The sequence below is a fragment of the Phyllobates terribilis genome, unplaced genomic scaffold, assembly GCF_046119375.1.
Source record: "Phyllobates terribilis strain yellow unplaced genomic scaffold, ASM4611937v1 Scaffold_10__3_contigs__length_209671492, whole genome shotgun sequence".
Taxonomy (NCBI): domain Eukaryota; kingdom Metazoa; phylum Chordata; class Amphibia; order Anura; family Dendrobatidae; genus Phyllobates; species Phyllobates terribilis.
The window spans coordinates 140,693,682-140,837,860 of record NW_027362770.1 but is presented as its reverse complement, the minus strand read 5'-3'; the positions used below and the strand labels follow the sequence as shown (position 1 = coordinate 140,837,860).

The 144,179-nt window shown below is 45.5% G+C and overlaps 1 long non-coding RNA gene across 2 annotated transcripts; it reads left to right on the top strand.

Moving 5' to 3' along the window:
- The first annotated feature begins 48,496 nt into the window (after positions 1-48,496).
- On the top strand, positions 48,497-103,951 carry LOC141164505 (uncharacterized). Of its 2 annotated transcripts, none has more exons than XR_012250922.1 (4): positions 48,497-48,640; positions 52,172-52,252; positions 54,217-54,347; positions 103,933-103,951. It is a non-coding gene; the product is annotated as an uncharacterized lncRNA (long non-coding RNA). The 2 variants fall into 2 exon arrangements; XR_012250921.1 differs by lacking the exon at positions 103,933-103,951 and adding an exon at positions 55,595-55,969 and having other exon boundaries at positions 48,498-48,640.
- Positions 103,952-144,179: the final 40,228 nt, after the last annotated feature.

The window sequence follows — 144,179 nt, the reverse complement described above, 5'->3', positions numbered from 1 at the left end:
GGGCATTGCAAGTTGCTCCGTCCTAATTTTTGGCAGCTTTTGCTTGCAAGGCATAAGCAAATACTATGGGACACCCACTCCCCAATAATGGGACTTATGTTTGTAATATGCTGTACTGCATGGCTCTTGTAAGGGGCATTGCAAGTTGCTCCGTCCTAATTTTTGGCAGCTTTTGCTTGCAAGGCATAAGCAAATACTATGGGACACCCACTCCCCAATAATGGGACTTATGTTTGTAATATGCTGTACTGCATGTGACACGCCCCCTGGGCCGTGTGTACACGTGTGTGGGATACCCGGTGCCGGGTCTCTGGGGTCTGTAGTCTCCGTGGCGGTGACCCGGTCCCGTGGCTCAGGCTGGTCAAACCAGTGGCAGTCTTTCTTAGGTTTTGAGGTTTATTGTCCGACTGCGCCACCCGTGGATTGCGGTCAGGGAGTACCACCGCTGCAAGGCAGACCGGTGAGGCTGGTGTTGTGTGCGCTGCATAGAATGGGATAACTCCCCTCGGGAGGAGTATAGCCTCAGGGCAGTGAGTGTGGATGATGGGGGTGATGGTGCACGAGCGCAGCAGGAACGACTCAGAGTCTTTGCAGTGCAGTTCAGGGTCTTTACTGATGATTATAAGGTAGACCCTCCCGGGAGTACTGGCTAGCATAAGAGGCCTGGTCAGTCTGTGAGCAAGCAGGAGTTCCCCTGGCCAGGTGGAGTTGTAGGCCTCCCCGTCTGTCTGCACTCTTCCTGGCTACCTTGCTGTAAGCGGGTAGAAGTAGCCCACGTCCCTGAGTGTACCGTGTAGTGCTCACCCGTATGGCTGGTGACTTGGGGCCTTCTGTTAGCCTCCGCTCCACGATGGCGGTGCTGGTCCCTTGCTTGTGACTGAGCCTCCGGGCTTCTATGGCCAGAGGACCTGAAATCCCCTGCTGGCTGGTTTCTGCTGCTGGATATATAAGTCCTCACAGCTTCGAACTCCTGTGTCCGGTTCCTATTGTCTTCTGCCAGGGCGAGCTCTGCTCAGCTTCCAGCCCCTGGTCTTTAGCTCCTAGCTCCTACAGAGCTCCTTGCTGTTACTTTCCCTTGCTCTCACTCTGACTCTGACTGTTCTCTGACTCACTCAACCCCGCCCCAGATACAGTTTATAAGGGCAGAATTCTCCCCTCCCAGGACTGGGGCAGGAGGATGTTGCATGTTTAAGGGATCCTGACCAGGAAACCTCCCACTTGCTCTCCGATGTAATATCTCTATTACTGTGGTGACCAGACCCCTGGGGTGCCACACATGGCTCTTGTAAGGGGCATTGCAGTTCCTCATAATTTTTGGAAAGCCTTCCATTCACTGCTTAGGCCAACAGTGCACGGGAGACCCAGTTGCTATAAATCGAAAAAAAGGTTTAGTTAACGCCCTCTGACCTCCATGTCATTTCCAAGGGGCATTGGAGTGGCTCAAAATTTTTGGTAGGCATTGCACTCACTGTATGCCCTATAACTGTGTAGCCGAACCGCTCCTTTTGTTACAGAAACATATCCTACAAGACATATCTGGTTGACTGGCCTGATATTGACGCGAATGGTCCCTGTTCCTCCTGCTCTTTCTCCTTTGCCACCACCTCATCCATCATTTATCACCTGAAGCTTTGTTTTAACGGGAGTCATACTGGGATAGTAGCAGGAAAACATCCAGCAATCCTCGGAGGAGGTAGGATATGTGCCAAAACGCGGACCACCTCAGGCCTAGCCGCTACTACATACATGCGCTTGCATTCCAAGAAAACAAAGTAGATGCTAACTTCTATCATCATCATCATGCTCCTCACCTAGGCACTCTCAACTCCCCTGATGGAGAAGCCAGGGCCCACCGGAGGAGTCTGGTTCTTTGGTGGGCTCGTCCAATGCTGCCCTAAAGCAGGCCAGGCTAAGAAATGTGTGGGGGAAGGTGACAGGAGAAATCAGGGCGGCTGGGGACCGAGTATGGACACCTGGCCGCCACCTGGCGGCTGGGGACCGAGCGTGGACACCCGGCCGCTGGGCGGCTGGGGACAGAGTATGGATACCTCGCTGCCGAAGCGGCCATGAGGTAGTGGCCAGCTTCGGCCTCCTCCAAACTAAAAGGCCCCATTTCAAGTGAAAGCTAGCAGTATGGTATTGCAGCCTGCGGGTGGGTGGGTGGTTGGCTGCATATTTTTGCTTGCATTGCAAGGAATGGGGGAGGTACAATTGAACACTGCCCTGGGACAAGGACTTGCACGGGGATAGTTGCAAGTCTGCATCTTCTGATGCGGCAAGGATCACTTCTGATGGGCACACTTTTAGACAGTGACCTGGGGGTCAGAGATGCTTCCAGGGGTCTTCCCCATGCTGATCCCTTGTCTTTTCAGCACTGTATGCATGTGTCACACAGCACATGGCCAGATAAGGTTGTAAAATGTTAAAATGACATTTCCCGGTGAACGCATTTGTCACGGTTGAAAGCAATACAAAAGTGCAAAAAGGCATGAAAAATGCTACTTGTGAACATAGCCCAAGGTGTGGAGGAGTATTTTTGTTTTTGGTTATTTATTTTACCTTATACACAAGCTTTTACCCTGGAAAGGAAATTCCTTAACATATTTCACAGGAAAACCGTTTCAGTTTCGTTTTTGAACGTTTTATTGTGAGCCCGCAAAAGTGGCTTAATACCTCTGACCACGTTGTTGACAGCAGTGACCTGGGGGTCAGAAATGCTCCAGGGGCGATCCCCATGCTGCCCCCATGTCTTTTGAGCACTGTCACTATCGTTTTGGGCACTTTTTAGGCTTTCTATAGACTGCCGGGGGTGCTGCCGCAAAAATGCTCGGGTCTCTCATAGACTAACATTGGGCTCGTTGCTCGGGTCGAGCACCCGAGTATCACGGTAAGCTCGGCCCGAGCTTCGAGCACCCGAGCATTTTAGTGATCGCTCAACACTATCAGTCGTCATCTTGGTGAGGACACGGAAGTCTTGCCCGTTACCAGTCTGGCACCCATGGCTGACTTTATGTTACGCTGCCTTAACCGTGACCCTCGCATTGTCAAAATGTTGGGTGACAGTCATTACTGGTTGATGACACTTTTAGACCCCCTCTACAAGGAGAACTTTCACTCTCTTATTCCTGAGTTGGAGAGGTCTACAAAAATGGGGCAGTACCAGAAGGCCCTTGCTGCAGAACTATTAAAAAAATTCCCATCTGAACACGGTAGCAGCGGAGGTCACAGTTCGCTGCCCAACTAAGGCATACAGGCGAGAGAGACGCAACTCCAATCCAGCAGAGGCAGGGGAACACTGTCAATGTTCTAGGACAGTTTTCTGAGACCTGCCCAGCTTACAGGCCCTGAGGCGCAGGGTACTCTCACAAGCAGTGGAAAGTTTCAAAAGATGGTGAGGGAGTACCAGAGTCCTCCGTGATTCCTCTGTGCCTTTTAATTATTGGGTATCCAAGCTGGACACTTGGAATGAACTCACTCTGTACGCCTTGGAGGTCCTGGCCTGCCCTGCCGCTAGCGTGTTATCGGAGCGTGTTTTTAGTGCCGCTGGGGGAATTATAACTGATAAGCGCACTCGCCTGTCAACTGACAATGCTGACAAGCTGACCCTTATCAAAATGAACAAGGGCTGGATTGGGCCAGACTTCTCATCACCACCAAATGACAGCAGAGTAACATAAAGTCAAATCCACTGTGTTATTTCGGGAGGTGTATTCCCATGCATCGCTTCACACCCACACATGGGTATACGCTTCCTCATTTCGGCTGTTTTTTGCTCTTCTCCTTATCCTCAGCCTCCATGACCACTATACCACCAGGGTGACCGTGGTCCATGTTGCCAGCATTGCAAGTTCCTCTGTCCTAATTTTTGGCAGCTTTTGCTTGGAAGGCATAGGCAAAGACTATGGGAGACCCACTCCCCAATAATGGGAATAATGCTTTTAATATGCTGTACTGCATGGCTCTTGTAAGGGACATTGCAAGTTCCCCCTTCCTAATTTTTGGCAGCTTTTGCTTGGAAGGCATATGCAAAGACTATGGGAGACCCACTCCCCAATAATGGGAATAATGTTTTTAATATGCTGTACTGCATGGCTCTTGTAAGGGGCATTAAAATCGTCTTGTTAAGCTACTGTGACCTCCACGTCTCTTCCAAGGGTCGTTAATATTGTCTTTTTATTCCACTGCGACCTCCACCACTCTTCCAAGGGGCATTAAAAGCGTCTTGTTAAGCTACTGTGACCTCCACGTCTCTTCCACAGGGAGTTGATATTGTCTTTTTATTCCACTGTAACCTCCACTACTCTTCCAAGGGGCAATAAAACTGTCTTGTTAAACCACTCTGAACTCCACGTCTCTTCCAAGGGGCATTAAAACCATCTTGTTAAGCTACTGTGACCTCCACATCTCTTAAAAGGGGCATTAAAACTGTCTTGTTAAACCACTCTGAACTCCACGTCTCTTCTAAGGGGCATTAAAACCGTCTTGTTAAACCACTCTGAACTCCACAGCTCTTCCAAGGGGCTTTGACATGTTGTTTTTAATTACCTCTAACCTCCACGACTCTTGCAACGGGCATTGCATTTCCTCCTAATTTTTGTCAGCTTTTGCTTTTCAATGCATAGGCGAACACTAAGGGAGACCCACTCCCCAATAATGGGTAGAAGGTTTTTAATACGCTGTAATCCACGTCTGGTTCAAGGGGCATTGCAGTGCCTAATAATTTTTGGAAAGCCTTCCATTCCCTGCTTAGGCCAACAGTGTACAGGAGACCCAGTTGCTATAAATGGAAAAAACGGTTTAGTTAAGGCCCTCTGACCTCCATGTCACTTCCAAGGGACATTGGAGTGCCTCGAAATTTTTGGTAGGCATTGCATTCTACTGTGTAGCTGAACCGCTCCTTTTGGTACAGAAACATATCCTACAAGACATGTGTGGTTGGCTGGCCTGATATTGATGTGAATGGTCCCTGTTCCTCCTGCTCTTTCTCCTTTGCCACCACCTCATCCATCATTCATCACCTGAAGCTTTGTTTTAACGGGAGTCATAGAACTGGGATAGTAGCAGGAAAACATCCAGCAATCCTCGAAGGAGGTAGAATATGCGCCAAAACGCTGACCACCTCAGGCCTAGCTGCTACTACATACATGCGCTTGCATTCCAAGGAACAGAAAGCTAAGGAGGTGGATGGCCTCATGATCATGAATAATTTACTCGTTGTGTAGGAGGCCGACCACTGCTGCTGTCTACCTTCTGAACTTTGTGTTGAAGCCTGATTGACCCAGGACCCGCAATCCTCTATGTCTGGAGGACGTGTTGCATCCCAGTGTCCAACTGTGTCCCGGCTTCCACAATATTAACACAGTGTGAAGGCGTCAGTGAGATGGACCATTCCTGGCCACATTCACTTGTCCACGTGTTTGTGGTTAGGCTGTCCTTCCCACTAAATGATCTGGGGAGGGCACAAGTAATGTTTTGGTATGCGCGCTTGTGTATAAGGCGCACTGGGACAAATAGGGGCGGCTGGGGACCGTTTATGGACACCCGGCCACCCCCACGCGGCTGGGGACTGTGTGTGGGCACCCGGCCGCGGGGCGGCTGGGGACTGAGTATGGACACCCGGCCGCCCCCTGGCGGCTGGGGACCAAGCGTGGACACCCGGCCGCCGGGCGGCTGGGGACTGAGTATCAATACCAGGCTACCGACGCAGCCATGACGTGGTGGCCAGATTCCACCTCCACATGCCTAAAAGGCCCAATTTCAAGTACAAGCAAGCTAGCAGTATGGTATTGCAGCCTGCGGGTGGGTGGCAGGCTGCATACTTGCGCTTGTATTGCAAGTTATGGGGGAGGTACAATTGAACACTGCCCTGGGACAAGGACTTGCACGGGGATAGTTGCAAGTCTGCATCTTCTGATGCGGCAAGGATCACTTCTGATGGGCACACTTTTAGGCAGTGACCTGGGTGTCAGAGATGCTTCCAGGGGTCTTCCCCATGCTGTTCCCATGTCTTTTTAGCACTGTATGTATGTGTCACACAGCACATGGCCAGATAAGGTTGTAAAATGTTAAAATGACATTTCCCGGTGAATGCATTTGTCACGGTTGAAAGCAATAAAAACGTGCAAAAACGCATAAAAAATGCTACTTGTGAACATAGCCCAAGGTGTGGAGGAGTATTTTTGTTTTTGGTTATTTATTTTACCTTATACACAAGTCTTTACCCTGGAAAGGATGTTCCTTAACCCCTTTCCAACCTGGTCAGTAATAGTATGCACCAGGTCGGGAAGGCCGGTTCAGCGGGGGCTCCGGCGGTGAGCCCGCACTGAAGCGAGCACATGTCAGCTGATTATTGGAATCGCAATCCACCCGCGGCTGTTAACATGTTAAATCTCTGACAGTGGCATTTAACTCGCGCTTCCGGGAGTCCTAAGCCCCGCCCATCAGTGACCCCGTCACGTGATCGCGGGTCACCAATGGGTGGGCATGACAACTCAGGGTCTGCAGCAGACGCCTGTGGTTGTCATGTCTCAATTGCTATGAGCGCCACCTAGTGCTCAGCGCTCATAGCAAGTGAGCATTTCTCCTGCATACAAGCGATCTGCTCATCGCTTGTATGCAGTAGAAGTGTGACACCCCAGGGGTCTGGTTGCCACAGTGATAGAGATATTATGTCTGAGAGCAGGTGGGAGGTCCTTTGGTCAGGGATCCTGTGCATGCCACACCTCCTGCCCAGTCTTGGGAGGGGAAGAACTTCCCCTGTATAAACCCGGGGCTGAGGCAGGGTGAGTCAGACAAGGAGAGTGGAGAAGAGAAGCAGCATAGGAAACAGCAGAGTTACAAGGAGTCAGGGGCTGGCAGCTACAGAGCTCGCCCTGACTAAGAAGATTCTTTACCGGACCCGGAGTCCGAGGCTGTGGGGACTAACTCCTACCCAGCAGCAGAATCCGTCGGGCAGGGGATAGCAGGTCCTCTGGCCCAGAAGCCCGAAGGCACGGTCACACGCGTGGGACCAGCACCGCCATCGTGGAGCGGAAGCCATTAGAAGGCCCCGAGTCACCGGCCATACGGGTGAGCACCACACGGTACACTCAGGGACGTGGGCCACTTACATCAGCTTCTAGCAAGGTAGCCAGAAGAGTACAGTCAGTTTGGGAGGCCTACAACTACGCCTGGCCAGGGGAGATCCCATCTGCTCAAAGACTGACCAGGCCCCGTTTGCTAGCAAGTACTCCGGGAGGGTCTGTCGTTGTTACCAGTAAAGACCCTGAACTACACCGTACCGTCTCTGAGTGGTTCCTGCTACCCCCATCATCCACGTCGGCTGCCCTGAGGCCATACCCCTCCCGTTGGGGGTTATACTATCACGCTGCACAATCCTACCACCGGCCTCAGCGGTCTGCCCTGCAGCAGCAGCTTCCTGGCTGCACTCAACGGGTGGCGTAGTCATCAACTATTTACTACTAATAGACTGCCGTCTAGTTTGACTCCCTGGGCACGGACCGGGTCACCGCCACGAGATTACAACCCTCCACGGATCCGGCTCCGGGTAAGCTCCCGCGTGCGCACCGCAGCGCGACACAGGCCCAGGGGCGCGTCAACTTTGGCGTAGTCGGCAGGATTTCGTGCCCGCAACCACCGGGTACTGCGTGCCTGAAAAGCAAAGACTGTTCAAACTTACCAGTGGTGAAGGTTTCCCGCCATCCGGCGCCATCTTCTACCTTCTTCCCGCCATCCGCGAAGTTTTCCCGCCATCCGGCGCCATCTTCGACCTTCTTCCCGCCATCCGTGGAGTTTTCCCGCCATTGGACGCCATCTTGAGGACGCCGCGCGGGAAGAAGAGGGGCGTGGACTCCGAAAGCGCGCGAGAACTGAAGCCCCGCCTCACGTCCGGACGTTGCGTAAGGTCCTGGAAGGAGCCCAGCAGACGCCGACGTCACAGGAGCGCGACGGAAGGTCCTCAACCCTGACGATCCACTGCGGAGCCGCGGCCTACGGAAGAGGATCATCGCAAGGTAGGCCACGGTCCACTAGGGGGGAGGAAGATGTCGGATACGGAGGAGAGCTTCACTGCCTCAACCCCCGCCAGCGCTACCGCTGCTGCAGTTATGCCCTTCACCATGCCCTATATCCCGGGAGCAGCTTGGCTACCCCAGTACTCAGGGGAGTCACATACCCTGCATGACTTTAGAGAAAAGCTGGATAGCCTCTTCCAGGTGTACCCCCTCACAGAAGAGCAAAAAGTGAGCATCCTGGTGGCCCAACTAACCGGGGCAGCCAAAAGGGAAGTAAAATCCTGGCCACCTGGGAGGAAGACTGTCGCAGGGATACTAACCCGGCTGAAGGACACCTTTGATACCCGCACCTCAGCCGAGATTAAGCTTAGATTCTACGGGTGCAAGCAGCGAGCGCATGAGAGTATAAGGGACTATGCACTAAACCTACAAGAGGCCCTGAGGGCCATAAAGCAGACCGACCCTGATGGGGTGGGAAACGAGGACAGGCTGTTGACTGAACAATTTATAGAGGGTTTATATTGCAATGCCCACCGAACCCAGTTGCGGGCAATGGCCTTACAGGATCCCCATCTGGACTTTGCACAGTTCAAGGACAGAGCCATCCGGGTGCTCCGAGAACCGGCACCAGGTGGGGTTGTGACCCACAGACGCCCCACTACCACTTACTACCAGGAGGCGGCGCCCTTGTCAGCAGGGCCTGTGGGAGCTGATGCGCAGGCTTTGGACAATGACCCGGCTCCAGACCTACACCATCAGGTCCAAGAGCTAGCTAAGAGCGTTGCTGCGCTAACCCGAACTGTGCAGTCTTTACAGGTTTCCACCCCAGGGAAGATCCAGCTGGCATCCGGACCGGAGGACATCCCGTGGCGTCGACCAAGGAGGACCCCACCGGCCAGAGGAAGACCCAGTGACCGATACAGTGAGGACGGACGACCCATCTGCCGCCGCTGCAATCAACCCGGACATATGGCAAGGTACTGTTCTTTAAACGGGCACAACCTGGGGTAGAGGGCCAACCCCCAGGAAAAAGATCACCAGGCCCATCGAACTGGCGCGACAGATATGTGGGAGGACGTCCAGTCTTGCCTGTGGTACTGGATGGCATTCCCATGAGTGCCCTACTGGACACCGGGTCACAGGTCACCACCATCCCGTACGTGCTCTTCAAGCAGTACTGGAATGACTCGGATATTACCCGCTACCCCGACGACGACTTGAGTATCATCGCCAGCAATGGTCAGCCCGTGCCACAGATCGGATTTAAAGAGGTGACCATCAAAATTGGTAGAGTCGAACTGGCCGCACAGGGACTGATCATTGTAGATATCGATAAACATGAGAGTCACCCAAAAATAACTCTAGGAACTAATGTAATTGAAAATTGTCTTGCAGAGGTGATTTTCCTTTTACAGCAGGTTGCCAAGAATGCCAGCTCCGGCGAGCAGCGGGTGCTCCAGAAAGAGATCCGGGCACTGATGCAACGGCAACAAGTGGAACTCTCCGGCGTTCTTTTTAGGAGTCCTTGGTGGATTTACCGGGAATCCTTGTACATAGTTGGAGCGTAACCCAGGATGGACTAAAGACTGTTAAGGACTCGGGGCAGGACAGGCCCCTACCTGGTTACGTCTCCCTGTTTTGGTGAAATGGACACCTTGCTTTTCAAAACTGCACCCGGTTGCGGACACGCCGTAACCATCTTATGTGTTTTTCTTATTGTATTGTTATTGTTATACCTTGTTATGTTTTTCTAAAAAAAAAAAAAAAAAAAATATGTTTAGTCCCGGAGTACTAAATTTCACTAGGGGGGAATGTGACACCCCAGGGGTCTGGTTGCCACAGTGATAGAGATATTATGTCTGAGAGCAGGTGGGAGGTCCTTTGGTCAGGGATCCTGTGCATGCCACACCTCCTGCCCAGTCTTGGGAGGGGAAGAACTTCCCCTGTATAAACCCGGGGCTGAGGCAGGGTGAGTCAGACAAGGAGAGTGGAGAAGAGAAGCAGCATAGGAAACAGCAGAGTTACAAGGAGTCAGGGGCTGGCAGCTACAGAGCTCGCCCTGACTAAGAAGATTCTTTACCGGACCCGGAGTCCGAGGCTGTGGGGACTAACTCCTACCCAGCAGCAGAATCCGTCGGGCAGGGGATAGCAGGTCCTCTGGCCCAGAAGCCCGAAGGCACGGTCACACGCGTGGGACCAGCACCGCCATCGTGGAGCGGAAGCCATTAGAAGGCCCCGAGTCACCGGCCATACGGGTGAGCACCACACGGTACACTCAGGGACGTGGGCCACTTACATCAGCTTCTAGCAAGGTAGCCAGAAGAGTACAGTCAGTTTGGGAGGCCTACAACTACGCCTGGCCAGGGGAGATCCCATCTGCTCAAAGACTGACCAGGCCCCGTTTGCTAGCAAGTACTCCGGGAGGGTCTGTCGTTGTTACCAGTAAAGACCCTGAACTACACCGTACTGTCTCTGAGTGGTTCCTGCTACCCCCATCATCCACGTCGGCTGCCCTGAGGCCATACCCCTCCCGTTGGGGGTTATACTATCACGCTGCACAATCCTACCACCGGCCTCAGCGGTCTGCCCTGCAGCAGCAGCTTCCTGGCTGCACTCAACGGGTGGCGTAGTCATCAACTATTTACTACTAATAGACTGCCGTCTAGTTTGACTCCCTGGGCACGGACCGGGTCACCGCCACGAGATTACAACCCTCCACGGATCCGGCTCCGGGTAAGCTCCCGCGTGCGCACCGCAGCGCGACACAGGCCCAGGGGCGCGTCAGAAGCAATCAGACAACTGCTGCTTCTAGTCTCCTCTGGAGAATATAGAAGCAAGCAGAAAGTGTAAAAAAAAAGTTTTTAAAAAAATAAAAAAAATAAAAAATATATAAAAGTTTAAGTCACCCCCCTTTCGCCCCATTCAAAATAAAATATATATATATAAAAAAAAAAAACACATACACATATTTGGTATCGCCGCGTTCAGAATCGCCCGATCTATCAATATAAAAGAAGAATTAATACAATCAGTAAACGGCGTAACGAGAAAAAAATTTTAAACGCCAGAATTAAGTTTTTTTGGTCGCTACAAGTTTGCAATAAAATGCAATAACGGGCGATCAAAACATCGGATCTACCCCAAAATGGTATCAATAAAAACGTCAGCCCGGCACGCAAAAAATAAGCCCTCACCTGGCCCCAGATCCCGAAAAATGGAGAAGCTAAGGGTCTCGGAAAATGGCGTCATTTTTTTGGGTTTTTTTAGCAAGCTTTGGATTTTTTTTCACCACTTAAATAAAAAAGAACCTATACATGTTTGGTGTCTATGAACTTGTAACGACCTGGAAAATAATGATGGCAGGTCAGTTTTAGCAATCTGTGAACGTGGTAAAAAAAGGACCCAAAAAACAACTGTGGAATTGCATTTTTTTTGCAGTTTCACTGCACTTGGATTTTTTTTCCCATTTTCCAGCACACAATATGGTAAAACCAGTGATGGTGTTTAAAAGTACAACTCGTCCCGCAAAAAATAAGCCCTCACATGGCCATATTGAACGAAAATTAAAAAAGTTCTGGCTCTGGGAAGAAGGGGAGCAAAAAAGGAAAACACAAAAACAGAAAGACCCATGGTCGTTAAGGGGTTAACATATTTCACAGGAAAGCACTTTCACTTTCGTTTTTGAACGTTTTATTGTGAGCCTGTAAAATTGGCTTAATACCTCTGACCACGTTGTTGACAGCAGTGACCTGGGGGTCAGAAATGCTTCCTGGGGCGATCCCCATGCTGTCCCTATGTCATTTGAGCACTGTCACTATCGTTTTGGGCACTTTTTAGGCTTTCTACAGACTGCCGGGGGAGCCGCCGCAAAAATGTTCGGGTCTCCCATAGACTAACATTGGGCTCATTGCTCGGGTCGGGCACCCGAGTATCACAGTGAGCTCGGCCCGAGCTTCGAGCACCCGAGCATTTTAGTGCTCGCTCAACACTAATTAGTACCTTTAAACAAATAGATTTACTCTTTGAAGCTTTAGTCCCAAAATATTTGAACAAAGAGACAGAGGGAATCTGTATGATGATACTTAAAACAATTTAGGTAAATCCCTTGTAGAAATCCCTGATTCTGTTGCTCTTTTTTGTTTTGTGCTGCACCGCTCCATTGCAGAGATATTCGTATTTTTTTTTCCTGGAGCGCAGTATGTGAAATCTTTGTATGCAGGGCAACTGGGCATTTCTTCAGAGTCTTCTCTGTGTGCGTGCGATTTCAACCCTTCTTCACAGATGTTGCCACTCGCAGCTCAGCAGTTGATCTAGCAGGTTATCAGTCTCAGACGCTGCTGAGCTGTTATTGGCAGAGGGTGGGTAGGAGGCGTAAAAGCACATGCCCATATAGAGGACTCTGAAGAAATGCCAAGTTGGACTGTAAAACAGAGTTTTCACATATTGCGCTCCAGAAGAAACAAATGTCAATATCTCTGCAATGTAGTGATCCAGCACAAAATGGAAAACTGGGCAGAATCATGGGAACTCTAGGATTTTTACAAGGTGTTTAACTCAATATTTTTTTAACAAGTGACATGTCCTCTTTAACTACTGCTCCCAATGTACAGTACATCAGCATTACTTATACCATCCTTGAGTGAGGAATCTATTTTTTCACCACAGGCCATTGTATCCTAAATTTAGAGGTGCATAACAACACCTTTCAAAAGTTTATATTTGTTAATAGTGCGGCACCCTAAACTGGGAACTAAACGTGATGATAATAATAATGCCTTGTTTAATTGTAATTTGCCTCATTATGGTATTGTTGTATTGTTTTTTTCTGTGGTTTTATTTATCTTTGGGGGTCTTTTTTATTTCGATTTTACATATAAAAATGTATTTGGCAGATAGGTATTTTAAATGAGGAAAAGGAGATAGCCCATTGCCTGAAGGAGTCTTAACTCCTAGTTGAACAAAAGTATAGAGCATACTGAAATCCAAAATGCTTGTTCCTTGCTTGCCCCCCATAGACTGTTGGGTAATGAGGCTTTCCTGCAAAAACTCATTCTTTTCTTTTGCAACCCTGCATTTTTTGGATAGATCATACAAATAATTTGGGTTCTCCACCCACCTCCAATCCACCCATGGTTGTATAGAAGGGCCATCTTGTTATAATACTACTACAACCAACCAGTGATTGGTTGCAGGGGTTACATAATTAGATGGCACGGGATCAGTGGTGGGAAAATAAAGTGGGGGTGGTCCAACGCTTGGTCCTTCCTTCCACTCTTGAGGACCTGGCCAGTCCATACACAGTATTATAAGTAACGCACGTGGATGATGGACCCACTGCGCCACGGACCATGGAGAATCTGGAGGGGCGTAACTAGGCGACTACCTGAGTGTTCACTAGAGCCCCAGATTGTGCAGTTAGACTTCGGTGACACGTGGATGCCAAGTGGTACTCCAGGACAGATCCCGGTACCGCGCCAGCTGACCCCAGGGGTCAGGACAGTAGATATAAACTCAGAGTTCAAGGCAGGACCGGATACACATGGTATTGACGTAGAAGCTTGTTCAGACGGGACAGACACTGGAACCGGAATTGGCAGCATGGGTTTCAGCACAGGTACCGCCTAAGTGGTTTCAGAATTCTGATACTATGGGTATAGTTTCAAGCACAGGTACCACCAGAGCAGTTTCGGGTTCAGGTACCGTCATAGCAGTTTCAGGTTCAGGTACCGCCGGAGAGTTTCAGGTTCAGGTACTGCTGGTGCAGTTTCAAGTTCAGATACCACTGGAGCAGTTTAAGGTTCAGGTCCCGCCGTAGCGGTTTCCAGGATTGTCTTAATCAAGATGGATACTGGAAAGCAAAAAGTTTAACTTGATTGGTACAGGGACCTGATAACAAGCTAGCAGATTGCAGACTGACTAACTACAATTATTGCACAGGAACTTCCCTACAGGTGGAGGTGCCTTAAGTACTAAGTGCCTCCCAGCTATTGGCTGGGGACACTTAGGATTGTGCTAGCTGTCTCTTTAAGAGACCGTGAGTGCACCCGGGACTGGGATGTGGGCGCAGGAGAGATGACAGGGTGACCTGGGCGGTGAGTAAGTCAGCGTCCCTGCTGGGAAGGAGAAGCAGAGGCATGCAGGGACGCCGGCGTTACATTATATAGTTGGTCATTTGTCAAAATATTTGTACAAACAATGAATAACTAAACAAAAACTTCACCATGTCAATGACAGCGGATCATCAGAAGTTTCAATCTAGGATCTGGTGTCAGAACTTTTAGCTGCTTATAAGGGTGGTCATCCTTTTAACATCTTCAAATGGATGATTAAAATTTGGTCTTAGCGTTATAGTCATATTGGGTAGTCGTGTGCTGGTGGTACGCATTTTGTTTTTTCACCATACAAGCTGCTTCACGCCTATTAAATAATATCTTAGGAAAAAGATTTATACAGGTAGATGTTCAAAGAGTTAATTTTCTTTATTCAGAAATTCTTTGGTATTTACTTAAGATGAAAGGTAAACTGATATGAGATTCCAATTCAATGACAATAACAAAGCTAGTATAAAAGTTTAATAGTTAACCGGAGATAAACGATGTAATATAATCTACTTGGATTAAAAGGATGGTGGTTTCTACCTTTCCCTATTTACTCACCCAAAGCATTCCTTGTTAAAGTCCATTTCCTGTGAAGTCCTTATTTAGGAAAGCTGTAACCCATGATTTCCAGAAGACTCTGAGAGCACAAGACAGACGTCATCCATTCACAGGTAACATTAACTTTCCCATTACTGTTTTTTTATGCGTTTTCTTTTCTTGTGTTTTGGGTTTTGCATTAGGATAGAGCTTGTACATTTATTAATGAAGTAGATGTCAAGAATTTATTCTACAACACCTTTCTCAGTTAAAGAATTAGGGTCTCTTTTTAAAAGTTGTAAGACTTTTCAAGCATTTTTTACCTTTTTAACTTGTTTTCTTGTATATTTTTTTGCACTGTTTGACAGCTTTTGTGAACATGGGGCATAAATATTTACTTAAATAAACATGCAAAATACCCTGTCGTTTGTATTAATCTATTTTTTAGATTTTATTTTTTATGTATTTATTTTTGACATAATTTTTTTTTTACATACATCATTTATATATCTTATAATGCTGAGACCTAGAATGTCAGAGGTGCTGAATACAATCTCTTTATACAAATGTTTAACCTGACTTTTTCGCTCATCGTGGGAGACTATTTAATCATACCAAACAAGCTTGGTGACAAATCTCTCTCAATATCAATCAAAAATTAAGAAGAGAATAATAATAGGCAATTAAAACTTTTATTAATACAAATGATAAAATAAGCTACGCTCATACTAACACGGACAAATTAGTACATAAATATCACAAATAGTAAAATGGAGAATGGAACTTTAAACGTCAATATATAAGTACCCAATGTTACCAGTGCAAGATAAGAAAGGTTCAGTCTCATGCAGTAGCTTTGATTAAGACTAGTGATGAGCGAGCACTAAAGTTCTCGGGTGCTCGATGCTCGGGTCGAGCACATTGGAATAATCGGATGCTCGACCCGAGTAACGAGCCCAATGTAAGTCTATGGGAAACTCGAGCATTTTTCCGGCGGCCCCCCCAGCGGTCTGCAGAGGCCCTAAAAATTGCCCAAATCGATGGGAACAGTTCTCAAATGACATGGCAACAGCATGGGGAAGACCCCTGGAAGCATCTCTGACTCCCAGGTCACAGCTGTCAACAATGTTGTCAGAGTATTAAGCCACTTTTATGGGCTCACAATAAAACATACAAAAACAAAACTAAAATGGATTTTCCTGGGAAAAATGCTAAGGAGCATCCTTTCCAGGGTAATGACTTGTATATAATGCAAAATAAATAACCAAAAACAAAAATGTTCCTCCACACCTTGGGCTATGTTCACATGTAGCGTTTTTGATGCGGTTTTGTGCTTTTGCATTGCATTCACTGGGAAATGTAATTTTAACATTTTACTACCTTATCTGGCCATGTGGTATGTGAGACATGATCAGACACCTCCTGTTTCATTTATGAAGGAGGGACTCTGAAAGTCACAAAGACTATTTTTATAGGGTCATCAGGCTGCCCTTACTATTCTTAAAGGGCCAGCAGTCAGCTATGCTTTGTTGTTCCCATTATTAAAGAATGGGTCTCCTATAGTGGTAATGCCCATGCAGTGACTGCAAGGCCTGCCAAAATTTGGGAAAAACCCAAATAACAATTTAAAGACCCCTGGATGTGGGCCTCAGTTACGACATGTTCCCATTAGAAAGGAGCAGGTCTGCTATCCAGTTATAGGGTATGCAGTGAGCCCAACGGCTGCCAAAATTTAGGAAAAACCCCAATAACAATTTAAAAACACATAGAGGTGATCCTCAGTTACGATATGTTCCCATTACAAAGTAGTGGGTCTGCTATACAGTTATAGAGTATGCAGTGAGTACAGCAGCTGTCAAAATTTAGGAAAAATCCCAATAACAATTTAAAGACACATAGAGCTGGGCCACAGTAATAAAATGTTCCCATTAGAAAGGAGTGGGTCTCCCATACTGTTCTTGCGTATGCGGTCACTGCAACAACTTGCAAAAATTTGGAGGCAATCCAATGCCCCTTGCAAGAAATGTAGAGGTCGGACGGCCTCCTAAAAACAATGTTCCCATTATTAGGAACTGGGTCTCCCATACTGTTTGCCTATGCAGTGAATGCAACAGCTGCCAAAAATTTGGAGGAACTCCAATGCCCATTGCAAGAGACGTAGAGGTCGGAGGGTCTCCTGAAAAAAATATTCCCATTATTAGGAAGTGGGTCTCCCATACTGTTTGCTTATGCAGTGAAGCAAAGGCTGCAAAAATTTGGAGGCACTCCAATGCCCCTTGCAAGAGACATAGAGGTCGGAGGGCCTCCTGAAAACAATGTTCCCATTATTAGGGAGTGGGTCTCCATACTGTTTTCCTATGCTGTGAATGCAACAGCTGCCAAAAATTTGGAGGAACTCCAATGCCCCTTACAAGAGACGTAGAGGTCGGAGGGCCTCCTGAAACATTTTTTCCAATTATTAGGAAGTGGGTCTCCCATACTGTTTGCCTATGCAGTGAAGCAATGGCTGCCAAAAATTTGGAGGAACTCCAATTCCCCTTGCAAGAGACGTAGAAATGATGATATGGTAGATATGGTGGTGGAGGAGGAAAAGAGCAAATAGACAAAATCAGGAAGCGTATACCCATGTTTTGGTGTGAAGAAAGAGGTACATGGGAATAGAGTTAGACCACCCAAAAAAAAGACACTGTATTTGAGTTCATGTTACGCTGCTATCATTCGGTGGTGTTGAGAAGTCAGGCCCAATCCAGCCCTTGTTCATTTTTATAAGAGTCAGCCTGTCAGCATTTTCAGTTGCCTATCAGTTTTAATTCCACCAGCAGCACTAAAAACCCGCTCTGACAAAAAGCTAGTGGCAGGGCAGGCCAGGACCTCCAAGGCATAGAGAGCAAGCTCATGCCATGTGTCCAGCTTGGATACCCAATAATTATAAGGCACAGAGGAATCATGGAGGACGTTGGTATGGTCGGCAAGGTACTCCCTCAGCATCTTTCGAAACTTTTTCCTCCTTGTGAGAGTACCCCACGCCTCAGGTCCTGTGTGATGGGAGGGTCTGAGAAAACTGTCCCAGAACTTTGACAGTGTTCCCCTGCCTCTGCTGGATTGGATGTGTGTCTCTCTCGCCTGTACTCCTTGGTTGTCCAATGAACTGTGACCTCTGCCACCAGCGTTTTCAGATGGGATTTTTTTTTAACAATTCTGCAACAAGGGCATTCTGGTACTGCCCCACTTTATTAGGCCTTTCCGGCGCGGGAATAAGAGACAGAAAGTTCTCCTTGTAGAATGGGTCTAGAAGTGTCACCAACCAGTAATGACTGTCACCCAAAATTTGGACAATGCGAGGGTCATGGGAAAGGCAGCGTAACATAAACTCAGCCATTTGTGCCAGACTGCTAACAGGCAAGAATTCTGTGTCCTCACCAAGAGGACGTCTGACTATGCTCTCCTCCTCATCCTCCTCCCTGTCCTCAGGCTATCCACGCTAAACAGACGGTATGACAGTTGTGCAGGTAGTACCGTCTATAGCGCAGGAAACTAGCTCCTGTTCTTCCTCCTCCTCTTCCTCATTGTCACCCAATCCACATTGGGACAGGATGAGGCTGGGCTGTGTCCTCCATCTCATCGTGCTCCGCCTGCAATGCATGCTCTTTAATTGTGAGCAGAAAGCATTCAGAAGACAGAGAAGCGGGATGGTGATGCTAATTATGGCGTCATCACAGCTCACCATGTTGGTGGAGTCCTCAAAGTTTTGAACGATGGTACAGATGTCTGACATCCATGTCCACTCCTGAGGTCTTATGTGTGGAGTCTGACCTGAATACTGACGGCTGTGTTGATGCTGGTACTCAACAACTGCCCTCTTCTGCTCACAAATCCTTCCCAACATCTGCAATGTAGAGTTCCAATGCGTGGGGACATCGCACACCAGTTGGTGAGCAGGAAGCTGCAAACGCTGCTGCAGCATGGCAAGGGAGGCGGAAGCTGCAGCTGAGTTTCTAAAATGGGCACACATGCGGCGTACTTTGACAAGCAGATCCGGCAGATCCGGGTAGATTTTAAGAAACCGCTGAACCACGAGGTTAAGCACATGGGCCAAGCATGGTACGTGTGTGAGCTTACCATGCCTCAGAGCTGCCTCCAGGTTCCGGCCATTGTCACACACGACCATGCCTAGTTTTAGGGTCAATGGTGTCAGCCACAGATCAACCTGCTCTTTCAGAGCTGTTCACAACTCTTCAGCATTGTGCAGTTTGTCACCTAAGCATATTAGCTTCAGCACAGCCTGCTGCTGCTTGGCCGACGCAGTGATGCAGTGCTTCCAGCTTGTGACTGATGTGGTCATTTCGGAGATGGAGGCTGAAGAGGAGGAGGAGGTGCAGGAGCTGTAGAATGTGGGGGCAAGCCTGATTGACCCAGGGCCCACAATCCTCGGTGTCGGGAGGACATGTTCTGTCCAAAGGTCCAACTGGGTCCCTGCTTCCACTATATTAACCCAGTGTGCTGTCAGCGAGATGTACCATCCTAGCCCACAAGCAATTGTCCACGTGTCCGTGGCTAGGTGGACTTTCCCAGTAACTGCGTTGTTTAGGGCTCGTGTAATGCGGGGATGGCACACCATGAAAAATAGTGGCTGCTGGGGCCCGTGTACCGAGAAACGGCCACCGCCATCAGGTTACGGAAATCTTCCGTCTCCACGAGCCTAAAAGGCAACATTTCGAGCGCAAGCATTCGCGAAATGTGTGAATTTAGTAGTGTGGCCTGTGAGGCGTTGACTGCGTATTTGCACTTGCGTTCCAAGGACTGGGGTAGGGACAACTGAATGCTGGGACGAGGACGTGGACGTGCTTGCTGATGGTGCTAGTTGAGAGTGTGCACCGACACGTGCAGGGAAGGAGGCATCTTCGCATGCGTCATGGATAGGGGATTGGCGTGCACGCACAACTGCAGAAGAAGCGGTGGTGTCACCCGCAGACACTGTTTCTGGATCCTGGGGTTCGGCCCACATAGTCGGGTGCTTTGCTGCCATGTGCCTGATCATGCTGGTGGTGGTCAGGCTGCTAGTTTTGCTCTCCCTGTTGTGCTAGCCTGGCAGGCAATTCAAATAGCCTTAATGGGGTTATCTGCAGAGTCTTTAAAAAACAACCAGACTCGGGAAGACCTAACATTTGTACTGGCAACTTCTGTCATGTTGGCGTTACGGGGAATGCTTTCCCGCCTTGCGTCTGCGGCCCCCATACTGCTTCTTCCTGCCTGTTGTGGTGCTATACCTCCCTCCCCCTGTGTGCTGCTGTCCTCGCTCTGCATGTCCCCATGCCAGATTGGGTCAGTTAGTATATCATCCACCACCTCGTCTTCCACTTTGGCACCCTGGTCCTCCTCCTGACTTTCTGGCAATTGTATCTCATCATCATCCATCTCTTGTAACAGTAATTGCACTTTCCCACCGTTACCTTGGTATGACGGTGACTGCTCAAATATTCCTCTTGACTCGCTTGAAACTGGCCGTGTGAGAGGCCCGAATCTACAAACGGAAAAGTGAACAGCTCTTCTGAGTGTCCAAGCGTGGGATCAGTTTTCTCCGGGCACTCGGCATGGTGGGAGGAAGGAGGATCAGGGTGAGGAATATGCGGTCCAGACTCACGGCTATTGAGACTTCACCATGTGGAAGACAGGGTTTTGGTGGCCAAGTGACTGGAAGCATTATCTGCTATCCAACCAACAATCTTTTGACACTGCTCTGTGTTCAATAGTGCTGTTCTGCGACCGCCTAGTAATTTGGACAGGAAGGTCAAGCGACAAGATGTGCGTGTTTGTTGTGGCACAATTCCAGCTTGCTCACGGCCACGGCTTCACCCTCGGCATGCACCATCACGTCCCTTTCCCCATCCCTTGCCACGCACCTTGCTCATTTTAAATGGAGGACAATATTTTCCACGTTCACTAGAAATGCCTGATTTTGGAACGCAGTTATATGTGATAAGTCTGACAGAGAACTACAGTTTTAAATAGCAGGCCTGTAGTTTTCTAATACTATTCTTCACAGAGACCTCGTGTGAATAGCTTGACCGACACACTGCAACAAAATGGAAATGGAAGCTAGAAATGGCTGATTTTGGAACGCAGTTACAGTATATGTGATACATCTGACGGAGAACCACGGATTTAAATAGCAGGCCTGTAGTTTACTAATACTATTCTTCACAGAGATCTCGTGTGAGTAGCTTGACCGACACACTGCAACAAAATGGAAATGGAGGCCAATATTTTCCATGTTCAGTTCAAATTTCTGGATTTTTATCGCTGTAATATGGAAAAGATCTGGTTGTATTCTGCAGTGCTAACAAGAAAATGGAGCAGAAAAATGGTGTACTCTGGATTTCTTTAAGCAAATAATCAAGATTAAGATTAAAAAAAAAAATAGCCCTGGCCCCTGATATCTGGGGCTATATCTACAAATATTTGTCACAGCAGGTTCAGTCAGAAGTTGAGCGTGCAACGGACCCTCTTGTGCTGTACCATGCACTGCGGTCTATCACATACCCTGCCTGCCTAACTCCAGTTATCACTTTCACCACTGAAAATATGCAGCTGGATTAGTCCTCAGAAGGACTGTTAGTTCAGATGGATATATATATATATATATATGTTGTGGAATGCCTATCTACTATATAATCGTCTTATCCCGTCTGTCTGTCTGTCTGCCAAGACCGCGACCAATCACCGATTTGTGCGGCACATTTAAATAGCGACCGCGACCAATTGGATGTTAGCGCCGCTCCCCGGTCCTCCCTTCACACCCTAGCCTCATGGATGTCAGCGGCGCTGCCTGTGCGGATATTTCCGCTGCGAGAACCCGGGACATGAGCGGGCGCTCGCAGGAGAAGCATCCCGACCCGCAGCGCCGCTCCCCGGTCCTCCCTTCACACCCTAGCCGCATGGATGTCAGCGCCGCTCCCGGGTCCTCCCTTCACACCCTAGCCGCTGATGTCCCCACAGTATCTGCATGGTGCTACAAAGGTCCGGACATTTGTGTTAAAAATCGCTGATTGGTCGCCGACGCTGGGCGCGACCAATCACCGATTTTGGTGCCACATTTAAATAGCGTCGGCGACCAATCAGCGATTTTTAACACAAATGTCCGGACCTTTGTAACACCATGCGGATACTGTGGGGACATCAGCGGCTAGGGTGTGAAGGGAGGAACGGGGAGCGGCGCTGCGGGTCGGGATACTTCTGCTGCGAGCGCCCGCTCATGTCCCGGGTTCTCGCAGCGGTCGCTGCCCGCGACCAATCACCGATTTGGGCGCCACATTTAAACACTGCTGTGCTGATTGGTCGCGGACGCCAGACGCGACCAATCAGCGAGCTTGGCGCCAAATTTAAACAACGCTCTGCTGCTTGGTCGCGGACTCCAGCCGCGACCAATCAGCGAGATTGGCGCCAAATTTAAACAACGCGCTGCTGATTGGTCGAGGCCGCCGGCCGCAACCAATCAGCGATTTTGGCGCCAAATTTAAACCCCGCTCTGCTAATTGGTCGCGGTTGCCGGCCGTGACCAATCAGCATTATTGGCGCCAAATTTAAACACCGCTCTGCTGATTGATCGCAGTCGTCGTCCGCGACCAATCAGCAGTATTGGTGCCAAATTTAAACCCCGCTCTGCTGATTGGTCGCGGTTGCCGGCCACGAACAATCAGCGATTTTGGCGCCAAGTTTAAACACCGCTCTGCTGATTGGTCGCGGCCGGCGATTGCGACCAATCAGCATTATTGGCGCCGAATTTAAACCCCGCTTTGCTGATTGGTCGCGACCGCCGGCCGCCACCAATCAGCGATTTTGGCGCCAAATTTAAACCCCGCTCTGCTGATTGGTCACGGTTGCTGGCCGCGACTAATCAGCATTGTTGGCGCCAATTTGCCGGCCGCGACTAATCAGCATTATTGCCGCCAAATTTAAACACCGCTCTGCTGAATGGTCGCGGCCGTGACCAATCACCATTATTGGCGCCAAATTTAAACACCGCTTTGCTGATTGGTCGCGACCGCCGGCCGCAACCAATCAGCATTATTGGCGCAAAATTTAAACCCCGCTCTGCTGATTGGTCACGTTCGCTGGCCGCGACCAATCAGCATTATTGGCGCAAAATTTAAACCCCACTCTGCTGATTAGTCGCGACCGCCGGCCGTGACCAATCAGCGATATACTCGCCAAATTTCAACACCGCTTTGCTGATTGGTCGCGGTTGCCGGCCGTGACCAATCAGCGATTTTGGCGCCAAATTTAAACACCGCTCTGCTGATTGCGCCCGGTCTGCCGCATACATATTCTAAAATACCCGATGCTTTCGAATCGGGCCACCATCTAGTTGCTAAATAAGGATGTCATGTAGACAGATGATAATCACTTAAAGAAATTCCAAAGCAATCAAAAAGAAATGTAACTATTTTTTTCACAATTCCCCTCTTTTTATCATGTTGTCAAACCTATTTAAATTCCTTCCCTTGCTAAGGCTCCTTTCAGATTGCGTTCTTGCCCACGTTCAGTGGTCCCATCAAGGCTTGCATCAGAACCCCCCACAAAACCGGATTTGGGCATATACGCCAACCATAATGATTCAACATGCGCTCTGTCATACATCATTTTAGGGCATATATGCCTACTGGATGCGGGCACTCAGACGCAGTCTACTACTTCTGGGTGTCCACCTCCATTAGGAGTATATGCACCAAAATGATGTCCGACAAGCACACGGTCTATCTGATCTAATACTGGAGATATCAGGAGTGCTTTGGTAAGAAGATGCTGCTCACACAGCTGTCTATCCTGCCTATTTGATCTAACATTGGATAAACCACGGGTGCTGAGGTAAGAAGAGGCTGCTCACACTGCTGTCCTGGTCTTCCTGATCTAATACTGGAAATAACAGGAGTGCTGAGGTAAGAAGAAGCCACTCACACTGCTGTCTACCATGTCTATCTGATCTAATACTGGAGATACCAGAGGTGGTGCTGAGGTAAGAAGAGGCTGCTCACACTGCTGTCCACCGTGTCTATCTGATCTAATACTGAAGCTACTTGTGGTGCTGAAATAAGAAGAGGCCACTCACACTGCTGTCCAACCTGTCTATCTGATCTAATACTGGAGATAACAGGAGTGGTGAAATAAGAAGAGGCTGCTCACACTGCTGTCTACACTGTCTTTGTGAATGCTGACCGGCAGCTGTGACCTTGAGAAAACCTATATCACTTGATTCCAAGCTCTCTAGAGGTCAAAGCAGCAGATCTTCCTACTGCACATGCTCCCAGGCATATGTTCTATTGTGACTCTAGGACATGTCTCTGTCATTGTAGCAGGACAGAGGCCATTTTAATTTTACAGTGATTATCTCCCTAGTCAAAATGAAGGTGATTTGCTCATAATAGTTATTTAGAAACATATATAATGATTTTTTTTATATATATTTACTTACTATTGTATTTATTTATTTTTTTCTATTCCAGGATTATTATTATTATTATTATTTATTATTATAGCGCCATTTATTCCATGGCGCTTTACATGTCATAGGGGATAGGATAACCCATTAAAGAGAACCTGTCACCAGAAAAAATTCTATTAACGTTCAGATATAGGGCTAGTCGATCTGCAGGTTAACAGCGTTACTATCTTGCCCGATGCCCGATTGTAGCCAAACGCTGCTGAGAGAAAATTAACTTTATTCCCCCTGCAGCACTTCGTTTTCAGTCACAGGGGCAGCACCGATGCAGGTTCAATTACCATTTTGATAATTCTCAGTGGTGGCAGTAACTGCGCTCAACCAGTCCCGGTATTCTCCAAGAGTACACTGAACCTGCGCAGCCCCCGACCCCATGACTGAAATCGGAATGCTTTGAGGGGAATAAAGTTCATTTTCTCCCAGAAGCATTCAGCTAAGTGCGGGCGCCGGGCAGGATAGTAACATTATTAACCTGCAAATTAACCCCAAATCGGCAGGTTAATAGCGTTTTTTCTGGTGACAGGTTCCCTTTTAAGAAACAAGCAAAAAGCAGAGCAGCACTCTATAAGGGTCAAAATATATGAAGACACTTGAAACATTAAATCTAAACTGTTTTGTCACTCATTGAAATGTACTTACAAAAATGAAGGTTCTTCGTGCATAAATTGACCAATTCATGTATGTCCATCAACTACGGCAAGGTGACCTCCTTCTGATGGGTCCTATCCTACTAAAACATTCAGATTAATCCCATATCTGCAGTTTAATAGTATTTTTTTCTGGTGATAAGTTCCCTTTAAAGGCAGTAATATTTCCTAAAATCTAGCTAATGGAAGGAAAATATTTTGCAGAATGTTTTCTTTGAATTCTGTACATGATGTGGCATGAACACAAAGCCTCAAGGCACACATTAATTATGAGAAAGTGTCATACCTATTTTATGTTTATTATGCCTACATTTGATATGTTTGAACCTGACCTCCACATACCAGGATACAATTTCCGCTGCAGGAACCAAAAATTTGTATCATCCACTGCTATAAATTAAATGGAATTTGTCTTTGGGTTTTATCACCTAAAATAGCCCCACCACACTCTAGTTCATATAAGAAACCTTTCTAAATCTATGCTTGTCTCTATTATTATAATTATGATTCTTTAACGACCTCCAGCTTGAATTCGAGCCTTGGTGACATGATGGATGAATGATCTCTAGGAAGATCGATCTTGAGCAAGCCTAGATAGGTCCACCAGGGTCTTCTCCACTGTTATCTTGATAGTATCAAGCCATCGGGTTCCTGGTCTTCCTCTTCGCCTTGTTCCTTCTATTCTTCTGACCATGATGTCCTTCCCAGTGATTACTCTCTTCGTTTGATGTGTCCAAAGTAGGCAAGTCGAAGTTTGATGATCCTTACTTCGAGCTACATGTCTGGCTTGATTTGTTCCAAAATTGATTTGTTTGTTCTTCTTGCCATCCATGGTATTGATAACATCCTTCTCCAGGACCACATTTCAAAAGCGTTGATTCTTCTTCTATTTTGTTTCTTCACCATCCAGGTTTCGCATCCGTATTTTACAACAGAAAAGACCAAACTATGTATTGCCGTCTTTATTACAACAGTGTAATTTAAAATGAGAGGCAAAATCCAATGGTCTTATTTGAAACCCACCTATTTTTTTCTTCAATGACACTGGTCACACTTCCTGCAGCATCCACAATCTTCCCCTAATCAGGACCGGTGTGTGTGCAATACGCACTCAAAAACTCAAGTAACCTAATTTAGCTATTTGTGCAGAAATGTTGCAGAAAATCTGCAACATCAAATCTTCATCAAATATTCATCTTGGAAACGTAGCCTGAGTGGCAGAAATCTCTAAGTAGATTTTCAGTATTTCCTGTAGAACTGGTTAAGATACCTGCACAAGAATAAGTCATGATTTCCTTAGAAATACTACGACAGAGTTTAAAGTCCTCCAGGGCTTTATTAGAGGCAAATTTTCCTTGTGTGGAAACAGGATGTTGAAAACTTGGATACTTTGAATAAATATACACCTACCTCTTATTGGGAAATGTCACTGAGGTTATGTTATGCCACAGCATAATTTTCTGTTAGGTATGGCGAAACCAGATCTACATGCACCAGATGTAAGAAGAAAATCTGTAGATCACTACTATTTCTATCAGAGTATTCACAAGTCTATTCTTTTGGACCCAATTACATGCTGCATGGCATGCTTTTCTTTAAAATATGAAATGGAAATTATCCACGTCGTTCAAAAAACAGCAGGTTCAAGGAGAAGTGGTGCTCCCATCTAGCCTACTTCTGTTTCGCATGCTCTCACGCTTTCTCATAGACCCATCATAGTTCCTTAAGAAAGTATGTATATCTAGCGAAACGGTGAGATCAGAGCATCACTGATCACCTGATTGAGTCAACAAAAACTAACAGGCCAACTTTTACCACTGGTAAGGAATATGTTACCAAAAAGTTGGCCAATTTAAGTCAACGGAGACTCTCGGATAAATAAAGATAATACGTAATAGGGAAATCCAACATGTGCAACCCTTCACTGATCCAATATCTACCAACAAAAGAGGGTTGAGAAATCTTCATATATTAGTCTGCCAATTCTGCCCAAATCATTGGGTTTGTACAACTTTAACGTTTATAGACACTATCAAACTGTTTTATCTTCTATCGGTAGGACATATCATGTTGGAGGTACTTATCTTTCCTGTAGACTACACGTCCATGATCCTATCTGCAACTCTACGTTGTCAAAATTTATTTTATTCATGTGTGAACTGTCATTTGGTATCATTTTCAGATTATTTTTACCCATTTTGAAGACTTTTTCAGCCCACTAACATAAAATGTACTCAGGCCTTGGTCATCAATTATAAATAACTTCTTGAACTTCTGAGACACGTCAAGAAAATGGTCAACAGGGCACTTGATGTTAAAAGGGGTTATCCTCTACCTGAACAACAACCTTTTTAAATGAAGTACTCACTCTTGTAAAATAAAAATAACAGATACCTTCTTCATTGACACCATTCCAGCAATGTCGATGCTGGATCTCCTGGGATTCGCAAGTTATGGCACTGCAGCTAATCAGTGGCCACTATTGGGTTGCTGCGCTCTTACTTCCTTTGGACAAACCTCGGTCAAGCAGAAAGGAGAGCGTGACAGCTCAATAGCGGATGCTGATTAGCTCCAGGTCTCAAGTGGCATAAACAATGTCAAGTGAGAACTAGCGCCGACGAAGCTGTAATTGTGCGGGAGGTAAATCGGAATGTATGTTATTTTTATTTTACAAAGGGACTTCTTAATTTCAAAAAAGTTTGTTCAGGAAGTGGTATTGCCCTTGTCAACATTAAATTGGGTTCATGGAGTAACTAAGGACACCAAGTTCAATGACACATCATTTTGCCAGTATGGGTTTACTTGGGTTCAATGAGGTTATTACCAAGATGAGACTCAAAAAATTTCCAAACTAATAAAAGGCTAATAAATTCATACACATGAGAAAAAACATCCGTTTGTACTCCAGCTATCTCCCTCACAAATGTTTGCTCCGAGTGTTGATGTCTTTTCAATGAGGAGAGAGGAGAATGTCACTGTAAGACACCTATGGCACCGGCTTATTTTGCCTGAAAACATAAGGATTAGGCGTTGAAATTCCAACTGCCTGATAATTCTCTCCCAGACAGGTAAAAGTCAGGTGTCCCCATAGACATCAGAAGGTCAGCAGGAAGAGATTAGCAAGATTGCGCTCAAAAGACACTCGGAGGTCTAGTAGGACTGCTTACAACCCCTTTCAAGCTCTTTAATTCAAACACAACTTTAGTCATGTAAAAGTGACCTAAACATAAATGGCTATGAGTAAACAGATGGTAACCATTCTTCAACATTGTGCTGTCGCACACACTATCTGTAGAATGTGTTAATTGTTTTATGGTTTACGCTTCCTATATCTGTTGTTGAGCTGTGACGTCTTCTCACTATCCAGATTCACCTTAAAATGGTTGCTGCATTTCCTGCTTCAGCGTTTATACAGGCTAAACTAATCCCTCCTGATTGGTTGTGCTATACCACGTGATGTTCTGTGCCTAGATCATGTGAGTCTTCTCTGGCTGACCCAATATTGTACTTTGTATAGAATGACTGAGGACTTTTTGGTGATTCTCAGTAATCAAATCACAAATTGTTTGAATTCATTGGGTTGAGGGAATACCTAATACTTCTATACAGATTTTATTTGAATTGATTCAATTCACTCATCTCTATTAGCCAATCCTCCTGAAATCGGTGGATTTATACATTAATATATATTGGGATCTTAAGTTTTTGGGGATTAGTGTGTTAATACAAATTGTTTAGTGAACATTACATAAGCAGATGGGGTCGGGGCAATGAAAAACAGAGAGTTGCATAGATGATGCTTTTTTTATTAAAATACAGCGAGTCCTATACCAAAATGAGAAGAGGTCTCAATGAATTAATCTACATATCCAACCTAGAATCATAGAATCATAGAATCATAGAATGGTAGAGTTGGAAGGGACCTCCTGGGTCATCTGGTCCAACCCCCTGCTCAAAGCAGGATTCACTAGATCATCTCAGACAGATGTCTGTCCAGCCTCTGTTTGAAGACGTCCATTGAAGGGGAACTCACCACCTCTCGTGGCAGCCTGTTCCACTCATTAATCACCCTAACTGTCAAAAAGTTTTTTCTAATATCTAATCTGTGTCTCCTCCCATTTAGTTTCATCCCATTGCTTCTAGTCTTTCCTTGTGCAAATGAGAATAAAGATGATCCTTCTACAATGTGACAGCCCTTGACATATTTGTAGACAGCTATTAAGTCTCCTCTCAGTCTTCTTTTTTGCAAGCTAAACATTCCCAAAACCTGCAACCGTTCCTCATAGGACATGGTTTGCAGACCAGTCACCATTCTGGTCGCTCTTCTCTGAACTTGCTCCAGTTTGTCGATGTCTTTTTTAAAATGTGGTGCCCAAAACTGTACACAGTATTCCAGATGAGGTCTGACCAAAGAGGAGTAAAGACCGATAATGACTTCACGTGATCTAGACTGTATGCTTCTGTTAATACATCCCAGAATTGTATTTGCCTTTTTTGCTGCTGCATCACACTGTTGACTCATGTACAGTCTATGATCTATTAGTATACCTAAGTCTTTTTCACATGTACTGTTGCTTAGCTCTATTCCTCCCATTCTGTATATGCTTTTTTCATTTTTATTGCCCAGATGTAGTACTTTGCATTTTTCCCTGTTAAAAACCATTCTGTTGGTTGCTGCCCACTGCTCCAGTTTATTTAGGTCTTTTTGAATCCTCTCTCTCTCTTCTCTAGTATTAGCTATCCCTCCTAGCTTTGTGTCATCAGCAAATTTAATCAGTTTACCCTCAATTCCTTCATCTAAATCATTGATAAAGATGTTGAACAATACAGGTCCCAGGACGGAGCCCTGTGGTACCCCACTTGAGACATTCATCCAGCTGGATGTGAAGCCATTTACAACCACCCTTTGAGTCCGATCACTAAGCCAGTTATGAATCCACCTAACAGTTGCCTGGTCCATTGCATACTTGGTCATTTTTTCAATAAGGATGATGTGAGATACTTTGTCAAATGCTTTGCTGAAGTCAAGATATACTATATCTACAGCATTTCCCTGATCCACCCAGTCAGTGATTCTGTCATAGAAGGAAATTAAGTTAGTCTGACATGACTTGTTAGTTACAAACCCATGCTGACTCTGGTTAATCACTTCATTCTTATCCATGTACTTACATACATGTTGTTTAATAATTTGTTCATATTATTATTCATTATTAATATTTTAATAATAACCTCTTTTTGTTTGATTGACAATTATTGGATCAATAATATAGCTGAAATTTTCTGCACAAAAGAGAAGCCACATAGTAGAGCTAGATGGCATGGAGGGGAGCACCTCAGCGTTAGGACTGTTTACTCACTCTTGGGGTTCCATGCATACGATAGATGATGAAGAAGTGTGAATACATTGTTATGAGATAGATACAAGAACATTTGTGAACATAAGTTAATGTGTATTTATTTAAAGTATTACTCCCGTGTTTCTTTTTTATTTTACCACTGAAGTGGTATCACTAATGTCTGTTCCCTGATCCTAGTAATATACTTACCAGCTGCAGTCTTCTGCTCTTCCCGGCGCAGCTGTGGCGTCTTTAGTTTCTCCCAGCTCCACCGAAACGAGTGGGGCTGAGGCGGGACAGGAGTGCAGCGGGTCTAATTCATGACGAGCTGTGGTGTTCCATACACCAGAAATCTCACTCCACGGAGGCGCACACTGCACATAAGATGCTTCTGATTCAAGAAGAGGCGTCCACCACTTCATGAATAAGGAGCGTCTGGCTCCAGTATGTCCCTCAACAAGGCCGGTCTTGATGAATTTGGCATTTGATTTACATTGTTTGGGCACAACCTTATGGAAGCAATGCCTAACCCTTTATTAAAATGCAAAACCCATTCAAGTAGTGCCACAATATGAGTGGTTTTCTCCGACTTTGTGACTTACTGGCACTGTGCCATATGAGGGATGCCTCCACCTCACAGTCGTTTTGGCACTTGAAGCACTTGATCGCAAATTCCAAAAGACCAGATCAATATAGAAAATATCCTTAGATTAATTTTTGGCAAGTAAAGTTAAGCACAGAATGGTCACGAAATGGGATTAAAAGGTCTTTGGGTATATTTTTGTTTTACATTTTTGGCTGTTAGCCAACTTCTTTATTACAGCTATTAAAATACACAGAGAGACAGTTTGTGGTTGACGAGTTCTAATCTTCGATGTGCAAAATCTTCCTATACAATTACTGAAAATTATTCCTAGAAGTGTTGGAAAAGTGTCCAATATATTATCATGCTTATTCTATATTTTATTCTTGCTTTTTTATTTATGGCCTCTGCTTTACTTATCTGTCAGCTAAATGTGTCCATAATGTTCCATCATCTTAACTGCCTACACAGATACTTTTCGGCTTTATGAATCTGATATACCACAAAAAAAGGACGCAATAATTTTGTAGGCTGCACAATTCCAGGCATGCAGCAAAAAGTATACAGCACAGTGTACGGTTTTAACAATGGACCAATATGAGTGACATGTTCCTGTGTATGCCAATACAGTAGGATAAGTCACAGGCCTCTGTATATACTATACATTGGCACATTTTCCCAGTGTATGTGTCAAATGGAGTTCATTATTGTGACATTATGTGTGTGTATGTGACGCGCCCCCAGGGCCGTGGGGTACTCGGCAGCCGGGCCCCTGTGTATGCCGGTAGGGGAGTATCATGGTGGCTGGCCTGGTCCGTGACCCAAGGCGGTCACTGCAAAAGGTGGATACTTTTATATGGGGTTTTTGGGATTGTTCGTGACGCCACCTGTGAAATGCGGCAAAGGGGTGCCGCCGCTGTGGAGCAGTCCTCTGGAGCTGGTGTTACGGCAGCAGGGGTGGTGTGGCTCTCCACAGGTAGAGCAAGCTCCAGGGCAGTATGGTATGTGTAGGTTGCGCTGGGCGTTGTAGTGCGGTGAGGGAAAGGTGGTGCAGATAAAGAATGGACAGAGGCAGTGCGGTGCAGTCTTCCAAATCTTTACTCACAGTTCTTATTGCAGTTCCACTGGTGCACTGTACAGGTGTCAGCCTCCCACGTCGCGCTGCGTTCACCAGGCAGGGGTTCAGCACTTCCTCAGGTAGATCAGGAGTACCTGACAGAACCCAACTTTCTTGTGTTCCTAGCTAGACCAACTTCACGCTGGGTCTTTCTCCCTCCTGCCCTGCGCTCCCCACTCTCAATCCCGCTCAGGTGATCTGAAGTCTCTCCTGTGCGTCGGAGTTCCCGGACCTGCTTGACCCTCCTGGGAATTAGAATGTGGCTTCGGCAACTGACTATATAAGCCAGAAGCCTCCGTTTTTTCCAGCCGAGACTTGAAGTACACGACTGGGCCAGGGGCCGGACCCTTCTTGCGGCCTGATCCCTCTGTCTTCTGACAGATTCGGAGTGTACGGGTGCCGTCCTGCACTCGCCGTATCCCCTGGGATCCCTTCAATAGAACGGAGCCTTCCTCCTCTGCTCCCCTCCTGGGCCTCTATCACTAGGGACCCACTTGTGGAGCAGAGCTCCTAAAGAGACTCTGCTCCCTGACTGTTCTCACTCACTTCTTCACTGACTGCTCTCTCTGCCACCCTAAGATGGCTTCCTTATTTATATACCTACTACTTGGTGCTCCCTTAAACTACTTCCTCCACCCACACCCACTACTGGTTCCCCCTACCTTTGGGTTCCCCCCACTCCAGCCAGGGTCAGGGCTCAGCAGAAACATACATTGCGTCTTGCCCCTCCAGCCGGCCTGGAGCAGTGTAGTGTTGGATGCAGGTGTTGGGGTTCCGGGCAGTACTCCCTCCTTACCTGAGAGAATGAGACACCACACCACTGGGTGAGGTGCAGTACCTCTGTGGCGACTGAACCCTCAGGGGCTCCACACTCCCCCCTGGTAAAACAGAGCACGTCCGCGGGCTGGAACAGAACAAAACAAGGATATTATTGACATGCAAAATTTTTAAGAATGCATTCGCATAAAAGATTAGAAAACACAACATTTCTTCCCTTTATGGGAGGCACATCACTTTAACGTTGCGGGTTATATCTATCAAACATTATAAAACATTTTTCATATCATTCTTGCAACAGGGTGTCCTTTTTACTTTTAAACAGGTGCAACAAGTAGCAGCATGAGGGACCCGTCCGCAAACCCTCAACGTAGGCCCTGGGCGTGGCTGCAAGGCATAGGTGATCCTGGAGTTGGACCACGTCTTCCGCCACGCCAAGCGGGTTTTTCTTCTGAGGTCATGGTTGTGAATATAAAACCAATAGGGTGCACTTTAAGAAGTGCTGAACTATTTACAACATCAGTTTCTGGCTGTTCACAGTCCCCAGCCTGGAGTCTGTATACCCTGACGGGTAATCAGATAAACGCACACTGCAAGCCATATAAATACACACTGCAAATTAAACATTATTAAACTTCCACACTGTACCCTTACGGGTGATTATTTACAGTTTCAGTCCCACTTGCTAAACTAATAGTGGGGTCCCCGCCTGGGGTACGGTTGATTTTTACCTGACCCAGCCGGGTCATACGGTATGTCCTACGGGGGTGTGTCCTCGATGACGCGGTACACTTGCAGGGCGTACCACCTGCGTTCCCCTGTGGTGACGTGTGTAGGTGATCTTGTCACCGGGGTAGAGATTCTGGTCGGGATGGCCCTCTTCCAGCTCGGGCTCAACATCCCGCCGGTTAACGAAGATGTCCCTAGCAAAATTGGGATCTCTTATAAAGCCTCACCCAGCCTTCAGGTCAAATTTTAACACGACTCCCTCGTCGCGGGGGCTGGGGTGGGCTGACTCCGCCTGGCAGACTTGGGCCTTTGCGGCCTTGTCCCGGGCCTCCAGGCGTTCACAGCGTGCCCGCCGAGCGCGCCGCTCCTTTTCCAGCTGCCGGAGCTCCCGCCTGCAGAACTCCTTCCTCTGCAGGGCTTCGGCCTGGGTCTCCCGCGGGAACCCCATCAGGTCCCCCCCTGGTTGTCCCAGCTAAACTCCTCTCCGCCGGAATAGGCAACCAGGGGTGCTGGTATTGGGAGTAGCATGCTCGGCTGCTGGTCCTTGATCCAGGCGGACCAATCAAAGACAGGCGTGCCGTACACCCACTCGGGTGCCGGAGGTGGAGGCGCTGGGAAGGAACCAAGTAGAAGGCTCCCTGTTTCCGTGCCCGGGAGTGAAGGTTCCGGGAGGGCACTAAGTGGAGGCTCCTCAGGGTCAGCGCCCGAGGGTGGAGGTTCCGGGCTGAGCAGCTGCTCCAGGGAGGGCATGGCGGCATAAGGGGAGTGCTGGGGAAAGAGGCCCAGGAGTAGGTCGTCGCTTGCAGCGCCCGGGACAGGGGACTCTTTCCTACCTGCTCCTGTGCTGCGTCCGGCCTCCTGGTACTCAGCGGGCTCCGCCTGGGCTGGGGTGCCGCTGCTGGTTTCCGGTACTGCTTTCCGCCATGCTGCCATCTTTTCTAACAGCTCGAGCCTCCATCTGGTGACCGCTGCTTGCTGAGCCTGTTCCACTTGCCGGCTCAGCTCCAGGACTTCACTTTGGAGGAACTCCGCGTCCTCCTGGGACAATTTTCAAATTTCTCCCTCCTGGATGAGGGGATTTGCTTGACACTGCAGCAGGCCAGAGGCAGAGGCTTCGCCTTCACGTCCGTCCATGCTGGCTTCTGGGTGCGGTCTGTCTAGACTGGTTAAGACCACACCCTGTCTCCATTCCTTTTCTCCTCCTCCTCCCTTCTTTCGGGGGCGGTCCCATGGCAATCTGCTGTCGGTCACTCCCTGTGACGGCCTCCCTGCTTTGACGGACACATCTATGTGGACAGTTACTGTTGCAAGGGGCAGGGGGTGCTTTTGGCGCCATTCTGGGACCCGGCCCACGATGGGAGGTTCCGTATTGTTGTCCTTTAGCACGCACATAATGGCGCCCGTTCTTCTGGGGCGGGCGCCACATTCAGTAACATAACACAGTTCTTTAGGCACACTTCACCCGCCAGTACGGGCTGGTCACGTATCCTGTTCGTGACGCCAGATCATGACGCACCCCCAGGGCCGTGGGGTACTCGGCAGCCAGGCCCCTGTGTATGTCGGTAGGGGAGTATCACGGTGGCTGGCCCGGTCCGTGACCCAGGGTGGTCAGTGCAAAAGGGGGATACTTTTATATGGGGCTTTTGGGATTGTTCGTGAAGCCACCTGTGGAATGCGGCAAAGGGGTGCCGCCGCTGCGGAGCAGTCCTCTGGAACTGGTGTTACGGCAGTAGGGGTGGTGTGGCTCTCCACAGGTAGAGCAAGCTCCAGGGCAGTATGGTATGTGTAGGATGCGCTGGGCGTTGTAGTGCGGTGAGGGAAAGGTGGCACAGATAAAGAATGGACGGAGGCAGTGCGGTGCAGTCTTCCGAATCTTTACTCACAGTTCTTATTGCAGTTCCACTGGTGCACTGTACAGGTGCTAGCCTCCAACGTCGTGCTGCGTTCACCAGGCAGGAGTTCAGCACTTCCTCAGGTAGATTGGGATCACCTGACAGAACCCCACTTTCTTGTGTTCCTAACTAGACCAACTTCACGCTGGGTCTTTCTCCCTCCTGCCCTGCGCTGCCCACTCTCAATCCCGCTCGGGTGCTCTGAAGTCCCTCCTGTGCGTCGGAGTTCCCGGACCTGCTTGACCCTCTTGGGGATTAGAATGCGGCTTCGGCAACTGACTATATAAGCCAGAAGCCTCCGGTTTTTCCAGCCGAGACTTGAAGTACACGACTGGGCCAGGGGCCAGTCCCCTTCTTGCGGCCTGATCCCTCTGTCTTCTGACAGATTCGGGGTGTACGGGTGCCGTCCTGCACTCGCCATACCCCCTTGGATTCCCCTCCTGGGCCTCTATCACTAGGCCCTACTTGTGGAGCAGAGCTCCTAAAGAGACTCTGCTCCCTGACTGTTCTCACTCACTTCTTCACTGACTGTTCTCTCTGCCACCCTAAGATGGCTTCCCTATTTATATACCTACTACTTTAGTGCTCCCTTAAACTACTTCCTCCACCCACACCCACTACTGGTTCCCCCTACCTCTGGGTTCCCCCCACTCCAGCCAGGGTCAGGGCTCAGCAGAAACATACATTGCGTCTTGCCCCTCCAGCCGGCCTGGAGCAGTGTAGCGTTGGATGCAGGTGTTGGGGTTCCGGGCAGTACTCCCTCTTTACCTGAGAGAATGAGACACCACACCTCTGGGTGAGGTGCAGTACCTCTGTGGCGACTGAACCCTCAGGGGCGCCACATATGTATACACTGTATATACAATTGTCCTCCCTGTTTGTCAGCCTGCATCATTTTCTATATGGTCCTGATAATCAGGATAATCTCCTGTGCATCTGTTGCAATGCAGACCAATTAAAGAGGTTGTCTGATCAGCCGGGGTCCTACACTCGGCACCCCCTCCGAACAGTTGTCGGAGCTGCTACGTCTTCTGATAGTGGCCGAGGCTTGGTACTGCCTATCCGCCTCCTATTCAAATCAATAGGAGGCGGATGTATAGCACTGTGCAGCGGCCACTATCTGAAGACGGCCAGCTCCGCACTTGAGTATTTCTAGCCAGCTGCCACCGCCGCCTCCAGAACCGATAGCAAATTATCAGCGTGGTGTCTGACCCTGGCCAATGAAACATTAATGACCTATCATAAGGATAGGTCATCAATGAAAAAGTAGTGTACAACCTCTTTAAGTGGTGGAGTAGCTGAAGGAAGACTTAATCTTTGTTCTACCTGCTGCAGCCAGGTGTCTTGCATCCAGATACAGGATAGAAGATGAATATTTCTGAGTTTCTAAAAGACACAGATAACATTTTCTGTAAATAGAGAAAAAATAGGACCTAAAGATTGATTAATAAAGATACTCAAATTAATTTAAAGCAAATCAAATTAGAGACAAATTTCCTGAAAGCAGCAATCCCAGTGAAAAACCATCCATCATCATTTTACACATTGCAGAAGATTGCATAAGTCCCAAGCTGGGAGTGCTTCCCAAAAATGCTTTGCAGCTATCACATCACACGATGTAGTGCCGCCAGCAAGAATGGACTAACCTAGGCAGCATCGCTTGCTGTGCATGCACCTGGAAATTGGATGCATCACTTGCTATGCACCATAAAGCAACTCTCCATTATGCTCTCCTCTCACTATTCTCATCTGTTTCTTGATTTGACTCTCTTTCCAATTAATGAGGCTGTTTTTGCGTTAAAGACATTAAAAGTAGCCATTAAAAGGGGTACACTCCTGGGAGACCTTAGAGTGTTACATATATATTTTCAAAATAATTGCACTACCTGCAACTTGCATCAAATTTATTTTCCGCATGAAATCATCCGCATTTGATGAATCTATCATCTTTATGGTTAACACCTCCTTAGCTAAGCTCTTCCACTCAACTTTTTTTTCATCACTTTATTTGGTGTTTGTTTATGTGCTGTTTTGTGTCACAAGGTACTGTGAGCACCTACCCATGTCCCTCAATCTAGAGGCGCCCTAGGCTTTCCATTTCCCCCAAATTACCTTGGATGGTGGAGATGTCGGGCTCTTGTACCTTGCTATGCTCCTATCTTACCTTTATCTGTTCCCTTCCTCACTCAGCAAGTGAGGCTGAAGTGTATAGGCAAACACTAACCAGACAGACAGGATTAACAGACAGGGATAAAAGAAAACTACAAATACACTCACAAAACAACACAGTGAGAAATAGGCGAGGGATAGGAAGGAAGAAACCAAATGAGAGAGGATAAGGATAAACATGCAAACCAACTATACGCAGCAATTTCCTGAAAAACTCTCCAACCGCCAACTCCAAACAGTAAACTTTCTCGTTCATCTCCAAAACAGGTAGTGGTAACTATCACTGGCAAGGTCAGAAGCAAGGAGGAAGGTTTTTATGTAAGGTGCAGCAGCGAGGTAGTCGTAGGCGAGCTGTAGCCCATACTTGCTCTGGCACCCTACAGACAAAGTGTGTCCTCCCTCTGATGGGCCACGGTGTATGTGGTGTGTTCTACTTACTTCTAACCAGCTGGTCTCCTCTGTCTCCAGGGATTTCTATTCTGGAACCAGGGCAGCAATGAATTCAGAGGACACAAAATTCATAACGATAACTGGAACTTTATGTGATAACTGACAGTATTTACAATATTTACAGGCAGATATAATGGATCAGGCCCAACGGGTTGTCATCTTTCAGCCATGGTTCCCAATTTAGGTGAAGCATCTCTGTTGCTTTGTTCTCTAGCCATAGAGAATCTTCCTCACCAGTGACAGTATATCTGGATCTTAGTTCTCTCCACGTACTAGCTTTGGGTCCTAACTTCTTCTGCAGCCTGCAGACAGATTGTGCCCCTAGGTCCGCGACAACTCTCTCAAGGTTCCCAGGCTGGCTATGGGGACTCTTGTGGAGGGATTCTCCTGTTTGATGAGCCGCTGTCTGGGATACTAGGTCCACGTCTACTCTATCAGACAGAAATAGAGCCTGCCAGTTTTCTGAGGTACTGCCAACTACTGGCTGACTCACTTCCTGTGCTCATTAACACTGGGTTCTCCCTCCCTCTATTGAACTGGCTGTCACAGTTAACCCCTACCTGGACTAAGCTGCAGCCCAGAGGGTTCTAACTTTTGGGAACTTGCTTTTAACCCCCTTTCAGTGTCAGAGAGAAAACTACCTCCTTCACCACTACTACACTTATACCTGCTGGGAGTAATTAATTCAGAACAGCTGATACAACCCAAGACAGATAACTCCAGAAGTCCAACTAAGTAGTTTAACCCTTGCAGCACCAGAGCAAAGAAAACCGGAACTGCTAATAGGACGGGGAAGCCGTTCTAACTACATCAAGTGTATGTGTCATCAGACACTGCAATCGTCTGACCCCGCTCTGTTGCAGTATCCCCTTGACAGTTTGCTTGTCATTGATATCTGTAAGGTGTCTATCTGCTGTCCCATAACTCATTATTTAACTGGTTCATACAGTTGACTGGTACGTAGCGGTGGTGGGCAAGCGTGCTCGGCACTGCTCGATACTTGATCGCGCATCGTGGTGCTTAATCGATTATTGAGCAGTGCCGAGAATCGCGTGATGCTCGAGTGTTCGCGTCCCCGTGAGAAGTGCAGGGACTCCTCTGTCAGCCGGACTCTTTGTAAGTTGAACATCTCTTCATCATCATTTCTCTCTCTCCGAGCTAAGGTCCTCCAGAAAACTGCTCGAGCTTCCCATTCCCTTCTATAATGCTTGCTACTCGAGTCGAGCAGGTTCGAGAGTCCGACGTGTTCGATTTGAGTACCGAGCACTAGAGCATTTTAATGCTCGATCATCACTAGTAACTAGCAGCATAAGTTACTCAGAGGCGGACATATCATTGGTGCAGCCTGTGCAGTCAAACAGGGGCCCAAGAGATAAGGGGTCACTAATACCTCCAAAACAGGTTTAATTGTGTATTATGATGAGCTATTGGACTGTAAAGGTCCTATATACTGTTCTTGTATAGAAGCCTCTCCCGTCTGTGTCCGTCAGTGAGGATACTACTAGTGCTTGCTATACAGAATCTCTATCATAGCCTAACGCTCAACAGAGATTGCAAATTTATATGTATGTTTTTTTTCTGTTCCCAGTCACGCTGAAGTAAAGATCCTGATCCTGTGATTATAAAGGCATAGAAGAACAGAAAAAACTATATATCTAAAAGCTGAACTTCTTCCTTTTATTGTAACCACTGGTATATTATGTAGTAGGATGATATAGTTCAGTTGTTAAGTGGTTTACTTTATAGCCATGCAGACGTGTATTTTCTTTCACTAATTTTTTTTTCATTTTTTATTGCATTATTTTGTATCAGTGTATTGTTCGGTGAAGATGACATTGGTACTGTTTGGGTGTTATAATGGCATCATTTTTTTAATGAACTCATCCACATCACACAGGAGGTGATTCTATAGGGTTGGTATTGGTGGTTTTTGTGACCACTACTTACTTATTATAGACCAATATCCATAATGATAACTTGTTCTCCCATGTATGCTCAGTTGTATATAAATATATTTTTAATGTATTATTGACAAACCAATAAGCATAAAAAATAACAATATTATACAATTAGGATTCCCTTGTATAAGTTGAATTTCTCACCATGATATTTTTCACTGTCTACAGTATTTTTCATCTTGTTGGCTAAATATATATATACTAGATGGTGGCCCGATTCTAACGCATCGGGTATTCTAGAATAGGTATGCGGCCGACCGGGCGCAATCAGCAGAACGTTGTTTAAATTTGGCGCCAAAATCGCTGATTGGTCGCGGCCGGCAACCGCGACTAATCAGCAAAACGGTGTTTAAATTTGGCGGCAATAACGGTGATTGCTCACGGGTGGCGGCCGCGACCAATCAGCGAACTGTGCTAGTGAGGACCGGAGAGCTTGTTTAAATTTGGCGATAAAATCGACCAATCAGCAGAGCGTTGTTTAAATTTGCCGGCAATCTCGCTGATTGGTCTTGGCCGGCCGGCGGCCGGGACCAATGAGCAGAGCGGTGTTTAAATTTGGCGCCAAAATCGCTGATTGGTAGCGGTCGCCGGCGGCCGCGACCCATCAGCACAGCGGTGTTTACATTTGGCGCCAATCTCGCTGATTGGTCACGGTCGGCCGGCGGCCGCGACCAATCTGCAGGGCTGTGTTTAAATTTAGCGCCAATGTCGCTGATTGGTCGCGGTCGGCCACCGCGACCAATCAGCAGAGCGGCGTTTAAATTTGCCGCCCATCTCGCTGATTGGTCGCGGCCGGCCACCGCGACCAATCAGCAGAGCGGCGTTTAAATTTGCCGCCCATCTCGCTGATTGGTCGCGGTCGGCCGGCCACTGCGACCAATCAGCAGAACGGTGTTTAAATTTGCCGCCCATCTCGCTCATTGGTCGCGGTGGCCGGCCGCGATTAATCAGCAGAGCGGCGTTTAAATTTGCCGGCCATCTAGCTGATTGGTTGCGGTGGCCGGCCGCGACCAATCAGCAGAGCGGCGTTTAAATTTGCCGCCCATCTCGCTGATTGGTCGCGGCCGGCCACCGCGACCAATCAGCAGAGCGGCGTTTAAATTTGCCGCCCATCTCGCTGATTGGTCTCGGTCGGCCAGCCACCTCGACCAATCAGCAGAGCGGCGTTTAAATTTGCCGCCCATCTCGCTGATTGGTCGCAGTGGCCGGCCGCTACCAATCAGCAGAGCGGCGTTTAAATTTGCCGCCCATCTCGATCATTGGTCGCGGCCGGCCACCACGACCAATCAGCAGAGCAGCGTTTAAATTTGCCGGCCATCTAGCTGATTGGTCGCGGTGGCCGGCCACGACCAATCAGCAGAGCGGCGTTTAAATTTGCCGCCCATCTCGCTGATAGGTCGCGGCCGGCCACCGCGACCAATCAGCAGAGCGGCGTTTAAATTTGCCACCCATCTCGCTGATTGGTCGCGGCCGGCCACCGCTACCAATCAGCAGAGCGGCGTTTAAATTTGACACCCATCTCGCTGATTGGTCGCGGTCGGCCGGCCACCGCGACCAATCAGCAGAGCGGCGTTTAAATTTGCCGCCCATCTCGCTGATTGGTCGCGGTGGCTGGCCGCTACCAATCAGCAGAGCGGAGTTTAAATTTGCCGCCCATCTCGCTGATTGGTCGCGGCCGGCCACCGCGACCAATTAGCGTCGTATTAGTGTGGGCCCGGGAGCGGCGGTGCTTGTGCGGCTCCGTATTAGCGCGGACCGGGGAGCGGCTCCTTCTGCTGCGAGAAGCCGGGAGATGAGCGGCTGCTCACAGCAGAAGCATCCCGACCGGCGGCGCCGCTCCCCGGTCCTCCGTTCACACTTGCTGTCTGGAGATCAGCGGGCCAAGCTGCTGATCTTCCGACGTTAGCCGCATGGAGGTCAGCGGCGCCGGTCAGGGTAGTTGTGCTGCTAGCGCCGCTCATCTCCCCGCTGCATTGCCGCTGACCTCCGTCCGCCAGATGAGCCGCTAACGGCCGCCATCTTTTTTCAGAAATCCCGCGGCGCTGATTGGCCGCTGCCGGACCAATGAGCGACACGGGATTTCCAGGACAGACAGACAGACAGACAGACAGATAGACAGACAGACAGACAGACAGACAGACAGACGGGATAAGACAATTATATAGTAGATATATATATATATATATATATATATACTAGATGGTGGCCCGATTCTAACGCATCGGGTATTCTAGAATATGTATGCGGCCGACCGGGCGCAATCAGCAGATCGGTGTTTAAATTTGGCGCCAAAATCGCTGATTGTTCGCGGCCGGCAACCGTGACCAATCAGCAAAGCGGTGTTTAAATTTGTCGGCAATATCGGTGATTGTGAGGACTGGAGAGCGTGTTTAAATTTGGCGCCAAAATCGCTGATTGGTCGCGGCCGGCAACCGTGACCAATCAGCAAAGCGGTGTTTAAATTTGTCGGCAATATCGGTGATTGTGAGGACTGGAGAGCGTGTTTAAATTTGGCGCCAAAATCGCTGATTGGTCGCGGCCGGCAACCGTGACCAATCAGCAAAGCGGTGTTAAAATTTGGCGCCTATATCGCTGATTGGTCACGGCCGGCGGTCGCGACTAATCAGCAGAGCGGGGTTTAAATTTGGCGCCAACATCACTGACTGGTCGCGGCCGGCAGTCGCGACCAATCAGCAGAGCGGTGTTTAAATTTGGCGCTAAAATCGCTGATTGGTCATGGCTGGCGGTCGCGACTAATCAGCAGAGCAGGGTTTAAATTTGGCGCCAATACTGCTGATTGTTCTCGGTTGCCGGCCGCGACCAATCAGCAGAGCGGGGTTTAAATTTGGCGCCAATACTGCTGATTGGTCGCGGCCGGCAACCACGACCAATCAGCAGAGGGGGTTTAAATTTGGCGCCAATACTGCTGATTGTTCTCGGTTGCCGGCCGCGACCAATCAGCAGAGTGGGGTTTAAATTTGGCGCCAATACTGCTGATTGGTCGCGGCCGGCAACCGCGACCAATCAGCAGAGCGGGGTTTAAATTTGGCGCCAATAATGCTGATTGTTCGCGGCCGGCGATCAATCAGCAGAGCGGGGTTTAAATTTGACGCCAATAATGCTGACTGGTCGCGGCCTACGGTCGCGACCAATCAGCAGAGCGATGTTTAAATTTGGCGCCAATAAAGCTGATTGGTCTCAGCCGCGACCAATCAGCAGAGCGGGGTTTAAATTTGGTGCCAATACTGCTGATTGGTCGCAGCCGGCAACCGCGACCAATCAGCAGTGCGGGGTTTAAATTTGGCGCCAATAATGCTAGTTAGTCACGGCCGGCAACCGCGACCAATCAGCAGAGCGAGGTTTAAATTTGGCGCCAATACTGCTCATTGTTTTCGGTTGCCGTCCGCGACCAATCAGCAGAGCGGTGTTTAAATTTGGCGCCAAAATCGCTGATTGGTCGTGGTCGGCGGTCGTGACCAATCCGCAGAGCGGGGTTTAAATTTGGGCCAATACTGCTGATTGGTCGCGGCCGGCAACCGCAACCAATCAGCAGAGTGGGGTTTAAATTTGGCACCAAAATCGCTGATTGGTCGCAGCCGGCCTTCGCGACCAATCAGCAGAGCGGTGTTTAAATTTGGCTCCAATACTGCTGATTGGTCGCGGCCGGGGACCGCGACCAATCAGCAGAGCGGTGTTTAAATGTGGCGCCAAGATCGCTGATTGGTCGCGGCTGCTGTTTAAATTTTTCGGTAAAATCGCTGATTGGTCGCGGGCAGCGTCCGCGACCAATCAGCACAGCAGTGTTTAAATGTTGCGCCAAGCTCACTGATTGGTCACGGCCGCTGTTTAAATGTTGCGGTAAAATCGCTGATTGGTCGCGGAAGCTGCCCGCGACCAATCAGCGATTTTACCGCAACATTTAAACAGCGGCTGCGACCAATCAGCAGAGCGGGGTTTAAATTTGGTGCCAAAATCGCTGATTGGTTGCGCTCGGCGGTCGCGACCAATCAGCAGAGCGGGGTTTAAATTTGGCGCCAATAATGCTGATTGGTCGCAGCCGGGGACCGCGACCAATCAGCAGAGCGGTGTTTAAATGTGGCGCCAAGATCGCTGATTGGTCGCGGCTGCTGTTTAAATTTTTCGGTAAAATCGCTGATTGGTCGCGGGCAGCGTCCGCGACCAATCAGCACAGCAGTGTATAAATGTTGCGCCAAGATCACTGATTGGTCGCGGCCGCTGTTTAAATGTTGCGGTAAAATCGCTGATTGGTCGCGGAAGCTGCCCGCGACCAATCAGCGATTTTACCGCAACATTTAAACAGCGGCCGCGACCAATCAGCAGAGCGGGGTTTAAATTTGGTGCCAAAATCGCTGACTGGTCGCGCTCGGCGGTCGCGACCAATCAGCAGAGCGGGGTTTAAATTTGGCGCCAATAATGCTGATTGGTCACGGCGGGGGACCGCGACCAATCAGCAGAGCGGTGTTTAAATGTGGCTCCAAGATCGCTGATTGGTCGCGGCTGCTGTTTAAATTTTTCGGTAAAATCGCTGATTGGTCGCGGGCAGCGTCCGCGACCAATTAGCACAGCAGTGTTTAAATGTTGCGCCAAGATCACTGATTCGTCGCGGCCGCTGTTTAAATGTTGCGGTAAAATCGCTGATTGGTCGCGGAAGCTGCCCGCGACCAATCAGCGATTTTACCGCAACATTTAAACAGCGGCCGCGACCAATCAGCAGAGCGGGGTTTAAATTTGGTGCCAAAATCGCTGACTGGTCGCGCTCGGCGGTCGCGACCAATCAGCAGAGCGGGGTTTAAATTTGGCGCCAATAATGCTGATTGGTCACGGCGGGGGACCGCGACCAATCAGCAGAGCGGTGTTTAAATGTGGCTCCAAGATCGCTGATTGGTCGCGGCTGCTGTTTAAATTTTTCGGTAAAATCGCTGATTGGTCGCGGGCAGCGTCCGCGACCAATCAGCACAGCAGTGTTTAAATGTTGCGCCAAGATCACTGATTCGTCGCGGCCGCTGTTTAAATGTTGCGGTAAAATCGCTGATTGGTCGCGGAAGCTGCACGCGACCAATCAGCGATTTTACCGCAACATTTAAACAGCGGCTGCGACCAATCAGCAGAGCAGTGTTTAAATTTGGCGCCAAAATCGCTGATTGGTCGCGGCCGGCGGTCGCGACCAATCCGCATAGCGGGGTTTAAATTTGGCGCCAATACTGCTGATTGGTCGCGGCCGGCAACCGCGACCAATCAGCAGAGTGGGGTTTAAATTTGGCGCCAAAATCGCTGATTGGTCGCAGCCGGCGGTCGCGACCAATCAGCAGAGCGGTGTTTAAATTTGGCTCCAATACTGCTGATTGGTCGCAGCCGGCGGTCGCGACCAATCAGCAGAGCGGGGTTTAAATTTTTAAATTTGGCGGCAATAATGCTGATTGGTCGCGGCTGGGGACCGCGACCAATCAGCAGAGCGGTGTTTAAATGTGGCGCCAAGATCGCTGATTGGTCGCGGCTGCTGTTTAAATTTTTCGGTAAAATCGCTGATTGGTCGCGGGCAGCGTCCGCGACCAATCAGCACAGCAGTGTTTAAATGTTGCGCCAAGATCACTGATTGGTCGCGGCCGCTGTTTAAATGTTGCGGTAAAATCGCTGATTGGTCGCGGAAGCTGTTTAAATTTTGCGGTAAAATCGCTGATTGGTCGCGGGCAGCGTCCTCGACCAATCAGCACAGCAGTGTTTAAATGTGTCGGCAAGATCGCTGATTGGTCGCATGCCGCTGTTTAAATTTTGCGGTAAAATCGCTGATTGGTCGCGGGCAGCGTCCGCAACCAATCAGCACAGCAGTGTTTAAATGTGGCGCCAAGATCGCTGATTGGTCGCGGCCGCTATTTAAATGTGGCGCCCAAATCGGTGAGCGGTCGCGACCAATCAGCACAGCGGTGTTTACATTTTGCGCCAAGATCACTGATTGGTGAGGATTGGGGAGCGGAATCGTATTGGTGAGGACCGGGGAGCGCCGCTGCCTGTGCGGTTCCTTCCGCTGCGAGAAGCCGGGAGATGAGCGGCTGCTCGCAGCAGAAGTATCCCGACCGCTCCCCGGTCCTCCCTTGACACCCTCCCTGGTCCTCCCTTGACACCCTAGCCGCATGGAGGTCAGCGGCGCCGCCGGTCGGGGTCCTTCTGCTGCTAGCGGCCGGGAGATGAGCGCTTCGCGCCGGTCATCTCCCGGCTGCATCGCCGCTGACCTCATCCCGCAGATGAGCCGCTAACGGTCGCCATCTTTTTCTCAAATCCCGCGTCGCTGATTGGCCGCAGCCGGACCAATGAGCGACGCGGGATTTCCTGGACAGACAGACAGACAGAAAGACAGACAGACGGGATAAGACGATTATATATATGTAGATATACACACAAATAAAAACGCATACAATTATTTGTCTTTGATTTTTCTTGATTCATCTTTCAGACCATAAAAAAAAAGTAATAACTATAAGAAGTTCCATTTTAGCATTAACCAAAAATGAAGCTAATTGTGACCAGGCTTGGACTGGCCCACATAAGAAAAAGAGAATCCTCCGGTGGGCCACCACCCTCTTATATGAGCAGTACTTGGCACAATATACTTGAATCACTATGTACAGATAAAAGCAGTGTATTATTCATTTAACAATATTCCCAGATCATTGTTATATACACTTGTGATTGAGGATAATGTCACATTTGCATGTAGCTGAAAGTGGCGTCCTGGAATTGGTTACTGGTGGATCCTTGGCACCCAAGTCCACCACGGATTGTGACCTTTCGTAACCCATCATTAGCCAAAATGGAGCTAATTCTATTGGCCATACCCCTTATTTTTGAGAAAAATATCTAAAAATAGCAGGGAATGACAGTACACCCTATGGCTGTGCCCTGTACTGAACATACTGAGAGAGCTGTAGGTGTAAGTGTAGAGGTGTAATATTTCCATCATTAACCCCTTAACGCTGCTTGACGTACATGAGCACATTTCACTTTGTGCTCCATGTACTATATAGCCATCATGCTGATCGCATGCTTATGTACCGGTGCGATTAGCTGCAGGCACACGATTGATATACACAGGTGGGCTCGTGCTATAGCTGCAAGGATGGATTTTGTCACCAATCCCAGTAGTTTAACTTCTTGGTCAGCCATAGACTACGCTGGCTATTTCACTGGAGGCAATCATTCAGTGACAGATCAGGTAATGCACTGCAGTACATAGGTAGTGCAGTGTATTATTGCGCTACTTATGTATTGTGATCATACGATCACGTGTTTGTATCCTCTAAGTATTGTAAAAATGCAGGCAAAAAGTGTTTAAAGAAAAAGGTAGTACGCAAATTGTGTCTTCAGAGAGGAATAGGACTTGAACTATATTGTCACCTATTGGAAGCAGCGATCCTAAAAGTCAATATTGCAAGACTCCTTGAATAGTCGATGTTGACTTTTAGGAATACTGCTTCCAATATGTGGCACTAGAGTTCTAGTCTTCGTCTCTGAAGAGACAATTTGCATATTTAATTTCCCAGAGGAGCATGCATTGCTTTTAGATCTCCTCACTCTGACATGCAGTACATAAAATATGGATTTTTGTCAAATTCAAGCAAAATTCAATTTCACTTCAATAATTTCGCCCATCTCGACCAATTACACATAATTTTCCTTAGTCCCATTGTTTGCATTTTTTTTGTACTACTCCCAACCTTTTATGTGGCACCTTATAGAATGCCTTTGAAAAGTTCATATACACAAAAGCTATGGCGTTACCCTGGTCTATTAAGGAACTTACCTCTTCATAGAAGCTCATCAGGTTAGTTTGACTTGGTCGATCCCTCATAAACCCATGTTGTTGTTGGGTTATGAGGCTATTCTTATTGAGATACTCCACAATAGTGTCATGCTAGGGAAGGGAAGGACCAAGTGTACGACAATGGTAAAAGGGGGAGTGGAGACACCTAGGCAGATCTAAAAACACCCTGACTCCCCTATCGTCCCTGTATAGGTTCCACACCTATCGCCGAGCAGGATACCTAATCCCTGACTGACCCTAGAGCTAGGTAGGTAGGGGATGGGGTGAGCACTAGTCAGCCCCCATTGCAACTAAAAGCAAACAAGGCAAACAGACAAGGGAATACACTTTGAGAAGATACCAGAGAGATCACGACAATAGTTCATCAACGAACTTCAAGAAGACACTAGCCGACTGCTAGAACTGCAGGCCTTAACAGAGGAATATAGTTCTATCATCGGCGACTCTCTGGAGACACTGAGGGTTTTTAAATATCAGGCAAGGGTGTGTCAAATAGTGTCACTGCTGGGTCCTAGCGAGAGAAGGATAACACTGCACTACAGAGATGAAAGGATCAAGAAGGTGTCTGCAAAGCCAAGCGCAGGGAACTTCTACAGCCGGATCCAGAACGACCATCTGTCAAACATGAAACAGATAGCATCTCTCAATCCTCAAAGATTTTGCTCCCTGCCGGTTTATAGTTTTTGGACCCAGTTTTAACCCTTTTTTAATATTGGCATCCCATTTGCTATATGGCAATCCTCTACAACACTTATTTCCATTGAAAATAACAATACAAGTATGTAGGTATAATACTTAACCAGTGATAAACCATGTAATATAATCTACCTGGATGAAAGGTTCAGTGATTTCTTCATTTCCATTATTTACACACCCCAAACACACCTTATCAACACCCATTTCCTGGTAAGTCTTTATATTTAAGACAGCGGTACCTGTAATCTCCCGCAGAGAACACGAGCTGTAAGCACAAGACAGACGTCAGCCAGAAATACACAGGTGACACTAACTTTAACATTAATATCACTTCGATTGTGTTGTTTTCTGCTTGTCCTTGGGTTTTCCATTAGGATAAAGTCTGTAAGTAACGAAATAATGTAGTTGATGTTAAGAATTCGTTCTTCAATCCCTTTTCTTAGTTTAAGAATTTGGGAAATTTTGTTACATTGTTTTTTTAGAAGTTGTAAAAAAAAAAAGTTTCCTTTGTTTTTACATTTTTAACTTGTTTTCTTGTACATATATTTGTACTGTTTGACAGCTTTTGTGAACACGAGGCATAAACATTTAAGAAAATGTTTGCATTGTGACTTGTAGGATTGCTGCTTCCTACAAGTCCTCTTTTTCTCTGAAGAGGCAATTTGTGTATTAATGTAGATTTTTTTATATTATTTATGTATTTATTTTTGATTTTCGGTCCCCAAAAAATGTTAGAATGCGGAGTCCTAAAATGTCAGTAGTACTGAATGCAAAGTTTTTACGGAAATCTTTTGCATGACTGTCTCGTTCATCTGAATAGGGTTCACAGAAATCCTTGCACGTTCTGCAGAAACAATCCCGTTCAGATATATGGGGGAAAAAAATTCAGTTGCAGAAATTTCTGCAACAAATTTGCTGCAGGGGCACTGGAACTTTGCAAGAGACTGGCATGTATGGGTCCACATTGCATTTGTTCATGAATCCACTGTATAATTCCATTTTTATCCAGGAGTTATTGGGTTCAATGAAGAAAACATTTGCATATTTTGAGCTTTTGGTGAGTTTTTGAAATTGCGTATTTTCGATGCTCAAAAATCGTCAAAAGCTAAATATCCACAATGAGTTTTTTTGTGAGTTTTTCATGCTGCATATTTAAAAAAAATGTAAGCAACCTATTTTATATAATGGGTACAGAAATGGTGCAGAAAATCTGCAACATCAAAAGCTCATTATGGGAACGTAGCCTAACAATGCTAGCAAACTGGTTGGGATTTATAGAAATCTCATGCCCAAACAGATCCATCCCATGATAGATGTACAGTAAGGGCGTGACAGGGGCTGTCATATGCCTTTCCCTCTCTAGCGGTGTTTGTACAAAATGTGTGCTGATTTGTGATTGTTATAATATGTGGAACTGCATAGAGTTCTATGAGCAATGAGTAATGTATAATGTTATTTATGTATAGTGTGAAGGGAAAGTCTAGGATTAAGAGCAGAGTATAAACTATAGCATAGAACATAGGGATTAAATTAGAATGGGAGAGATTCAGTTACGGGCACACGAGATATAGGAAGCCTTAAGTATATTGCACACTTTAGGATACAGTGAACTTCTTGGGGCCAGCCCAGCTTGGGTGGGGGTGGGGGGTTGATCAGTTAAAAAGGGATATGTTTTTTAATATATTTATTTTTGTCTTTTCATGGAGAAACCCTTGAAGCTAGTAATTATTCATAAACTGTAGCTAATGAAAAGAAAATATTTTGCGGAATGTCTTCTTTGAATTCTGTTCATGATGTGACATGAAAACTCTCTAACATAAACCTGCCGCATACGTTAAAGCTCAGAAAGTGTCATGCCTATTTTATGTTTATTATAGCTACATTTTTTGAGCTTGACCTCCCCACACCAGTCCCCAGGATCCAGTATTACTCGTACTCCACATAGTAATTTCCTATTAGGTAGCGCAGCAGCCCTACTTGTTCCAGATGTGCGAAGATAATCCTGTACATCACTACTTATCTTTATGATGTGTGTGATAATATGAAGAAGGAATAATCCCCAGAGGCCACCATCTGCCAATACAAATCTTTTTTATTTCTTAAAACAACAGCTTCATGGAAGGAGTGGTGTCCCGATCAGGCCAATGGCCGTTTTGAATGCCGTCGATTAGGCCTTGTGAAAGTGCGCGTAGACCAGATCAGAGCATCTCTCCTTCCATAGACCTGTTTTGTGAAATTTAGCGAACTGTAATTGGCAGATGGTGAGTGCCACGGATTCATTTTTTTTATATTTGATTGACATATTTTTATGCCACTCAGCACTACGGTCAAAGAAAAAACAGCCAAATTGGAGTTGTTGTCTCGTATAATAAAGTCTATACTTAGTGATTTGCCAATAAAAAGACTGCGCCAGTGGTATTTTATTTTGGACACATGACACACATTTCTTTGCATGCATAATTCTCATGCCTTTGAACTGGGCTTTTGTGGACACAAAGCAATATTTGGAGTTCCCATTCCTCCAAGGTCTTATTTAGACTTCCCTGAATCCCATATGTGTTCTATCCGTAATTTTTACAGATAGAACATGTCCCTGTTTAAGTCCATGGTGATACTCACATTACTGTGTTTTCTTACTGTAAAACAACTATGTAGACGTGTCCAATTTTAATCGGAGTCGTGGATCAAAGTTACCCATACAAGTCCTGAGGCTTTCCTTGTCTCAGCTCTTCAGTGTTGATCACTCCCCTCTGCTACATATGCTTGCCTCTGACACTTAGGAATTGCTAGAGTTAGTTCTTATTGCCTGGTTTGGAGTTGGAGGTGTAGTTTGTGGTTGGAGTTGGCATTTGGAGTTTTGTTCAAGAGATTGTTGCTTGGAGTTTTGTTTGTGTGCACATACTCATCCTCTCCTATTTAGTTTCTCCTTCCTTTTACTCCCCTGTGCCCCACTCTGTTGTTGGGTGAGTGTATTTTGTATATTTTCATTTATCCCTGTCTGCCTTCCCTTGTTTTTCTAGTTAGTGTATACCTCTACTCTTTGGCTTTCCACCTCCCTGGTTGGGGGAGGGGACAGATAAGGATTAATTTACGAGCATAGTAAGGCACGTGAACCCAGCGTCTCCACTTTCAGGAGTAATAGGGGGGACAGGGATAGGATAGGGCGCCCCTAGTTCTAGGGACCTGTTCAGCGCCCATAGTCCCAAAGCACTGCGTGACACCAACTATATTAAAGGTGCATTGGGGGCTCCTGACTCTCAAAGGAAAGGTCAGTTCACCATCTATGAGCTGGAACCTCTCATGGACATCATTTTAAGTCAATGGGATCCACAAAATAATCATTTGGGAGCTAATATTAGTGTATTAATAGAAATGGTTCAGTGTATGTTACATATGAAATTGGGGGAGATGGAAGAACAAAGGGGATATCAAAGAAGAAGCCAGATAAGGGGTTTGTAGTAGAACTCAGGATCCCAAGTCAAAGTGAGAATAGATTTCCTACCTCGTTGACAATTATTTAAACTTTTCATCCAAACAACAATAGCACTTCTTTGAGTTTGGTTGGCAATCAATGGATTGATCGTATAGTTTATATCTTCTGTACAAAGAAGAAGCCATGTAGAATGGCATAAAAGTGAACTTCTCAGCCTTTGGGCTGCAAAGCAGCTGCCATTTTTTAAGGCAAAAGATAGCTGAAGATGAATTAGCCATGCAATGTTTTGTGACAGTTACAAGAATAATCAAGAACGTAAGTTATATTTTAATGTAAGTTTACCTATATGAGCATTTGTATTGGTTATTTAAAATTTTCAAATATTGTAATTTTTTTTGCAGCTGTGGGACGTACATTTTGGTTCTTAAATATTCTAAAAAGGGTCAAAAAGAACATGTCGGAAGATGGTAATGCCGATAAAAGTAAGTAAAATAAGCTTCCTAGGAGTGAAAGACAAAGGCTATGTATACACGTTAAGTATTTGGATGCAGAAATTTTTGCAAAGGATAATACGTGCATTTTTGCATGCACTTTTCACTTGCATTTTTCACCAGCGTTTCTGTTCAACAATGATTACTATTTGAAACTTATAGAGCTAATAGTTAAAAAAGAAAGGCAGCTTATATAAAGAGAGAGATAGATAGATAGATAGATAGATAGATAGATAGATAGATGGCAGATATATAATTTAACAACCTCACGACACATTAGTGCCTTGCGTGTAGAACTTATTGTACATCTATTAACCTAATAAATAAATGATAAAAATGCTGAGGCTCCCCCACCCCCCATTTTTTATAACCAGCAAAGGTAAAGCAGACAGATGCTGGCTTATATTATCAGGCTGGGAAGGTCCATGGTTATTGGGCCCTTCCCCAAAAATACAAGCCCGCAGCTACCCCAGAAGCGGAGCATCACATGAGATTTTCCAAGTTCTGGCACTTCATCTCATCTCTTCCTGATTGCCTTGGTGATTTGGCAATCGGGGTAATGGTTTTTGGGGTTGATGTCAGCTGTGAAGTGTCCAAAAACACAGCTGACATCAAGCCCTAGTGTTAGCAATGGAGAGGTGTCTATCAAACACCCCCATTAGTACCCCCATTAATAAAAAGGAAACACAAAAAAAAATACTTTAATAAAATAATCACCCCCCCACACACACTTTCCCTGGATCACCACTTTATTGAAAAGAAAAAATCAAAACGCAAAAACTCAGTAGAGTAGCTCACTTGTCAGAAGCACACGTTGTATGACCCAAAGTTCAGATTTTTTTTACTTTGAAAAATACTGTGTTGGCTTGCTAGTGCATGAAGAATTCAGATGAAAATATTTAATTCCAAATGCAGCAGAATAAACGTCCAGTACCGCTATACACTATACTGCTGGTCAAAAATGCTTTTACGCAATTAAAAAAAACTACAATGAAAGCTTTAAAAAGTCACAATTTTTAAGTAAAGTGAGATTCTGCAAAAATTTGGAGCCTTTTGATGTGTTCACGCCATTTTGAAGCATCTCCACCGAAATGGGTATAGCTGGGGAGAGGATGGGACGTGGACACATCTGTCCATTCAATTCGTTAAAACGCCAGCAATTTGTACACCGCAAATGCTACTCCAGTCTTTGACACCACAGAGAAAATGCACCAAATTTATTAATTGGCTCAATGAAATGGCCCCTTTGTCTGGAGTATGTGTCCAATTTTTGGGACTCTCTCTTCCTATCTCTGATGCTGAGCTGTGAGCTTTGATGTGATCTCGATATTCTGAATCATCCTAAATCGCCCAACAATGCCTGCTATGTTCCTTGCCTTGGCTTTTATACAGGCTACAATAGTTCCTACTGATTAGCTGTAATGTGATAGCTGTAAGGCATTATGGTGAAGCCCACATGGCTGCGTCTAATGTCATAAAAGTCTTCTCTGGCTGATGCAATCTTCTGTAATGCGCAAAATGGTGCAAAATGGCTGGAGCAAGCAAATTTCCTAAAACTCAACTCAAATGTGATTCTCTTCAAATCATTTTAATCAACTCTGTCCGTCTGAAATTTATCAGGAAACCTGTCAGTTTCCTTGCAGTGTCACCACAGAAGAAACTAAGCATTGTATAGGCCCCTATCAAATCAGTGTGCTGTATGTGTAATGCAGGACAGGACAGGTTCTCCAGAGCGAGGGAATGGGAATCCTGAGCAAAGGACCCTCAGCGCTTCCAATTAACTTCTCTAATTTGGTACAAAGTAGGTAAATAAATTGTCATATAGAAAGCAAAACTCAACCCACCTTCCAAGTCATTATACTATTGCAAAGGTGATGTGTAAATAATTTTTATTCCTTAAATTCCTTAAATCTCAGGCATCCCTTGTACTAACACATTTTCTTTCATCATTTAAGTTAATCGGGGTATGCTTAACAGCATAAAACGGAGATGGAGGAATCATCATAAGAAAGATGAAAAAGATGGAAAAGCACCGAAACCCAAAAACGAGTGGAATACAGTTCTAAAAGCTAGTAAGTCGAAGAAGGTAAGTGTTTTGGCATTTATGGAATGGAAAAAACAGTCTGCCATTAAAATCTTTTGCACAACTGATTGGTTGTAGGATCCCAGTGCTCAAATATTTCACGCCTTAATCAAAACACAAAACCCAGTCAAGCCATGTAGTTTTCTACTACAAGACAGTCCTACATGACTGATGGCTGCCGTCCTCTCCCAGTTGCTTCGACACATAAAGCACTTTGTTGCAAATCTCACCAGACTGGAACAATATGGAAAGATGCCTTAACTGTCTCAGTGATTAGCACTGTAACTTTGCAGCGCTGGGGTCCTGGGTTCAAATCCCACCAAGGACAACATCTGCAAGGAGTTTGTATGTTCTCCCCGTGTTTGCGTGGGTTTCCTCCCAAAATTCTTAGATTGCATGCTAAATGCAACCCCTTAACTGGTCAGCAGCCAAAGATGATAAACATTAGCAGGAGACTAGGGCTTTAATCAGCATCATGTAGAAGATGCTGCAAACATCTTTCTGTTTTACTTATATCTTTGAAATTTAAGTTTGGGGTTCCTCAATGTGCTAATATATATTTGATAATTATATCTGTCTTTGGAGTGGAAACTCTCCTAAATCCTCCTCAAAAACGTGGATTTTCGGCTGCAAAAACTCATCAAAAAGACTCCCTGTGAATGTACCCTTAGGCTATGTTCACACGTTGCATTTTAACTGCCTTTTTATTCGGCAGGCAAAAGCTGCTCTCTTGGCAGTAAAGATGCTGCTTACAAAAAGCAGGTTTTGGTGCGTTTTTTTGCTGCTTTTTTTATTGTCTCTTGTGCATGCTGATGAAGCTTAATGCTCTACCCTAAAAAAAACATTATGCAACTTCCTTAGGTTTTTCCACCAAAAATGCAGCAAAACCTGATCGCTGCATTTTTTGCTGTATTTTTGCACTTACTCATTGCTTTCTATGGGTGAAAAAACACTGAAAAAAAAGCTGAAAGAAGTGACATGCTGCAGTTTGCAAAAACGCAGCAGTTTTCCAATTCAGTCAGGAAAATAAAACAATGTGTGCATGAGATTTCTGAAACCTCATATCTTTTGCTGGTACTATAAAACACAGTTTAAAATTTGCATAAAAAACGCAATGTGTGAACATAGCCTTATACCGTTTATTGGAAACTCACATCATAGATTCCTAGTCCTTGTTATACAGTATTTCTATCATACAGACTATAGTACAACACTGATTGCAAACTTATATTGTGCTTTTTTTTTCACAGGTAGGCAATCAGGAGTAATGCTATAGAAGAACAGAAAAACGATATTGCTAAAACCTGAATTTCCCTTTATTGAAACCACTCACTGCTATAATTATACATTATACTCTGGTGTTCCTGCTGGTTTCCTTGACTTCCTGTAGCGATTAAGTGCAAAAATCTGAATTGTGGGGGATTTAGCAAAAAAACTAATTATTTATATATATTTTTACATTTCTTGCCATTCTTGTCTTTAGTCATTTTTTCAGATCCTCGACGCGACCTTTTAGAAATCAGTATTTTTATTCAACAAATTTATATATATATATACATACATTAATAACGTATTTTTGCTGCTTTTCTATTATATACTGAAATTATAAAAATATCTGTCTGGTTGGTATGGATGATTTTTGTGGGTGCTGCATTTCTGAGGATTAGTGATGAGCGAGCATGCTCGCTACTGCTCGGTGCTCACCAGAGAATTTCACTGCTCGAGATGCTCGGCGCTCGCCGAGTATTTCCGGGTTGCTCGAGCGAATGCTCAGGTCCCCTCCCTGCATGTTTGGCGCTCTGTAGAGAGAGAATGAACATGCAGGGATTGCCTGCCACTTACTGTAATGCCGTAGCCATGGTGGTTGTGGCATTACAGTGATTGGCTGGCCGCACAGCGTCATCAGGTCTATATCAGACCTGACGCCGCCATGCTCATCACAGTCACTCCGGATCAGACAGTGTAGGGAGAGCTGCTGCTGCGTCAGGGAGAGATTTGATTGTGTATTAGGTAGTGTAGGGAGAAAAACCGTACATTACACATATACATCTTAACAAACAGTCCTTCTGAGGACTAATCCATCTGCAGAGATATCAGGCAGGCAGTGTATATAGGCAGGCGGTGTATATAGCAGACTGCAGTGCTTATAGCACAAGAGGCTTCATTCCAGTTCTGCCTTCTGCTGCTGTTAGATATTTCTATACAAAGGCCCAGGTCTCTGGGGCCAGGAATACTTTTTTTTGGATCTTAATCCTCATTATTTGCTTAAAAAGCATTCCAGAGAACACCGTTTTTCTGCGCCATTTGCTTGTTGGCACTGCAGAATACAGCCAGGTCCTTTCCATATTAGAGCGCTAGAAATCCAGCTATTTAAAACCGTGTTTTCTCCATCACACGGATCACATGTACGTTTTCAGAAAATACTGCCATTTTTGGCCTCCATTCCAATTTTTTTCCACTGCGTCAGCAACATTTTTGACACCGGTTTGCTGTTCAAACTAGTTACCTACAGGCCAGATATTTAAAACTCAGTTTTTTCCATCACACGTATCACATATACAGTACAGACCAAAAGTTTGGGCACACATTCTCATTTAAAGATTTTTCTGTATTTTCATGACTATGAAAATTGTACATTCACACTGAAGGCATCAAAGCTATGAATTAACACATGTGGAATTATATACTTAACAAAAAAGTGTGAAACAACTGAAAATATGTCTTATATTCTAGGTTCGGTTCTTCAAAGTAGCCACCTTTTGCTTTGATGACTGCTTTGCACACTCTTGGCATTCTCTTGATGAGCTTCAAGAAGTAGTCACCGGAAATGGTCTTCCAACAATCTTGAAGGAGTTCCCAGAGATGCTTAGCACTTGTTGGCCCTTTTGCTTTCACTCTGCAGTCCAGCTCACCCCAAACCATCTCAATTGGGTTCATGTCTGGTGACTGTGGAGGCCAGGTCATCTGGCGTAGCACCCCATCACTCTCCTTCTTGGTCAAATAGCCCTTACACAGCCTGGAGGTGTGTTTGGGGTCATTGTCCTGTTGAAAAATAAACGATGGTCCAACTAAACGCAAACTGGATGGAATAGCATGCCACTGCAAGATGCTGTGGTAGCCATGTTGGTCAGTATGCCTTCAATTTTAAATAAATCCCCAACAGTGTCACCAGAAAAGCACCCCCACACCATCATACCTCCTCCTCCATGCTTCACGGTGGGAACCAGGCATGTAGAGTCCATCCGTTCACCTTTTTTTCATCGCACAAAGACACGGTAGTTGAAACCAAAGATCTCAAATTTGGACTCATCAGATCAAATCACAGATTTCAACTGGTCTAATGTCCATTCCTTGTGTTCTTTAGCCCAAACAAGTCTCTTCTGCTTGTTGCCTGTTCTTAGCAGTGGTTTCCTAGCAGCTTTTTTACCATGAAGGTCTGCTGCACAAAGTCTCCTCTTAACAGTTGTTGTAGAGATGTGTCTGCTGCTAGAACTCTGTGTGGCATTGACCTGGTCTCTAATCTGAGCTGCTGTTAACCTGCGATTTCTGAGGCTGGTGACTCAGATAAACTTATCCTCAGAAGCAGAGGTGACTCTTGGTCTTCCTTTCCTGGGGCGGTCCTCATGTGAGCCAGTTTTTTTGTAGCGCTTGATGGTTTTTGCAACTGTACTTGGGGACACATTCAAAGTTTGCCCAATTTTTCGGACTGACTGACCTTCATTTCTTAAAGTAATGATGGCCACTCGTTTTTCTTTACTTAGCTGCTTTTTTCTTGCCATAATACAAATTCGAACAGTTTATTCAGTAGGACTATCAGCTGTGTATCCACCAGACTTCTGCACAACACAACTGATGGTCCCAACCCCATTTATAAGGCAAGAAATCCTACTTATTAAACCTGACAGGGCACACCTGTGAAGTGAAAACATTTTCCGGTGACTACCTCTTGAAGCCCATCAAGAGAATGCCAAGAGTGTGCAAAGCAGTCATCAAAGCAAAAGGTGGCTACTTTGAAGAACCTAGAATATAAGACATATTTTCAGTTGTTTCACACTTTTTTGTTAAGTATATAATTCCACATGTGTTAATTCATAGTTTTGATGCCTTCAGTGTGAATGTACAATTTTCAAAGTCATGAAAATACAGAAAAATCTTTAAATGAGAATGTGTGTCCAAACTTTTGGTCTGTACTGTACGTTGTCAGAAAATACTGCCATTTCTGGCCTCAATTAAAAATTTCTTTCAGTGTATCAGTGAAGCAATTCACCGCAGTTTGCTGTTCAAACTAGTTACCTACAGGCCAGGTATTTAAAACTCTGTTTTCTCCATCACACAGATCACATATAAGTTCGCTTCAAACTCAGTCATTTATAGTGAGCGTGGAAGATACTGTCCTCCATTTAAAATGGGCAAGGCACGTGGCAAGGGACGGGGGACTGGACGTGATGATGATGGTGCATGCAGAGGCCGGAGACAAGGCCGTGGGCAAGCTGAAATTGTGCTTCAACAAACACCCACATCTTCTCGCCTGACCTTCCAGTCCCAATTCCTAGGGGACCGCAGCACACCACTATTGAACCCAGAGCAGTGTCAAAAGGTTGGCTGCTTCCAGTCACTTAGCCACCACCACCCTGTCTTCCACACGGTCAAGTCTCAGTAGCCGTGAGTCTGGATCGCATATTCCTCACCCTGATCCTCCTTCCTCCCACCATGCCAAGTGCCCGGAGACAATTGATCCCACACTTGGACACTCTAACGAGCTGTTCACTTTTCCATTTATAGATTCGGGCCTCTTGCCCGGTCCACTTGAAGCGGGGCAAGAGGAGATCGCGTGTAGCGATGCCCAAATATTTGAGCAGCCACGGTCACACGAAGACGACGGTGGGAAAGTGTCACAAGAGGTGGACGATGATGAGACACAATTACCAGAAAGTCAGGAGGAGGACCAGGGTGCGGAAGTCGAAGACGAGGTGGTGGATGATATAGTAACTGACCCAACCTGGCAGGAGGACATGCAGAGCGAGGATAGCAGCACACAGGGGGAGGGAGGCAGAACACCCCAACAGGCAGGAAGAAGCAGTGTGGTGGCCACAGACAGAAGGCAGGCAACCGTTCCCCGTAACACCAACACGAAGGAAGTTGCCAGTACAACTGTTAGGTCTTCCCGAGTCTGGTTGTTTTTTAAAGACTCTGCCGATAACCTCAAAAAGGCCATTTGCACCACCTGCCAGGCCAGCATCAGCAGGGGTGTCAAAACGACCAGCCTGACCACCACCAGCATGATCAGGCACATGGCAGCAAAGCACCCGACTTTGTGGGCCGAACCCCTGGGTCCAGGAACAGTGTCTGCAGGTGGCACCATTGTTTCTTCCGCTGTTGTGCATGCAAGCCAATCCCCTGTCTATGGTGCATGCGAAGATGCCTACTGCCCTGCACTTGTCGTTGCGCTCTCTCAAGTAGCAGCATCAGGAAGCACGTCCATGTCCTTGTCCCAGCGCAGCGTTCAGTTGTCCATACCCCAGTCCTTGGAACGCAAGCGCAAATATGCAGCCAATGCCCCACAGGCCACACTACTAAATTCTCACATTTCACGACTGCTTGCGCTCAAAATGTTGCCTTTTAGGCTCGTGGAGACGGAAGCATTCCGCAACATGATGGCGGCGGCGGTCCCTCGGACCCCAGCCGCCACTATTTCTCCCCGCATTACACAAGCACGTGTCCCAAAACATTAGCCGTGCCCTCAACAACGCAGATACCGGGAAAGTCCACCTAACCACGGACACGTGGACAAGTGCTTGTGGGCAGGGACGGTACATCTCGCTGACGGCACACTGGGTTAACATAGTAGAAGCCGGGACCCAGTCGGACCTTGGGACGGAACACGTCCTCCTGACGCCAAAGATTGCGGGCCCTAGGTCAATCAAGGTTACCCCCACGGTCTACAGCTCCTGCACCTCATCCTCCTCCGCCTCCTCCTCTTCAGCCTCCTTCTCCGAAATGACCACATCAGTCACAAGCTGGAAGCACTGCAGCACTGCCTCTGCCAAGCGGCAACAGGCTTTGCTGAAGCTAATATGCTTAGGTGACAAACTGCACAATGCTGAAGAGTTGTGGACAGCTCTGAAAGAGCAGGCAGATCTGTGGCTCACTCCACTGAACCTACAGCCAGGCATGGTAGTGTGTGGCAATGGCCAGAACCTGGTGGCGGCTCTGAGGCGAGGCGAGCTTACACACGTACCATGCCTGGCCCATGTGCTTAACCTCGTGGTTCAGCGGTTTCTCAAATCTTACCTGGAGCTGCCGGATCTGCTTGTTAAAGTACGCCGCCTGTGTGCCCATTTTAGAAAGTCAGCTACAGCTTCCGCCTCCCTTGCCGTGTTTCAGCAGCGCTTGCAGTTTACGGCGCACAGACTGGTGTGTGATGTCCCCACGCATTGGAACTCTACACTGCAGATGTTGGGAAGGATTTGTGAGCAGAAGAGGGCATTTGTTGAGTACCAGCATCAACAAGGCCGTCGGTATTCAGGTCAGACTCCACACATAAGACCTCATGAGTGGACATGGATGTCAGACATATGTACCATCCTCTAAAACTTTGAGGACTCCACCAAGACGGTGAGCGGCGATGACGCCATAATTAGCATCACCATCCCGCTTCTCTGTCTTCTGAAACGCTCTCTGCTCCCAATCAAAGAGGATGCATTGCAGGCGGAGCATGATGAGATGGAGCAAGGAACCATACATGGTGATTACACACAGCCCAGCCTCATCTCATCCCCACGTGCATTGGGTGACAATGAGGAAGAGGAGGAGGAAGGACAGGAGCTAGTTTCATGCACTATGGACGGTACTACCTGCACAGCTGTCATACCGTCTGTTCAGCGTGGATGGCCAGAGGACAGAGAGGAGGAGGAGGAGAGCATGGTCAGTCATCCTCTTGGTGAGGACACGGAAGTCTTGCCTGTTAGTAGTCTGGCACGCATGGCTGAGTTTATGTTACGCTGCCTTTCCCATGACCCTCGCGTTCTCAAAATTTTGGGTGACAGTCATTACTGGTTGGTGACACTTCTAGACCCACGCTACAAGGAGAACTTTATATGTCTTATTCCTGAGGCGGACAGGTCTACAAAAATGGGGCTGTACAAGAAGGCCCTTGTTGCGGGACTATTAAAAAAATTCCCATCTGAAAATGCTGGCGGCAGAGGGCACAGTTCGTTGGAAAACCAAGGAGTACAGGCAAGAGAGACACAACTTCAATCCAGCAGAGGCAGGGGAACACTGTCAAAGTTCTGGGAGAGTTTTCTCAGCCCCTCCCATCGCACAGGCCCTGAGGCGCGGGGTACTTTCACAAGGAGTGCAAAGTTTGGGAAGATGCTGAGGGAGTACCTTGCCGACCCTACCAACATCTTCCGTGATTCCTCTGTGCCTTATAATTATTGGGTATTCAAGCTGGATACGTGGAATGCACTGGCTCTCTATGCCTTGCAGGTCCTGGCCTGCCCTGCCGCCAGCGTTTTATCAGAGCGGGTTTTTAGTGCTGCTGGTGGAATTATAACTAATAAGCGCATCCGCCTGTCAACTGAAAATGCTGACAGGCTGACTCTTATTAAAATGAACAAGAGCTGGATTGGGCCAGACTTCTCAACACCACCGAATGATAGCTGCGTAACATAAACTCAAATCCAGTGTCTTTTCTTGGGAGGTGTATTCCCATGCACCTTTTCACACCCAGACATGGGTATACGCTTCCTGATTTTGGCTATTTGCTCTTGCCCTCCTCCTTCTCCTCATCCTCCACCACCATATCACCAGGGTGACCATGGTCCGTGATGCAACACCCACATAATTTTTTTAAAGGGTGTTTATGATGCCCGTAAAAAAAAAAATTGATACAGTATGTTCATGTATACCCCCCAGGGGTAAATGTTTGTCAGCCCATACACTTAGTGCATGGGCATTACAAGTATAGGAGGCCCGCTCCTTTCTAATGGGAACATTTTTTATGAGGCCCTCCTCCACGTCTCTTCCAAGGGGCATTGAATTGCCTCCAAATCTTTGGCAGCCCTTGCATTCACCGCATAGGCCAACACTATGGGAGACCCTCTCCTTTCTAATGGGAATTTGTCGTTACTGTGGCCCTGCTCTATGCCTCTTTAAATTGTTAGTGGGGTTTTTCCTAAATTTGGTTAGTTGTTAGACTCACTGCATACCCTATAACTGTATAGCAGACTCTTTCCTTTCTAATGGGAATTTGTCGTTACTGTGGCCCTGCTCTATGTGTCTTTCAATTCTTAGTGGGGTTTTTCCTAAATTTGATCAGCCGTTACACTTACTGCATACCCTATAAATGTTTAGCAGACTCTCTCCTTTCTAATGGGAATTTGTCGTTACTGTGGCCCTGCTCTATGTCTCTTTAAATTGTTAGTGGGGTTTTTCCTAAATTTGGTCAGCCATTAGACTCACTGCATACCCTATAACTGTATAGCAGACCCTCTCCTTTCTAATGGGAACATGTCGTACTTGTTACTGTGGCCCTGTTCTATGTGTCTATAAATTGTTAGTGGGGCTTTTCCTAAATTTGGTCAGCCGTTGGACTCACTGCATACCCTATAACTGTATAGCAGACCCTCTCCTTTCTAATGGGAACATGTCGTATCTTGTTACTGTGGCCCTGCTCTATTTGTCTTAAAATTCTTAGTGGGGTTTTTCCTAAATTTGGTTAGCCGTGGACTCACTGCATACCCTATAACTGTATAGCAGACTCTCTCCTTCCTAATGGGAATTTGTCGTTACTGTGGCCCTGCTCTATGTCTCTTTAATTTCTTAGTGGGGTTTTTCCTAAATTTGGTCAGCCATTGGACTCACTGCATACCCTCTAACTGTATAGCAGACCCTCTCCTTTCTAATGGGAACATGTCGTACTCGTTACTGTGCCCCTGCTCTATGTATCTTTCAGAGTCCCTCCATCATCCATGAAACAGGATGTGTCTGATGATGTGTCACACACCACATTGCCAGATAAGGTTGTAAAATGTTAAAATGACATTTCCTGGTGAATGCATTTGCCTTAAAAAATAACATAAAAAAAAAACCAGTAGGATCTTTCTTTAGTATAAAAACAGAGTCGCCAATGTAACCTCAATGTAATCACATTGTTCAGCTCCTGCACCTCCTCCTCCATCTCCGAAATGACCACATCAGTCACAAGCTGAAAGCACTGCAGCACTGCCTTGGCCAAGCGGCAACAGGCTGTGCTGAAGATGACATGCTTAATGCTTAGATGACAAACAGCCCAGCGCTGCAGAGTTGTTGAAAGCTGTAACACAGCAGCTTTATCTGTGGCTCTCACCGCTGAACATACAGCCAGGCATGGTCGGGTGTGACAATGGGCGGAACCTGATGACGGAGAAATGACAGCCGGAGTAGATACGGTTTCCCTCTATGCCAGTCCTTTCACCGAGCTAAAGAATATGGCTGTGGTGAAATACAATTTCCACTGACAAGCTGTTTCAGATTGAAAAACATTGTGCCCACCAGAGGATTTGATTTTGAGGGCTCACCCTTGCTGGGATTTGAACCCAGGATCCCAGCGCTGCATGGCTTCAGTGCTAACCACTGATCCAATGTGCTGCCGTTCACCCTCTAATATCTAACAGGCTGGAGAAACTTGCACCTACTGCCACTCTATCTTCAGCTCCTTTGTGTGAAAATAATGTATTTGGGCAGCCACTCAGTCTACCAAATAAAATTCCTGAGAAGGAAATTTGTTATGGCTTCGCTACTGTTACTGGGGGCAGTGCTAATACCATGGCGTCTTACCATTGTTTACTGGAAATATTCCAGGCTGGTAGGAGGCAAGCAAATTCCCACAGAAAAGTACCAGCAGTAATGTTCAGGGACCAGAGCTGGTAGAAGGCTGAGACAACACTTGGAGAAATAGTGACGGCTGGGGACCGAATATGGACACGAGGCATGAGGCATGAGGTTGTGAAAAGCTTCCGCCTCCACGAGCCTAAAAGGCCACATTTCAAGAGCAAGCAGCTGCCCAGAAATCTGGCAGTTTAGTATTGCAGCCTGTGGGTGGGTAGCTGGCTGCAAACTTGCGCTTGCATTCCAAGTAACAGAAAACTAAGCAGATGGTGGCCACTATCATCATCATGGCCTCACCTCGGCACTATGAACTCTCCTGAAGGAGAAGCCAGGGCCCACCGGAGGAGTCTCCAGTTTTCTGGTGGGTCCGTCCAACCCTGCCAAGAAGCAGCCCTTGCTAAGAAAAGTGTGGGGGAAGGTTCCCGGACACTCTATGGCTGTTTTTGCTAATGTGGATCAGACGTGCTTATGCATGTTATTTCTCAAACCGCATTGCAGATCAGTCCATTGCCCAACTCTGTAGTCATGAAATTAAATGCGCAAAGAAAGATGTTTGTATGTCAAGGCACCACCGAGAAGTGCAAGTTGATGTTGGACGGGCTGCCATTGCTTCTGCAAAAGCTGCTTTAGAGGACTTCCTGGGAGAAATGACACCCAGAGTAGATGTGGTTTCCCTCTATGCCAGTCCTTTCACCGAGCTAAAGAATATGGCTGTGGTGAAATACAACTCAGCAAAAAAAAGCTGTGGACTGGCTCCGTACCGTCCCTGGCCTCATTCACCTGTCCACGTGTTTGTGGTTAGGCGGTCCTTCCCAGTAAGTGCACTGGGGAGGGCACGAGTAATGTTGTGGGACCTGTGCTTGTGGAAGGCTGGAGACGACACCGGGAGAAACAGTGGCGGCTGGGGAACGAGTATGGCCGCCCGGCCGCCGCCGGCATGAGGTTATGAAAAGCTTCCACCTCTATGAGCCTAAAAGGCCACATTTCAAGTGAAAGCAGCTTTAGAGGACTTCCTGGGAGAAATGACAGCTGGGTAGATATGCTTTCCCAAGTACTTTCACCAAGCTAAAGAATATGGCTGTGGTGAAATACAACTCAGCAAGAAAAGCTGTGGACTGGCTAAGTACCATCCCTGGCCACATTCACCTGTCCACGTGTTTGTGGTTAGGCGGTCCTTCCCAGTAAGTGTACTTTTTGGCAGCCCTTGCAGTCACTGGATACGCAATAACAGTATAGGAGACCCACTTGTTAATAATGGGAACAACAAAGCATAGCCGGCTGATGGCTCTCTAACAATAGCGAGGGCCGACTGCTGGCCTTTTAAGAATAGTAAGGGCCGTCTGATGTCCCTATCAAAATAGGCTTTATGACTTTCAGAGACCCTCCATCATAAATAAAACAGGATGTGTCTGATGATGTGTCACACACCACATTGCCAGATAAGATTGTAAAATGTTAAAATGACATTTCTCGGTGAATGCATTTGTCTTAAAAAAATAACGTAAAAAAACAAAGGAATAGGATCTTTCTTTAGTATAAAAAACAGCGTCACCAATATAACCTCAATGTAATCACATTGTTCAGCTCCTGCACCTCCTCCTCCATCTCCAAAAAGACCACATCAGTCACAAGCTGAAAGCACTGCAGCACTGCCTTGGCCAAGCGGCAACAGGCTGTGCTGAAGATAACATGCGTAATGCTTAATTGACAAACCGCCCAGCGCTGCAGAGTTGTTGAAAGCAGTAACACAGCAGCCTGATCTGTGGCTCTCACCGCTGAATATACAGCCAGGCATGGTTGTGTGTGACAATGGGTGGAATCTGGTGACGGAGAAATGACACCCAGGGTAGATACGGTTTCCCTCTATGCCAGTCCTTTCACCGAGCTAAATACAACTCTCGGCAAAAAAAGCTGTGGACTGGCTCTGTACCGTCCCTGGCCACATTCACCTGTCCACGTGTTTGTGGGTAGGCAGTCCTTCCCAGTAAGTGTACTGGGGAGGGCACGGGTAATGTTGTGGGACCCGTCCTTGTGAAAGGCGGTGGCGACACCGGGACAAATAGTGGCTGCTGGGGACCAAGTATGGATACCCGGTCGCCGGCGCCATAAGATTGTGGACAGCTTCCGCCTCCTCGAGCCTAAAAGGCCACATTTCAAGTGCAAGCAGCTATCAAAAATTTGGCAGTATAGTATTGCAGCCTGTGGGTTGGTGGGTGGCTGGTTGCGTACTTGCGCTTGCATTCCAAGGAATGGGGTAGGGACAACTGAACGCTGCACTGGGACAAGGACGTGGACGGTGATTGTTGCAAGTCTCCAACGACAGGTGCATGGCGGGAGGCATCTTCGCATGCGCCAAGGATTACTTATGATGGGCACACTTTTAGGCAGTGACCTGGGAGACAGAGATGGTTCTAGAAGTCTTCCCCATGCTGTTCCCATGTCTTTTCAGCACTGTATGCATGTGTCACACAACACATAGCCAGATAAGGTTGTAAAATGTTAAAATGACATTTCCTGGTGAACGCATTTGTCTTGGTTGAAAGCAATGCAAAAGCGCAAAAACTCATCAAAAATGCTTCGTGTGAACATAGCCCAAGATGTGGAGGAGTATTTTTGTTTTTGTTTTTGGTTATTTATTTTGCCTTATATACAAGTCATTACCCTGGAAAGGATGTTCCTTAACATATTTCCCAGGAAAATCCATTTTGGTTTCGTTTTTGTACGTTTTATTGTGAGTCCATAAAAGTGGCGTAATACTCTGACAACGTTGTTGACAGCAGTGATCTGGGAGTTAGAGATGCTTCCAGGGGTCTTCCCCATGCTGTTCCCATGTTATTTGAGCACTGTTCCCATCAATTTGGGCAATTTTTAGGCCCTCTGCAGGCCGCCGGGGGGGAGCTGCCTGAAAAATGCTGGAGTTTCCCATAGACTTACATTGGGCTCGTTGCTCGGGTCGAGCAGTATTCCAATGTGCCCGACCCGAGCAACGAGTACCCGAGCATTTTAATGCTCGCTCATCACTAATGAGGATAACTTGTTCTGTCACAGATATTCTCGCATGCATATTAATATATTTTTAATGTATTATTGAGAAAAACCAATAAACGTAAAACTACAATCAGACTAACAATGTATACAAAGACATTTTATCTGCGGTACTTTGCTTCACTGTGCTTGTTTTGTTATGTGCTCTCATTTCTTTCTGTGCAGCGAAAACCTTTCTAAATTTCAAGTTAAAGAGGACCTTTCACCAAATTTTTTTTTGTTACAGTTCGCTTCTCCGTTGAGGTGATATTAGAATTCAAAGTATTTGGCCCAAAAATGAGTTAATTTTCATTAAAGGAAACCTATCGTGTCACTAAATGCTACTAACCTGCAAATATGGAGTTAACCCCTTCGCAACCTTGGGTTTTGTCATTTTTGCTTTTTCGTTTTTTGCTCCCCTTGTTCCCAGAGCCATAGCGTTTTATTTTTTGGACAATATGGCCATGTGAGGGCTTATTTTTTGCGGAACAAGTTGTACTTTTCAACGCCATTACTAGTTTTACCATATCATGTACGGGAAAACGGGAAAAAAATTCCAAGTGCGGTAAAATTGCAAAAAAAGTGCAATACCACAGTTGTTTTTTATCTATTGTTTTTACCACGTTCACTGAATGCTAAAACTGACCTGCCATTCTTATTCTCCAGGTCATTACGAGTTCGTAGACACCAAACATGTATAGGTTATTTTATATTTAAGTGGTGAAAAAAAATTCCAAAATTTGGTAAACAAAACAAAAAAAAAATAGTGCCATTTTCCGAGACCTATAGCGTCTCCATTTTTCATGATCCGGGGCTGGGTGAGGGCTTATTTTTTGTGCGCCGGGCTGACGTTTTTATTGATAACATCTTGGGGTAGATCCGATGTTTTGATCGCCCGTTATTGCATTTTATTGCAATTTTGCGGCGACCAAAAAACGTAATTCTGGTGTTTAGAATTTTTTTCTCGTTACATCGTTTACCAATCGGATTAATTCTTTTTTTATATTGATAGATTGGGTGATTCTGAACGCGGCGATACCAAATATGTGTATGTGGGGTTTTTTTTGTTATATTTTATTTTGAATGGGGCGAAAGGGGGGTGATTTAAACTTTTATATTTTTTTTATTTTTTTTATATTTTTAAAAACATTTTTTTTTCACTTACTGCATGCTTCAATAGTCTCCATAGGAGACTAGAAGCAGCAGTTGTCTGATCGTCTCTGCTACATACAGGGGATCAGCAGATCCCCTGCATATAGCAGAATTGGTCCTGTGCTATCAGCGCCGACCACTAGATGGCGCTCATAGCGACAAGCTCATGACAACCACAGGCGTCTGCTGCAGACCCTGGGTTGTCATGCACGCCCATCGGCGACCCGCAATCACGTGACGGGGTCGCCGATGGGCGGGGCTTATGAAGCGCAACCCGGAAGCGCGTGTTAAATGCCGCTGTCGGAGATTGACAGCGGCATTTAACATGTTAACAGCCGCGGGTGGATCGCGATTCCACCCGCGGCTATTGCGGGCACATGTCAGCTGTAAGAATCAGCTGACATGTGCTCGGTTCAGTGAGGGCTCAGAGCAGGTTATTGAGTGCCAGGTTATTTACTAAATATTACGTCGGGCTTGTAACCCTACCTGAGCACCTCACTACTCCAGGAGTGCGGTAGTTTCTCTATTTTGAAACTGGAGGAGCCGACTGTCAATCAGAATGATGTCAGAAGTCCCGCCCATCAACAGAGCATGGGAGAAAAGAAGCCACTGCTGGGCACAAGAGGCAGGTAGGTAGAAACTAGCTGCCAGTTAGTGCTTCGACACATTTTTTGATTTTCACAAAGTCCCAGATACCCCATTTAATCCCTGTACCCCCCAAGGTGGTTTGCACGTTAATGACCAGGCCAATTTTTACAATTCTAACAACTGTCACTTTATGAGCTAATAACTCTGGAACGCTTCAATGCATCCCATTGATTCTGAGATTGTTTTTTCGTGACATATTGTACTTCATGACAGTGGTAAAATTTCTTTGCTATCACTATTTGTGAAAAAAATGGAAATTTGGTGAAAATGTCGCAATTTTCAAAATTTTAATTTTCATGCCCTTAAATCAAAGAGATATGTCACACAAAATAGTTAATAAATAACATTTCCCACATGTCTACTTTACATCAGCACAATTTTGGAACCAACATTTTTTTTTGTTAGCAAGTTATAAGGGTTAAAAGTTGACCAGCGATTTCTCATTTTTCCAACAAAATTTACTAAACCATTTTTTTAGGGACCACATCATATTTGAAGTGACTTTGAGGGGCATTTATGACAAAAAATACCCAAAAGTGACACCATTCTAAAAATTCCACCCCTCAAGGTGCTCAAAACCACATTCAAGAAGTTTATTAAGTCTTCAGGTGCTTCACAGGAGTTTTTGAATGTGGAAAGAAAAAATGAACATTTATTTTTTTTCACAAAAATGTTAATTTAGACCCAAATTTTTTTATTTTTGCAATGGTAACAGGAAAAAATGGACCCCAAAATTTGTTGTGCAATTTCTCCTGAGCATGCAGATACCATATATGTGGGAAAAAAACACTGTTTAGGCACATGGCAGGGCTTGGAAGGGAAGGAGCGCCATTTGACTTTTTGAATGTAAAATTTATTTGAGTAATTAGCAGATGCCATGTCAAGTTTGGGGAGCCCCTGATGTGCATGAACAGTGGAAACCCCCACAATTGACACAATTTTGGAAACTATACCCCTCAGGGAACTTATCTAGATGTGTGGGGAACACCTTGAACCCCCAGGTGCTTCACAGAAGTTTATAACATTGAGCCGTAAAAATAAAATTTTCACATTTTTCCCACAAAAATGTTTTTCAGACCCCCATTTTGCATTTTCACCAGGGTAACAGGAGAAATTGCACCATGTAACTTGTTGTGCAATTTCTCCTGAGTAAGCCGATACTCCATATGTGGGAGAAAACCACTGCCTGGGTGCATGACAGGGTTCGGAAGAGAAGGAGCGCCATTTGACTTTTTGAATGTAAAATTTGCTTGAATAATTAGGGGACACCATGTTGCGTTTGGGGAGCACCTGATGTGCCTAAACAGTGGAAACCCCCCACAAGTGATACCATTTTGGAAACTAGACCCCTTAGGGAACTTATCTAGATGTGTGGGGAACACCTTGAACCCCCAAGTGCTTCACAGAAGTTTAGAACGTAGAGCCATCAAAATAAAAAAATCTAACTTTTTCCACAAAAATGATCTTTTAGCCCCAATTTTTTTATTTTCACAAGGGTAAGAGGGGAAAATGGCACAACCCTAACCCTAGCCCAACCCTAACCCTAGCACAACCCTAACCCTAGCCCAACCCTAACCCTAGCCCAAACCTAGCTCAACCCTAACCCTAGACCACCCCTAACTTTAGCCCAACCCTAACCCTAGTCCAACCCTAACCCTAGCACAACCCTAACCTTAGCACAACCCTAACCCTAGCAAACCCCTAACCCTAGAGTTTATTTTTTACACCTTTCCTCATGTGGTATAAGTGATTAGACGACTTTATTCTTTGGGTCGGTGCGATTACAGAGATACCAGATTCATATCGGGTTTTTATGATTGACAGCTGTCACACACTACAAAAACCTCTTTCTTGCAAAGACTAGTTTTTGCATCGCCATATTTTGAGAGCTATAATTTTTCCATATTTCGGCCGACCGAGTCATGTAATGGCTTGTTTTTTGAGGGACAAGTTGATGATTTTATTGGTACCATTTTCAGGCATGTGGCATTTTTTGATTGCTTTCTATTCCGAATAGTTTTTTTTTTTTATGCCGTTCTGCATGTGGTAAAATTGATAAGGTAGCTTTATTCTTCAGGTCAGTATGTTTACCACATTTATATAGTTTTTTTTATGTTTTGGTGCTTTTACACAATAAAAACTATTTTATAGAAAAAATAATTTTTTTGTATCGCTTTATTCTGAGAGCAATAACTTTTTTATTTTTCTGCTGATGGAGCTGTATGGCGGTTTGTTTTTTGCAGGACAAGATGACGTTTTCAGCGGTACCATTTTTATTTACATTCGTCTTTTTGATCACATTTTATTCCATTTTTTGTTTGGGGGTGTGATGGTAAGGCATCTTTTTTTGCTTCGTTTTTTATTTTTATTTTTTACCGTGTTCACTAAAGGGGTTAACTAGTGGGACATTTTTATGGATCAGGTCGTTATGGACCCGGCAATACCAAATATGTGTACTTTTAGAGTTTTTTTCATAATAATATGTATTTATGGGTACAGTATATATTTTATTTTTTGGGGGATTATTTTTTTTAATATTTTTATATATATTTTTTTTCACTTTCTGGCACTTTTTTTTTACTTGTACACTATGTCCCACTATGGGACTTTCACTTTTTGCAGCCTGATCGCTTATAAAGCACAGGAATGCAGCAGCATCTCTATGCTATATACAGCCTGTCAGCGCTGCATGCAGAAGTCACTTTGGTCGCACACTGCGCATGACTAAAGTAACTTCCTGCCTCCTGGTGACCCGGATGTCGTCATGATGACATCGGGTCACCATGACAACCACCAGGACCCTGCAGAGACAGCACGGGACCCCGGAGAGGAGGTAAGTAAGCAGCGCTTACATCTCCTTGGTCCTGGAATGCTGAAATCAAATTAGATCGCAGCATTTCAGGGGTTAATGTGCAGGGAGTGGTGCGGCACCGCTCCTTGCACATAATACCGGGTGTCAGCTGACACCTGGCGGCGATTGAGCCCGCACGGCGTCTGTGCTGTCAAAATTGCGAGGGTGTACTAATATGTATCCGGCCCATAAAGCCCAGGGCGTAGATACGTATTAGTACGCCCAATGTCAGAAAGGGGTTAATCTGCAGGTTCCAAACCTGTGCAGCAGCCGCCACACTGAAAGCCTGACTGCCGGGAGGAAATGAGCCTTCGGCTTTCAGTCATAGAGGCGTGGCCTGCATAAGAAATAATCCAAAATACAAAACGCACACAAAACTCTTTTTTTTATCTTTGATTTCTCTAGTTACGACTTTCAGAATATACCTATATATCTCACAAAATTAGAATATCATCAAAAAGTTAATTTATTTTGGTTCTTCAATACAAAAAGTGAAACTCATGTATTATATAGAGTCATTACAAACAGAGTGATCTATTTCAAGTGTTTATTTCTGTTAATGTTGATGATTATGGCTTACAGCCAATGAAAACACAAAAGTCATTATCTCAGTAAATTGGAATAATTAATAAAAAACACCTGCAAAGGCTTCCTAAGCGTTTGACACTTGAAATAGATCACTCTGTTTGTAATGACTCTATATAATATATGAGTTTCACTAAAATAAATTAACTTTTTGACGATATTCTAATTTTGTGAGATGCACCTGTAGAACACAATAGGACTCAATTACAACAAGTGGCGTAAATATTTCACTTTTGGCCAAAAATACAGCAATTTGTATTGAACATACCCAAAATTTGGAGTATAATATCTAAAATTACAGAGAAATTAACATACTGAGAGGGGGTAGATAAGGAGGGCAACTGAGTCACCTTGCTTTTTGAAGGGTATTTAGATACAGAGTGGGGTCAGTAAGGGTAAGTAAAGAACTATTCCCATCATTGAAACTGATTGCATATCCAAAGAATAGGTGATAACATGCAGCTCGGTGGCGGTCCAGAGAACGGGGCTCTGAATTGCCCCATGAGAATGGAGCGATAGCCATTACTCCATTCGATCTCAATGGGACTGTAATAAATAGTTTGGTATATCAGTCGGCTTTTAACAACAGTCTCATAGAAAATAAATGAGGCAGTGTTATGCGTGGCCACAGCTTCAGTGCAACAGGGAATCTAAGAGCTCAGTTGTCTTCATTGGTGGGGATCCAATTTGATATAAGTGGTTAACTTGTAAAGATGGGAATAACACTTTAAAGGTTATAGACATTGCTGCACCTTTTTATTACATGCAGTATCTGTCATTGGTTTCCCTTACATTTTTTTTTTGTAAACATTTTGCTTCGAAAGCTTGCATGTATTACAGTACATTGCAAGCTTCTCAGTCCTACTCAGTGCCAATTTCCGCTTAGTGTCCAGCCCCTTTTGACTTCACCTAAACTCACATTTTAGCTCAGTGCTGATTTTATACGATCAGAATTGAGGTTTGATTTGCATTCAGTGGAAGAAATGTGTCAAGAGCTTCTCCCAGACTGTGGGTGAAATGGAGGTCATTAACATGATCTGAGTTGGACCTTTTCCATTCAATTCACAACTGTGCGTGAAGACATTTAGTAACTACAGCACTGCATTATCTCTTGTGAGAAGAAGGAAATGTAGGCAGCTGTAAATAGAGAGGTCTCAGAGGTGAAAAAAATCATGGGAAATGTACTTCTTTAGATAGTAATCTCACCTGCAGAAAGCCCTGGCAGCACCAAAACAAAGGTGCTTCACAGAGCTGGGCAACATAATGAAAAATAAGTACATCTGATCTATTGTGGGATCTCTTTTAAACCTTTACATATGCATATAGACACTTCTCTGTATTTTCATGATCTCATTATTTTTTAACAGCTAATATTTTCAGAGATCTGTGTGGATTGGGGGTCACCAGTTTATATAACTGATGGTCAGGAATGGTGAAGAGATTCATTGTGATAGTCTAGGGCAGGAAAATGGATCTACAATTTAGGATTGAAATTGTTTATAAGGCTCAACATTTCATTTTTCCGGTCTAAAGCCCCCAAATAATCACAATAAAACCACTTAGTTATAGGGGCTCATGTCCCATTTAATCCCCACGGTGGTGAGGACAACCATCATGTGCATTGCCTATAGAGTTGAATAGAGGAACAGCGTGCATGCTCCACCATACCTGTTTGCAGTCGTGCAGGCAGTCTCTGATTCCTGGTAGTTGGACAGCACAAATGAACTGACAGGTTCCTTTAAATGCATTCTGCAGCAACAGATGAAGACCATTGTATCTGATTTATACAGTTCCGAAACAGTCAATAACAATTCTTTTGCCGTACAGTGAGCCCCTCCTTGTGGTGGAAGAAAGAATTATTGACTAGTAGTGGAAGTAAGAATTCTTGAGGATTTTTTATGTGGATTTTGAAGCGGATTCTGCTCCAAAACAAGGAGTGGATGAAAAATACAGAAGTTGTAACGTGTTTCTATTAGTGATGAGAGAACGCGCTCGCCACTGCTCGGTACTCGCCCGATCATCACGGTGTTCGATGAGCTCGGCGCTCGGCGAGTATTTCGAACTCGGGTCCCCTACCTGCATGTTTGACGCTCTTTAGAGAGCCAATGAACATGCAGGGATTGCCTGCCATGCACTGTAATGCCGTAGCCATGTTGGTTGTGTGGCATTACAGTGATTGGCTGGCCGCACAGCTTCATCAGGTCTATATAAGACTGGGCGCCGCCATGCTCGTCAGTCTACCCCGGAAACAAGCAGTGTAGGGAGAGGTGCTGCTGAGTCAGGAAGAGATTTGCTTGTTGATGAAGCTATTCACGCTAGGTCTCCGTGTAGAATAATATTAGTAAATTACAGGCCTACAATTTAAAGCCATGGTTCTCTGTCAGACATATCACTGAAAATACTTCAAAAATCATACATTTCTTCCATTTTCATTCCGTTGCAGTGTGTTGCTAAAGTTATTAACACTAGGTTTCCGTGTAGAAAAATATTAGTAAATTACAGGCGTATAATTTAAAGTCGTGGTTCTCTGTCAGACATATCACCTAAAAGACTGTTCAAAAATCATACATTTGTTCCATTTTCATTCCGTTGCAGTGTGTTGGTGAAGCTATTCACACTACTTCTCCGTGTAGAATAATATTAGTAAATTACAAGCTTACAATTTAAAGCCGTGGTTCTCTGTCAGACATATTACCTAAAAGACTGTTCAAAAATCATACATTTCTTCCATTTTCATTCTGTTGCAGTGTGTCGGTGAAGCTATTCACACTACTCCATGTAGAATAATATTAGTAAATTACAGGCCTGCTATTTAAAATCGTGGTTCTCTGTCAGATGTATCACATATAGCTGCGTTCCAAAATCAGCCATTTCTCGTGAATGTGGAATATATTATCCACCATTTAAAATGGGCAGGGTGTGTGGCAAGGAATGGGGAAGTGCACGTGATGGTGACGGTGAATGCAGAGGCTGAGGACGTGGCCATGGGCAAGGTGAAATTGTGCCACAACAAACACCCACATCTTGTCGCTCGACCTTCCTGTCCCAATTACTAGGGGACTGCAGAGCACCAATACTGAACACAGAGCAGTGTGAAAAGGTTATTGGTTGGATAGCAGATAATGCTTCCAGTCACTTGGCCACCACCACCTCCACCCTGTCTTCCACACGGTCAAGTCTCAGTAGCCGTGAGTCTGGACCACATATTCCTCACCCTGATCCTCCTTCCTCCCACCATGCCGAGTGCCCGGAGACAACTGATCCCACACTTGGACACTCAGAAGAGCTGTTCACTTTTCCATTTGTAGATTCGGGCCTCTCGCCCAGCCAGCTTCAAGTGAGTCAAGAGGAGATCGTGTGTAGCGATGGCCAATTATTGGAGCAGCACGGTCACACGAAGGCAATGGTGGTAAAGTGCAATTACTGTTGCAAGAGGTGGATGATGATGATGAGACACAATTGCCAGAAAGTCAGGAGGAGGACCAGGTTGCGGAAGTGGAAGACGAGGTGGTGGATGATACAGTAACTGATCCAACCTGGCAGGGGGACACACAGAGCGAGGACAGCAGCACACAGGGGGAGGGAGGCGTAGCACCACAACAGGCAGGAAGAAGCAGTGTGGTGGCCACAGACACAAGGCGGGAAAGCATTTCCCGTAACGCCAACATGATGGAAGTTGCCAGTACAACTGTTAGGTCTTCCCGAGTCTGGTTATTTTTTAAAGACTCTGCAGATAACCCCAAAAAGGCAATTTGCACCACCTGCCAGGCCAGCATCAGCAGGGGTAGCAAAACTAGCAGCCTGACCACCACCAGCATGATCAGGCACACGGCAGTAAAGCACCCGACTAAGTGGGCCGAGCCCCAAGGTCCAGCAACAGTGTCAGCGGGTGAAACCACTGCTTCTTCCGCTGTTGTGCGTGCATGCCAATCCCCTGTCCATGGCGCATGCCAAGATGCCTCCCCCCCTGCACCTGTCGTTGCACACTCTCAAGTAGCACCATCAGCAAGCACGTCCATGTCCTTGTCCCAGCACAGCATTCAGTTATCCCTACCCCAGTACTTGGAACACAAGCGGAAATACGCAGCTACCGCCCCACAGGCCACACTACTAAATTCACACATTTTGTGAATGCTTGCGCTCAAAATGTTGCCTTTTAGGCTCATGGAGATGGAAGCTTTCTACAACCTGATGGCGGCGGCCGTCCCTCGGTACACGGTCTCCAGCCGCCACTATTTCTCCTGGTGTGCCATCCCCACATTACACGAGCACGTGTCCCACAATACTAGGCGTGCCATCAACAACGCAGTTACTGGGAAACAAGTGCTTGTGGGCAGAGACGGTACATCTCGCTGACTGCACATTATGTTAATATAGTGGAAGCCGGGATCTAGTCAGACCTTGGGATGGAACACGTCCTCCCGACACCAAGGATTTCGGGTCCTGGGTCAATCAGGGTTTCCCCCACATTCTACAGCTCCTGCACCTCCTCCTCCTCCTCTTCAGCATCCATCTTGAAAATGACCACATCAGTTGCAAGCTGGAAGCACTGCAGCACTGCCTCAGCCAAGCGGCAACAGGACAGGCTGTGCTGAAGCTAATATGCGACAAACCACACAACGCTGAAGAGTTGTGGACAGCTCTGAAAGAGCAGGCAGATCTGTGGCTGACACTGCTGACCCTACAGCCAGGCGTGGTCATGTGTGACAATGGCCGAAACCTGGTGGCGGCTCTGAGGTGACGCGAGCTCACACACGTAACCATGCCTGGCCCATGTGCTTAACCTCGCTGTTCAGCGATTTCTCAAAACCTACCCGGATCTGCTGGATCTGCTTGTCATGGTATGCCGCCGGTGTGCCCATTTTAGAAAGTCAGCTACAGCTTTCGCCGTCCTTGCCGTGCTTCAGCAGCGTTTGCAGTTTCCTGCTCACCGACTGATCTGTGATGTCCCCACGCATTTGAACTCTACATTGCAGATGTTGGGAAGGATTTGTGATAAGAAGAGGGCAGTTGTTGACTACCAGCATCAACAAGGCCGTCGGTATTCAGGTTAGACTCCACACATATGACCTCAGGAGTGCGCATGGATGTCAGACATATGTACCATCCTCCAAAACTTTGAGGACTCCACCAAGTTGGTGAGCAGCGTTGACACCATAATTAGCGTCTCCATCCCACTTCTCTGTTTTCTGAAACACTCTCTGCTCGCAATTAAAGAGGATGCATTGCAGGCGGAGCACGATGAGATGGAGCAAGGAACCATACAGGGTGATTACACACAGCCCAGCCTCATCTCATCCCAGCGTGGATTGGGTGACAATGAGGAAGAGGAGGAGGAGGAAGAATAGGAGCTACTTTCCTGCGCTATAGACGGTACTACTTGCACAACTGCCATACCGTCTGTTCAGCGTGGATGGCCTGAGGACAGGGAGGAGGAGGAGGAGAGCATGTTCAGTTGTCCTTTTGGTGAGGACACGGAAGTTTTGCCTCTTTGCAGTCTGGCACACATGGCTGAGTTTATGTTACGCTGCCTTTCCCGTGACCCTTGGGTTGTTCAAATTTTGGGTGACAGTCATTACTGGTTGGTTATGCTTCTAGACCCTTGCTACAGGGAGAACTTTCTGTCTCTTATTCTCGCGCAGGACAGGCCTAATAAAATGGTGCAGTACGAGAAGGGCCTTGTTGCGGAATTATTAAAAAAATTCCCATCTGAAAACGCTGGCAGCAGAGGTCACAGTTCGTTGGACAACGAAGGTGTACAGGCAAGAGAGCCACAAATGCAATCCAGCAGAGGCAGGGGAACACTGTCAAAGTTCTGGGACAGTCACAGGCCCTGAGGCGCGGGGTACTCTCACAAGGAGTGCAAAGTTTCGGAAGATGGTGAGGGAGTATCTTGCCGACCGTACCAACATCCTCCGTGATTCCTCTGTGCCTTATAATTATTGGGTATCCAAGCTGGACACGTGGCGTGAACTGACTCTCTACGCCTTAGAGGTCCTGGCCTACCCTGCCGCTAGCGTTTTGTCAGAGCGGGTTTTTAGTGCTGCTGGTAGAATTATAACCATTAGATGCATCCGCCTATCAACTGAAAATGCTGACAGGCTGACTCTTATAAAAATGAACAAGGGCTGGATTGGGCCAGACTTCTCAACACCACCAAATGATAGCAGCGTAACATAAACTCAAATACAGTGTCTTTTTTTTGGGAGGTCTAACTCTATTCCCATGCACCTCTGTCTTCACGCTAAGACATGGGTATACGCTTCCTGATTTTGTCTATTTGCTCTTGTCCTCCTCCTTCTACGCACCCTCATCCTCCACCACCATATGTACCATATCAACATATCTACATCTCTTGCAAGGGGCATTGGAGTTCCTCCAAAATTTTGGCAGCCATTCCTTCACTGCATAGTCAAACAGTATGGGAGACATACTTCCTAATAATGGGAACGTTGTTTTCAGGAGGCCTTCCGACCTCTACGTCTCTTGCAAGGGGCAATGGAGTTCCTTCAAATTTTTGGCAGCCGTTGCTTCACTGTATAGGCAAACAGTATGGGAGACACACTTCCTAATAATGGGAACATTTTTTTCAGGAGGCCCTCCAACCTCTATGTCTCTTGCAAGAAGGGTGAGGGCCAACGCAGGAAGACGGCTGAGAAGGGCATATAGAACGGGGTCCTGTCAGGCACTCTTGACACACCTGGGAGTTTGCTGAACCCCTGCCTGGTGAACGCAGCGCGACGTGGGAGGTCGTAATCCAGAAAGTGCAACCTGAGGAACTTATCAACTGTGAGTAAACCCTGAAGACTGCACCCCACTGTCTCTGTGAAATTATTGCTGCGCCGTCACCCCCTGCACTACACTGCACCACGAGTGCTACTTCCATAATAGCAACATCTACACTGCCCTGGAGCTAAGCTCTACCTGTGGAGAGCTGAACCAACTCTGCTGCATTCACACCAGCTCCAGAGAACCTGCTCCACAGCAGAGGCTCCATATAGCCGCATGCCACAGGTGGCGTCACAAACTATATACAAGAACTTTAATTCCCCTGTAAATATTCCCCTTTTGATTGACCGCCCTGGGTCACGGACCGGGTCACCGTCACTGTGACATCTCCCTTAGCAATGACCGGCCCGGCACCGGGTACCCCACGGCCCAGGGGGCACGTCATCTTTGGTGTCACGAACAGGATATGAACCCACCCGTTATCACCTGGTATTGTGCGCCTAGAGACTGTGTTCTATACTGAATGTGGCACCTGCCCCAGAAGAACAGGCGCCATTATGTGCGAGACAAAAGACAACAAGAAACCACCTCCCATCGTGGGCTGGGTTCCAGAATGGCGCCAAAAGCAGGGCCCGCGTCGAGCATCAGTGACCATGTATGTAGATGTGTCCATCAGGCTGGGGGGGCCACCCCAAGGTGTGTCCGACAGCAAGTTGCCATGGAACCGCCCCCGAAAGGGGAGGGGAGAGAAGAAACCTGGGAGACAGGGCAGAGTCTCGAGCAGTCTAGACAGACCGCACCCGGCAGGCAACATGAAGGAGAGTCCGGAGCAAGCTCCCGTCCATGGCCTGCAGCGACCAGAAGCACCTCTCACCCTGGAGGAGGCAATGGCGAAGTTGTCCCTGGAGGATACCGAGTTCCTCCATGCCGAGATCCAGGAGCTAGGCCGGAGGATGAAGAGCTGCTGGGGAAGATCGTGACCCGGCAGCAGCCAGTGCTGGAGTCCACCAGCAGCGCCCCAGCCCCGGAGGAGCCTGAACAGAGCCAGGAGGCAGAGGACAGCACAGGCGCGGCCGCGGGAGCAGGTAAGAGGAGACTCCCTGTCCCGAGCGCTGAGAGTGCTGACCTGCTCCTGGGCTCCCTGGCGGAACCTCCGATCCCGGGCGCCTGCTCCTCCGACCTGCTCCTAGGCCCCCTACCAGAGCCACCTGCCCCCGCACCCGAATGGGTGTACGGAAGCCCCATCTACGACTGGTCTGGCAAATTTGAAGACCAGCAGGGACTCCCCATGACACTCACGCCTGCATGCCCGATTACCTGCCAAGGAGGAGAGGAGTTTCGGTGGGACAACCGGGAGGGGGATCTCATGTGGTTCCCGTGGGAGACCCAGACCCAGGCCCTCAGGAGGGAGGAGCACTGCAGACAGGAGCTCCTACAGTTGGAGAAGGAGCGTCATGACCGGCAGGTGCGGTGGGAGCAAATGGAGGCCCGGAACATGGCGGCCAAAACCCGGGCCCGCAAGGCAAGAGCTGACACCCCTAGTCCCCGTTTGGAGGGGATAGTGGTGAAGTTCGATCTGGACGCCTGGTGGTGCTTCGTCAGAGAGCTGCAGACGGATCGGGACGTCTTTGTCAATCGGCGGGACGTCGAGCCGCATCTCCAACAGGGGCATCCCGGCTGAGACCTCTACCTCGGTGACCGTGTCACCTTTACCCGCCACAAGGGAGAGCGTGGGTGGTATGCTCTCCAGGTATACAGAGTAGTGAAGGAGAGGAGGAACATGCCCCCGCAGTATGCTGCTGATGACCCGGCTGGGTCAGTCTGTAGAAACCAGGAGTTCCCCCGGAGGGAGCCCCACTGTTAAATTATTTTAGTTAACTGAACTGTAAATAGTTACCCGGAAGGGTACAGCAGAGACACTGCAAGTTTGAAAAGTGTTGTGTCCGCATAATTACCCAGTAAGGGTACCAAAAACTGGCAGGCTGAGGACTGTGAGCAGCCAAAAACTTAACTTGTAAATAGTTGCGCTTCTTAAAGTGCCCCTTATTGGTTTTATATAACAAGACTGACCTCAGAACAAAAATCCGTTTAGCGTGGCTGAAGATGTGGTCCAACACCTGGATCACCTATGCCCTGCAGCCACGCCCAGGGCCTACGTTGAGGGTTTTCGGACGGGTCCCTCATGTTGCACAGATTGCACCTTGATTGGTGGAATGGACACCTGGTTACAGATCGCGCTGTAACCTGTTGAGAATGTTTTGTGTGAAAAATGTTTTATATGTGTGAAGAAGAAAAATGTGTTCTTTAAAAAGTTTAATAAAGTAACCTGCAATGTTTAAGTAATGTGCCTCCCATAAAGGGAAGAAAAGTTGTTTGAAGATTCTTCTATGTGATGCATCTATAAATTGTATGTCTAAAATGTGGTTTTTGCTCTGTTCCAGCCCGCGGACGTGCTGTGTTTTACCAGGGGGGTATGTGGCGCCCCTGCGGGTTCAGTCGCCACAGAGGTACTGCATCTCACCCAGAGGTGTGGTATCTCACTCTCAGGTAAGGATATAGTGCTGCCCGGAACACTAACACCTTCATCCAACACTACACTACTCCAGACCAGCAGGAGGGGCAAGATGCGTCGCTTCCCTGCTGAGCCCTGTCCCTAGCTGGAGTGGGGGGAACCAAAGTGAGGGGGAACCATGTAGTGGGTGTGGGTGGAGGAAGTAAATCAGGGGAGCACTTATTAGGGATAGTATATAGAGAGAAGCCATCTTGAAAGGACAGTCCAGTCAGGTCCAGACAGTGGAGTCTGAGAGGAGAGGTAGAGGGAGCAGGAGCTCTGTAGGAGCTCTGCTCAGGAGGAGGGCCTAGAGAGAGGCCCAGGACAGACTGAGGAGGAGAGGAGCAGGAGGAAGGCTCCAGGAACAAAGAAGGGATCCCAGGGGTACGGGCAGTGCTGGAGGCCACCCGTACGCCCGAATCTCCCAGGCAGTGGAGGGATCGAGCTGCAGAGGGGACCGGCCCCTAATCAGTGAGAATTACAAAGTGCAACTGGAAATCGGAGGCTTCTGTACTTTCAGTGTGCAGTTGCCACATTCGCACTCAAGTCGCCAAAAAGGTAACCACATAGGATCCCGGGAACTCCAGGTTGCCCAGAAAGATCCGAGAATACCGGCTTGGGACATTGTTTGGCGAGGCGCAGGGCAAGAAGGGTGAGGGCCAGCGCAGGAAGATGGCTGAGAAGGGCATATAGAACGGGGTCCTGTCAGGCACTCTTGAAACACCTGGGAGTTTGCTGAACCCCTGCCTGGTGAACGCACCGCGACGTGGGAGGTCGTAATCCGGAAAGTGCAACCTGAGGAACTTATCAACTGTGAGTAAACCCTAAAGACTGCACCCCACTGTCTCTGTGAAATTATTGCTGCGCCGTCACCCCCTGCACTACACTGCACTACGAGTGCTACTTCCATAACAGCAACATCTACACTGCTCTGGAGCTAAGCTTTACCTGTGGAGAGCTGAACCAACTCTGCTGCATTCACACCAGCTCCAGAGGACCTGCTCCGTAGCTGCGGCTCCATATAGCCGCATACCACAGGTGGCGTCACGAACTGTATATAAGAACTTTAATTTCCCTGTAAATATTCCCCTTTTGATTGATCGCCCTGGGACACGGACCGGGTCACCGCCACTGTGACATCTCCCTTAGCAATGACCGACCCGGCACCGGGTACCCCCCGGCCCAGGGGGCGCGTCAATAGCCCAAGGTGTGGAGGAGTTTTTTTGTTTTTGGTTATTTATTTTGCCTTATATACAAGTCATTACCCTGGAAAGGATGTTGCTTAACATATTTCCCAGGAAAATCCATTTTGGTTTTGTTTTTGTATGTTTTATTGTGAGTCCGTAAAAGTGGCGTAATACCTCTGACAACGTTGTGGTCAGCAGTGACCTGGGTGTCATAAATGCTTCAAGGGGCCTTCCCCATGCCATTCCCATGTCATTTGAGCACTGTTCCCATAGATTTGGGCAATTTTTAGGCCTTCTGCAGACCGCCGGGGGGAGCCGCCTGAAAACTGCTCGAGTTTCCCATAGTCTTACATTGGGCTCGTTACTCGGTCCGAGCACCCGAGTATTCCAATTTGCTCGACTTGAACAACGAATACCCGAGCATTTTAGTGCTCGTTCATCATTAGTTTCTATTATACTTTTCCTCTGATTTTTCCACTCCTGATTTTGGCTTACAAATGCTGATGTAAAATACTGACCAAATACTGAACGTGTGAACGTGGCGTTAAGCTAAAGTGGTGAGCATTTGCCTAATGTAAACTGAGTTTTACTTATTGTGTCTGGTGCAGTAACATTTATGATATTTAGTACATAGTGTTATCCAGGTGTCAGTATACAATGGTTGGCTGCTGCAGTCCCTTGATGACCACCACCAGATGAAAAAGCCAAGAGACCGAATGGGTGCGAAACCCTACCATGATGGTATTGTCATCAGTGCCGGTGCCTGTCCCCTCTATTCCTGCTTCGATCATTGGATGACGCAGGGTGACTATTTGGTAGCCCTGTTTTACTCATGGGACTTGTGGCTGTGGCCAGTCCGGAAATATTGGCATTAAATCCTAGCTAGTTTGTCCTTCTTCCTGCTTTCAGCACTGGGAGGGGCTGCTTGCTATGTAAACCCCTGAGAATCAGTTCACATGGAGGCCTGGATGGATATATGGGGGGGAGGGGGGGCAGGCTGCATATATGGGGTGGGGCAGGTTGGACAAAAGGGGGCTAGGATGGATATATATGGGGTCTAAGATGCATATATGGGGGGGCAGGCTGGACACATGGGGCCTAGCATGGATAAATGGGGGGGGCAGGCTGGACACATGGGGGCCTGAATGGATACATGGAGGTAAGGGGGGGGCAGGCTGGACACATGGGTGCCTGGATGGATACATGGAGGTAAGGGGGGGCAGGCTGAACACATGGGGGCCTGGATGGATACATGGTGGTGAGGGGCAGGCTGGACACATGGGGGCCTGCATGGATAAATGGGGAGCAGGCTGGACAAATTGGGGCCTGGATGGATATAGGGGGGACAGGCTGGACAAATGGGGGCATGGATGAATATATGGGGTGGGACTGGTTGGTCACATGGGGGCTAGGATGGATATATGGGGGGCAGGCTGGACACATGGGGGCTAGGATGGATATATGGGGGGCAGGTTGGACACATGGGGGCCGGGATGGATATATATAGGGGCAGGCTGGACACATGCAGGCCAGAACGGATATATGGGGGGCAGGATGGACACATGGGGGCCAGGATGGATATATGGGGGGGCAGGCTGGACACATGGAGGCCAGGATGGATATATGGGGGGCAGGCTGGACACATGAGGGGCAGGCTAGATACATGGAGGCCAGGACAGATATATAGGGGACAGTCTGGACACATGGAGGCCAGGATGGATATATGGGGGAACAGGCTGTACACATGGGGGCCAGGATGGATATATGGGGGAGCAGGCTGGATACACGTGGGCCAGGATAAATATATGGAGGGGCCAGGCTGGACATATGGGGGGCCAGAAGGGATATATGGGGGGTGGGTGGCAGGATGGATATATGGGGGGGGCCAAGCTGGACAAGAGACTTAATTACTGTTTGGGGGCCAGCTTGAGGAACATACTTTATTAGTTTATGGTGGCGAGTGGGGAACATTATTACTTTAGTGTCCAATTAGGGACATTATTACTTACGTAATATAATTTACTTTTTAGGAAACTGTTTTCCATGGAAGGAGACAAATAGGGGTCCTGTTACTGTGCAGGGAGGCACTATGTCACTTTTTTTCTTCAACTGGTGTAGTGTAGAAGTAGTGGGAAAAGTGAGGAATGTGCTCTAGAAGAGATCAGTTATTGATAACTGTGTGTTATGTTCTGCAGAGACGATTCCTGGCTGGAAGAAGTGATGGGGGTCTGTGCCAGATGAAGAAGAAAAGCGGAGATGAAGGACTTCACCTAGAGATGTCACTGGTGAGTCAGTGTATTACATGTACACTTACACTATATAGTATATACAGAGCTCCTGTTTATGTCACTGGTAATCCCTGTATTACCTATAAACTATATACACAGCTCCTGTGTATAATGTCACCGGTGATCACTGTATTACCTGTACACTGACACTATATACAGAGCTCCTGTGTATAATGTAGCAGGTGGTAATAACAGTGTTGTTAGTATTGTGCTTTGCATTCATGATCAGTATTGTAGTATTTGGTCACTATGTGGTGGTAATATGTGGTCCAGTCACAGTGTGGCGGTATTTGTTCCTTGCATGTGATATTATTCGGTCACTTTGTGGTGGTAATATGTGGTCTGGTCATGGTGTGGCAGTGTTTGTTCTTTGTATGTGGTATTATTCGGTCACTTTGCGGTGGTAATATGTGGTCCAATCGTGGTGTGGCAGTATTTGTTCTTTGTACTGTATGTGGTATTATTCGGTCACTTTGTGGTGGTAATATGTGGTCCAGTCATGGTGTGGCAGTATTTGTTCTTTGTATGTGGTATTATTCGGTCACTTTATGGTGGTAATATGTGGTCTAGTCGTGGTGTGGCGATATTTGTCCCTTTTGTACGTGGTATTATTGGTGTTGGTATATTGGATTGTGTTGTGTATGGCGGTCATTTGTTCTCGCTGATATTAACTAGGAAAATATTTTTTTCCATTAGGAAACAGCCCCACTATCAGTATTTGGTCAGTATTCGCTCAGTAATTTTTCTCAGGAGTGGGAGCCAAAACCAGGAGTGGGTGATAAATGCAGAATTGGTGCACTTGTTTCTATTATTCCTTTTCTCTAATTATTCCTCAGCTGGTTTTGGCTCCCACGCCTGAGAAAAAATACTGACCGAATACTGATAGTAAAGCCATGGCCTTAAGAGATTAAATACTTGGACCAGAGCGTCAGAGATGCACTTACAAGGGTTCTCCGGTGAAAACAAGTAATCATCTCTCCACAGGATAAGTGATAAGATATTGATTGGTGGGGGTCTGACTGCTGGGACCCGGCCGATCAGCAGAATGTGGAGCTTTTATCCCCATTAGACTGGAGCTCATGTGCGACTCGACCACTGATCCATTCATTCCCTCAGTGGTTGTGAGTGCTGCTCTTTTTAGGAAGCCCCCAAGAGAATGAATGAGGCTGCGGTCAGATGTCCCACCTGTCGTTGTATTTTAAAATGGGGATAAGTGTCCTGTCAGGGATAAAATTTCCCCATTCTTCCAATCGGTGTGGTTTCCAATGTTCAGACCCAAACGATCAATAAGTTATAACTAGTGATGAGCGAGCATGCTCGCCACTGCTCGGTACTCGTCCGAGCATCTCAGTACTCGAGATGCTCGGAGCTCGCCGAGTACTTGCGCGATGCTCGGGCGGGAGCTTGGGTCCCCGTCCTGCATGTCTGGCGCTATTTAGAGCACCAGTCATGCAGGGATTGTCTGCAACTCACTGTAATGCCACAGCCATGGTGGTTGTGGCATTACAGTGATTGCCAAAATCGATGGGAGCAGCGGCATACACCGGTACCCGACAATTTAGAACAGAAAGAATAGAGCATTACACATAGATTAGATAGATAGAAACATGTCAGTCACATATAATAAGTACAGTGACAGTGTTGGTTATGTGGCGCCCTGCTGTGCATTGGTGCCACAGAACCCAGAGGGGTGCATGGACGGATTCCTCCACAAGAGGCCCTCATAGCATTCACACACCTCCACCTTCCACCTCAGACCAGCAGAGGGAGCCCGGATAGGGATATAAATAGGGAAGGTGGAGCTAGGCAGTCAGTCAGTCTGCTGCAGCCAGAGAGGTTGACAGGTCAGTATAGACTCAGTGAGCTCAGTTAGTAAGCCTAAGGCGTGCCGATGCCATAAGAGCGGTGAAGAGTAGCGAGGCCTACTGCCAGTGTGAAGCCTAGTGAGGGCCCCGAGCGCGGCCGAAGGCAAGTGGATTTAAGCGAGCTACGTAGGGGGCAGAGGAGCTTAGCCAGCTCACCCCAAGATCATTTACCGGACACCGGGTCCGCGTCTGCAGGTATCTCTACGACCAGCAGAAACAACCGGAACCCCTGGTGAACTACATGTCCCAGGAACACCAAAAGCTGACCGTTATACCAGGGTCAGGAGTCACGGAGGCCCAAGAGACCAGGGAGTGTGATCTCCAACAGAAGGCCCTACCACCAGGTCAGCCGGTGCAAGACAGAGACCAAGTTAGGCCTAGCTTCAGGCAGGTCATAAACTTATCAGGAAAAAGGCAACAAACAGGAGGCCCCACACCCGCTCACTGGGGAGAGTCCTGAAATGCACCCTTCACCCTACAGTGCCCTGGATCGTGCCTGAAACACCACCAGTAAAGGTACTGAAGTGAACTGTTGTGAGTGTGCCTATTCTTCTATCCTTCCTCTGACCCGGCTGGGTCCCCTCTGTCCGGCATCCCTTCTCCTACACTGCCCTGAGGCCCCGCTCCACCTGTGGGGAGCCGCACCAACTAAGCTGCCTGAACACCGGCCTCAGAGGACTGTCGCAGCGCTGGTGATCCTCACCAGACACCACAGGTGGCGTCACGAACATTTCCTATCCCATATAACTTTCCCCCTTCTTTTTAAGAGTGACCCCAGGGTACGGGCCTGGGAGCCGACCACCGCGACATCCCCCAAGGTCAGGCAACAACAAGGCCCGGGCGCCGAGTCGTCCCCATCCCCTGGGCGCGTCAGTTACTGTACTTATCATTTACTGTTAAAGGATTTATTGAAAAAAAATAATAGTGTTTTCATGCACCTGTCTCTTTAAAAAAGCCGGCCGGCAATTCATCATCGGTACCCGATAATTTAGAACAGAAAGAACAGAGCATCACACATACACTGTGTTCCAAATTATTATGCAAATAATATTTTCTCAGATTTTCCCAAATTACCTATATGAATTGCATTGTAATTTTCCAGTCAAATAACTATTAGAGTACAATTGAAAGGTTTTTGTACAAACTGCCTATGATAACAGTATATTTTTAAAAAAATAAAAAACTCAAACTGCACTCAAAATGCATGTTCCAAATTATTATGCACAGCAGAGTTTTCAACCTTTTCATTTTACTAAAGAACAAAAAAATTGTCATTTTTGAAATTATAAGCATTAAAGCATTAGCAGGTTATTACAAACTGAAATCAAACAGTTTTCAACTCAAAACTTTATTTTACTCAACATACATTATGGAGTTCATCTTTACCCCTTCAGGGATCCTAAAAGGGCCGACAATCTCTCTTCCCATGATTCCAGCCCAAAACATTACTCCACCTCCTCCTTGTTAGCGCCGTAGCGGTGTTTGCATGGGGTGTCCATCAACCAGCCATCCTCCACTCCATCGAGATCATTTCATGCATGATAATGCCCCGTCTCATGCTGCACATAACACATCTGCATCTCGGGCTGCTATGGGTATAAAAGGGGACAAACTTATGGTGTGGCACCCATGCTCCCCTGACCTCAACCCCATTGAGAACCTCTGGAGCATCATCAAAAGGAGTGTCTATGATGGCGGGAGGCAGTTCACATCTAAGCAACAGCTCTGGAGGGTATTCTGTCCTCATGCAAAACAATTGAAGCAGAAACCATCCAAAACCTGACAAATTCAATGGACGAGAGAGTTCAGAAGCTCCTTTCGAACAAGGGGTCCTATGTGCAAATGTAACATCACCTAGAATAAAGTTTTGAGTTGAAAACTGTTTGATTTCAGTTTGTAATAACCTGCTAATGCTTATAATTTCAAAAATGACCATTTTTTTGTTCTTTATTAAAATGAAAAGGTTGAAAACTCTGCTGTGCATAATAATTTGGAACATGCATGTTGAGTGCAGTTTGAGTTTTTTATTTTTTTAAAAATATACTGTTATCATAGGCAGTTTATACAAAAACCTTTCAATTGTACTCTAATAGTTATTTGACTGGAAAATTACAATGACTGCAATTCATATAGGTAATTTGGGAAAATCTGAGAAAATATTATTTGCATAATAATTTGGAACACAGTGTAGATTAGATAGATAGAAACATGTCAGTCACATATATAATAAGTACAGTGATAGTGTTGGTTACTGTACTTGTCATTTAGTGTTAAAATAAAGGATTTATTAAAAAAAAAATTGGCGTGGGGTTCCCCGTAATTTTAGTCTCTAGCGGAGGTTAAGCAGACGGCTGGGGCAGATGTTTGAAGCCTGGGAAGGGGGTAATACCCACGGAGCTTCCCAGGCTACTAATATCAGCCCCCAACTGAATACCTAGCCTTTACTAGCTATTAAAATGGGGGACCCAAAAAAAAATGACGTGGGGTCCCCCTTATTTTAATAGCTAGTAAAGGCTAGGCAGACAGCTGGGGGCTGATATTAATAGCCCAGGAAGGGTGCCATGAATATTGGCCCTCTCCTATGCTAGAAACACCAGCCGTCAGCCGCCCCAGAAATGGCGCATCCATAGGATGCGCCAATTCTGGCACTTAGCCTCGCTCTTCCCACTGCCCTGTAGTGGTGGCAGTGGGTTAATAGGGTTGGGGTTGATGTCAGCTTATAATGCCAGCTGACATCAAGCCCAGGTTAGTAATGGAGAGGCGTCTATAAGACACCCCCATTACTAACCCCATAGTCAAAGTTAAAAAAAATCACAAACACCCAGAATGAAGTCCTTTAATTGAAATAAACACACAATTCTTTAATGTTCTAAATTAAACTCTACTTACCGTCACGCCCATTCCAGCTGAAGCCAACGGTCTCCTGCAATAAAAATGAAATAATAAACCAACCTCATCCTTACCTTTCCATGGTTCCCAGGACAGCTTCAGCTCTGCTACATCGAGATGACAGGCTGGACCGCAGCAGAACGCTGCCATCCAGCTTGCCATGCCGCAGACACTGAGAAGAGCAGGCATGCTTGCGCTCCTCAGTGTCTCGCTATGACGGCATCCAGATAAGCCGAGTTCATGTCCAATGAACTCAGCTCACCTCATGCACGTCACTGACAGCGTGGGAGAATTCTCCTGCGCTCAGCGCTATGCGCAGGAGAATTCTCCCACGCTGGGACGGCATTGAGATGACAGGCTGGATTGTAGCTGAGCGCTGCCATCCAGCTTGTCATCCTTCAGAGACACTGCAGAGCGCAAGCATACCTGATACCAGCGAAGCCCCACGTATTTTTTTTTTAATTATTTCATGAAATTCATGAAGTAATTAAAAAAAAAGGGCTTCCCTATATTGTTGTGTCCAGCCAGGTACAAATAGGCAGCTGGTGGTTGGGGGCAGCCCGTTTCTGCCTGCTGTACCTGGCTGGCATACAAAAATATGGCGAAGCCCACGTCAAAATTTTTGGGAAAAATGAATTATCAGACTGACCTCTCCTCACAAGATGGCTTCCCCTTTTTATATCCTCCTTCCCAAGTGCCCCCCTGATCTTTTTCCTCCACCCACACCCACTACATGGTTCCCCCTCTCTTGGTTCCCCCCACTCCAGCCAGCGACAGGGCTCAGCAGCGCAGCAGTGCATCTTGCCCCTCCTGCTGGTCTGGAGTAGTGTAGTGTTGGATGCAGGTGTTTGGGTCCCGGGCAGTACTCCTTCCTTACCTGAGAGTGAGATACCACACCTCTGGGTGAGATGCAGTACCTCTGTGGCGACTGAACCCGCAGGGACGCCACATACCCCCCTGGTAAAACCCAGCACGTCTGCGGGCTGGAACAGAGTAAAACTAAGCAATTTTAAAAACATGCAATTTTTAGATGCATCACTTAGAAGAATTTTCAAACAACTTTTCTTCCCTTTATGGGAGGCACATTCCTTGAACGTTACATATTTCTTATTAATTTCTATCAAACATTATAAAACTTTCTTCATATACGTAAAACATTTTCCTGATAAAACATTTTTAGCAGGTTACAGTGCGATCTGTAACCGGCTGTCCATTCCACTAAACAAGGTGCAATTCTGATGAACATGAGGGACCCGTCCGAAAACCCTCAACGTAGGCCCTGGGCGTGGCTGCAGGGCATAGATGATCCAGTCGTTGGACCACGTCTTCGGCCACGCCAAACGGGTTTTTGTTCTGCGGTCTATTTATATAAAACCAATAAGGGGCACTTTAAGAAGGGCAAACTATTTACATAGAAAGTTTTTGACTGCTCACAGTCCTCAGCCTACAAGTTCTGGTACCCTCACCGGGTAATTAAGTAAACACACACATAACTCTGTTAAACTTGCAGCGTTTCAGCTATATCCTCCCGGGTAACTATATACACAGTTCAGTTTCTCTCAAGTCACTTAGTAGTGGTGCTCCCTCCTGGGAGACACCTGTTCGCTGTTGTAGGCTGGCCCAGCCAGGTCATCAGCCTTGCACTGCGGGGACATGTCCTTTCCCTCCTCCACATCTCTGTACACCTGGAGAGCATACCACCCGCGCTCTCCCTTGTGTCGGGTAAAGGTGACACGGTCACCGGGGTAGAGATCTGTGCCGGGATGTCCCTGTTGGAGATAGGGCTCGACGTCACACCGATTCACGAAGACGTCCCGGGCCATCTGCCGCTCTCTAATGAAGCCCCACCCGGCTTCCAGGTCAAATTTTACCACAATCCCCTCCAAACGGGGACTGGACGTGGCAGATCTCATCTTGCGGGCCCGGGTTTTGGCCGCCATATTCCGGGCCTCCATTTGCTCCCAACGCATCTACCGGATGTTCCGCTCCTTTTCCAACTAAAGGAGCTCCCGCCTGCAGTGCTCCTCCCTCCTGAGGGCCTGGGTCTGGGTTTCCCATGGGAACCCCATGAGGTTCCCCTCCCGGTTGTCCCACCGAAACTCCTCTCCTCCTTGGCAGGCAACCGGGGGTGCGAGTGTGGGTGTCAGAGGGAGTTCCTGCTGGTCCTCAAACTTGGCGGACAAGTCATAGACGGGGCTTCCATACACCCACTCGGGTGCGGGGGCAGGTGGCTCTCTTGGTTCCCCCCACTCCAGCCAGGGACAGGGCTCAGCAGCGCAGCAGTGCATCTTGCCACTCCTGCTGGTCTGGAGTAGTATAGTGTTGGATGCAGGTGTTTGGGTCCCGGGCAGTACTCCATCTTTACCTGAGAGTGAGATACCACACCTCTGGGTGAGATGCAGTACCTCTGTGGCGACTGAACCCGCAGGGGCGCCACATTTGCATATTGCTGTAGGTGGGCCCCTAGAGACAATTCCGCCTGTGGGCCCCAGACACCCCAGTCTGACCCTGCGCTTCGACCATGGAGATTGGCAGCGGACAGAGGCAACATTATGGAAGAGCCGCATGAGATTGATAGTTTTTTTTGTTTCTTTTCCAACATATTGTCTGTTTTTAAATAAAAAAAACAAACAAAAACTGCTTTACTCACCCTCCGTGGGTAAAGCAATGAGTGTCTGCTGCTGAGCCCGGTGTCTGTTATTGTCTAACGTCATTTTGATAGCGCTGCAGCCTATCAGTGAGCACAACGGCTGTTACTCTCAACTTGGGCAGAACTGCTGAGCTCACTGTTGACATAATGTCAGTGCTGCAGACACTGAGAGCAGGAATCAGTGCTGGACCTGGGGAGTGCGAGTAAAGCCCAGCTGGCGTGGAGTGTTTTTTTTTTCTTAACAAACTGCAGCTGGGGGACATGGGTTTTCTGAAACTAGAAAACCCCTTGGTATAATTGCAGCATTTTTGCTGCATAAAATATGCCATGTGTATTTAACCCTTAGGGTATGTGCCCACGATGCAGAAATGAAGCAGAAAAGTTCTGAAGCGTTTCTGCATGGTCTTGGCAGTCAAAAACGCTTGTGGATTTTACACGCGTTTTTGCAGCGTTTTTACATGCGGATTTGACTTGCGTTTTTCAAGTGCATTGGAACCCCAAATCCGCATGCAGAAACGCACAAATAATGACATGCTGCAGATTTTTCCGCAAGGAAAATCCGCTGGGGAAAATTCCGCAGCATGGGCACAGAACATGCAGATTTTCATTGGGGATCATGGGGCACGGATTACCAAGCGTTTTTAAAGCGTTTCTGCAGCGGAAATTCCGCATCAAAAATGCTTGAAAACCGCATAGTGGGCACATAGCCTTAGGCCACGGCCCAGCTATCAGTATTTGGTCAGTATTCGGTCAGTATTTTTTCTCAGGAGTGGGAGCCAAAGCCAGGTGAGGAACAATCAGAGAAAAGGTATAATAGAAACAAGTCACCAATTTTGCATTTATCACCCACTCCTGGTTTTGGCTCTCACTCTTGAGAAAAATACTGACCAAATACTGATAGTGGGGCCATGGCCTTAAAGTGGTTTTCCGGTTATGTTCACATGTGGCATAATTGTAGTAAATGTTTATGTGCCAAAAACCAAAGTGTTGGCAAAAAAAATACTGCGTACAAAATACGTGGTTTTAAAGCATCTTTATGTGCCATTTCAGTGCTCTTTACTAGCTTTTTTTTTTCATTTGAATGAGTAAAAGTTACACTGAAATAATTGACATGCTGCAGAATTACAAAAAAAAATGCATTGATGGTTAAAATACTCAAGGGGACAGCAAAAAAACCTTTGCATGAGATTTCAGAAATCTCATTATTTTTTCTGTTACTATAAAAACCAGCACAAATGCTGCAAATATGCCACGTGTGAACATACCCAAAAAGTAGGACTAGAGAGCGAGTTTGACCATTATATCATTATTTCCAAAATATCTCAGTATGATGATGCTACATTGTGAATTTGACAGCGTTGCAGCTCTTATGTTGCTGAAACCATGATACACAAGAGCAGGGGTGCACAACATTTTTTGGTTCAAGGGCCACATTGCCATACCGAACCAATCCCAAGGGCAGCACATTTTTTTTAAAAGGGTAGTTACATAAATACTCCAACAGGAGAATGGAAAAAATCTTCAGGCACCACTCTGTGATATTTACAGTATATTGCTGAACAATGGACAATAATGGTGGTGCAAATGGAACATGAATAGCAGCGCTTCCTCTATAGTTTGGACCCATAGAAGCGTTTGTAAGACACGAATCGGCCGTCGTCCTCTCGTCTCCCCTGCACCTCAGATAGACCGCTGCATCTGCTTGTCCAGAACACTATGAAATAAAGGATTTTTTATCCAAAGGACTTGGTGAGTGCTGCTATTCATTTTTCTACTTGTTGCATAGGTTACATAAATACATCACCAAAACCACCATCAGTGCATTAATACATCACCGAAACCACCATCAGTACATTAATACATCACTAGAACCAAATTTCTCATCCGAGAGAATCAGATCACACTAAGCTGACACTCTGATCCGAGTTTGAGCCGAGTGTTATTTACATAATTGATCCAATTCTCTCAGTAGAGAGAATCGTTGCTCGTGTGATACTGGTCTAATAATGAGACTTGCAGCAGTGTAGGAGACAGATCACTCTCCTGTTCCTTGAGACCTTTTATCTGTGTTCAGTGCTAGAGAAGAACAGTATTTAGTATCAACTTTTTTTATGGTATACAACGAATGAAATAAAGTCAAATTCTAAACATACTTTGCCATCATGAATTATGAGTTAAAAAAATAATTTCTGGCAAAATGTCCTTTTGAATCTGTTTTTTATGTATTATAAATTCTTTTTACAATTAGATTGTCTCCTAGTTTGTTTTGTTTTGATTATCATTTTACCTGTTTATCTCTATTGCAAAGGAGAAATATATTGGTGTCTTATAAAGTTTTACTGTATTGTATGCAGTGTGGTATCTGTCGACATCTAGTGTTCATCTAAGGTATGACAGCTCTAATAAGAAATTTCAAACTATTCTATTAAGTTATAATTAGTCTTCACATTTTTATACCATTAATATGAGCTAACATGATAATTTATATAATTTTTTTCCTATGGATTTGATACTAATCTATTCTGTTAAACTAGGAAGCCAGGACATGCTGTAGGTTGTAGTTTTGTAACTATCGGGAGGTAGGGGTTTTTTGGAAATGAGAGCATATTTCACATTCCCCTTGTACAAATTGGTACTACAAAGATACTATTGGGAATTTATTAACAGCTCTATTCATTAGGCAATAGAATATTGTTTTCGAGCTATAATACAGAATAGCCCTCTTAAATGAAAGAGGTTTTCTGATCCTGAAGCTCCCAAAAAATTTTTTAGAAGCAAAATCTGTGCTGGGTGGTAAACTTTCACTTTTTTAAACCTTCACTTCTTATATTTTTTTTGTCCATTGCCTCCATGCTGGCTGTTTCTGATCTACTTTGTTAGGCTGCTTCCTGGGCTTACTCAATCCACCTCATCGGCCAGGACCTGACTCCTGTACTGCTGGGTAGCCGCTGTGTGAGTAATGGATTATTGTCAGAAAAGCTATCCCTTTGATTTCCTGTCCTCCTCATCCTCAGCAGTACAACACAAATCGCCAGCACTGTGCCCATTACATCCACAATGCTAATAAAGTTGTTACATGTTGCTCTAAATTATCCTGCATTAGGCCACATTCACACGGTCAGTATTTGTTCAGTATTTTACATCAGTATTTATAAGCCAAAACCAGGAGTGGGTGAAAAATAAAGAAGTGTTTCTATTATACTTTTCCTCTGATTGTTCCACTCCTGGTTTTGGCTTACAAATACTGATGTAAAATACTGAGCAAATACTGAACGTGTGAACGTGGCCTTAGGATACCCGGTCTGCTCACTCTGCCCCTCCCCCCCCACACACACCACCACCACCACCACCACCCAGTCACCTGTATGTAACATCACCAACTTATCACAGTATTTTTCCCTTTGTTGATTCCTATCCCCCCTGTGTGACGCCCAGCTGCGCTTGGTATCACAGATCCTAGAAGAGTGCATTGATGGATTCCTCCACAAGAGGCCCCCACAAACATTCACACATCTCCACCTTCCACCTCAGACCAGCAGAGGGAGCCCGTTAGGGAGATAAATAGGGAAGGTGGAGCCAGGCAGTGCAGTTCCTCTGGAGAGTTCAGCAAGTGCAGGTCTGAATGCAGAGTTGAGCTCAGTTGAGTTGTAGCTCAGAATAGTGAGTTTTAGGTGTGCCGGCGCCATAAGATCGGTGAAGCGCGGCAAGCTGCCGTTAGTGTGTATAGCCTAGTGAGGGCCCGAGTAGGCCGAAGGCGAGTGGAGAGTTAGTACATAGGGGGCAGAGGAGCTTAACTAGCTCACCCCGAAGCAGTTACCGGACACCGGGTCCGAGCTTACCGGGATCTCTATGACCCAGTAAGGTATAACCGGAATCCCTGGAGAACTACAAGTCCCAGGATCGCTAAAGTGCTGATACGTAACAGAGCCGGGAAACACATAGGCCCCGCAAGCTGAGGAGCGTGTATTCCAAGAAAAGGCCCTACCACAAGGTCAGCCAGCGCAGGACAGAGACAAAGTTAGGCCTAGCTCCAGGCAGGTCAGAAACTTACTACGCAGAGGCAAGTAACAGGAGGCCCTACTCCCGCTCATTGGGGAGGATCCTGATTTGCACCCTTCACCCTACAGTGCTCCGGGACGTGCCTGAATTTCCATCAGTAAAAGGTACCGAAGTGACTATCGTGTCTGCCCCTGTTCTTGCTCCGACCCGGCTGGGTCTCACCTGTCCTGCATCCCCCTCTTCGTACGCTGCCCTGAGGCCCAGCTCCACCTGTGGGGAGCTATACCATCCAGCTGCCTTATCATCGGCCTCAGCGGACTGCGCAGCGCTGGTGACTCTCACCAGAAGCCACAGGTGGCGTCACGAACTTTCATAAAACTAAGAAATCTATTAGCCCCTTTTTAAAGAGTGACCCCAGGGTACGGGCCCGGGAGCCGACCACCGCGACATCCCCAAGGCCAGGCAAAGGCCCAGGTACCGAGTCATCCCCATGCCCTGGGCTAGTCACCTGCAGTGTTGTATGGTTCCTATCCCTCCCTGCAGTGTTGTATTGCTCCTATCCCCCCTGCAGTGTTGTATGGGTCCTATCCCCCCTGCAGTGTTGTATGGCTCCTATCCCCCCCTGCAGTGTTGTATGGCTCCTATCCCCCCCTGCAGTGTTGTATGGCTCCTATCCCCCCTAAAGTGTTGTATGGCTCCTATCCCCCCTGCAGTGTTGTATGGCTCCTATCCCCCCCCCTGCAGTGTTGTATGGCTCCTATCCCCCCCCTGCAGTGTTGTATGGCTCCTATCCCCCCCTGCAGTGTTGTATGGCTCCTATCCCCCCCTGCAGTATTGTATGGCTCCTATCCCCCCCTGTAGTATTGTATGGCTCCTATCCCCCCATCTCTGCAGTGTTGTATGGCTCCTATTCCCCCTGTAGTGTAGAACAATTGGACAGGTGTGACAAATGTTCAATCAGCACTGTATCTCAGTTGATCTATTCCACCTGCTTCTTTCTTAGAAAGTGTACTTTCCCCAGCTGCATGCTCCACATTTCTTACAATTACGGTTTTGTGCAGGATTACATGTGTATGGTGGGGAGAGGGTGTTTATGGGTACTGACAAGTATTTTCAAAGTCCGTTTATGATATGTAAATGAGGGCTTTGACTAGTCGAGAGGGCATTAGTGTCCCCAGACTAGTCGGCCCACTTAGCATGTTATCACACCCCTGTGGGCTTCTTCCCCGCTCCTCATTGATCCTCTAAAGTCAAGTGTAACCTTGCCGGCTTCAGAGAGGCGCACTGTGCATGATCGGAAGTGCAGTGACAGGTTCCCTTTAAAGGATAGATATTGACTTTTAGGATTGCTACTTCCAATAGGTAGTGCTGGAGTTCAAGTCCTCTTCCTCTCTGAAGAGACAATTTGCATATTTAATTTCTCAGAGGAGCATGCAAGGAGTTTAAGTCTCCTTATACTGGCATGCCAGACCTGTCATCTCACTCTCCACAAGGAGGAAACTTACCCGTTAGATAACATATATTTATTACATAAACACACATATGTATGTGACGCGCCCCCTGGGCCTGTGCTGTGCAGGGGGACACCCGGAGCCGGATCGCTGGGGGTTGTAGTCTCCGTGTGGCGGTGACCCGGTCCGTGGCTCAGGGTGGTCAAACCAGTGGCAGTCTATTTGTATTGTTATTGTCCGACTACGCCACCCGTGGATTGCGGTCAGTGGGGACCGCCGCTGCGCTGCAGACCGATGAGGCTGATGTTATATGCGCAGCCAAGAATGGGATAACTCCCCACGGGAGAAGTATTGCCTCAGGGCAGCTAGAGTAGATGATGGTGGTAGTGATGGTGTGAGCGTCCAAGTGCTAATGGTGCTGGTGCGGCGATGAAACACAGAGACGTGTGGTTGCAGTTTTCAATGCTTTACTCACAGTTCTTTATCAGGTCACTTGTGCGCAGGTAGGACCGCCCGAGTCATGCTGCGTCCACCAGGTGAGGGACTCGGTCAACTCCCAGGCAATTCCAGAGCGTGGCACAGAACTCCCTTCTCTACCTTTCTCTGGCCGTCCCCACCAGTGACCCACCTTTGTCCAGCTTCCTCGGGCCTTCTGTTGGCGAAACCTCTCTCCGGTTTCCCTGACCCTATGCGGTATGCCTTCCTGGTGGATGTAGTGAGGGGTCGCACCAAGATGTGGTCACAACCTCCGGTTTTGACTAAGGATTAGTCGCCTCCACCAATTTGGGTTCCGGTACCCTGCTCTGCCAACCCTTCACCCTGTATCTCCTGGGCATATGGGGTTCCTTCTGTCCTCATGTCTCTGGGCCTTTCTCTGTGTTCCTTGCTTCCTTTCTCCTCTGTTCCAGTTCCTTTCTTCCTTTCCTTTCCGTTCCTTCTCCTCTCTCTTTCTGCTGTTTCTGGCCTCCACTCCAGGCCTGCCTCTGGAGCTGGGCCCAGACTGAGCCACAGTTCCCTGTCAGCCCTCTCTGGCTGAGCTCCTCTCCTCTTCTTCTCCTGACTGAACTGAACTCTGTCCTAAGATGGTGCCCACCTTATATACCTCCCTCTAACACCCGAGCCCAGGTGACTAGCAACCAATGGGCTCCTACCTATGCCCAGAAACCCACCCCCATCTGCTCCTACACCACTGGGTGTACTTTCCCCTCCCCACTCCAGCCAGGGACAGATGCTGTCGTGCCTGCACTTCTGTCTAATGGGAGCACCGTTGAGCTGTCCCTCGGAAATGGGGTGTGTGTGGTGCATGCAGCTTAACGAGTCCTGGTCCACACTCCATCCTTACCCGGGAGTGGAATATCACACCTCTGGTCTGAGGTGCAATACCCCTGTAGCAGCCGAGCCCTCGGGGTGCTACATATGTATGTATGTGCAGTGGTGGACACATATGGAGGAGGACTCCTGTGCAAGAACAGTAGATGAGCCCCCCTTTGTGTCTGTGACAGAATTTACTTGCTGATTTGAAGGTAAAAATGGGCCCCCTTACTTCTTGGGCCCATGTGTATATTTTTTGCAGATAATGCAGCAATAATACAGATGCTTGTGTACAGGGCTGCCACCAGGAATTTCGGGGCACCATACTGGCAAAATTTTCGGGCCCCCTTGAGACTCCACCTAGGCTCCACCCCAGCTCTGCCTCCATCCCTCGGACATTCCACAGTCCCACCGCCCACTCTTGGGAAAACTCCACTTCTGCACCCCGTCCTCACCAATCACACATTAACAATTCCCATTGAACACCAGATCACATATATAGCCAGCAGCTTTTGTTTTGGCCAAAAGATTTTTTTAAGCCGTCACCACGACAAGGTAGACTCTTCTGGCAGGGCCCTACTGTAACCTATTAAACATTTTTTATAATACCCAATACTCTTTTTAGGTATATTTTTATTTATAGGAATGTGTCACATACATTTTTTAAAATGACCAATAATACCACATACAAGGGACAAATACCATTACACTATGACCATATCACATATTACCACCACATCGTGACCGAATACTACAATACTGATCATTAAAAAAATCAGAATACTAATATTACCATAAGTGCCATTATACACAGCATCTCTGTACATAGTATACAGTGTATAGTGTCAGTATACAGGTAACACACTGACTCACCGGTGACGTCTCTAGTTGAAGTCCTTCATCTTCACTTTTTTCCTTCATCTAGCGCAGACCGCCATCACTTCTTCCAGCCAGGACACGTCTCTGCATAAAATAACACAGTTATCTAGAGCAGCTTCCAGAGCACATTCCCCAATTTTTCCCATCTTCTCACTACACCAGATGAAGAAAAAAAAAGTGACATAATGTCACCCTGCACAGTAACAAGACCCCCCCCACTGAAAACAGTATCCTCAAAAATAAAATACATCACAGAAATAATAATATCCTTTAATTAGCCCCTACATTAACAATGTCCCACAATGGAGACAATGTCCCACATCCTGCCCTCATTGTCTCCATAATTAGCCCCTACAGTAATACTGTTCCACATCCTGCCCCCATTGTCTCCATCCTGCCCCCAATGTCTCTCCATCCTGCCCCTCATGTTTCCATTCTGCCCCCATGTCTCCATGTTTCCATTCTGCCCCCAAGTCTCCATTCTGCCCCATGTTTCCATTCTGCCCCCATGTCTCCATTCTGCCCCCAATGTCTCCATTCTGCCCCCAATGTCTCTCCATTCTGCCCCTAATGTCCTCCATGTCCCCCATCCGGCCCCCATGTTTTCATCCTGCATGACAGTGCGCTGACTTCAGCTGCCGGCCTGTAATTGGCTGGCGGCTGTTAACTATAGCTGTGTGGGAAGCTTCCCGCATGGCAGTAGATTTGAAGTGAACCTGCATCCGAGGACGCACGTTCACAGTAAGTAAACTGGCAGAATGCTGCCGCTGGGGCCCGGTGAGCAGAAGAACGGGCCTTCTGCTCACCGGGCCCCGTACGCCAGTAAGGGCAGTAATGCCCTGATTGCAGCCCTGCTTGTGTATATGTATTGCATATATGCATCTCTTGGTATTGTGCAAAAGTTTTGGGCACGTGTGGAGAAATTGCTGCTAAGTAAGAAGGTTTTCAAAAATAGAAGTGTTAACAGTCTATTTTTATCTTTGGGATCATCTATCTTCAGTGTAAACAGAATAACAAACAGTCCTGGAAGTGACCTCCTTTCTTTGTAGGTGGGAAAACTTGCAAAATCGTCAGTGTATCAAATAATTATTTTCCCCACTGTATATATATGTGTGTGTGTGCATGTGTGTATGTATGTGTTTATATGTATGTATGTGTATATATATATATATATATATATATATATATATATATATAAATTGAGTTCTCGTTTCCTGTATATTTCCCCATCCACCCACCAACTGTATTTCTGGTCCAAAAATGTCCCATAGTGACATTTTGTAACACTCAGTATGTAAGGGGCACAAGAGCAGCGCATGCAAAGAAATCTGCAGGGAACAATTGTCTCAGCTCCAGCGCTGGGGATCATTGCTGCTTGAAGTGCGCAGGAGTTCCTTGCTGTGATGACCTCACACTCGCAGCTCTCGTCATGCCTGCGCCGGATTCAGCAGCGAGAAGCAGGCTGCAAATCACTATAATGTCGATGGTGACCAAAGAGAAGGAACCACTGTGTCAGCGGGACATCAAAAGAAATGGGAAAATCGCTGCCTGGAGTGACAATGACAACTATCTAGCGACAATTTTTTAGCAGCAAAGAATAAAGAAAGCATTCCTGGAGAACCCTGAGTGTTGTCTACTAGACCTAACTAACTATTGTGAGGACTTACAAAAAGCATCTTTAGTATATGGGATACACTAGATGTTCAGAGTAGGCAAATAGGGCTGTGCTCAGCATTCAGTGACTGTCAGTATACCCAGTAGATTTTACAGGAACCACATTCAAACTTACTAGAAAGATCAATGCAAGTCAACAGGGTCTACAGATTGTCTCAGCTGTTTAGTGTTGGCCACTCCCCTCTGCTATATATACTCGCCTCTGGCACTTAGTGTTTGCCAGTGTTAGTTCTTACTGCCTGGTTCTGGAGTTGGAGATGTAGTTCATGGTTGAAGTTGGCATTAGGAGATTGTTCAGGAGATTGTTGCTTTGAGCTTTGCCTGTGTGCACATCCTCATCCTCTTCAATTTGGTTTATCTTTCCTTAAACTTCCTTGTGTCCCACTCTGTTGTTTTGTGTGTGTAAATTTTGTATGATTGTTTTTTCATTTATCCCAGTCTGTCTTCCCTTGTTTGTCTGGTTAGTGTGTTCCTAGACACTTCAGCTTCCAACTACCCTGGGTAGGGGAGGGGACAGATAAGGGTTGATGTAGGAGCATAGCAAGGCACGTGAACCCGGCATCTCCACCTTCAGGAGTAATAAGGGGACAGGGATAGACTAGGGCACCCCTAGTTCTAGGGACCTAGCTTGCGCCCATAGTCCCAACACTCATCATGACAGTGGCACTGAGATGCTCCTGATGGCTCTCTGGCCTCCCTCCCTTCTCTAAGAGTTAGTGACAATAAGAAGTAGGGGATTGTGAACAGGACAGAAAGTATCTCAGAAGCCACAGAAAAAAAAGGCCATAGGCAAGAAGGAAAGCACCTGGAGAGGAAAGTAAATAATTAGAGTAGCGATGATACATGAAATTAAGTAAAGAAAACAGCAACCTGCATAAACACAGACCTCGCATCCAGCCTATATTACTTGGAGGGACACTCCGACACAAAATATAATCTGAAACTTGAAATGGGCTGCAAAATGAATACCAACGAATGAAGTTTGTAGACTAAAACTTAGTGCATTTGTATTAACTAAAGGTAATTGCTTACAATTCCAAAAATATTTTTTTCTTTGCCAAAAGATGTCTATAGCCTTTAGCTTCACCTACACAGAACTTAACAAAAAATTGATTAAATGAATCCAATACAAATTTCAGACCCCAAAAGAAATACTGTTCAGTTACTATTTGTAATACTAAACTTTAGATCTAAAATAATACGTGTTACATGGATCACGCAAACACTACAATGTTTTTCTTTTCCAAACTCCAGAATCATTCTGTTTACGATTATTCTTCTTTCTTTTTTTTTTTTTCTTCTGTTCAACATAAATCTAAGGTTTCTCTATCATAGAGCAGCTGTCAAACACAAAATGAAATGCACATCACTGAGCAGAAAACGCTGTGGCAAAAGCGGCTTCATTATTTTGGCTGTCATCATGCATCAGTTTTACCTCGGTGTCAAAATATTCTTTTCATATGTCTCCTTTTACACTTGACATTGTTGGTAAAGGGCGATAAACAAAATGCTTAATATTCAACTATTTGTAAGGCCAATTGTTCTTTTGAATGATTGTTGTGCAGCAAATGTGGTGAAAAAAAAAGTGATTCTACCTTTTTTTTCTGTTTTTTATGCTGTTTAATGTACAGTAAACTGACCTGATAACATGATTCTCCAGGACAGTAAGATTACAGTGATACCAAACTTAATTTTTTTTTAACCGTATGTCAATGGAGCTGTATCACGTTTTTTTTTTTTTTGTGGCCAGATGATTTTTTTATTTATATTATTTTTGGGTACATATGACGTTTTGATCAACATTTATTGCACTTTTTTTAGGTTGTGCGGTGCAGCGACCAATTGACCAAACAACATAATGCCTATTCTGGTATTTTGATTGTCTATTCATGTCTTTTGTAAATCCACTTAGCTGTTCCTATGTTCAGTATTGTATTTTTTTATTTATTTCTTATAATAATAATAATAATAATTTCTTACTTTAGGTTTTGAAAAATGCCTGAGAGAAAGGACAGTGCAGGTCACTTCTTTCAAGCTGCTCCTAATGGAATCTGCTCCAAATGATGCTTATGAAAGCTTATGAAGACTGGTCACACAACTTATAATAAAGTTGTGACCCAACTGGTCCAACATATGGCACAGGAAAGAACAACCCTAAAAACAGTAAATGCCTCAATAATGTACAACACTATTAAAGTGCCAATGTGTATATAGGAATGAAGAAATAGGCATGATGAAACATCAATATATTGAAGTGCAAAAATTCTAAATAAATGCTCTATTATAATACCCTATTCCAAAGAATATAAAGAAAATTCCACCAAAGACAACATCTGCAAGGAGTTTGTATGTTCTCCCCGTGTTTGTGTGGGTTTCCTCCAGGTTCTTCGGTTTCCTCCCACACTCCAAAGACATACTGATAGGGAATGTAGATTGTGAGCCCCAATGGGGACAGTGCTGATAATGTCAGTTAAATGCTATGGAATTAATGGCGCTATATAAGTGAATAAAATAAATAAATTAAATAAATAAATAAATAATGCATATGTCTGAACAAAGGCAAAGGGAATTCAATATGAAACTGAGATCAAGTTAAGGTCCATAAAGGACAATGCATTCATACAGAACCAGTGTTAATACTAAGGCAGAAGAGGGGGGCGAACCCCACGCGTATCGCCACAAGTCTGGCTTCCTCAGGGGAAAAAGTGCAATGAATATTGGTCTGATGGGTCTATATATAAATAAGTATAAATAAATAATGATATAATTGTTATCAGTTGGCGGCAAGTCAGAATCAGCATCTTCCATAACGTACTGCGCGTGCGCAGTTTGATCGGCATGGCATACAAGAGAAAGGGGTCACGTGTATAAAGCGATCCAATGGGGAGTCATGTAGAATAATGCCGAAAAAATAGAGTGACGCTCACAAGATGATACAAGGGCGGAAGTCACGGGGACGCAATAGTAGTGGTTCACTGTTAGTACGGAGAAAATAGCAAGGGATTGCAAGCAACTGGACACTGTGATTCAACCACCACAAATCAGACTGAGTGGCAGAAACTCTACTAGGAAATATACAGGTGCAAATATATATATGGGCGGCCATCATGGTGCTCCCAAATGCACCATGATAAGCAAATGAGACATCATAATAACAAATGGTGACAATAAAATTTACATAATAATAATATATTAATGTAAATTTATGCCAATATGTATCAGTAAAAATTAATTCTGTTTAATATAGAACATGCAAAAAGATGTACATACAGGATGGGCCATTTATATGGATACACCTAGATTAAATGGGAATGGTTGGTGATATCAACTTCCTGTTTGTGGCACATTAGTATATGGGAGGGGGAAACTTTTCCAGATGGGTGGTGACCATGGCGGCCATTTTGAAGTCGGCCATTTTGGATCCAACTTTATTTTTTTCAATGGGTAGAGGGTTTCATAAGAAAAACATTGGTGTGCTTGGTTTTAACGTAACTTTATTCTTTCATGAGTTTTTTACAAGTTTATGACCACTTGAACAGACCACCTGCTGTCATAGCAATCCATCGGCGACCCACTATCAACTGGGTGTGAACCACAGAACTCCTGTGTGGTCGTGGTGTGAACCAGAGAACTCCTGTGTGGTCGTGGTGTGAATCACAGAACTCCTGTGTGGTCGTGGTGTGAACCACAGAACTCCTGTGTGGTCGTGGTGTGAACCACAGAACTCCTGTGTGGTCGTGGTGTGAACCACAGAACTCCTGTGTGGTCGTGGTGTGAACCACAGAACTCCTGTGTGGTCGTGGTGTGAACCACAGAACTCCTGTGTGGTCGTGGTGTGAACCACAGAACTCCTGTGTGGTCATGCTTAGATTGGTCAGCATTAGAAGAGAGAAAGCAAAAGCCTGTGGCACAAAGTTCTGTGGTAAAAGCACAGTCGCTTGAAGAGAATACTTACATCTTTATTTCTGGGGGTTATAACTTTGGAACAGAGGGGTACAGAAGAAAAATAAAAACAGTTCCAGAATCAGTGGAGCAGCAGCAAATGGAGGAGGAACTATGTTTAAATTTTAAAAAATCTAGAGAAAGATCCTCTTCAGAAAGGTGTGAAGAAGTTATCACCTATCCAAAGGAGCTCTGTACTAGGTCAGTCCCATAGAGAATGAATGGAGCAGCGGTCGATTACGTGTTCTGCGCTCCATTCTAAATGGGAAAAGTGTGCCCCTTCTGGTGATTGGTGGAAGGCCCACTGATCTAGAAGTTATCTTTCTCATGGACAGGTGACAACTTCTTCTTACCAGAATACCCACTTTAAATACCGTGGCCAGCCACCCCCTTCATATTTAGCGCTTGGTGCACTTGCAACTTCCAGCATCCTTCATTCCCCCAGATACACCCCTGCTTTGCAGAGTATATAGCAGTATTGTAAAGCCCACGTATACACACCTCTGGGTTTTGTGGCTGCAGATCACAGATCACCTCGGCTTCCCGCAAAGATTCTGGATATTGCTTTAAACACAAATACACTTGGGAGCGCAGTATCCTCAAAGGAACATGGTCAGGAGCTGAAAAATACATTTTCCTTATTAAATGGAGAGGATACAATGAAGTATACAAGTGAAGACTCTTTACCATGAATACCTTCCTTATCTATACCACTGACCCTTATAGAGGACCGGTCTCACACACACACACACACACACACACACAAAAGTTTGGACACATCTTCTCATTTAAAGATTTTTCTGTATTTTCATGACTTTGAAAATTGTACATTCACACTGAAGGCATACTTTATTACTTTGTCCCACTATGGGACTTTCACTTTTTTTTCTCTGATCGCCTGCATGGCACAGGAATGCAGCACCATCCCTGTGACATGCAGGCTGTCAGCGCTGGACAGGGAGAAGATTGTTTGGAGATGCACTGCGCATGTCCAAAAAATCTTCCTGCTGTTTGGTGACCTGGATGTTGTCATGACGACATCGGGTCGTAATGTCAACATCCTGGAAGCCACGGCAGACAGCGCTGGAAGCCGGAAGAGGAGGTGAGTATCTGCGATCACCTCCCCTTGCCACCTCCCCTTGCGATCGCAGCATCGCGGGGGTTAATGTGCTGGGAGCGGTGCGCGACCGCTCCCTGCACATAGTACCAGGTGTCAGCTGTGACAATCAGCTGACACCCGGCGGCGATCGCGCCCGCACAGCCTGTGTGCGCGCGCGATCGCCATGACGTACTAATACGGGTCTGGCACTTAAGTCCCAGGGCACAGACGCGTATTAGTACGTCTAATGTTGTTAAGGGGTTAAAGATTTTTCTGTATTTTCATGACTTTGAAAATTGTACATTCACACTGAAGGCATCAAAACTATGAATTAACACATGTGGAATCATATACTTAACAAAAAAGTGTGAAACAACTGAAAATATGTCTTATATTCTAGGTTCTTCAAAGTAGCCACCTTTTGCTTTGATGACTGCTTTGCACACTCTTGGCATTCTCTTGATGAGCTTCAAGAGGTAGTCACCGGAAATGGTCTTCCAACAATCTTGAAGGAGTACCCAGAAATGCTTAGCATTTGTTGGCCCTTTTGCCTTCACACACCTCTAGCCACCATTTTTGGGGTGGAACAGATGAATGTAGACAATCTTGGTTCACTCAATAAAATACCCCAGTTTCCCTCCAAAATACGGTATATGTCCTGCAATTGATTGTTGAAGGAAGTAATCAAATTGAGGGTGCGTGTTGTCTTGTTCGTGGTCTAAGTAGCTCCTGTCAATTCCTCTGATGGGAATGTTCATATGCTTGCGAGATGACCTGGCACGAGTATCCCCTGGCCAAAAATCTATTGGTAAGATCATGTGACTGAGGATGAAATTCATCCATTGAGCTGCAGTTTCTGCTAAGATGCAAAAATTGTCTCTTGGGTATACCATTGCGCAAATGCGCTGGATGAAAGCTTGAATAGTGGCAAAGGCTGTTTGTGACTGTGCTCTTAAGAAACAAAGTAGTAACCAAATAGGTATCTTCAATTGAGATCCTCAGGTCTAGAAAATCTACAGTAGAGGATGACAGGGAAGGAGTTAATTTGTTGTTCCAAGAATTATGGTTTAACTGGTCAATAAAGCGAATACATTCATCCTCCATACCTGTCCAGAACAGCAAGATATTGTCTATATAACGAAACCAATGCAACACAAGCGTTCGGAAAGCTGGTAATTTGTGCATATGTGTCTCCGCCCACCAACCCATGAAAATGTTGGCATAGGATGGGGCCCACCTTGCCCCCATTGCTGTTCCGAATGCATGCCTGTAAAAAACGCAATCAAATATGAAATGGTTCTTTTCTAAGGCAAGACGCAGAAGGTCTAAAACCAAAGGAGTCATGCTTCCTAATTGTGGTGTAAAGATTCATAAAAGCAAGTCACAGCATTAATACCTTGATTGTGCTGGATGTTTGTGTATAAGGATTCAACATCCATGGTAACCAATATAATTTTTGACGGTACAGATAAATCCTCCAGTTTTTGAATCAGATCTGAGGAATCCCTCAGGTATGAATCCAAGGCAAGGACAATCGGCTGTAGAAAGAAATTCAGGTAAGTACAAGGGCGCTCAAAGGGACTACCAATTCCAGACACAATGGGCCTACCTGGGGGTACTTGCGCAGATTTATGCATTTTTGTCAGCATATACAGCGTAGGCACCACAGGGTGATGTGTTGTTAGAAAGTCACGTTCCTTCATGCCGTGCGAACTGGCAGAGTTGAGTAGTTTAGTCATCCTGTTTTTAAAAATAAAGGTAGGGTCAGATGGAAGAATCTGGTAACAAGAGGTGTCTGACAACTGTCTCTTGACTTCATCAATATACATGTTCTTAGGTCAGATAACAATATTCAGATAAAAATATTAATGTTGTTATCTGGCCTCAGAACATGTATATTGATGAAGTCAAGAGACAGTTGTCAGACAGTGGCGGTTAGTGGCGCAGAACAACAAGAAGGTCCCATCCATCGTGGGCGTAGAAGAAACAAAAGGGCGCGAAGAGGTGTAGAGCCCTCCAGAAGTTAAACCTACCAGAGAGAGTGTCGGAACTGGAACTGCCAGCCTTCAGCAAAGAATGGCTGCTGCAGTAAAACAAAGTGGAAGGAAAAGGCCCGACCATTAAGGTGTGACTCAAGAAAACAGGCAGAGGAGATAGAGAAACGAGATGGTGATCTAAAGTGAACCCCACCAAGCAAAAGTCAGAGCTGTGACATGGGACACTCAGCGGCATGAGAGACCGCGCTATTTGTCGGTTGGAAGTTGAATAGAGCACTTTACTGCACGGTGACAGAGTGTCGGTGCCAAGTAAGAAGGCGCCATCCTGTGAGGTGCCAGTGTCAAATGAGAAGGTGCCATCCCGTGAGGTGCCAGTTCCTGTCTCGGGCTACGCTGGGGACAGAAGTTAGAGACCTCTCTCCTGAAGACGAGGGAAGGCCAGGTGGCTTGGTGGAACAGTTCATCGAGTTCAGTCAGTCAGTGAAGTGAAGACACAGTGATCTGTCATAACAGCATACAGATGAATATGTAAGCAGAGCACGAGATAGAGCGCCCCCCCATAGTCCTGCTCCAAAGCACATGCATATCCTTATCTCCAAACTGAAAGTAAAGATTACACAAGAACCAGTGGACGGATTTCATCAACCAAGGCATCATTTTATTCAGTGTAATGTCGCCCACCTGACAGTGTATGTAGATTACTGAGCACAATCCTGATGACAGGTCAGCTTTAAGAACTCAAAGACTCCTCCAAAAACTTCCAAGGGGTATGTGCATGTAACTTCTTTTAAATTCAGGTGAACCCACAGAGTTTTTCAAACAGAAGACGCTTCACACAGTTTTGACTGCAGGTGGTTTTATGGAGGGTTTTCCTATGGATTTTCTGCTATCTTTTTTTTTTTACTGTGGGTTTTTTCCACTCTATAGAATATTGAAGAAACCTCTAGGATTTTTTTTCAAAAGCAAAACTATGGCATAACACTCCAAAGCTTTCCTATTGACTTGTATTGTAAAGTACAGAGAGCCTCCCGAGCGGAAAATGCCAAGAAGAATGGATGTCACTTCTTTTAACCGCTTAGCGCTTTTAGAAGCCTGAAGTGGTTAAGACATTCAAAAACCTGAACATATGTACAGCGAATCGTTTTTACATACAAATTGTTATGTTCATTCTTTTTAACGTTTTATGATAGGTTTTTCAGACATGTAAGGGTGGTGGACTATGCTGCAGTATTTTTGAAGACACCAATCACGTTGTGTGTATGATGTCCTGCATCTTTGTATATAGTGTGTCATGTGAATTGTATTGTAATGTACAGTGTGAAGTGTGATAAGTAATAGTAATATAAAGTGTAGAATGTGATAATGTAAGGCATAGTGTATAAGATAGATAGAATAGGATACAGTTAATGCTTGGGACTAGCCCATAGTGGGAGGGGTTTAGTGTTAGGGTGAGTTCCTGTAGTTAGTTAGGGTTTGGAGATTGAAGAGAGCAGTGCTCCCAAGGGATGATTTACAGTAAAAGGAGACCTAAGGACATGGATAGTGTGATCCTGAGGAGAAGTGACTGACTACACTGTGTTCCAAATTATTATGCAAATAATATTTTCTCAGATTTTCCCAAATTACCTATATGAATTGCAGTCATTGTAATTTTCCAGTCAAATAACTATTAGAGTACAATTTAAAGGTTTTTGTACAAACTGCCTATGATAACAGTATATTTTTAAAAAAATAAAAAACTCAAACTGCACTCAAAATGCATGTTCCAAATTATTATGCACAGCAGAGTTTTCAACCTTTTCATTTTAATAAAGAACAAAAAAATGGTCATTTTTGAAATTATAAGCATTAGCAGGTTATTACAAACTGAAATCAAACAGTTTTCAACTCAAAACGTTATTCTAGGTGATGTTACATTTGCACATAGGACCGCTTGTTCGAAAGGAGCTTCTGAACTCTCTCGTCCATTGAATTTGTCAGGTTTTGGATGGTTTCTGCTTTAATTGTTTTGCATGAGAACAGAATACCCTCCCAGAGCTGTTGCTTAGATGTGAACTGCCTCCCGCCATCATAGACACTCCTTTTGATGATGCTCCAGAGGTTCTCAATGGGGTTGAGGTCAGGGGAGCATGAGACGGGGCTTTATCATGCATGAAAATGATCTTGCTGCGGAATGCACGGTTCTTCTTCTTGAACCATGGAAGGAAGTGCTGTTTGAGAAACTCAACATACATTATGGAATTCATCTTTACCCCTTCAGGGATCCTAAAAGGGCTGACAATCTCTCTCCCCATGATTCCAGCCCAAAACATTACTCCACCTCCTCCTTGTTAGCGCCGTAGCCGTGTTTGCATGGGGTGTCCCATCAACCAGCCATTCTCCACTCCATCCATCTGGACCATCAAGATCATTTCATGCATGATAATGCCCCGTCTCATGCTGCACATAACACATCTGCATCTCTGGCTGCTATGGGCATAAAAGGGGACAAACTTATGGTGTGGCACCCATGCTCCCCTGACCTCAACCCCATCTTTCAGATGTCCGTGATAACTGGTCCAAAGTTGGATCGCAACGCACGGACTGGCTGCACATCTCCTGACCAGAGCGTGACAGCTTCATAGAAATATATGAAGTTGTCGCTCTCAGATCAGGAGAGGTGTGGCCAGTCCATAAAATTCCAAAACCTATTAATACCATAGACTTAAAATTCAGTTTGTTGGTCAGTTGAGCAAAATTCTCTTCCCTCTTGAAAGTTTTTTTTAAAAAACAATTATCAAATGCATACATATAAATTAAACATAGTACATGTTAGAGTGAAATAGTCTGTCCTTTCTTTTTAAATTCAATGAGTGCTGTAAAAATTCAGATTTTTATTTCTTCGAGATTTTCCTCCAGACGCTGAATGTGCAGCCGCTGAGTGGAGATCACTTAGTTATTTGTCACTGTCCCCAAAACAAATCAGGATAAATCGATCATCTAATCTTCTGTCTGGAGATCAGAGTACTTTATTCAAGAGTAACTAAGCTCTACGTCCTGGAACAACACCTGCCGGCTCCACACGGTGAGTGTGACAGTATGTGGATTACCTGCATTTGACCATTTACAAAAATGATAAACTATAGAAAAATAGTGAAAAGCAAAATTTCATCACAAAAAATATGCCCCAAAACAATAAAAATCATAATTTAACCTCTTAACAACTAGATTTATTCCACTTTATGCAAATTATAACCAAAGGGGAGAAAGATGAGACTCATCCCACTTGCCTGACTTGTGGCCGCCTTACTAAACACTTGTGAGCTTCATGGAAAATGGAATTAATAATTTTTCATTTTCTCAGAAATTCTATCACTGCCAAGAAATATGTTTTTGCATGTAATTAGGTCTTTTATTAGATAAGTAGGGAGAAATCTGCTGACAGATTCCCTTTTAATATTTAACGTTCATTACATTGTGTAACCACTTTGCTTCTGTCCGGTCACAGCCACAAACAATAATGTCATCTGTGTTTTATTCTGCATGTTGCATAGCTTGGATTTTCATCCAACTATTCTAGGCTTCATCCTCTAAATTTGTAATCATAGCCTGTAATTCAATAATACATCCGTTCTAGCTGGTGTACAAGGCGAGGATTAAAGGGATGATTATGTGAGTCTAGGGCAGGGATGTCAAACTCAAACACACAGAGGGCCAAAATGAAAAACTTGGACAAAGTCGGGGGCCAACCATTATACAGTATAATGGGCCCCACAAAGTCGTCCATACAGAATAATGGGTCCCACATAGTCCCCCATACAGTATAATGGGTCCCACATAGTCCTCCATACAGAATAATAGGCCCCACATAGACCTCTATACAGAATAATGGCCTCACATAGTCCTCCATACAGAATAATTGGCCCCACATAGTCCTCTAACGCGCCCAGGGGATGGGGATGACTCGGTACCCGGGCCTTTGCCTAGTTTGGGGATGTCGTGGTGGTCGGCTCCCGGGCCCGTACCCTGGGGTCACTCTTGAAAAAGGGGATTGGAACTTGGATAGAAATAAAAATAAAGTAAATAGTTTGTGACGGCAGGAAGAGTATGACGCGCCCAGGGGATGGGGGTGACTCGGTACCCGGGCCTTTACCTGGTTTGGGGATGTCGCGGTGGTCGGCTCCAGGGCCCGTACTCTGGGGTCACTCTTGAAAAAGGGGATTGGAACGTGGATAAAATAAATAAACAGTTTGTGACACCACCTGTGGTACCTTGTAAGGATTACCAGCGCTGCTTCAGACCTCCGGGGGTGTTGGGATGGCAGCTGAGGTGTTTCTGCTCCCCACAGGTGGAGCGGGCCCCCGGGGCAGGGTGGTGTGAAGGGATGCAGGCGAGAGGGGACCCAGCCGGGTCAGAGGAAGAACAGACACACACACCGGGGCTAGTTTCAGTACCTTTACTGCAGATGGTAGTCGGGTACAGTCCGGGGTACTTGCAGGTGGTGTGCACTTCTGGTCTTGCTCCCCAGTGAGAGGGTGTAAGGCCTCCTTTCTGTATCTTCCTGTCTCTCTCCCTGGAGCTTCTGACCTGCCTGGAACAGGGTCTAGCTCCCTTGATGTTTCTCTCACCCGTCTTGATTGGCGGCGAGGGCTTTCCCACTGTTTACCATGATCCTTGGACGCTGGGGCCTTCGTGGTACCTAGTCCTCTGAATGTGCGGTATTCACGGGTGGACTGAGGGATATGAAATCCTCCTCAGTATGCCGGATTCCCTACTTGGCATAGAGATCCCAATAGGCTCGGGCCCGGTGCCCGGCTTGCATCAGGGTACGAACTCTCTGTGGTTCCTCTGTCCCTCATTGCTCTTCTCTTCTCCTTGCCACTCTAGGCTCTCACTGGCCAGACTAGCCCGCAGCTTGGGCCTAGCCTGGCTTTCAGCCACACAGACTTCAGCTTGTCTGGTGCTGCAGCATCGTGTCACACTCACTGCTTCCCACTGACTGACTTCCTGAACTCCACCCCCCAGTATATATATACCTGACAGGGTTCCATCTAGTGGACTTGGGTGGAGGTGTCTGCATGTATTGAGGCCACTGGGGAGAATCCGTCTGAGCAACACCCAGGAGTTCTGTGACAGCCTGCAGCCGCAGGGCGTCACACCTCCATACAGAATAACGAGTCCCAAATAGTCCTCCATACAGAATAATGGGCCCCACATAGTCTTCTATACAGTATAATGGGCCCAACATAGTCTTCCATACAGAATAACGGGCCCCACATAGTCTTTCATACAGAATAACGGGCCCCACATAGTCCTCCATACAGAATAATGGCCCCACATAGTCCTCCTTACAGAATAACGGGCCCCACATAGTCTTCCACACCTTCCACACAGCATAACGGGCCCCACATAGTCCTCCATACAGAATAACGGGCCCCACATAGTCTTCCACACAGAATAACGGGCCCCACATAGTCCTCCATACAGAATAACGGGCCCCACATAGTCTTCCATACAGAATAATGGCCCCACATAGGGGTGGTGGTTCTGGTGTCACGGACCAAGTAGTAAAACCACCCTGCGGGCCAGAGTTTAACATGTGTGGTCTAGGGCAAATAACACCGGATTGAGAATATTATCTTAATACTTGCCTTGCTCCTGGTACCCACAACAAACCTGTCCATAGGCCCTATTCCCCTTATTTTCGGCATCTATTGGTGTATTGTATGTCAAAATGCTGTACATTTTTTCAATTAATTCACTACTCTATATCCACTAAAAATCATAATGATATATGTTTTTAACATGGTGTCTGCTGATGACATAGACCTATGTAGGATAATAAAAACTGAGCTAGATAGTGTTATGGTAAATATTTATACTTTGCTTTAGCCAATTCATATATCTTTGATAATTTTGTATCTTAGTATTAGCTTTATAAGCGTTATTCATAAAACATTTTGTATTAAAGCTTTCCTTTGTTTCTGAAAGTATAGTAAACTAGATATAGCCAGTTTCTAAGGAATTCAGCAGAATCCATAATTTACGACTTTGTTATTCCCAACTTAGATATCTTCCTTTTTAGGTCATGTAATGTATTAAGCCATACCCAATTTCCTTATCTTTCTGTTGTAATAAAAACTTGTGACTGGGCATCTGAGAGCCGACAAGCCTGAGACACAGACAGAAACTAGCTGTATGCTCTTGTCTCTGATCGATCGACTCCCTGATTTGATCAAAACTGGCAAATGTGTGAAACCTTTTGAGTTTCTTCTAAAACTTTTCATATAGGTTTCTTCATCAATAGTATAATACAGAAAGATCTGAATAAGACCTCTGCATAGGCAAACACATGGCAGATGATAATTAATGTTGACAAGGTTTTGCACCTCGGCCGAAGTAATCGAATTACCGCATACAGATTAAATGGAAATATACTTGGGATTACAGGACAGGAGAAGGACTCAATGCCAGGCAGCAGCTGCAAAAGGATGTATAAAAAGAGAGATAAAATCCTTTGATCCCAGTGTTGTATTACCCCTCTATAAATCACTTGTGGGGCCACATCTAGAATATGGGATCCCGTTTTGGGCTTCACATTCTAAAAAAAGATATTGGAAAGGTAGAGTTGATTCAAAGCCAGGCAACCAGATTACATGAGATGGAAGGCCTTTCAGCTTAGAAATAAAGATGCCTCAGAGGTGATATCATTTCTATGTATTCCAATATGTCTGGCCAATACAAATGACACAATTTATTTCTTCCAAGGACCTTACAAAGGACCAGGGGACATTCTTTTTGTATGCTGGCAGCTAAATAGGAAAGGTTTCTTTACAGTTAGGCTATGTGCCCACGATGCAGAAATGCTCAGGATTTTTTCCTGAGCGTTTCTGCATCTCCCTGGCAGAAAAAAACGCATGCGGATTGTACATGCGTTTTCCTGCCAGGGACATGCGGAAATGAAGCGTTATTCACTGGCATTTCCGCATGAGGAGTGACAAGCGCTTTCCAAGCGATTAGCATCACTTGGAAAGTGCTTGTGACAACTAGGTCACACTATATAAATCCATGCAAACGGCATGGATTTATATAGGGTGACCCGAGAGAGTGGTTAAAAATAAAAAAATAAACTAATACTTACCTTCTGATGGCCCCCGAGACTTGCTGCGCTCCTGTGCTGGCTGCCGGCAGATCGCGCTACGCTGTACTGAAAAGAACTGCTGTCACATGACTGTGACATCAGCGCAGGTCCTTCAGTCTTGCGCTATCTGTCGGCAAGCGAAGAGAAGGAGTCCGGGGGCCGTCGGAAGGTGAATATAATCTTTATTTTTTATTTTATTCTTTTTTTTATGGTACCTTGGTGTGGAGGAGGGTCTCCTGTCCTCCACACCCGGGTACCATCCGCACATTAGAATGCGCCAATTACGCAAGTACAGATGCAGTCTTGCGGAATTGGCGCGTTCTAACGCAAGTCAATGGCGGCAAAAACGCAGCACTTCCACAAAATTAATGGACATGCTGCGGATTTTTGAGCGCAGCATAAACGCTGCGGAAAAATCCGCAGCATGGGCATTGAAAGTGCAGAATTGCATTGGAGTCCATGAGGGAAGGTTTACCAAGCGTTTCCCAAGCGTTTACGCTGCGGAAATTCCGCAGCGTAAACGCTTGAAAAACGCATCGTGGGCACATACCCTTAGAGCAGTCAGACTGTTGAGGTAGTAATGACAGAAGCTAAATAAGCATTTAAAAAAAGAGCTTGATGATTTTTTTTTTACAATACATGGCATTGTGGGTCATTAATAATCTTGGATCTAAGGGGAAAGTTTTCTCCTAATAGGAGAGTGACTTGCCAGGTCTGGCACGCCAGTATGAGGAGAGTTAAACTCCTTGCATGCTCCTTTGGGACATTAAATATACAAATTGTCTCTTCAAAGAGGAAGAGGACTTGAACTCTAGTTCCACCTATAGAAAGCAGCAATCCTAAAAGTCAATATCAACCCTTTAATGAACCTTGTAATTTGACTTAGGACAGTGATGGTGAACCTTGTAGAGACCACGTGCCTAAACTGTAACCCAAAACCCACTTATTTATCGCAAAGTGCCAACACGGCAAATTAACCTGAATACTGAAGTTTTAGTTTAGAAAAAACAACGCATCCAGAGAGAAGACGGGGGCAGCTGAGAACAGACGGGGGCAGCAGAGAGCAGATGGGGGCAGCAGAGAGCAGATGGGGGCAGCAGAGAGCAGATGGGGGCAGCAGAGAGCAGACGGGGGCTGCAGAGAACAGACTGGGGCATGAGAGCTGGCAGAGGCAACAAAGTGCAGCCACAGACATGAGCAGGGGTACCAGACTACAGATATAAAGGAATTTGCTCCCCCATCCTGGTATATGTCCTCCCATCCTCGTATATGTCCCCCATCTTGGTATTTGTCCCCCATCCTGGTACATGTATTGTTCCCCCATCCTGGAATATGTCCCAACATCCTGGTGTATGTCCTTCCATCCTGGTATATGGACACCATCCTGGGATATGTCCCTCATCCTGGTATATGTCCCCTCATCGTGGTATATGTCCTTCCATCCTGGTATATGTCCTTCCATCCTGGTATATGCACACCATCCTGGCATATGTCCCTCATCCTGGTATATGTCTCCTCATCCTGGTATATGTCCCCTCATCCTGGTATATGTCCCCTCATCCTGGTATATATCCCCTCATTCTGGTATATGTCCTCTCATCCTGGCATATGTCCCTCATCCTGTCATCCTGGTACATGGTCCCTCCATCCTGTCATATACACCTCATCCTGGCATATGTCCATCATCCTTGTATATATCCCTTCATCCTGGTATATGTCCCTGCATCCAGGTATATGTCCACACCCTGGGATATGTTTCTCCATCCTGGTATATGCACACCATCCTGGCATATGTCCTTCATCCTGGTATATGTCTCCTCATCCTGGCATATGTCCCCTCATCCTGGTATATGTCCCCTCATCCTGGTATATGTCCCCTCATTCTGGTATATGTCCTCTCATCCCGACATATGTCCCTCATCCTGGTACATGGTCCCTCCATCCAGTCATATACACCTGATCCTGGTATATGTACCTTCATCCTGGTATATGTCCCTGCATCCAGGTATATATCCCCACCCTGGGATATGTTTCTCCATCCTGGTATATGCCGTCCATCCTGGTATATGTCCCCCTTCCGGGCAGCATGATGGCTCAGTGGTTAGACTTGCAGCGCTGGGGTCCTGGATTCAAATCCCACCAAGGACAACATCTGCAAGAAGTTTGTATGTTCTCCCTGTGTTTGAGTGGGTTTCGTACGGGTTCTCCGGTTTCCTACCACACTCCAAAGACATACTGATAGGGAATCTAGATTGTGAGCCCCAATGGGGACAGCAATAATAATTATGTATGTAAAGCGCTGCGGAATATGATAGCGCTATATAAAAATAAAGATTATTATTATTATCCTGGTATATGTATTGTTCCCTCATCCTGGTATATGTCCCCTCATCCTGGTATATGTCCCTCCACCCTGGTATATGCACACTAGTGTTGAGAGAGCATGCTCGACACTGCTCGGTACTCGCCCGAGCATCACGCTAGTCAGGATGTTCGGCGAGCACCGAGCATTTCCGGGTTACTCGGGCAGGAGCTCGGGTCTCCGCCCTGCATGTTTGGCACTCTTTACAGAGCCAATGAACATGCAGGGATTGCCAGCCAGTCACTGTAATGCCGCAGCGATGTTGTTTGTGGGCGTTACAGTGATTGGCTCGCCGCACAGCGTCACCTCGAGTATTTAAAACCGGGCGCCGCCATCTTGGACACAGTCGCTCCGGATTAGACAGTGTAGGGACAGCGCTGCTGAGCTAGGGAGAGATTTTTCCTGCGAAATAGTTAGTGCAGGGTCTGTAAAGGCAGCCAGAACAAACAAACAGTCCTTCTCAGGACTAATATCCATCCCAGATATCAGGCAGGCAGGTTGTATAGGAGACGCAGTGGTTATACCAGCAAACGCTGCATTACAGTCCTGTGTGCTCCTGTTGCTGAAATTGCTGGACTTAGCTCCAGGTCTCGGGGGCCAGTAAAAATCCTTTTTTTTCATCTAAATCCTCTTTTTTTTTTTTCCTCCTTCACACTGTACAAATACCCGTCTTATTAACCTATTGCTGCCCCCCCCCCCCCCAAAAAAAAAGTGTGTCTCTGATTTTTCAGACACAAATATATCTGTTGAAAAGAGTCTGGTATAGGCCACAGAAACAGAAGTGTGGTTTTGCATTTCCACGGGTCAAATCTCTGTAGTATCCATTTTTGGGCCTTTTGTATCGAAAAAAAAACAGTTTGAGTGTGTCACTCACTGTTCAGCCGCAAATATATACATTTAAAAAAGTCTGGTATACACCAGTAAGTTATAACTGTGGGTTTGCTGTTCCACGGTAAAAAATCTCTATTATCCTGCTTTTCGCTTTTTTGGCCTTAAAAAAAACAGTAGTGTCTCCTTACTGTTCTGACACAAAAATATATCTGTTGAAAATAGTCTGTTGTAGGCCCGACAAATCCCAGTGTGGTTTTGCATTTCCACGGGTCAAATCTCTGTAGTATCCAGTTGTGGGCCTTTTGTATTAAAAAAAAAACAGTTTGAGTGTGTCGCTCACTGTTCAGCCGCAAATCTATATATTTGAAAAAGTCTGGTAAACACCAGTAAATTATAACTGTGGGTTTGCTGTTCCACGGTAAAAAATCTCTATTATCCTGCTTTTCACTTTTTTGGCCTTAAAGAAAAAAAAAGTGTCTCCTGACTGTTCTGACACAAAAAGATATCTGTTGAAAATAGTCTGTTGTAGGCCCGACAAATCCCAGTGTGGTTTTGCATTTCCACGGGTCAAATCTCTGTAGTATCCAGTTGTGGGCCTTTTGTTTCTAAAACAAAACAGTTTGAGTTTGTCGCTCACTGTTCAGCCACAAATCTATATATTTAAAAAGTCTGGTATACACCAGTAAATTATAACTGTGGGTTTGCTGTTCCACGGTAAAAAATCTCTATTATCCTGCTTTTCGCTTTTTTGGCCTTAAAAAAACCCAGTAGTGTCTCCTGACTGTTCTGACACAAAAATATATCTGTTGAAAATAGTCTGTTGTAGGCCCGACAAATCCCAGTGTGGTTTTGCATTTCCACGGGTCTAATCTTTGTAGTATCCAGTTGTGGGCCTTTTGTATCTAAATAAAAAGCAGTTTGAGTGTGTCGCTCACTGTTTAGCCGCAAATCTATATATTTAAAAAAGTCTGGTATACACCAGTAAATTATAACTGTGGGTTTGCTGTTCCACGGTAAAAAATCTCTATTATCCTGCTTTTCGCTTTTTTGGCCTTAAAAAAACCCAGTAGTGTCTCCTGACTGTTCTGACACAAAAATATATCTGTTGAAAATAGTCTGTTGTAGGCCCGACAAATCCCAGTGTGGTTTTGCATTTCCACGGGTCAAATCTCTGTAGTATCCAGTTGTGGGCCTTTTATATCTAAAAAAAAACAGTTTGAGTGTGTCGCTCACTGTTCAGCCGCAAATCTATATATTTAAAAAAGTCTGGTATACACCAGTAAATTATAACTGTGGGGTTGCTGTTCCACGGTAAAAAATCTCTATTATCCTGCTTTTCGCTTTTTTGGCCTTAAAAAAAAACAGCAGTGTCTCCTGACTGTTCTGTCACAAAAATATATCTGTTGAAAATAGTCTGTTGTAGGCCCGACAAATCCCAGTGTGGTTTTGCATTTCCACGGGTCAAATCTCTGTAGTATCCAGTTGTGGGCCTTTTGTATCTAAAAAAAAAAACAGTTTGAGTGTGTCGCTCACAGTTCAGCCGCAAATCTGTATATTTAAAAAAGTCTTGTATACCCCAGTAAATTATAACTGTGGGTTTACTGTTCCATGGTAAAAAATCTCTATTATCCTGCTTTTCGCTTTTTTGGCCTTAAAGAAAAACAATAGTGTCTCCTGACTGTTCTGACACAAAAATATATCTGTTGAAAATAGTCTGTTGTAGGCCCGACAAATCCCAGTGTGGTTTTGCATTTCCACGGGTCTAATCTTTGTAGTATCCAGTTGTGGGCCTTTTGTATCTAAAAAAAAACAGTTTGACTGTGTCGCTCACTGTTCAGCAGCAAATCTATATATTTATAAAAGTCTGGTATACACCAGTAAATTATAACTGTGGGTTTGCTGTTCCACGGTGAAAAATCTCTATTCTCCTGCTTTTCGCCTTTTTGGCCTTAAGAAAAATCAGTAGGGTCTCCTGACAGTTCTGACACAAAAATATATCTGTTGAAAATAGTCTGTTGTAGGCCCGCCAAATCCGAGTGTGGTTTTGCATTTCCAAGGGTCAAATCTCTGTAGTATCCAGTTGTGGGCCTTTTGTATCTGAAAAGAAAACAGTTTGAGTGTGTCGCTCACTGTTCAGCCGCAAATCTATATATTTAAAAAAGTCTTGTATACACCAGTAAATTATAACTGTGGGTTCGCTGACCCACGGTAAAAAATCTCTATTATCCTGCTTTTCCCTTTTTTGGCCTTAAAGAAAACAATAGTGTCTCCTGACTGTTCTGACACAAAAATATATCTGTTGAAAATAGTCTGTTGTAGGCCCGACAAATCCCAGTGTGGTTTTGCATTTCCACGGGTCAAATGTCTGTAGTATCCAGTTGTGGGCCTTTAGTATCTAAAAAAAACAGTTTGAGTGTGTCGCTCACTGTTCAGCCGCAAATCTATATATTTAAAAAAGTCTGGTATACACCAGTAAATTATAACTGTGGGTTTGTTGTTCCACGGTAACAAATCTCTATTATCCTGCTTTTCACATTTTTTGCCTTAAAAAACCCAGTAGTGTCTCCTGACTGTTCTGACACAAAAATATATCTGCTGAAAATAGTCTGTTGTAGGCCCGAGAAATCCCAGTGTGGTTTTGCATTTCCACGGGTATAATCTCTGTAGTATCCAGTTGTGGGCCTTTTGTATCTAAAAAAAACAGTTTGAGTGTGTCGCTCACTGTTCAGCCACAAATCTATATATTTCAAAAAGTCTGGTATACACCAGTAAATTATAACTGTGGGTTTGCTGTTCCACGGTAAAAAATCTCTTTTCTCCTGCTTTTCGCTTTTTTGGCCTTAAGAAAAACCAGTAGTGTCTCCTGACTGTTCTGACACAAAAATATATCTGTTGAAAATAGTCTGTTGTAGGCCCGACAAATCCGAGTGTGGTTTTGCATTTCCAAGGGCCAAATCTCTGTAGTATCCAGTTGTGGGCCTTTTGTTTCTAAAAAAAGACAGTTTGCGTGTGTCGCTCACTGTTCAGCCACAAATCTATATATTTAAAAAGTCTGGTATACACCAGTAAATTATAACTGTGGGTTTGCTGTTCCACGGTAAAAAATCTCTATTATCCTGCTTTTCGCTTTTTTGGCCTTAAAAAAACCCAGTAGTGTCTCCTGACTGTTCTGACACAAAAATATATCTGTTGAAAATAGTCTGTTGTAGGCCCGACAAATCCCAGTGTGGTTTTGCATTTCCACGGGTCAAATCTCTGTAGTATCCAGTTGTGGGACTTTTATATCTAAAAAAAAACCAGTTTGAGTGTGTCGCTCACTGTTCAGCCGCAAATCTATATATTTAAAAAAGTCTGGTATACACCAGTAAATTATAACTGTGGGTTTGCTGTTCCATGGTAAAAAATCTCTATTATCCTGCTTTTCGCTTTTTTGGCCTTAAAAAAAACAGTAGTGTCTCCTGACTGTTCTGACACAAAAATATATCTGTTGAAAATAGTCTGTTGTAGGCCCGACAAATCCCAGTGTGGTTTTGCATTTCCACGGGTCAAATCTCTGTAGTATCCAGTTGAGGGCCTTTTGTATCTAAAAAAAATCCAGTTTGAGTGTGTCGCTCACTGTTCAGCCGCAAATCTATATATTTAAAAAAGTCTGGTATACACCAGTAAATTATAACTGTGGGGTTGCTGTTCCACGGTAAAAAATCTCTATTATCCTGCTTTTCGCTTTTTTGGCCTTAAAAAAAACAGTAGTGTCTCCTGACTGTTCTGTCACAAAAATATATCTGTTGAAAATAGTCTGTTGTAGGCCCGACAAATCCCAGTGTGGTTTTGCATTTCCACGGGTCAAATCTCTGTAGTATCCAGCTGTGGGCCTTTTGTATCTAAAAAAAAAAAACAGTTTGAGTGTGTCGCTCACTGTTCAGCCGCAAATCTGTATATTTAAAAAAGTCTGGTACACCCCAGTAAATTATAACTGTGGGTTTGCTGTTCCATGGTAAAAAATCTCTATTATCCTGCTTTTCGCTATTTTGGCCTTAAAGAAAAACAATAGTGTCTCCTGACTGTTCTGACACAAAAATATATCTGTTGAAAATAGTCTGTTGTAGGTCCGACAAATCCCAGTGTGGTTTTGCATTTCCACGGGTCAAATCTCTGTAGTATCCAGTTGTGGGCCTTTTGTTTCTAAAAAAAAACAGTTTGAGTGTGTCGCTCACTGTTCAGCCACAAATCTATATATTTAAAAAGTCTGGTATACACCAGTAAATTATAACTGTGGGTTTGCTGTTCCACGGTAAAAAATCTCTATTATCCAGCTTTTTGCTTTTTTGGCCTTAAAAAAACCCAGTAGTGTCTCCTAACTGTTCTGACACAAAAATATATCTGTTGAAAATACTCTGTTGTAGGCCCGCCAAATCCGAGTGTGGTTTTGCATTTCCAAGGGCCAAATCTCTGTAGTATCCAGTTGTGGGCCTTTTGTATCTGAAAAGAAAACAGTTTGAGTGTGTCGCTCACTGTTCAGCCGCAAATCTATATATTTTAAAAAGTCTTGTATACACCAGTAAATTATAACTGTGGGTTTGCTGTTCCACGGTAAAAAATCTCTATTATCCTGCTTTTTGCTTTTTTGGCCTTAAAGAAAAACAATAGTGTCTCCTGACTGTTCTGACACAAAAATATATCTGTTGAAAATAGTCTGTTGTAGGCCCGACAAATCCCAGTGTGGTTTTGCATTTCCACGGGTCAAATCTCTGTAGTATCCAGTTGTGGGCCTTTAGTATCTAAAAAAACAGTTTGAGTGTGTCGCTCACTGTTCAGCCGCAAATCTATATATTTAAAAAAGTCTGGTATACACCAGTAAATTATAACTGTGGGTTTGCTGTTCCACGGTAAAAAATCTCTGTTCTCCTGCTTTTCGCCTTTTTGGCCTTAAGAAAAACCAGTAGTGTCTCCTGACTGTTCTGACACAAAAATATATCTGCTGAAAATAGTCTGTTGTAGGCCCGACAAATCCCAGTGTGGTTTTGCATTTCCATGGGTCAAATCTCTGTAGTATCCAGTTGTGGGCCTTTTGTATCTAAAAAAACCCAGTTTGAGTGTGTCGCTCACTGTTTAGCCACAAATCTATATATTTAAAAAAGTCTGGTATACACCAGTAAATTAGAACTGTGCGTTTGCTGTTCCACGGTAAAAAATCTCTATTATCCTGCTTTTCGCTTTGTTGGCCTTAAAAAAAACAGTAGTGTCTCCTGACTGTTATGACACAAAAATATATCTGTTGAAAATAGTCAGTTGTAGGCCCGACAAATCCCAGTGTGGTTTTGCATTTCCACGGGTCTAATCTTTGTAGTATCCAGTGGTGGGCCTTTTGTATCTAAATAAAAAACAGTTTGAGTGTGTCGCTCACTGTTCAGCCGCAAATCTATATATTTAAAAAAGTCTGGTATACACCAGTAAATTATAACTGTGGGTTTGCTGTTCCACGGTAAAAAATCTCTATTATCCTGCTTTTCGCTTTTTTGGCCTTAAAAAAAAACAGTAGTGTCTCCTGACTGTTCTGTCACAAAAATATATCTGTTGAAAATAGTCTGTTGTAGGCCCGCCAAATCCGAGTGTGGTTTTGCATTTCCACGGGTCAAATCGCTGTAGTATCCAGCTGTGGGCTTTTGTATCAAAAAAAAAAACAGTTTGAGTGTGTCGCTCACTGTTAAGCCGCAAATCTATATATTTCAAAAAGTCTGGTATACACCAGTAAATTATAACTGTGGGTTTGCTGTTCCACGGTAAAAAATCTCTTTTCTCCTGCTTTTCGCTTTTTTGGCCTTAAGAAAAACGAGTAGTGTCTCCTGACTGTTCTGACACAAAAATATATCTGTTGAAAATAGTCTGTTGTAGGCCCGACAAATCCGAGTGTGGTTTTGCATTTCCAAGGGCCAAATCTCTGTAGTATCCAGTTGTGGGCCTTTTGTATCTAAAAAAAAAACAGTTTGAGTGTGTCGCTCACTGTTCAGCCGCAAATCTATATATTTAAAAAAGTCTGGTATACACCAGTAAATTATAACTGTGGGTTTGCTGTTCCACGGTAAAAAATCTCTATTATCCTGCTTTTCGCTTTTTTGGCCTTAAAGAAAAACAGTAGTGTCTCCTGACTGTTCTGACACAAAAATATATCTGTTGAAAATAGTCTGTTGTAGGCCCAACAAATCCCAGTGTGATTTTGCATTTCCACGGGTCAAATCTCTGTTGTATCCAGTTGTAGGACTTTTGTATCTAAAAAAAAACAGTTTGAGTGTGTCGCTCACTGTTCAGCCGCAAATCTATATATTTAAAAAAGTCTGGTATACACCAGTAAATTATAACTGTGGGTTTGCTGTTCCACGGTAAAAAAATCTCTATTATCCTGCTTTTCGCTTTGTTGGCCTTAAAAAAAACAGTAGTGTCTCCTGACTGTTCTGACACAAAAATATATCTCTTGAAAATAGTCTGTTGTAGGCCCGACAAATCCGAGTGTGGTTTTGCATTTCCAAGGGACATATCTCTGTAGTATCCAGTTGTGGGCCTTTTGTATCTAAAAAAAAACAGTTTGAGTGTGTCGCTCACTGTTCAGCCGCAAATCTATATATTTAAAAAAGTCTGGTATACACCAGTAAATTATAACTGTGGGTTTGCTGTTCCACGGTAAAAATTCTCTATTATCCTGCTTTTCGCTTTTTTGGCCTTAAAGAAAAACAGTAGTGTCTCCTGACTGTTCTGACACAAAAATATATCTGTTGAAAATAGTCTGTTGTAGGCCCGACAAATCCTAGTGTGATTTTGCATTTCCACGGGTCAAATCTCTGTAGTATCCAGTTGTAGGACTTTTGTATCTAAAAAAACCCAGTTTGAGTGTGTCGCTCACTGTTCAGCCGCAAATCTATATATTTAAAAAAGTCTGGTATACACCAGTAAATTATAACTGTGGGTTTGCTGTTCCACAGTAAAAAATCTCTATTATCCTGCTTTTCGCTTTTTTGGCCTTAAAGAAAAACAGTAGTGTCTCCTGACTGTTCTGACACAAAAATATATCTGTTGAAAATAGTCTGTAATAGGCCCGACAAATCCCAGTGTGGTTTTGCATTTCCACGGGTCAAATCTCTGTAGTATCCAGTTGTGGGCCTTTTGTATCTGAAAAGAAAACAGTTTGAGTGTGTCGCTCACTGTTCAGCCGCAAATCTATATATTTTAAAAAGTCTTGTATACACCAGTAAATTATAACTGTGGGATTGCTTTTCCACGGTAAAAAATCTCTATTATCCTGCTTTTTGCTTTTTTGGCCTTAAAGAAAAACAATAGTGTCTCCTGACTGTTCTGACACAAAAATATATCTGTTGAAAATAGTCTGTTGTAGGCCCGACAAATCCCAGTGTGGTTTTGCATTTCCACGGGTCAAATCTCTGTAGTATCCAGTTGTGGGCCTTTAGTATCTAAAAAAAACAGTTTGAGTGTGTCGCTCACTGTTCAGCCGCAAATCTATATATTTAAAAAAGTCTGGTATACACCAGTAAATTATAACTGTGGGTTTGCTGTTCCACGGTAAAAAATCTCTGTTCTCCTGCTTTTCGCCTTTTTGGCCTTAAGAAAAACCAGTAGTGTCTCCTGACTGTTCTGACACAAAAATATATCTGCTGAAAATAGTCTGTTGTAGGCCCGACAAATCCCAGTGTGGTTTTGCATTTCCATGGGTCAAATCTCTGTAGTATCCAGTTGTGGGCCTTTTGTATCTAAAAAAACCCAGTTTGAGTGTGTCGCTCACTGTTTAGCCGCAAATCTATATATTTAAAAAAGTCTGGTATACACCAGTAAATTAGAACTGTGGGTTTGCTGTTCCACGGTAAAAAATCTCTATTATCCTGCTTTTCGCTTTGTTGGCCTTAAAAAAAACAGTAGTGTCTCCTGACTGTTATGACACAAAAATATATCTGTTGAAAATAGTCAGTTGTAGGCCCGACAAATCCCAGTGTGGTTTTGCATTTCCACGGGTCTAATCTTTGTAGTATCCAGTGGTGGGCCTTTTGTATCTAAATAAAAAACAGTTTGAGTGTGTCGCTCACTGTTCAGCCGCAAATCTATATATTTAAAAAAGTCTGGTATACACCAGTAAATTAACTGTGGGTTTGCTGTTCCACGGTAAAAAATCTCTATTATCCTGCTTTTCGCTTTTTTGGCCTTAAAAAAAAACAGTAGTGTCTCCTGACTGTTCTGTCACAAAAATATATCTGTTGAAAATAGTCTGTTGTAGGCCCGACAAATCCCAGTCTGGCTTTGCATTTCCACGGGTCAAATCTCTGTAGTATCCAGTTGTGGGCCTTTTGTATCTAAAAAAAAACCAGTTTGAGTGTGTCGCTCACTGTTCAGCCGCAAATCTATATATTTCAAAAAGTCTGGTATACACCAGTAAATTATAACTGTGGGTTTGCTGTTCTACGGTAAAAAATCTCTATTATCCTGCTTTTCGCTTTTTTGGCCTCAAAGAAAAACAGTAGTGTCTCCTGACTGTTCTGACACAAAAATATATCTGTTGAAAATATTCTGTTGTAGGCCCAACAAATCCCAGTGTGGTTTTGCATTTCCACGGGTCAAATCTCTGTAGTATCCAGTTGTAGGCCTTTTGTATCTAAAAAAAAACAGTTTGAGTGTGTCGCTCACTGTTCAGCCGCAAATCTATATATTTAAAAAAGTCTGGTATTCACCAGTAAATTATAACTGTGGGTTTGCTGTTCCACGGTAAAAAATCTCTATTATCCTGCTTTTCGCTTTTTTGGCCTTAAAAAACCCAGTAGTGTCTCCTGACTGTTCTGACACAAAAATGTATCTGTTGAAAATAGTCTGTTGTAGGCCTGACAAATCCCAGTGTTGTTTTGCATTTCCACGGGTCAAATCTCTGTAGTATCCAGTTGTGGGTCTTTTGTATCTAAAAAAAACCAGTCTGAGTGTGTTGCTCACTGTTTAGCCGCAAATCTATATATTTAAAAAAGTCTGGTATACACCAGTAAATTAACTGTGGGTTTGCTGTTCCACGGTAAAAAATCTCTATTATCCTGCTTTTCGCTTTTTTGGCCTTAAAGAAAAACAATAGTGTCTCCTGAATGTTCTGACACAAAAATATATCTGTTGAAAATAGTCTGTTGTAGGCCCGACAAATCCCAGTGTGGTGTTGCATTTCCACGGGTCAAATCTCTGTAGTATCCAGTTGTGGGCCTTTTGTATCTAAAAAAAAACTGTTTGAGTGTGTCGCTCACTGTTCAGCCGCAAATCTATATATTTAAAAAAGTCTGGTATACACCAGTAAATTATAACTGTGGGTTTGATGTTCCACGGTACAAAATCTCTATTATCCTGCTTTTTGCTTTTTTGGCCTTAAAAAAACCCAGTAGTGTCTCCTGACTGTTCTGCCACAAAAATATATCTGTTGAAAATAGTCTGTTGTAGGCCCGACAAATCACAGTGTGGTTTTGCATTTCCACGGGTCAAATCTCTGTAGTATCCAGTTGTGGGCCTTTTGTATCTAAAAAAAAACAGTTTGAGTGTGTCGCTCACTGTTCAGCCGCAAATCTATATATTTAAAAAAGTCTGGTATACACCAGTAAATTATAACTGTGGGTTTGCTGTTCCACGGTAAAAAATCTCTGTTCTCCTGCTTTTCGCCTTTTTGGCCTTAAGAAAAACCAGTAGTGTCTCCTGACTGTTCTGACACAAAAATATATCTGCTGAAAATAGTCTGTTGTAGGCCCGACAAATCCCAGTGTGGTTTTGCATTTCCATGGGTCAAATCTCTGTAGTATCCAGTTGTGGGCCTTTTGTATCTAAAAAAACCCAGTTTGAGTGTGTCGCTCACTGTTTAGCCGCAAATCTATATATTTAAAAAAGTCTGGTATACACCAGTAAATTAGAACTGTGGGTTTGCTGTTCCACGGTAAAAAATCTCTATTATCCTGCTTTTCGCTTTGTTGGCCTTAAAAAAAACAGTAGTGTCTCCTGACTGTTATGACACAAAAATATATCTGTTGAAAATAGTCAGTTGTAGGCCCGACAAATCCCAGTGTGGTTTTGCATTTCCACGGGTCTAATCTTTGTAGTATCCAGTGGTGGGCCTTTTGTATCTAAATAAAAAACAGTTTGAGTGTGTCGCTCACTGTTCAGCCGCAAATCTATATATTTAAAAAAGTCTGGTATACACCAGTAAATTAACTGTATGTTTGCTGTTCCACGGTAAAAAATCTCTATTATCCTGCTTTTCGCTTTTTTGGCCTTAAAAAAAAACAGTAGTGTCTCCTGACTGTTCTGTCACAAAAATATATCTGTTGAAAATAGTCTGTTGTAGGCCCGACAAATCCCAGTCTGGCTTTGCATTTCCACGGGTCAAATCTCTGTAGTATCCAGTTGTGGGCCTTTTGTATCTAAAAAAAAACCAGTTTGAGTGTGTCGCTCACTGTTCAGCCGCAAATCTATATATTTCAAAAAGTCTGGTATACACCAGTAAATTATAACTGTGGGTTTGCTGTTCTACGGTAAAAAATCTCTATTATCCTGCTTTTCGCTTTTTTGGCCTCAAAGAAAAACAGTAGTGTCTCCTGACTGTTCTGACACAAAAATATATCTGTTGAAAATATTCTGTTGTAGGCCCAACAAATCCCAGTGTGGTTTTGCATTTCCACGGGTCAAATCTCTGTAGTATCCAGTTGTAGGCCTTTTGTATCTAAAAAAAAACAGTTTGAGTGTGTCGCTCACTGTTCAGCCGCAAATCTATATATTTAAAAAAGTCTGGTATTCACCAGTAAATTATAACTGTGGGTTTGCTGTTCCACGGTAAAAAATCTCTATTATCCTGCTTTTCGCTTTTTTGGCCTTAAAAAACCCAGTAGTGTCTCCTGACTGTTCTGACACAAAAATGTATCTGTTGAAAATAGTCTGTTGTAGGCCTGACAAATCCCAGTGTTGTTTTGCATTTCCACGGGTCAAATCTCTGTAGTATCCAGTTGTGGGTCTTTTGTATCTAAAAAAAACCAGTCTGAGTGTGTTGCTCACTGTTTAGCCGCAAATCTATATATTTAAAAAAGTCTGGTATACACCAGTAAATTAACTGTGGGTTTGCTGTTCCACGGTAAAAAATCTCTATTATCCTGCTTTTCGCTTTTTTGGCCTTAAAGAAAAACAATAGTGTCTCCTGAATGTTCTGACACAAAAATATATCTGTTGAAAATAGTCTGTTGTAGGCCCGACAAATCCCAGTGTGGTGTTGCATTTCCACGGGTCAAATCTCTGTAGTATCCAGTTGTGGGCCTTTTGTATCTAAAAAAAAACTGTTTGAGTGTGTCGCTCACTGTTCAGCCGCAAATCTATATATTTAAAAAAGTCTGGTATACACCAGTAAATTATAACTGTGGGTTTGATGTTCCACGGTACAAAATCTCTATTATCCTGCTTTTTGCTTTTTTGGCCTTAAAAAAACCCAGTAGTGTCTCCTGACTGTTCTGCCACAAAAATATATCTGTTGAAAATAGTCTGTTGTAGGCCCGACAAATCACAGTGTGGTTTTGCATTTCCACGGGTCAAATCTCTGTAGTATCCAGTTGTGGGCCTTTTGTATCTAAAAAAAAACAGTTTGAGTGTGTCGCTCACTGTTCAGCCGCAAATCTATATATTTAAAATGTCTGGTATACACCTGTAAATTATAACTGTGGGGTTGCTGTTCCACGGTAAAAAATCTCTATTATCCTGCTTTTCGCTTTTTTGGCCTTAAAAAAAAACAGTAGTGTCTCCTGACTGTTCTGACACAAAAATATATCTGTTGAAAATAGTCTGTTGTAGGCCCGACAAATCCCAGTGTGGTTTTGCATTTCCACATGTCAAATCTCTGTAGTATCCAGTTGTGGGCCTTTTGTATCTAAAAAAAAACAGTTTGAGTGTGTCGCTCACTGTTCAGCCGCAAATCTATATATTTAAAAAAGTCTAGTATACACCAGTAAATTATAACTGTGGGTTTGCTGTTCCACGGTAAAAAATCTCTATTATCCTGCGTATCGCTTTTTTGGTCTTTAAGAAAAACAGTGGTGTCTCCTGACTGTTCTGACACAAAAATATATCTGCTGAAAATAGTCTGTTGTAGGCCCGAGAAATCCCAGTGTGGTTTTGCATTTTCATGGGTCAAATCTCTGTAGTATCCAGTTGTGGGCCTTTTGAATCTAAAAAAAAACAGTTTAAGTGTGTCGCTCACTGTTCAGCTGCAAATCTATATATTTAAAAAAGTCTGGTATACACCAGTAAATTCTAACTGTGGGTTTGCTGTTTCACGGTAAAAAATCTCTATTATCCTGCTTTTCGCTTTTTTGGCCTTAAAAAAACCCAGTAGTGTCTCCTGACTGTTCTGACACAAAAATACATCTGTTGAAAATAGTCTGTTGTAGGCCCGACAAATCCCAGTGTGGTTTTGCATTTCCACGGGTCAAATCTCCGTAGTATCCAGTTATGCGACTCTTGTATCTAAAAAAAAACAGTTTGAGTTTGTCGCTCACTGTTCAGCCGCAAATCTATATATTTAAAAAAGTCTGGTATACACCAGTAAATTATAACTGTGGGTTTGCTGTTCCACGGTAAAAAATCTCTATTATCCTGCTTTTCGCTTTTTTGGCCTTAAAGAAAAACAATAGTGTCTCCTGACTGTTCTGACACAAAAATATATCTGTTGAAAATAGTCTGTTGTAGGCCCGACAAATCCCAGTGTGGTTTTGCATTTCCACTTGTCAAATCTCTGTAGTATCCAGTTGTGGGCCTTTTGTATCTAAACAAAACAGTTTGAGTGTGTCGCTCACTGTTTTTCCGCAAATATATATATTTAAAATTTTATGGTATACCCCAGTAAACAATAACTGTTGTTTTGCCCTTCCACGGTAAAAAATCTCTATTATTCAGGTTTTGGTATTTTTCCGTAAAGAAAAACAGTAATAGTTTATCCCTGATTGTTCAGATTGTTTAAAAGAGACGGGTGTAGGCCAGAGAAATAGAACTGTGGTTTTCCTCTTCCATGGTTCTGATCTCCTTTTTGTTACCCTTTTTCCATTGATAGTGCGAGTGTATGCTATTTTACTTCCTTTACAATGGGCAAGGCGCGTGGCAAGGGACGTTCTGGTGATGGTGCGTGCAGAGGACGGGGCCGTGGCCAAGGTGAAAATGTGCCACAACCAACAAACACATCTTCTCGCTCCCACTTCTTGACCGAATTACTAAGGAAGCACACAACAACACCAGTATTGCGAACTGATCAGTGTGAACAGGTTATTAATTGGATAGCAGATAATACTTCCAGTTACCTGAGCACCACCACCTCCGGTCTGTCTTCTACACGGTCAAATGTTAGTAGCCGTGAGTCTGGACCGCATACTCCTACTCACCCTGATGCTCCTTCCTCCCACCATGCTGAGTGTCGTCAGACAGCAACTGATCCCACACTTGGACACTCTGAAGAGCTGTTCACTGGTCCATTTCCATATTTGTGCCCCTCGCCTGCTCCAATTGAAGTGGTGGAAGAGGAGATCCCATGTAGCGATGCTCAAATATTTGAACAGCCATGGCCACAGGAAGTCGACGCTGGCAATTTGTCACAAGAGGTGGACGATGACGAGACACAATTGCCAGGAAGTGAGGAGGAGGATCGTGGTGCACAAGTGGAAGAGGAGGAAGTGGTGGATGATCTAGTAACTGACCCAACGTGGCAGGAGGACATACAGAGTGAGGCCAGCAGCACACAGGGGGAGGGAGGCAGAGTACCCCAACAGGCAGGAAGAAGCAGTGTGGTGGCCGCAGACAGAAGGCGGGCAACCGTTCCCCGTAACACCAACACTACTAACGTTGCCAGTACAAGCGGTAGGTCTTCCAGAGTCTGGAATTTTTTTAAAGACTCTGCTGATAACCCCAAAAAGGCCATTTGTACCACCTGCCATGCCAGCATCAGCAGGGGTGACAAAACTACCAGCCTGACCACCACCAGCATGATCAGGCACATGGCAGCAAAGCACCCTACTATGAGGGGCGAACCCCAGGGTCTACGACCAATGTCAGCGGGTGTCACCACTGCTTCTTCCGCTGTTGTGGGTGCAAGGCAATCCCCTGTCCATACTGCATGTAAAGATGCCCCCTCCTCTCAGTCTTCACTTGTTATGGCAGTTTCTCCAGAAACAGCATCAACGTCAACGTCCACGTGCCACCGCAGCGTTCAATTTTCCATATCCCAGACAGAAAGAAAGCGGAAATTCGCAGCTAACACTTCACAGGCCGCAGTCCTAAATTCGCACATTTCACGACTGCTTGCGTTGGAAATGCTTCCTTTTTGGCTGGTGGAGACGGAATCCTTCCGCAACCTTATGGCGGTGGCCGTCCCTCGGTACTCGGTCCCCAGCCGACACTATTTTGCCAGGTGTGCCATCCCCGCACTACACAAGCACGTGTCCCAAAACATCTGCCGTGCACTCAATAACGCAGTTACTGGGAGAGTCCACCTGACAACGGACACGTGGACAAGTGCTTGTGGCCAGGGACGGTACATCTCCCTGACGGCACACTGGGTAAACATAGTGGAAGCCGGGTCCCAGTCGGATCTTGGGACGGAACACATCCTCCCCACACCGAGGATTGCGGGCCCTATGTCAGTCAGAGTTGCCCCCACAGTGTGCAGCTTTTGCGCATCATCCTCCTCCTCATTCTCATGCTCAGTCTCCATCTCAGGTATCACCACATCAGTTACAAGCCGGAAGCACTGCAGTACTGCCTCCACCAAGCGGCAACAGGCTGTGCTGAAACTCATAAGCTTAGGCTATAAACCTCACACTGCTTGTCAGTTGTGGACAGCTGTGAAAGAGCAGGCAGATCTGTGGCTGAGACCGCTGAACCTCCATCCAGGCATGGTCGTGTGTGACAATGGCCGTAACCTGGTGGCGGCTCTGAGGTGAGGCGAGATCACACACGTACCATGCCTGGCTTACGTGCTTAACCTCGTGGTTCAGCAGTTTCTTAAATCGTACCCCGAGGTGCCAGATCTGCTCTTGAAAGTACGCAGCCTGTCAGCTCATTTTCGCAAGTCGGCTACAGTTTCCGCCGCCATTGCTGTGTTGCAGCAGCGTTTGCAGCTTCCGGCACACCGACTGGTGTGTGATGTCCCCACACGTTGGAACTCTACCCTCCACATGTTGCTAAGGATTTGTGAGCAGAAGAGAGCAGTTGTGGAGTACCAGCTGCAACAAGCCGTAGATATTCAGGTCAGACTCCACACATAAGACCTCAGGAGTGGACCTGGATGTCTGACATATGTACCATCCTGACAAACTTTGAGGAGGCCACCAAGATGGTGAGTGGCGATGACGCCATCATTACTGTCAGCATCCCACTTGTCTGTCTTTTGCAACGCTCTCTGCAGAGAATTAAAGAGGAGGCATTGCAGCCAGAGTATGATGAGATGGATCAAGAAGCCGTAGCGGGTGATTACACACAGCCCAGCCTTATCTCATCCCAACGTGCATTGGGGGACAATGAGGGAGAGGAGGAGGAGGAGGAGGAGGAAGAACAGGAGCTGGTATCATGCGCTGTAGACGGTAGTACCTCTACAACTGTCACGCCGTCGGTTCAGCGTGGGTGGCCTGAGGACAGGGGGGGGGGGAGGAGGAGAGTATGGTCAGTCGTCATCTTGGTGAGGACATGGAAATCTTGCCCGTTACCAGTCTGGCACGCATGGCTGACTTTATGTTACGCTGCCTTAACCGTGACCCTTGCGTTGTCAAAATGTTGGATGACAGTCATTATTGGTTGGTGACACTTGTAGACCCACGCTACAAGGAGAACTTTCACTATCTTATTCCTGAGGTGGAGAGGTCTACAAAAATGATGCAGTACCAGAAGGCCCTTGCTGCAGAACTGTTAAAAAAATTCCCATCTGAACACGCTAGCGGCAGAGGTCACAGTTCGTTGTTGCCCAACCAAGGCGTACATGCGAGAGAGACACAACTCCAATCCAGCAGAGGCAGGGGAACACTGTCAACGTTCTAGTACAGTTTTCTCAGACCCTCCCTTCGGACAGACCCTGAGGCGCGGGGTACTCTCACAAGGAGTGGAAAGTTTCAAAAGAAGGTGAGGGAGTACCTTGCCGACCGTACCAGCGTCCTCCGTGATTCCTCTGTGCCTTTTAATTATTGGGTATCCAAGCTGGACACTTGGAATGAACTCGCTCTGTACGCCTTGGAGGTCCTGGCCTGCCCTGCCTCTAGCGTGTTATCGGAGCGTGTTTTTAGTGCCGCTGTGGGAATTATAACTGATAAGCGCACTCGCCTGTCAACTGACAATGCTGACAAGCTGACCCTTATCAAAATGAACAAGGGCTGGATTGGGCCAGACTTCTCATCACCACCAAATGACAGCAGAGCAACATAAAGTCAAATCCACTGTGTTATTTCGGGAGATGTATTCACATGCACCGCTTCACACCCACACATGGGTATACGCTTCCTCATTTCGGCTCTTTTATGTTCTTCTCCTTATCCTCAGCATCCACCACCACTATACCACCAGGATGACCGTGGTCCGTGTTGCCATTATGGAACGTTCCTCCATCCTGATTTTTGTCAGCTTTTGCTTGGAAGGCATAACCAAAGACTGTGGGAGACCAACTCCCCAATAATGGGAATAATATTTTTAAGATGCTGTACTGTATGGCTCTTCCAAGGGGCATTAAAAGCGTCTTGTTATACCACTTTGACCTCCACGTCTCTTGTAAGGGGCATTAAAAGCGTCTTGTTTTACAACTCTGATCTCCACGTCTCTTGTAAGGGGCATTAAAAGCGTCTTGTTATACCACTCTGACCTCCATGTCTCTTGTAAGGGGCACTAAAAGCGTCTTGTTATACCACTCTGACCTCCACGTCTCTTGTAAGGGGCATTAAAAGCGTCTTGTTACACCACTCTGACGTCCACGTCTCTTCTGAGGGGCATTAAAAGCGTCTTGTTATAACACTCTGACCTCCACGTCTCTTGTAAGGGGCATTAAAAGCATCTTGTTATACCACTCTGACCTCCACGTCTCTTGTAAGGGGCATTAAAAGCGTCTTGTTATACCACTCTGACCTCCACGTCTCTTGTAAGGGGCATTAAAAGCGTCTTGTTATACCACTCTGACCTCCATGTCTCTTCTGAGGGGCATTAAAAGCGTCTTGTTATAACACTCTGACCTCCACATCTCTTGTAAGGGGCATTAAAAGCGTCTTGTTATACCACTCTGACCTCCACGTCTGTTGTAAGGGGCATTAAAAGTGTCTTGTTATACCACTCTGACCTCCATGTCTCTTCTGAGGGGCATTAAAAGCGTCTTGTTATAACACTCTGACCTACACGTCTCTTGTAAGGGGCATTAAAAGCGTCTTGTTATACCACTCTGACCTCCACGTCTCTTGTAAGGAGCATTAAAAGCGTCTTGTTATACCACTCTGACCTCCACGACTCTTGTAAGGGACATTAAAGGAGTTCTTGTTATACCACTCTGACCTCCACGTCTGTTGTAAGGGGCATTAAAAGCGTCTTGTTATACCACTCTGACCTCCACGTCTCTTCTGAGGGCATTAAAAGCATCTTGTTATAACACTCTGACCTCCACGTCTCTTGCAAGGGGCATTAAAAGCGTCTTGTTATACCACTCTGACCTCCACGTCTCTTGAAAGGGGCATTAAAAGCATCTTGTTATACCACTCTGACCTCCACGTCTCTTGTAAGGGGCATAAAAAGCGTCTTGTTATACCACTCTGACCCATACGTCTCTTGTAAAGGGGCATTAAAAGCGTCTTTTTATACCACTCTGACCTCCACGTCTCTTGTAAGGGGCATTAAAAGCGTCTTGTTAAACAACTCTGACCTCTACGTCTCTTGTAAAGGGGCATTAAAAGCGTCTTGTTATACCACTCTGACCTTCACGTCTCTTCTGAGGGACATTAAAAGCGTCTTGTTATAACACTCTGACCTCCACGTCTCTTGTAAAGGGGCATTAAAAGCGTATTGTTATACCACTCTGACCTCCACGTCTCTTCTGAGGGGCATTAAAAGCGTCTTGTTATAACACTCTGACCTCCACGTCTCTTGAGGGGCATTAAAAGCGTCTTGTTATACCACTCTGACCTCTACGTCTCTTGTAAAGGAGCATAAAAAGCGTCTTGTTATACCACTCTGACATCCACATCTCTTGTAAGGGGCATTACAACCGTCTTGTTATACCACTCTGACATCCACGTCTCTTCTGAGGGGCATTAAAAGCGTCTTGTTATAACACTCTGACCTCCACATCTCTTGTAAGGGGCATTAAAACCGTCTTGTTATACCACTCTGACCTCCACGTCTCTTCTCAGGGGCATTAAAATCGTCTTGTTATACCACTCTGAACTCTACGTCTCTTGAAAATGGGCATTAAAAGCGCCTTGTTATACCACTCTGACCTCCACGTCTTTTGTAAGGGGCATTAAAAGAGTCTTGTTATACCATTCTGACCTCCACGTCTCTTGTAAGGGGCATTAAAAGCGTCTTGTTATACCACTCTGACCTCCACGTCTCTTGTAAGGGGCATTAAAAGCGTCTTGTTTTACCTCTCTGATCTCCACGTCTCTTGTAAGGGGCATTAAAAGCGTCTTGTTATACCACTCTGACCTCCACGTCTCTTGTAAGGGGCATTAAAAGCGTCTTGTTTTACCACTCTGACCTCCACGTCTCTTGTAAGGGGCATTAAAAGCGTCTTGTTAAACCACTCTGACCTCTACGTCTCTCGTAAAGGGGCATTAAAAGCGTCTTGTTATACCACTCTGACCTTCACGTCTCTTGTAAGGGGCATTAAAAGCGTCTTGTTATACCACTCTGACCTCCACATCTCTTCTGAGGGGCATTAAAAGCGTCTTGTTATAACACTCTGACCTCCACGTCTCTTGAGGGGCATTAAAAGCGTCTTGTTATACCACTCTGACCTCTACGTTTCTTGTAAAGGAGCATTAAAAACGTCTTGTTATACCACTCTGACCTCCACATCTCTTGTAAGGGGCATTAAAACCGTCTTGTTATACCACTCTGACCTCCACGTCTCTTCTGAGGGGCATTAAAAGCGTCTTGTTATAACACTCTGACCTCCACATCTCTTGTAAGGGGCATTAAAACCGTCCTGTTATACCACTCTGACCTCCACGTCTCTTCTCAGGGGCATTAAAATCGTCTTGTTATACCACTCTGAACTCTACGTCTCTTGAAAATGGGCATTAAAAGCGCCTTGTTATACCACTCTGACCTCCATGTCTTTTGTAAGGGGCATTAAAAGAGTCTAGTTATACCATTCTGACCTCCACGTCTCTTGTAAGGGGCATTAAAAGCGTCTTGTTATACCACTCTGACCTCCACGTCTCTTGTAAGGGGCATTAAAAGCGTCTTGTTTTACCTCTCTGATCTCCACGTCTCTTGTAAGGGGCATTAAAAGCGTCTTGTTATACCACTCTGACCTCCACGTCTCTTGTAAGGGGCATTAAAAGCGTCTTGTTTTACCACTCTGACCTCCACGTCTCTTGTAAGGGGCATTAAAAGAGTCTTGTTTTACCACTCTGATCTCCACGTCTCTGGTAAGGGGCAATAAAAGCGTCTTGTTATACCACTCTGACCTCCACGTCTCTTGTAAGGGGCATTAAAAGCGTCTTGTTATACCACTCTGACGTCCACTTCTCTTCTGAGGGGCATTAAAAGCGTCTTATTATAACACTCTGACCTCCACGTCTCTTGTAATGGGCATTAAAAGCATCTTGTTATACCACTCTGACCTCCACGTCTCTTGTAAGGGGCATTAAAAGCGTCTTGTTATACCACTCTGACCTCCACGTCTCTTGTAAGGGGCATTAAAAGCATCTTGTTATACCACTCTGACCTCCATGTCTCTTCTGATGGGCATTAAAAGCGTCTTGTTATAACACTCTGAACTCCACGTCTCTTGTAAGGGGCATTAAAAGCATCTTGTTATACCACTCTGACCTCCATGTCTCTTCTGATGGGCATTAAAAGCGTCTTGTTATAACACTCTGAACTCCACGTCTCTTGTAAGGGGCATTAAAAGAGTCTTGTTATACCACTCGGACCTCCACGTCTCTTGTAAGGAGCATTAAAAGAGTCTTGTTATACCACTCTGACCTCCATGTCTCTTGTAAGGGGCATTAAAAGCGTCTTGTTATACCACTCTGACCTCCACGTCTCTTGTAAGGGGCATTAAAAGCGTCTTGTTTTTCCACTCTGATCTCCACGTCTCTTGTAAGGGGCATTAAAAGCGTCTTGTTATACCACTCTGACCTCCACGTCTCTTGTAAGGGGCACTAAAGGCGTCTTGTTATACCACTCTGACCTCCACGTCTCTTCTGAGGTGCATTAAAAGCGTCTTGTTATAACACTCTGACCTCCACATGTCTTGTAAGGGGCATTAAAACCGTCTTGTTATACCACTCTGACCTCCACGTCTCTTCTCAGGGGCATTAAAATCGTCTTGTTATACCACTTTGACCTCTACGTCTCTTGTAAATGGGCATTAAAAGCGCCTTGTTATACCACTCTGACCTCCACGTCTCTTGAAAGGGGCATTAAAAGCATCTTGTTATACCACTCTAACCTCCACGTGTCTTGTAGGGGGCATTAAAAACGTCTTGTTATACCACTCTGACCTCTACGTCTCTTGTAAAGGGGAATTAAAAGCGTCTTGTTATACCACTCTGACCTCCACGTCTCTTGTAAGGGGCATTAAAACCATCTTGTTAAACCACTCTGAACTCTACGTTTCTTGTAAAGGGGCATTAAAAGCGTCTTGTTATACCACTCTGACCTTCACGTCTCTTGTAAGGGGCATTAAAACCGTCTTGTTATACCACTCTGACCTCCACGTCTCTTCTGAGGGGCAATAAAAGCGTCTTGTTATAACACTCTGACCTCCACGTCTCTTGAGGGGCATTAAAAGCGTCTTGTTATACCACTCTGACCTCTACGTCTCTTGTAAAGGAGCATTAAAAGCGTCTTGTTATACCACTCTGACCTCTACGTCTCTTGTAAAGGAGCATTAAAAGCGTCTTGTTATACCACTCTGACCTCCACATCTCTTGTAAGGGGCATTAAAACCGTCTTGTTATACCACTCTGAACTCCACGTCTCTTCTGAGGGGCATTAAAAGCGTATTGTTATAACACTCTGACCTCCACATCTCTTGTAAGGGGCATTAAAACCGTCTTGTTATACCACTCTGACCTCCACGTCTCTTCTCAGGGGCATTAAAATCGTCTTGTTATACCACTCTGAACTCTACGTCTCTTGAAAATGGGCAATAAAAGCACCTTGTTATACCACTCTGACCTCCACGTCTTTTGTAAGGGGCATTAAAAGAGTCTTGTTATACCATTCTGAACTCCACGTCTCTTCTAAGGGGCATTAAAAGCGTCTTGTTATACCACTCTGACCTCCACGTCTCTTGTAAGGGGCATTAAAAGCGTCTTGTTTTACCTCTCTGATCTCCACGTCTCTTGTAAGGGGCATTAAAAGCGTCTTGTTATACCACTCTGACCTCCACGTCTCTTGTAAGGGGCATTAAAAGCGTCTTGTTTTACCACTCTGACCTCCACGTCTCTTGTAAGGGGCATTAAAAACGTCTTGTTTTACCACTCTGATCTCCACGTCTCTGGTAAGGGGCATTAAAAGCGTCTTGTTATACCACTCTGACCTCCACGTCTCTTGTAAGGGGCACTAAAAGCGTCTTGTTATACCACTCTGACCTCCACGTCTCTTGTAAGGGGCATTAAAAGCGTCTTGTTATACCACTCTGACGTCCACGTCTCTTCTGAGGGGCATTAAAAGCGTCTTGTTATAACACTCTGACCTCCACGTCTCTTGTAAGGGGCATTAAAAGCATCTTGTTATACCACTCTGACCTCCACGTCTCTTGTAAGGGGCATTAAAAGCGTCTTGTTATACCACTCTGACCACCACGTCTCTTGTGAGGGGCATTAAAAGCGTCTTGTTATACCACTCTGACCTCCATGTCTCTTCTGAGGGGCATTAAAAGCGTCTTGTTATAACACTCTGACCTCCACGTCTCTTGTAAGGGGCATTAAAAGAGTCTTGTTATACCACTCTGACCTCCACGTCTCTTGTAAGGAGCATTAAAAGAGTCTTGTTATACCACTCTGACCTCCACATCTCTTGTAAGGGGCATTAAAAGCGTCTTGTTATACCACTCTGACCTCCACGTCTCTTGTAAGGGGCATTAAAAGCGTCTTGTTTTACCACTCTGATCTCCACGTCTCTTGTAAGGGGCATTAAAAGCGTCTTGTTATTCCACTCTGACCTCCACGTCTCTTGTAAGGGGCACTAAAAGCGTCTTGTTATTCCACTCTGACCTCCACGTCTCTTCTGAGGTGCATTAAAAGCGTCTTGTTATAACACTCTGACCTCCACATGTCTTGTAAGGGGCATTAAAACCGTCTTGTTATACCACTCTGACCTCCACGTCTCTTCTCAGGGGCATTAAAATCGTCTTGTTATACCACTCTGACCTCTACGTCTCTTGTAAATGGGCATTAAAAGCGCCTTGTTATACCACTCTGACCTCCACGTCTCTTGAAAGGGGCATTAAAAGCATCTTGTTATACCACTCTAACCTCCACGTCTCTTGTAAGGGGCATTAAAATCATCTTGTTATACCACTCTGACCTCTACGTCTCTTGTAAAGGGGCATTAAAAGCATCTTGTTATACCACTCTGACCTCCACGTCTCTTGTAAGGGGCATTAAAAGCATCTTGTTAAACCACTTTGAACTCTACGTCTCTTGTAAAGGGGCATTAAAAGCGTCTTGTTATACCACTCTGACCTTCACGTCTCTTGTAAGGGGCATTAAAAGCGTCTTGTTATACCACTCTGACCTCCACGTCTCTTCTGAGGGGCATTAAAAGCGTCTTGTTATAACACTCTGACCTCCACGTCTCTTGAGGGGCATTAAAAGCGTCTTTTTATACCACTCTGACCTCTACGTCTCTTGTAAAGGAGCATTAAAAGCGTCTTGTTATACCACTCTGACCTCCACATCTCTTGTAAGGGGCATTAAAACTGTCTTGTTATACCACTCTGACCTCCACGTCTCTTCTCAGGGGCATTAAAATCGTCTTGTTATACCACTCTGAACTCTACGTCTCTTGAAAATGGGCATTAAAAGCGCCTTGTTATACCACTCTGACCTCTACGTCTTTTGTAAGGGGCATTAAAATAGTCTTGTTCTACCATTCTGACCTCCACGTCTCTTGTAAGGGGCATTAAAAGCATCTTGTTATACCACTCTGACCTCCACGTCTGTTGTAAGGGGCATTAAAAGCGTCTTGTTTTACCTCTCTGATCTCCACGTCTCTTGTAAGGGGCATTAAAATCGTCTTGTTATACCACTCTGACCTCCACGTCTCTTGTAAGGGGCATTAAAAGTGTCTTGTTATACCACTCTGACCTCCACGTCTCTTGTAAGGGGCATTAAAAGCGTCTTGTTTTACCACTCTGACCTCCACGTCTCTTGTAAGGGGCATTAAAAGCGTCTTGTTTTACCACTCTGATCTCCACGTCTCTGGTAAGGGGCATTAAAAGCGTCTTGTTATACCACTCTGACCTCCACGTCTCTTGTAAGGGGCATTAAATGCGTCTTGTTTTACCACTCTGATCTCCACGTCTCTGGTAAGGTGCATTAAAAGCGTCTTGTTATACCACTCTGACGTCCACGTCTCTTCTGAGGGGCATTAAAAGCGTCTTGTTATAACAGTCTGACCTCCACGTCTATTGTAAGGGGCATTAAAAGCATCTTGTTATACCACTCTGAGCTCCACGTCTCTTGTAAGGGGCATTAAAAGCGTCTTGTTATACCACTCTGACCTCCACGTCTCTTGTAAGGGGCATTAAAAGCGTCTTGTTATACCACTCTGACCTCCATGTCTCTTCTGAGGGGCATTAAAAGCGTCTTGTTATACCACTCTGACCTCCACGTCTCTTGTAAGGGGCACTAAAAGCGTCTTGTTATACCACTCTGACCTCCACGTCTCTTGTAAGGGGCATTAAAAGCGTCTTGTTATACCACTCTGACCTCCATGTCTCTTCTGAGGGGCATAAAAAGCGTCTTGTTATACCACTCTGACCTCCACGTCTCTTGTAAGGGGCACTAAAAGCGTCTTGTTATACCACTCTGACCTCCACGTCTCTTCTGAGGTGCATTAAAAGCGTCTTGTTATAACACTCTGACCTCCACATGTCTTGTAAGGGGCATTAAAACCGTCATGTTATACAACTCTGACCTCCACATCTCTTCTCAGGGGCATTAAAATCGTCTTGTTATACCACTCTGACCTATACGTCTCTTGTAAATGGGCATTAAAAGAGCCTTGTTATACCACTCTGACCTCCACGTCTTTTGTAAGGGGCATTAAAAGAGTCTTGTTATACCATTCTGACCTCCACGTCTCTTGTAAGGGGCATTAAAAGCGTCTTGTTTTACCACTCTGACCTCCACGTCTCTTGTAAGGGGCATTAAAAGCGTCTTGTTTTACCACTCTGATCTCCACGTCTCTTGTAAGGGGCATTAAAAGCGTCTTGTTATACCACTCTGACCTCCACGTCTCTTGTAAGGGGCATTAAAAGCGTCTTGATATACCACTCTGACCTCCACGTCTCTTGTAAGGGGCATTAAAAGCGTCTTGTTTTACCACTCTGACCTCCACGTCTCTTGTAAGGTGCATTAAAAGCGTCTTGTTATACCACTCTGACGTCCACGTCTCTTCTGAGGGGCATTAAAAGCGTC